We start from the raw sequence: 144,179 nt of genomic DNA, 5'->3' as shown, positions 1-144,179 counted from the left end.
TTGATCCCTTAGGGAGAGTATAATAAGCAGCTATTTACCTGGCTGAAATGAATACTGTGGCAAATCATAGTTTTCACTATTTCCTCTACAGCTAACACTTCCTTTGTGTTCATTAATGTGTCCCAATTTCATTTACTTATTAGATTTCGTTGTTGACTTACTGCAAGCAATAATTTCTAAGCAGATGAATGCTGAATGGAAATTGCTCAATTACTAGAGTTTTATTTTTTGTTACATTTATAAATGTTTGTCTTTGGCTGAAAGTAAAATGACTTTTGGTTTTTGCACCGGTGAGGAGCTTTAGTGGGTTATTGCTGCATTGAATATTTTGTGGTGTCAGAGCTAAAAATGCTGGCATGTCCATCGCAAGCAGAGTAAAAACAGTAGTGAAGAATGGCAATGTCAGAGAGGGCATACTGACCAGACCAACCTCTCTGCTTGCTCCTCTCTAGCTAAGAACTGGCTGGGAGATTTAAAGTGACAAAGCTGTTCATTGTTTTGTGTTTTTCAGATAAAAATAATCATAATTTATTAATATGAGTCTTATCTGAGGCAAATCTACAGATATATTTAGTCACCTTGAATTTAGTATTTCTGGACATTCCTTTATCAATGGAATTTCAGAAAAGATATGTGGCCTTCTCTATATCAAAGCTTCTTTGTCATTCTTATGATGTTATCCAGGGAATTCAATCATTGCTATCATATTCTCACAACAGAGTGTGCATCTAAACCAACAACTGACAGTATCAGAAACTTCAGGCACTTAGATAAAGGAATAAAAAAAACATTAATAGTAATAGTTCTAATTTCTTAAGTAATAATTATTATGAAAATTCAGTTCAACATCTGAATGGAAAAGGGGCAAAATAAAAAAGTGTTTATACAACCGGAAAAAAAAAAGTATGGCATATTTTTCAGATCAACATGTACAAAATATTCGGATTATACTGATATATGCCTTATTGTGAAACCAAAAGATATGTGCCAATTACCAAAAATACCAAGGAGCTGCAAAACAAAACAAAACAAAACAAAACAAAAACAAAAACAAAAAACCACAACTTCTTGTCAAATATGCTAGAGGGGCAAAGACGGACAGAATAAGGAGAAAAGTGAAGTTAGCTGACATAAGCTACAAACAAGTTGGGGAAAGAGTGCCTCATGAGACAATCAAAAGCCAATAAAAAGTGTTTCAGTGTTCCCTAATACAGAAATCCATGTAGGGTTGGGTACCTTCAGATAAAAAAGATGTGATGCCTGATAGACTGAATTAGAGCTTTGCCTTAGACTTTAATTAGGAAGATATTAGGGAGATTCCCAAATCCAAATTGTTCCAGAAAATGAGCAGGTTGGATATACAAGATTAAACAGTGGTCAATACTCAGGATGTTTTCCCAAAATTGACAAAGTAAATGTGGGTTAATCACTAAGACCAGATGGTATCTACCCGAGGGTTTTAAGGAACTCTAGGGTAAAACTGAGGAACAGCTGGCCATGTGCAGCCAATCATTTCAGAGAAACTTTTTGCCAGAAGACTATCTGTTTGCAAATTTAATTCCTTTAGAGGAAGTCTCAAGGAACTGTAGTTGGCAAGTTTATTTTAGTAATAGACAAAAATACTATAACTATAGTAAAGCACAATTGTCACATATTTTCAACTTGTTTATTCTTTTTATTTTAAAAGGTTCCAGAGCTCACACGTCTTTAAAATTACTGTCTCTGGGGTGCCTAACATACTTAAGCATTGGACTCTTGGTTTCAGTTTAGGTCATGATCTCAGGGTTATGGGATCAAGATTTATATATATATATATGTTTATATATATATATTATATATATATATTATATATATATAATGGGATGGGATCCCATTATATATATATGTAAAGGGTTATGGGATCAAGATTTATATATATATATATATATATATATATAAATCTTGATCCCAATATATTATATATAATATATATATATAATGTATAATCTGTTTATGATTGCCAGAAATGCTCTATACTGTTGCAGTTGCTATAACAAAACAAGACAATCATTATTTCCTCTGTGCTTTAGCAGCCATAAACCTAGGTAATTGGCATCAAATGATGAAATAGTGACTATGGGGACTAAACAAATAGAAAAATGTGTGAAAATTTAATCCATGGAGTCTACTATCTTTTCATTGTCCTTTAATGCTCATGCTCCTGTTCTCTCCTGTCTACTCCCTCTCTTCAATGCAATAGTTATAGTGAGGGATATGTAGAGTAACAAAAAATGAATGGAGGGTTCTACTATAGATCTGTGATCACAAACTCTAGCAGGGTCCTCTGTCATGTCTGAAAACTCTATTTCCTTAATGAATGCACTTCCTAAATCTCTGTAATCTCTTACACAACCCAATCTCAACTGATGGACTGGCCTTTTATTTTACTGTTATTTTACTGAACAAACAGAAAAATGAAGAGAGAATGTATACATTTTCTCACTAAAAATCTACCAAGGGATCTCTAACTGTACTTTATATATACTCCCTTCCCTCTGTTACAATGGATAAAACATCCCTTTTCCCATTTACAGTTGTTCTCTCCACTACTGTAGTGTATTCTGTTCTTTTTTCTCCCATTCCTGGAATTTGCCCCCACAATTATACCTTCCTTGTCTTGCACTGGAAGCTTGGTTTCAGTTTGCTGCTTCCCCTGTGCAATAATATTGGTAAACATATATGCATTATTTTAATAATGCTTGAGACCACACTTGCCTGGTATCAATGTCTCAATCTGGAGGAAGGCTTGTGTCCTGGTGGTTCGTGGGTCAGGAACGGAAAAGGGCTCCAACAGCTAAAAAGAGAAAGATTGGATGAGAGAAGTGGGAGACTCAAGGTTGATTCCCACTGCAATAACAATTTACCAACTAGCAGTGATTTTCAGTTATTTTTTTAAAGATTTATTTATTTATGATAGACATAGAGAGAGAGAGAGAGGCAGAGACACAGGAGGAGGGAGAATCAGGATCCATGCTGGGAGCCTGATGTGGGACTCCATCCTCGGACTCCAGCATCGCGCCCTGGGCCAAAGGCAGGCGCTAAACCGCTGAGCCACCCAGGGATCCCCATGATTTTCAATTCTTAAGCCAGTCATGGGGATAAACAGATGCTAAAGGCAGAAGATGAAGGGTCAGGAATGAGGGCTTATTTTTAAAAGGAGGCAGAAATGAGTAAAATTTATGTGATGAGCGTAAATAAGAGATGCCTAGAAATTATTTTCTGTTGAAAATACTCCTTATCAAAAAAAAAAAAAAAGAAAGAAAAAAGAAAATACTCCTTATCAGTATTTACCTTACATGAGAACCACATAGGACATGGCTGTTTACTTCTGTTTTCTTCGTGACGTCTAGAAAATAAAGTTGCCGGAAAATTCTCTATACATCCCTCCCCAACCAAAGAAATGCTCAGTTAGCATACTTCTTGGCCCAGAAGGGGACACAATTAATTAGAAACATGATGAAGTTGTTAACAAAAGGTGATACATTAAGAAATGTTTCAGCGAGCTTCAAAAAGAAAAATTGATAGCCCTAAGATAAGTTTGTTTATTCAGGTACTTAAATGATGTTCATCATTGCAGCATCTGGGTGTTTCACATCTCAGGCAAGCATCATTACCGAAAAAGAGGTAATTTCAACAGCAGAAAGCAAAATAATTGAACAGAATTGTTGCCTGCAGGACTGAATGACCCAAAAACAAGAAAAACCTTGAATAATCACAATGAGGAATAAAAAAGGAAGGTAAAAACTGTAAGCAAAATAAGGGAACGCTGGATTTAGTGATCTTAATTTAGAGTTCTGACCTATGGTTTCCAAATATTATTCTCAAATACTTGATAAACTTGATAAAATAAGAACTAAGACTGTCCCAGTTTACTTGAACTTTGATGTTGTCCTGTTATTTATGAATGCCTCATATCTGGATTACAGCATAAGATTATTTAAAAACAAAGTCTTGTTCCTCTTGAATCCATCTTTTAAGACATCACCATACTAATCTGCCAAGAAATACCTTTCCATTAATGGAATTAAATCTGTTCAACTTTTCTTAAAGAATTGAGAGTTTGTAACCAAAGGAACTTCTATTCATATACCTGCATTTTCTTTGCCTTGGCTAGTAACAAGTTTTGTTTTTTGTTTTTTGTTTTTTTTAAGTTGAAAGCCTGTTTATTTGTTTGTTTTAGGTCACTTCCATAGGCCCAAGGGAATTTAGGATTTCAAGTTTCTTTAGTGCACTGACCTAAATTTCCTTGTCCTGTTTTTTAGAATTGCAGGCCATCACAATTAAGGTCCTCACTTCGTGTGAAAGACATTCTGAAGCTGATATTTTGTCCACTTTTGGAGCTTTGCTACATCTATCTACCTCTCCATCTGTCATTCTATCATCTATCGTCTATCGTCTATAATCTATCATCTATATACCTAATCGATTTATTTAAACTTGAAAAACAGTTCACTCATTTTTCTACATCCCCCAACTGTGCCTCTAGCAAACACGAATCTGTTCTGTGAATTTGTGAGATTGGGGGCACCTGAGTGGCTCAGCAGTTGAACATCAATTTTCCAGGGTCCTGGGGATCGAGTCCCTCTTTGGGCTCCCCTGAGGGAGACTGCTTCTTCTCCTGTCTATGTCTCTGACTCTCTCTGTGTGTCTCACATGAATAAATAAATAAAATCTAAAGAAAAAAAAAGGATTTGTGGGCTTGGTTTTTGTTTATTTATTTTTAGATTCTACAAATAGCAGGGATCAGATAGTACTTTATCTTTTTCTGTCTGACGTATTTCACTTCACATAGCATCCTCAAGGTCCATCCATATTGTTGTAAATGGCAAGATTTTATTCTTTTTTGTGACTGAATAATGTTCCACTGTACATATATATACCACAATTTCTTTATCCATTCAACCAGTGATGACACTTAGCTTTCTTCCATATCTTTACCACAATAAATAATGTTCCAGTGAGTATGAGGGGCATATATCTTTTTGAGTTAGTGTTTTTATTTTCTTCACACAAATATTCAAAAGTGGACTTGCTGGATCATATGGTAGTTCTATTTTTGGGTTTTTTTTTTTTTTTGAGGATCCTCCATACTGTTTTCCATAGTGGCTATAACAATTCACATTCCCAGACCCATACTGTACAAGGATTCCCTTTTCTCCACATCCTTGCTAACACTTGTTATTTCTAGTCTTTTGGTAATAGCCATTCTAACAAGTGTGAAGTGAGATCTCATTGCAATTTTGATTTTCATTTCCCTGACGATAAACGACAAAGAACTTTTCATATACTTGTTGGCCATTTGTATGTCTCCTTGGAAAAAATGTGTAGTCAGATTTTCTGCTCATTTTTTAACCAGATTATTATTATTTTTTTGTTATTGAGCTGTATGAGTTGTTTATACATTTTGGAGATTAGCCCCTTATCAGATATATGATTTGCAAATATTTTCTTCCATTCTGTGGGTTGTCTTTTCATTCTGTTGATGGTTTCCTTGGCTGTGCAGAGCTTTTCAGTTTGATATAGTCTCACTTCTTTATTTTTGCTTTTACAGATTTTGCTTTTAGTGTCAGATTCAAAAGCCATGTCAAGGAGCTGTTTGTATTTTCTTCTCAGAGCCTGATATCATGTTTATGTTCAAGTCGTTTTGAGTTAATTTTTGTATATGGTGTAAGATAGTTTCATTCTTTTGCATGTAATTGTCCAATTTTCTCAGCAGCAATTGTGGAAAGGCTGTCCTTTCCTTGTTGTATGATGTTCATGGCTCCTTTGTCGTAATGGGTTTTATTTCTCAGCTTTCTGTTCCATTGATCTACATGTCTGTTAATATGCCAATACAATACTGTTTTAACTATGATAGCTTTGTATTATAGTTTAAAATCGGGGAGTGTGATGCTGCCAGCTTTGTTCTTCTTTCTCAAGATTGCTTAGGCTACTCAGGGTTTTTTAAGGTTCCATACGAATTTCAGGATTGTTTTTTCTGTTACTGTGAAAAATGTCAATGGAGTTTTAGTAGGTATTGCACTGATTCTGTAGATTGTTCTGGGTAGTATGGACATTATAACAATATTAATTCCTCCAATCCATGAGCGTGGAGTATCTTTCCATGTATTTCTGCTTTCTTCAATATCTTGCATAAAAAACCTTAGGGTTTTCAATATATGGGTCTTTTACATCCTTGCTTAAATTTATTCCTATACATTGCATTCTTTTTGATGCAACTGCAAATAGGATTGCTTTCTTAATTTCTTATATTTCAAAATTAGTGTATAGAAATGCCACAGATTTTTCTGTATTGTTTTTGTATCCTGCAACTTTTTTGAATTTGTTTATTAGCTCTAACATTTTCGATGGAGTCCTTAGGGTTTTCTATATATAACATGTCATCTGCCAATTGTGACAGCTTTACTTCTTCCTTTCTAATCAGATGTGGTGTTTTTTGTTTGTTTGTTTTCTTGTCTAAGTGCTCTGGAAAGGACTTCAAAATATTGGAAAATACTTTGTTGAATAAAAGCAGTGAGAATGAGCATCCTTATTTCTAGCTTAGAAAAAAGGCCATTGAATATGATTTTACCATTGAATATGATATTAGCTATGGGCTTGTGATATATGGCCTTTATTACATTGAGGTATGCTTCCTCTGTATCTGCCTTGTTGGAAGTTTTTATCATAAAACCTGAATACTGACTTTTGTCAAATGCTTTTCCTGCATCTGTTGAGGTGATCATATTATCCTTCATTTTGTTAATGTGGTGTATCATGTTGACTGATTTGCAAATATTGAAGCATTCTTGCATCCTAGAAATAAATCCCACTTGATTATGACATATGATCCTTTTAAGGTATTTGCTGAATTTGATTTGCTAATGTTTTATTGAGGATTTTTGCATCTATGCTCATCAGGGATATTGGCCTGTAATTTTCTTTTTTTATGGCATGTTTGTCTGGTTTTGGTATCAGGGTAATGCTGACCTCCTGAACTGAGTTTGGAAGACTCTCTTCCCTTTCTGTTTTTTGAAAGAGGAGTTTGAGAAGGACTGGTATTAATGTTTGATAGAATTCACCAGTGAAGCTATCTAGCCGTGGTCTTTGTTGTGAGGTTTTTGATTACTGATTCAAAGTCTTTAGTTTAAAAAGGCTTTATTGGGACGCCTGGGTAGCTCAGTGGTTAAGCATCTGCCTTCGGCTCAGGTCATGATCCCAGATCCTGGGATTGAGTCCCACATCGGGCTCCGTGCATGGAGCCTGCTTCTCCCTCTGCCTGTGTCTCTGCCACTCTGTGTCTCTTATGAATAAATAAATAAAATCTTAAAAACATTTGTTTTAAAGGCTTTATTTTGCTACTTGCTAGAGACATCTTTCTCTTTATTGCCTTCCCCGCACACATCTCATGTGTTTAAATATTACTGCCTCCACTTCTCCTTTTCCTGTCCTCCAATTAGTCATTCATCACATGCACAAAACTTTCTTGTAACTGTTCAATTAAACACTTATATACTTTTTTCTTTTTATTTGCTTAGTGTTTGTTTTGTTTTGTTTTATTTTGTTTTGTCAATCTCTTTAACTCGTGTTTCAAATCTCTGATGTTCCAATTTAGGACTTACTTGGATGGTAAGCATTTTCCATAACATTTCCGTATCCTTGTCTTTCTGAGTACTTCTTCTTGGCTAACCCTGACCTTACCTTTATTACAAAAATAAGTTTAAGATGCAGTTGTCTGTAATTAGCTCACAATTTTGACCCCCACTAAATTCATATTGTATTTATTTATGATTTGCTGCTTACTTTTTAGTTTTCTCATTACATGTGTTTACTTCTCATTGTCTCTGTAGTGAAAACTTCCTTTAAAAAAAAAAGATGGATAGATAGAAAGGAAGGAAAAAAACATTTAGACCTCAAGGCCAGAAATCATATCTTTTAAAATTATTAATACAGCAAAGCACAACAAATGTGATGATATCATAGGTTCACAAATATTTGCTAAATGATGAATTTATATAGTCTGTATATAACAGCAATTTTTATTTTTCATAGATAGATATGCTTCTAATAAGTTCCCTGAATCAGTGCTAGTATAAGATGTTCTGTAAACTATTCTCTGCAGAAATTATTTCCTATACTGTAGACTCTAAATGCAGTGATGTAAAATGGTGTTTGATTTCTACCTGTTTGTGTTTATGTTTATATTTTGCTCCACATTTTTACTTAGATCCACATAGACATGAAAATATCAAGTAATATGGCACTTAAATGAAGTAAAATGGTTGAAGAAGTAACTATTACCCAGCTATGAAATTAGGGATACTCACTGAAAGATCCTTGAAGACCAAAATGCCTCAAAGAAGAGAAATCAGTCAGATGACTTCCAAGAAACAAGAATATGATGTGTTTCAAAAACAGCAGCAAGGGAAACAACAACAAAAAACATGTTGAGATGATCTCAAGCAACTGAAGTGCCTTTATTTTTATTTTCATTTTCAGATGATTCTTTAATTTCCAGAAAACATTAGAATCATATATGGAAGTATATTCTTACCAACAAGTTAATTATAAGTGACTTATATCTGGGAAGCACAAGAAGAAAGTGTGGTGCACTCCCATTGGCTCAGCCTTAAAGAAGTTTTTGGTTTTCTTTGTTTGTTTGTTTTGTTTTTGTTTTTAATGTGGCAAATTAAAGCCATTATGTGCTATCAAGGCAAACTAATCTCTTTTCCTTTTTATAGGATGTAATAGTGAGGCATATTTCTGAATGTGAAAATAGAACAAACTTTCCTCACTCATCTTTTATAAACTCTGCTTGGAGCCATGTAATGCCTGCTGTTTTTTCATAACCATGGATTTGTAGATTCAAAAGTTCAAAATGGTCTTTTCTTTTATCAGAAAAATCAATCACACAATTTATTTGCTGCCAGTAGTTTGCAATTAGATCTCATTCACTACCACATGGTTGAAGAAGTCAATATATGGGTGTGTTAGAAACCGTATTCAACAAACATGAAAGATATCAACTCATCGTTAAACAGTGGGACTTAAACTGAATTAAACAAATACTCTGAACAAAGAAGCTAAAAAAATCAATTTCTTTTTTTCAATTCTTAACACAAAATGCTAAAAATATTTAAGGCAAAATCTCCTCAACTATGTTTGTGAGAAATACTGATATTTTGGGTCAGTAGTAGAGGGAAAAAAATGAAATGGCATAACACAGTAACAAAATCTGTAAATCTTTGTTGGCCTAGCAAATTAGTTGCATAGAAAAATTAATGAGTTGGTTTTGATGGGAAAGAGATTCGGAATCACAATAATAGGGCATATTTTAAATATTTTCCCTTGTAAATTCTTACTTTATTTATAAAGTCATCCAACCTATAATCTCAGGAGATGTAAGTCTATTTTCCTTTTTCTTTTCTGATTAAATAAGTAACAGCAACAGCAATAGCAAAACTCTGAAATGATGTTCCCTAATTTTCAACTGTCTTGATGGTACTTAGTGCTCTTTTGATGGTGGAGTGTTAATATTTATTCCTTTTTTCTCTTCTATATCTGCCACATGTTATCATATTTGTCCTAAGTCTATTTTAATCAAATAAAATATTTTATATAAAGCTAAAGTTACCTGTGTCCCTCTTCCCACATTCTATATGCTTATACCCTCTTGTACTATAATCAATGCTTAAGACACATTGTGTAACTTTCCAGTATCTTTCTTGATTTGTATGTATATGTGTGAGCACAACATATTACTATGTGAATTTTATTTAAATATTGAGCACAATTTTGCAATTTCCTTTTTTCATCATTTTGCCCTCCATTATATCAGAGTATGCTATGTAGTTCATTCTTTTTCTTCTGTATATAGTATTCCACAATAGAGTAGATAAAACATTTTTTCTACCTGTGAGCTTGTTGATGGACATAAAAATATTTTTTCAATTATTTCCTATTACAAAAGATACTAAAATGGAAACCCTTGTACATATAGTTTAGTGTACATGTGCACCAATTTTTAATATAGTTTATATGTAGAAAAGAATGGCTGATTTGGAAGAGATATAATTAATTCACAACTGGTTATTGTCAAATTTTTCCCAAATTATTGTGACATTTTATACTCTCATAAGTACATATCACAATTTCCTCCAAACCCTTTCTAACATGTGAAATTATCAAATTTTTAAAAATTTTCGATCAATATGAATAAGAAATATTTTCTTTGTAAACTAGCACTTAGATTACTTAAAAAATGTTTGGGGCATATTCTCATATTTTTATTGGACTTTTAGAATTCTCTTCAGTGAATTGCTTTTCACTGAATCTTGTCATTTTCTTCCTATTGGGATTTATGTTTTTCTATTGAACTCAGAATTGCTAATGGATAAAAATCATTTTTCTGTAACAGAGTAGCAATATTGTTTCCTAGACAGCTCTAGCTTATCTTTTAACTGTTCTCTATGGTGTCCTTACTCATGCAAAAGTTCATGGTCCTTATATTAATCAAATTTATCAAAATTCATTTTATAAGATTTACTTATGGATTTAAGAAATCTTTCACTTCTATACATGGGGTATATTCTCTTACACTCTCTTGTAATATTTTTAAGTTGTATCTTTCCCAAGTTATTCCCTTCATCTGGGATTATTTTGTATAATATAAGGACCAAATGTTTAATTCCTTTATGCAAAGACTATCATTCTAACATCAGTTACTTAATAGTGTCATCTTAGCCCGCTGATTGGTAGCATTCCCTCTGCCAAAATCCTATATATACTAGGACAATTTCTAGGTTCTCTATTCTGCTCCACTTACGTGTTTTCTTTCTAATCTTGACTCACATTTATAAGAAGTTGTGCTATCTAAGAAGGAACCTTTCATTCTTCTTTTTTACTCTCTACCCCAGAATTATCTTTCCTATTTTTGTCTCATTCTCATGAAGTTTAGGGTGTTTGTTCAAAATCTACAAGGCATCCTTTTTGAGATTTTCACTGTAATTGCATTGCATTGATAAATTTTAGGGAAAATTACTTATTTACCATATAAAGGCTGCCATCCATGAACTTATCATACACTTTTATTTATTGAGAGTTTCTTTTGTTCTTCAATACTTCATAATCTTTTATTTCATAAAGAACTTGCACATATGTTCCCACTATTTCCTCCCACATGTTTTAGTTTATTTTTTAATTGTGAATAGGTAGTTTTTCCTACTACATTTTTGGAAGTTATTTGTCAATTGCTGGTCTTATGCATAACAAATTTGATGAATGTTCTTGTTAGCTCTAATAATTTATAGATTCTCTTTGGTTTTCCTATACACAGAGTCTGCAAATAACTCTGTTTTGTCTTCCTTTAAGATATTTTGCCTCATATTTGTTTTTCTATCATACATAACTGGCTAGCCACTAGAGTTTCAAATTCAATGTGAAATAATTGAAATTTAGAGGTCATCTTTATCTTTGTTTGGTCTTTTATTGAAATTTGTAAAACTGTGATTCTTTCATGTGATTTTTAAACAGTTTTGTATATGCTTTCATTAGGCCAAGAGAATTGCCCTGTATTTGTAGTTTGTTGAGAACTTAAAAGAATGAATTAATTATTAATTATATTAAACATTTTGATGCACTTCTCTGGTGGTCATCAGATCAGCCAGACATTTAAATTCATTTTTAGATTAGTATTCTAATTGGAATATCAACATTGTATTATATTATAATTGCTTTTAAAATGTACTTCCCTGTTAAATAAAATCTAAATTTATTTTTACTAGGTTATCAAAAATAGAAGAATTTAAGTATTCTTGTAGGAGTACAGTAAAGTGCTTGTAGGAGCACTGACTGGAGTCAATCCCTCATGGGTGAACATTGTCTTTAATTTTTCCCCAGAAATAGAAATTTTTAAATTTTATTTATTTATTTTTTATATTTTTTATTAGAGTTCGATTTGCCAACATATAGTATAATACCCAGTGCTCATCCCATCAAGTACTCCCCTCAGGGCCTGTCACCCAGTCACCCCAAGCCCCCACCCACCTCCTCTTCCACTACCCCTTGTTCATTTCCCAGAGTTAGGTGTCTCTCATGTTCTGTCACCACCTCTGTTTTTCCCAATCATTTTTCTCTCCTTACCCCAATAATCTATTTCACTATTTTTTATATTCCACATATGAGTGAAACCATATAATGATTGTCCTTCTCCAACTGACTTATTTCACTCAGCATAATACCCTCCAGTTCCATCCATGTCGAAGCAAATGGTGGGTATTTGTCGTTTCTAATGGCTGAGTAATATTCCATTGTATACATAAACCACATCTTCTTTATCCATTCATCTCCCGATGGACACCGAGGCTCCTTCCACAGTTTGGCTATTGTGGATATTGCTGCTATAAACATTGGGGTTCAGGTGTCTCGGGTTTTCACTGCATCTGTATCTTGGGAGTAAATCCCCAGCAGTGTAATCGCTTGGCCTCAGCACAGTTTTCCAGAGTGACTGTACCAGTTCACATTCCCACCAACAGTGCAAGAGGTTTCCCCTTTCTCCACATCCTCTCCAACATTTCTTTTTTTCTGTCTTGTTAAATTTCACTATTCTCACTGGTGTGAGGTGGTATCTCATTGTGGTTTTGATTTGTATTTCTCTGATGGCAAGTGATGCAGAGCATTTTCTCATGTGCTTTTTGGCCATGTCTATGTTTTCCTCTGTGAAATTTCTGTTCATGTCTTTTGCCCATTTCAGGATTGTTTATTTCTTTGCTGTTGAGTTTAAGAAGTTCTTTATAGATCTTGGATACTAGCCCTTTAATCTGATATGTCGCTTGCAAATATCTTCTCCCATTCTGTAGGTTGTCTTTTAGTTTTGTTGACCATTTCTATTGCTGTGCAGAAGCTTTTTATCTTGATTAAGTCCCAATAATTCATTTTTGCTTCTGTTTTCCTTACCTTCATAGATGTATCTTGCAAGAAGTTGCTGTGGCCAAGTTCAAAAAGGGTGTTGCCTGTGTTCTCCCTTAGGATTTTTATGGAATCTTGTCTCACATTTCGATCTTTCATCCATTTTGAGTTTATCTTTGTGTCTGGTGTAAGAGAATGGTCTAGTCTCATTGTTCTGCACGTGGCTGTCCAATTTTCCCAGCACCATTTATTGAAGAGACTATCCTTTTTCCAGTGAATGGTCTTTCCTGCTTTGTCAAATATTAGTTGACCATAGAGTTGAGGGCCCATTTCTGGATTCTCTAATCTGTTCCATTGATCTATGTGTCTTGTTTTTGTGCCAGTACCACACTGTTGTGATAATAGCTTTGCAATAAAATTTGAAATCCAGTATTGTAATGCCCTCAGCTCTGGTTTTCTTTTTCAATATTCCCCTGGCTATTCAGGGTCTTTTCTGATTCCACACAAATCTTAAGATGATTTGTTCCAACTCTCAGAAGAAAGTCCATGGTATTTTGTTGGGGTTGAATTGAATGTGTAAATTGCCCTGGGTAGCAAGGACATTTTCACCATATTAATTCTTCCAATCCATGAGCATGGAATATTTTTCCATCTCTTTGAGTCTTCCTCAATATCTTTCAGAAGTGTTCTGTAGTTTTTAGGATATAGATCCTTTACCTCTTTGATTAGGTTTATTCCTAGGTATTTTATGCTTATGGGCGCAATTGTAAATGGAATTGACTCCTTAATTTCTCTTTCTTCAATTTCATTGTTAGTGTATAGGAATGCCACTGATTTCTGGGCATTTATTTTGTATCCTGCCACACTGCCGAATTGCTGTCTGAGTCCTAGCAATCTTGGGGTGGAGTCTTTTGAGTTTTCTATGTACAATATCATGTCATCTGTGAAGAGGGAGAGTTTGACTTCTTCTTTGCCAATTTGAATGCCTTTTATTTCTTTTTGTTGTCTGATTGCTGAGGCTAGGACTTCTAGTACTATGTTGAATAGCAGTGGTGAGAGTGGACACCCCTGCCGTGTTCCTGATCTTAGGGGAAAGGCTCCCAGTGTTTCCCCATTGAGAATGATATTTGCTGTGGGCTTTTCATAGATGGCTTCTAAGATGCTGAGGAATGTTCCCTCTATCCCTACACTCTGAAGAGTTTTGATCAGGAATGGATGCTGTATTTCGTCAAATGCTTTCTCTGCATCTAATGAGAGGATCATATGTTTCTTGTTTTTTCTTTTGTTGATGATTTATCATGTTGATTGTTTTACGAGTGTTGAACCAACCTTGCATCCCTGAGAAAAATCCCACTTGGTCATGGTGAATAGTCTTCTTAATGTATTGTTGGATCCTATTGGCTAGTATCTTGGTGAGAATTTTTTGCATTTGTGTTCATCAGGGATATTGGTCTATAATTGTCCTTTTTGGTGGGGTCTTTGTCTGGTTTTGGAATTAAGGTGATGCTAGCCTCATGAAATGAGTTTGGAAGTACTCCACCCTTTCTATCCTTCAGAACAGCTATGTAGAATAAGTATTGTTTCTTCTTTAAACATTTGATAGAATTCCCCTGGGAAGCCATCTGGCCCTAGATTTTTGTATCTTGGGGGGGTTTTAATAACTTCTTCAATTTCCTTCCTGGCTATTTCCCCGTTCAGGTTTTCTATTTCTTCTTGTTCCAGTTTTGGTAATTTGTGGTTTTTAGAAATGCATCCATTTCTTCTAGATTGCCTAGTTTATTGGCGTATAGCTGTCCATAATACATATTTAAAATTGTTTGTATTTCCTTGGCATTTGTAGTGAACTCTCCTCTTTCATTCACGATTTTATTAATTTGAGGCTTTTTTTCTTTTTAATAAGGCAGGCTAATGGTTTATCTTATTAATTCTTTCAAAGAACCAACTCCTGGTTTTGTTGATCTGTTCTACAGTTCTTCTGGCCTCTATTTCATTGAGTTCTGCTCGAGTCTTTATTAACTCTCTTCTTCTGCTTGGTGTAAGTTTTATTTGCTGTTCTTTCTCCAGTTCGTTTAGATGAGAGGTTAACTTGTGTATTTGAGTTTTTTCCGATTATTTGAAGGATGCTTGTATTGCTATGTATTTTCCTCTTAAGACTGCTTGTGCTGTATCCCAAAGATTTTGACCAGTTGTATCTTCATTTTCATTAGTTTCCATGAATCTTTTTAATTCTCTCTAATTTCCTGGTTGACCCATTCATCTTTTACTAGAATACTCTTTAAAATCCACATGTTTGAGTTTCTTCCAAATTTCTTCTTGTGATTGAGTCGTAGTTTCAAAGCACTATGGTCTGAAAATATGCAGGGGACAATCCCAATCTTTTGATATCAGTTGAGACCTGATTTGTGACCCAGTATGTGGTCTATTCTGGAGAAAGTTCCATGTGCACTTGAGAAGAATGTGTATTCAGTTGCATTTGGATGTAAAGTTCTCTATATATCTGTGAAATCCATATAGTCCAGTGTATCACTTAAAGCCCTTGTTTCATTGGTGATGTTGTGCTTAGAGGATCTGTTATTTGCAGAAAGTGCCATGTTTCTCCTACTGTTAGTGTATTATTATCTAAGTATGTCTTTACTTTGGTTATTAATTGATTGATATACTTGGCAGCTCCCACATACATGGCATAAATATTCATGATTGTTATGTCTTCTTGTGGGATAGACCCTTTAAGTATGATATAGTGTCCCTCTTCATCTCTTACTACAGTCTTTGGGATAAACTTTAATTTATCTGATATGAGGATTGCTACCCCAGCTTTCTTGAGGACCATTTGAATGATAAATGGCTCTCCAACCTCTCATTTTCAGGCTATAGGTGTCCTTAGGGCTAAAACTAGTCTCTTGTAGACAGCAAATAGATGGGTCTTGCTTTTTTATCCAGTCTGAAACCCTGCGTCTTTTGATGGGATAATTTAGCCCATTCATGTTCAGAGTAACTACTGAAAGATATGAATTTAGTGTCATTGTAATACCTACTCAACCCCTGTTTTTGTAGATTATTTCTTTGGGCTTCCTCTTCCTTTTACAGGGGCCCCCTTAATAGTTCTTGCAGAGCTGGTTTGGTGGTCACATATTCTTTCAGTTTCTGCCTATCTTGGAAGCTCTTTATCTCTCCTTCTATTCTGAATGAGAGCTTTGCTCTCAATTGATAAAGTATTCTTGGCTGCATGTTCTTCTCATTTAGGACCCTGAATATATCCTGTCAGTGCTTTCTGGCCTGCCAGGTCTCTGTGGAGGGCTCTGCTCTTAATCTAATATTTCTCCCCATATAAGTGAGGGATCTCTTGTCTCTTTCTGCTTTAAGGATTTTCTCTTTATCTTTGGAGTTCGCAATTTTCACTATTAAATGTCAAGGTGTTGAACATTTTTTATTTTTTGGGGAGGATTTCTCCTTCTTCTGGATCTGAATGCCTGTTTCCCTCCTCAAATTAGGGAAGTTCTCAGATATGATTTGTTCAAATATGCTTTCTGGCCTTATCTCCCTCTCAGTGTTGTCTGGAAGCCCAATTATATGTAGATTCTTCCTTCTGAGGCTATCATTTATTTCTTTTAACCTTTCTTCATGGTCTTCTAATTGTTTTTCTTTTTTTTTTTCCCTCAGCTTCCTTCCTTGCCATCAACTTGTGTTCTATGTCCCTCACTCTTTTTTCCACCTCATTAATCCTGGTTGTTAGGACTTCCAGTTTGGATGGCATCTCCTTTAATTGATTTTTAATTTTGGCCTGATTATATCTAAATTCTGCAGTCATGAAGTCTCTTGTATCCTTTATGCTTTTTTTTTCCAGAGCTTTATAATTGTGCTTCTGAATTGGCTTTCTGACATTGAATTATAATCCAAAATCTGTAACTCTGTGGCAGAGAGTAGTGTTTCTGATTCTTTCTTTTGTGCTGAGTTCTTCCTTCTCGTCATTTTGCTCAGTGCAGAGTGCCTGTATGAGTGGGCTGAGTCAAGAACATCAACCACAACCTAAGTAGGTTTTACCCTAGATGCTTCTGACAAGGTCAGAGACCAGAAAATGAAAACAAAGATCAGAACGAAATAAAACTAAAGGACCACTAAAGTGAAACAAAATTTAAAACAAAATAGTAAAAAAAAAGTCCAAGAATCCCAAAGAAGAAGGAATTAAAAAAAAAAGTAAAAAAGAAGAGAAAAAAGCAGAAATAAAGCGGAAAAAAGAGAAGGAAAAAGGGGGGTTACTGGGAGATGGCAGTGGTGATGAAGTTGTAGTGGAGGGAGAATGGCGTCTACATGTTGCCTCCTGGAGGGTGATCCTCTTGGTTCTGAGTGTATTCAGTTCTGTATGTTAGAAGATGCTCAGTCCCAAATTTATGTAAACCAGAAATACTTGTAGAGAGCCCCAACACTGACCACCAAAACATACATGAGATAAAAGAGGCGGGGGCAGAATGGGAATGAAAAGAGAATATAATCTCACAGAATGAACTAGCACAGTATATCATTTGGTTCCGGGTGCATGCTGGTCATGTTTTAGAAGGTATTAACTTCCACCATTGTAGAACAAAATGAGGCAGAGAAAATAAAAAACGCAAAACAAAACAAAACAAAACAAAAAAAGTTGAGTATGTTGAAGGGAATCTAGAAGTGGAAAATACAGATAAGACACGTAATTGTAGACATGAAAGTCAAAAATAAAGAAACCTAAAAATGAAGAGGTGGTAAAATATTGTAGTTAAGGTGGGAAAAGAGAAAAAAATAGAAATTTTTAGCCTGATATAAAAACGAGTTGTATTGGAAAAACAGGGGGGGGTGGTGGCGAGGAGAGGTACCCTCTGGCTCTATACACTGTAAATCCCTCAACTTCCCCTGGATCTTTCCAGGTCAAGAACCGTGCTATTCCGTCAAGAACGTGCTCTTCCCCTGTCCTTCCAGCTGGTCTTCTGGGGGAGGAGGGGCTGCTGTGCTGATTCTCAGGTGTGTGCACCTGGGGGTCTGCCCCCTCTCACTGGGTGCACAGCTCAATGGGTGATTCTTACCCCGTGAGACCTGTGTCCGCTGGCGGCCTGGCCCCTCCCAGGCACAGGTGACACCAGGAGGAGCAACCCCTCTGCTGGTGGCCAGCTTTCCAGCCCTGGAGTCAGCGCCGGCAGTAACTCCCGCAGCTCCCAGTCCACGCTGGCCTGGATGCTCCGGGGGTGGGGGGCGCTGACCTCCACAGCTCGGGGCGCCTGGGGGCAGGAGCCTCTTTGCTGTCCTGGGCCCTTCCAGCCTCTGCCTGTCTCGGGGGAGTGCAGGATCCTGGGCTGTGTCCCCCAGTGCCCTGGGCTCCGGGGTCTGTGCCACTGGACTCCGCTCCTGGGGGTGCAACCCCTCCACCAAGCCACCGACGAGCTGCTCCGGGGGCCGCCGGCCCGCTCCAGCCCTTTAGGGAGCTCGGCCGGTGGTGTGTGGGGCGCTCTCCCACCAGGCGCACCTCCTCTGTTAGTGACCCCCCGGGACCTGGGGGCTCCACTGCCCCTCCTGGGATCCTGCCCGAGTTCCCTGTGAGCCTTTCTGTCCGGGAAGAATGGTAAAGTTCTCACTTCTTGGGGCAGGACTTTCCTGTCCTGGGGGCTCTCACTGCCCCCCTTAGCCTGGCTCCTTGTAGGGCCCCTGCCCCACTGGATTCTTTTTTATTTTACTTTTTTCCGCCTTCCTACCTTGTTAGAAGTGAAAACCCTTCTCTCTGTAGTGTTCCGGCTGTTCTCTATTTAAATCTCAGGCCAGGGGATCCCTGGGTGGTGCAGCGGTTTGGCGCCTGCCTTTGGCCTAGGGCGCGATCCTGGAGACCTGGGATCGAATCCCATGTCGGGTTCCGGTGCATGGAGCCTGCTTCTCCCTCTGCCTGTGTCTCTGCCTCTCTCTCTCTCTCTCTCTCTCTGTGACTATCATAAATAAATAAAAATTAAAAAAAAACTTTAAATCTCAGGCCAAATTCATAGGTTTTCAGGATGATTTGAAAGTTATATAGGTAAGTTGGTGAGGACAGGTGACTTGGGGACCCTACTCCTCCACCATCTTGCCCCCGTCCCAGAAATAGAAATTTTTTAAAAAGCAGTTTTCACACTAGATCACAGAATACCAATCTTCATAACTAGTAGCACACCATCAAGTGTTCCTACTGTACTGGGCATAATTGATCCAATGTGGCTATTACTTTCTTAAGATCTCTATAATTCTCAATCTCCAGTAGTCACTAGCCTTTCTCATATGCCATACTGTGCTGTTAAAGAAGGAATTTTGAGTATAAATTAATCTATGTCTAACATAGTCTCAAATGAACCAGAAAATTTCTTGATGTCTCTATGTATTATATAATATTTTAAATTAATTCTAATTAATATTTAATTCTATGGTTTTCAATCTTACATGCCCCTTTAAAACAGAATAAAGAGTGGCATCTGGGTGGCTCAGCAAGTTGGGTGGCTGGTTCCTGATTTTGGCTCAGGTTATGATCTTAGGGTCCTGGAATCAAGCTCCTGGTGGGGCTCCCTGCTCAGCCAGGGGTCGGCTTGAGATTCTTTCTCTCCCTCTCCCTCTGCCCCTTCACCTACTCTCTCTTCGTCTAAAATAAATAAATTCTTTAAAATAAAAATAAATAAAAAAAATAAATAAAATAAAATAAAATAAAAATAAATAAATAAATAAATAAAAATTAAATAAATAAATAAACAAACAGATAAATAAATAAATAAATCACAATGAGAATAGGTTTGTATGAGGTTCTGTTCATCAGTCATTTGGCTTCCCATTCTTGCATAATAATAAGCACACTTGTAGGTGAAAGCAACACTATTCATATCTTTTCTTAATAAATTCCTATTTTAGACATACTTTCACTTGTAAACTTCCACAGTTGCATAATCATCTCTCCCTAATTTGGTTATATTGACCTTAACTTTTCATCAGTGTATTTAGATTTTGACAATGTGTTGTGGACCAATGTCCAGCAATCCTTGCGGAAGTGTCTTCATTGCCCTGGGCTGCTTTACTCAGACCTATACAGATGATCATGATTTCTCTGCTGGAGTTTGCCCAAGAAGCTATGACTATCATACTCCCCAGAATCATAGGTCTCTTATTTTTTTAAAAAAAGATTTTATTTATTCGTTAATTCATGAGAGATACAGAGAGAGAGAGAGAGAGAGAGGGGCAGAGACATAGGTAGAGGGAGCTGCAGGCTCCATGGAGGGAGCCCAATGTGGGACTCGATCCCAGAACTCCGGGTTCACACCCTGAGCCAAAGGCTGAGCCACCCAGGCATCCCCATAGTTCTCTTCTTGATCTCACACATTTTTAATCAGCATAGATCCCAGGGACTGTAGATTTTTCTTTGGGTCATTATCAGATTATAAATATTCATAAAACCTAGGATAATTTGAATCTGATATGGTCCTTTTGTAGTTTGATCTGAGGGGCTGATGATGTATTCACTTACACTGATCCATTAAAATGTTAGCAGCTACTCCATCTATCACCTTTTGGGGACAATTTTTAATGAATTGTCTAAACATTGCCATCCAGTTTAATTGTCCGAAGTTTTCTTCATCCTTTTTATATTTATTGTTCCTTTTTTTCCCGAATAATCCATCATCTCCCCTTCACTTAACTTCATTTGTGGGAGCTGAGTTGGTAGATTCTCCCAAACCTCCCTCATATAATTGTTCTCACATTACCAGTGCTTTAGTAACAGGGTGGAGTCATTGACAGGACCTGAGGACTTTGGTAAACATGCTAACATAGGCCTTTTTTAAAGGTATCATATGGCAGGTAAATCGAGAGAGGTCCATCAGCTTCCAGGCACAACTCCCAGCATCTTTTCTCAGTTGCACAGGTTGCTTTATCTTCAGATTGTTAACCAACAAGATACGTGCAAAGATGCCTTGGTGTCACGGAAGTCATGGTGCAAAGCCAAAGAGGGTCTTTTGTACCTCACTGGTCATAAAAATCAGGCTATGGAACTGGTTAAATCAGATGCAAAGAATCAGTCTATATATTTCAGTAAATAATAGACACAAGTTAGTACAGACTGGTTCTAGATGAATTTTAAACATATTTTAAATCACTGCCTAGTACATTTTATATTATCTATGCTTTCGGCCAGGGGTCAGTAGCAGACTTCTAGGAGTCCCTAGAGATAAACATAGTTTTATATTAGAGATGAGCCACAAGTTATTCATGTCCTTATACAGATTGTTTATGATTTCAATTATCTCTTTCTTATTTCATTAAAAAAAATAATTACAACATGATAAAGTAACATGGTCTATAGGACTGTTTTTTTTTTCAGATTTTCGGACTTATTTTAAAGCCTATATATTGTTTTGTTTTCTCATAAATGTTTCTTGTATGCTTGAGAAGGATATGGATTCTATAGTTGCTAGAACTAGGTAACATAGATATAGCTTTTAAACCAATTTGTCAATTAAGTTTTTCAAACCTTTCAAAACATTATTTTGTCCACATCACCTATCAGTTAGTGAAGTAGGGATGTTAGAGGGATTTTATCATGCAGATTTATTCATACCTATCTGCCATTCAGTCAAGTTTCCTTACATATTTGAAGATACATTATTATGTTCACCTGGGTGGTAGAGTTTTTTATCACTATGGTGAATTTAAGTTTTTAAAACATTTTATTATTTATTTATTTGAAAGAGCTCGAGAGCTCATGCATGCCTACACGCATGCACAGAGGAGGGTAGAGAGACTCTTTAGTAGGCTCCATCTCCAGTATAGAGCAACACAGGCTTCCATCTCTGACCCTGAGATCATGATCTTAGCACAAATCAAGACGGACACTTGACCAACTGAGCCACCCAGGTGCCTCTTAAGTAGTTGTTAAACTACATTGTTACTATTTTCCCCTAAAGTATATTTTATATAATATTAACACTAGTACATTTTTAAGGTGTTTTTGTCTTGGTGTATTTTTTTCTAAATTTTATTTTCAACATTTCTGCATTTGTTATATATATTTTTCATGAAATTACATAGCTATACCTTTAAAAGCTAATATTAGAATATCTGTCTTTTAACTGGCATTGTGGATTATTCATTTATTTGAATTATTTCCCCTATCTTTTTTATTTATAATGAGTTTTTCTGCTTCCTTTAACTTTCTTTTACCAGATTTTCTGATTAGTAAATGCTTTCCCCTTATTGTTTTGGAAGTTACATACTTAGTGCTTATTCTTTTTTAAAAAAATAGGTCTTACAAAAGATAAAGCTAATCAAAGTTTCTACCTTCCTCAGACCACTTTCCTCTGACCGCTTTCTATTATTATAAATGCTGATTTGGGAGGGGTGCCTGAGTGACTCAATCAGTTAAGCATCTGCCTTTAGCTCATATCATGATCCTGGAATCCTGGAATTAACCCTATGTGTAGTGTCAGGCTCCCTGCTCAGAGGGGAGTCTGCTTCTGGTTCCCCACCCCACGCCCCGCCCTCTGCTCCTTCTCTTTCTCTCTCAATAAAGAAATAAAATATTTTTTAAAATGCTGATTTGGGGATCCCTGGGTGGCGCAGCGGTTTGGCGCCTGCCTTTGGCCCAGGGCGTGATCCTGGAGACCCGGGATCGAATCCCACATCGGGCACCCGGTGCATGGAGCCTGCTTCTCCCTCTGCCTGTGTCTCTGCCTCTCTCTCTCTCTCTCTCTCTCTCTCTCTCTCTCTCTCTCTCTGTGACTATCATAAATAAATAAAAATTAAAAAAAATAAAATAAAATGCTGATTTGGGGAGCTATCATCCTAAGGGATGTAAGTGCCATCGTCTGGAAGCACCTCTCCTCTTAATGGTTGTGTAATCCAATTCTCTTCCCATTTAATTTTCAATGAATACTTCATGAGATCTCACCTGGGTAAACCTGAATATAAAATGGTCACATTAATGACCGCACTGTTCTTTGTTATGTAGCCAGCTTTTGAAGATAATCCACTGTGCTTGTATCTGCAGAATACTATAATGTGCACATCTCATATCACTGTATTTGTGTGTATATTTCATATAAGAATGTCCCTTTCTTTTCTCCTCTAGCAGCTCCTTTATGGTTCATGAGATTACATAATAACTTTCAATGCAAAAAAAAAAAAAACAAACTTCCAATGCAATAGAAGTTCTTTTCAAAAATTTTCATTTTTAGACATTGCTGTATAATAATAGGTAATAATGCATTTTAAAAATTGAAATATTTTTTATTCCAAGATGCATTAAAAAAAACACCCTCTCTACTTGTGGCTTTAAAATCAAATTTTTTTTCCTCCCAACATTTGAGAGATTTTATGTCTTTTCCATTTGTTGATTATATTATTGAACCTTCAACTACATTTTTGAATAATCTCACTAATAATAACCATCTCATATTAACCAGAATTTTTTAAACAAGTTTACCCAGGAGAGAGTCAATTGATCTTACCATTCCTAACTGGAAATTTATGACTTCTTTTACTATCTCTGTACGATCTAAAATCTGACTAGTCGTATCGGGTATGTTCTACTTAGGAATTTGAAGACTGATAACTAATTATGACCATTTAAGAGTAAAAGCAAAATAAAGATTTTTTAAAAAATATTAATTGTGTTATTGAGTACAGCATTAAAATTAAGGAAATTCAAATATCTACTTTTGCCTTCAATATGTTTACAATTTTGCCAGCAAGCTAAGTACTAAATATATAAAAAGTTAAATAACAATAGAAAGGTAAAAAATAAAACAGAACAGTCAACAGCAGTAATGTCATTTGATTAGTCAACAAGGGAGTGATATAGATACAAACTGGCATTAGTTCAAAGGAAGAAAAACCTTAGAAACAAAATCCTTTAAGGATGATTATGCCCTGAAACTGAAAGTTATTTGCATGTCTAGATACTTTGAGGATAATGAAAGGCAATTTAGTCTAGCTAAAAGATAATACTAGCCTTTGTCTGGTAACTGGTAATGAAACAACTTAGCTTGAAATGTACAGCTCATCAATAATTGATGTATGAATATTCCAATCTTTCAACTGGTGAACTGAATTACTTTTGGTTCATTAACACTATCCAAAATTCATTTATTTTAATATGCATTTGGGTTATAGTATTTGAATTGTAAATAATTCCATTCATTTTTTCCTTTCCTATTTTAGCTTATGTGTAAATTAATTTACTGGCAAGATAAAGAAAAGTTTCTTCTGCACTGTTTCACCACACAGCTATGAGAGTGGTAGGCTCAAACCATAGCCACTTTATATTAATGCTTTAAAAATATGACAACAGTCATATCTCCTGAAGAGCACAAAGAATTAGTTAAATCCTCACATAGTTGTATACGTGCAAACACATTTAACCAAGATAATATTTTATCATATTTGAACATAAGTGCAGTACTTGAGATTTAATCCCAAATTTGAGGCAATCCTTCCTATACTACAATGCACACATTAGGGCTGTTGTTTTGTTTTGAGACAAACTATAGCAAAGAGGGAAGTATATGTAGAAACCAAGGTCTATAGGGGTTAAGTAACTTGTCCACAGGTATGGAGTTGTTAGATTGTAAACTCAGCTCTCTATGACTCCAAGTTGTATGGTCTCTCTGTTATACCATTGTTGTATGTTGCTATCTCTTGGAAGCATATTCCTGGGTGGAATTTAGTTTATAAGGAGTATCTTCAAAGTCAATGTTGTGAAAAGAATGGGAAGGAAACAAGATTAGATAGAGAAGGGTGTCAATCTGTAATACAAAGACAGCAGTACTTTTTGCCAAGATCATGGGGAAGCTCTGGAGCTAAAACGGACTGTCAGAATTGTTCCATATTGGGAAGAAATGGATGGACCTTTATAACCACATCTGTTATATCCGAGGCACTCAGCAGGGGTGTGACGTGACAGACAGTTGAGTGCAGGTGGAGGAGAAAGCTTTTCTCTGCAACTGAGATGATGCCTGAAGTTATTGACAGCTGAAGGCTATCTCTGTCAGCATTCTATCCATCTGGAGTAACAAATCTTTCTTGAAAGAGGATCCAAATGAAATATCTTTGTGTCTACTACAATCTCACTCCCCCCCCCGCTCAGCTCCATTTCTTTATATGTGATCAGAATGAACATCCTCTACTGGTCTTGATGCCTTACCTAGCAGAATAACTTGGACCTTTATTTCTGAGAATTCTGAGGCTCTGGTATCCTTGATGTTTTCAAGCAACTGCCAGTCAAAATTAAGTGAGGAAGTACCAAAAGTCACCCAAGTGGATTACCTGGTTTCACATATATTCTTTCTTGACCTCATTGTGTAAAAGCATCCTGATGATAAAGGTTTCTTCCCTTTGCCAAAAGATAGTGATCACTTTCTGGCCTTACCAGTCCATAGATACAAGAAGCCTGAAATCATTTATAGTTCAATATAGGACTCAGACTGTAGGGCATGAGTCCAAATGAGTTCCCCTTCTGCATAGCAGTAACTCTAACCCAGAGTTATAGCATTGGGATGCACAAACTTCCCAAATCACTCCATGAGAAGAAGTGTGAATGCTTTAAAAATATGACAGAGAAGGAAGGTAAATTGTGCTACTCCTGATTCTACTTCTTGGTTCTATGAACTATGTATTCTTCATATTAGAGACAGAACACAGTTTAAAGTCTTTGATTCCAGGTAGATACTATATACTGACTGGATGATGGTATTTTATTCTATTTCTATTTTTTAGTAATCTTTACACCCAAACTGGGGCTCAAACTCATGACCCTAAGATCAAGAGTCACATGCTCTTCTGACTGAGCCAGCCAGGCCCCTCTGGATAATGGCATTTTAATCTCATAATGTTTCTCCTTTAAGCTAGGATTTTAACTATTTGTTTGACAGGTTATTCCAATACTTTCTCAGGCAGATTCTAGGTGGCATAGCGTGTGATATAACAGTGGATGTGGTGGTCATTGGCTTACTCTTATATCTCCTTTATTGTAAAATGAGGCCCTGCTGGCAGAAAAGAAAAGGGGTCTAATAAGGCAATTATCCACCAAGTGATTAATTATTATCAAAGGATGACCTTATCAGGGCTCATCATTGGTCTCTGTTGCTAGCAGGTTGGACTGTTTCAACCATCAATAAGTGAGACCCCATGCCTCTATACTATGCATATTCTCCATCTCTGCCAACATGACCACTTTGTTCATACGTCCATTGTCCCAGCAATAGGATAGTCAATGACAAAAGCTGAATGATTTCAACTAATTAAGTGATTTTTGTCTTTGTGATTTTTTAAAAAGATTTTATTTATTTATTTATTCATGAGAGACACAGAGAAAGAGAGAGGCATAAACACAGGTAGAGGGGAAAGCAGGCTCCATGCAGGGAGCCTGATGTGGGACTCAATCCTGGGTCTCCAGGATCACACCCTGGGCTGAAGGCAGCACTAAGCCACTGAGCCACCCGGGCTGCCCTTATCTTTGTGGTTGATTAGTGCCTCTTTCATGAAAAATTATTTCTGGTAGGCATTAACATGTGGTGCAATGATCCTCACACTTTTCTCCCATTTTCACTTGTCTGTGTAGGACCCTCTACTTCAGATCCTTTTGTGTCTGTTTTGCTAATTTGTTTCCACTCAGGTTTCTGACCAAGCCATTCCCCACTGTGCATATGTCAGGCCAATTCTCTTTTCACACAGAATGGGTAATAGTTATGCCTCCTGAAGCTCTATTGTTTGGGAAAATTTTTCACAAGTTTGTCTTAAAGCCACTCATGTGTGAGGTTATTGGGTTCCTTTTTCTCTTGAACCCATATACCAGGTCAATCTGTCTACAAAACAAGCTTGGATTTTTTTCCTTCCTCATTACCTGGTAGCAAAAAATCATTCATGAGGCCATAGGATGAGCTGTGGCTTCAACACAGTCACAGCAGAATGGAAGGCATGGACTTTGTGCTCATACAAACTGGCTTGTACCCTCTGAGAACCTACCTCATGAAATGTAATTCTACAGCCATGATCACATGTCCTATCTCTATTAGGACACAATAACATGCCAGGATTGTTTTACAATAAATATAAAAATTCTTCACTGAAGAAGCCATAGTTTTTATCCTAATGCCAGATGTTGACATTTTGATTTTCCTACTGGGGCTTGCCATAATTTCCACATGGCACTTTTTCTCAACACTTATATTTCTAATTGCTTAGGATCTGCTGGGACATATCACTTACTTAAGTGATATGGTATATTCTCTAGGTATATTCTCTAATCTGTTTCTGTTCTAGAACCCATACAAAGCTGATGGCCTTTCCCATCACACAGCATATGTATGGGTGCAGTATTCCAGGTATGGCATATGCTAGCTGTGGAGCCCAAAGAAGTATAATGGGACTTCTGCTAATTTTGTCATGGTCTGAGATGCAAGATGCAATAGTTTGTATTTTATTCTGAATGGGGTATTCTAGCCTTCCCTTAACCACTAAAAACTTTGCTGTTGTGGCAGACTCATAAAAATCTGCAGTGGTTACTCTCTACTTTTTACAACACCTGTATCTTTCCAAGGTCTCCACTGTACTAGACCTTTCTTGATCACTGACCTAGTTAGCATGATGTCATTCATTATAATGGATACATGTAATGTTCCATGGAACATCTAGACTATATTATAATCTGACTATATTACGACAGAAGTAAGGAAAGTAAATGTATAATATTATCTGTTTGTAAATCCAAAATTTCTGATCTTCTTTTATGAAAAAAATAACAAATATTACAATCACCAAATTAATAGCCACATACTTATTAAGAGATAATGCTCCATTAAAACTTTCATGTTTTTATACCTTCTGGGCTTTAATAGCAGACATATCTAGGAAGCTAGAGATACTATTTTACTCCTGAGATTTAGAGATATATCTTTCCCTAGCAGATATTTGTTTATATTCAGAGGGTTGTACAAATCTAGGTATCTTTCACTCCCTTTCCTCAATGTTCAGTACTCTATAAAACTGGCTATAAAACACTTTTGGTTAAGACTGGTTATATCATTACCATGTATACTTGCCATTGAATTGCATGGTATTTTCTCTGGGCCACTGTTCCTCTCTTCTGATCACTGGGATATAAGTCTTAAAAGTGTCTCACAAGTGCCTGGGTGGCTCAGTTGGTTAAATGTTGGATTCTTGATCTCAGCTCAACTCTTGATCTCAGGGTCATGACTTCAAGCCCTGCATTGGGCTCCATAGTGGGTGTGAAGCCTACTTAAAAAAAAAAAAAGTGACTCAAGATTAGAAATGGAACAAACAACTGTGCTGTTTCATGGGGATAACTACTTTTAATCTTATCATCCATCCCTAATTATTTATAATGGTCCAAATTGAGTAGCACTCTTCTTGGTTACCCATGTGCTTTGTCCATCGAAATGCTATGCTTTAATAAATATCTGCATAGCTCTCTGGGATTCAAGCCCTTTGCCTACCACTCCAACCTCATTTGTCATTATGATAATTATATCCACTTGGTTTCTAAGAGTTAAGCACAACCACATGGCTTCTGTTGTTCCAAGGTCCTATATTCCCATTTCTATCTAGGAATCCATTCACATAACCCTTTTTTCTACCATCACCTGTAGCCTATAGAAGACAGCCACACTGAGCTTCTTAGTGAAAGTCCCTTATAGTGTGTTCTCTTTGCCCTTAGTAAATGGTGTATCCTCCATTCCTTTCTGTGGCACATAATTATGTTACTGGTTTTCTCGTCTTACATAGTGAAACTTCAGTGAACACATTAAAAAAGACAACTGTTATATGCTTTGGATTCCTTCTTCCACTGTTTGCCATGATAATTCTGGCACCTCTCTATATGGGGATTTTCTTTTCTTCTGCTTCTAGGAGCAATCCTAACAAAGAGTTCACACCATCTCTTTGAGATCTTGCCAGGGAATTAAACCTGTATATCAGGAGAATGCTCCCTATGGTCCCCCTTGTCCAATCACTTGTTTTTGTTCCTTTAATCAATCAGAAAATAATTATCCTTGTGTTTCCTCATATCCTGCCAGTACATGTTGGCTTGATCTTACAGCTTCTTTGGAGTAGTCCTTTTCCTAAGTTATCAGATCCAACACATACTGGACTGAGTCATGCTGCTCTAAATTAATTCTAGTTAATACTAGGTCTGTACTTAGTAAAGAGGAGGGGTGATGGAAGATCCTGAGGAGGGGTTACGTTCTCTTTTGTGGCTGTGGTGGAAGTAGCAATCAGAGGAAAGAGAGAGACAAGTTTTGAATTCACTTTCTGTAAATGTGGAGAGCTGGCTTTTCATAAGGAAGGCTTTTCATAAGGATAGGTCACTTCCATAGGCTCCAGCGGTTCAGGGAAATCTAAAGATTCAAAATTTTGGGGAGATTAATAGAGATAATCCTATCACATGTGTTAGCTGTCCATTCTTTCTCAACCAGGGCCATTGTTTTGGCATGCAGATCTGCCTTTACATTTCTTGGAACTTGGTAACTCTTACATTTAAATTCTGGTGTTGATAATCAGCTTTCTTTTATTTTCTCTTGAAGATTATGATACCAAGGACGCCTGCATATGTGGCTTTCAGTTGCCTGCTAATCAGTTATCTTTTTATTAAACTAGAATATCAATGGAATTTAGTAATAGTCATACCAATTCCATTGTCTTTATAATTACTATTTTATTTATACTTTAAAAATCAGATATATCACACCCACTATTGCAATCTTCCACCAGTATATGATGCCAATTCACCAGTGAAAGTTGTAAGAATTCTATTGTAAAACCTAACTCAATAAGGCAGCATATCTCCATTACTAACTTAAATAAATTTCCCTCTGTTCACTTTAAATGCATCATTTTCCCTAGAAAGAGAAGGTTACAATAGAATTATTACTTTCCTGTCTGTGAAAAATTAAGTAATTGCTTTGTACTACTGCTTTAGTCTGTCACGGTCCTTTTGGTTGGTAAGTGCCATGTGTGACTTTTGACTAACAATTGTTAACATGGCCTGTAATTCTTTTCTGAATTATCCAGATACTTGTCTTAATTCCCTTATCCTCTTTGAGCATGTGGAAATGCAAACAATGTCAAGCATGGACAATATCTCAGAAATATGAAATCACAGTTTATTAGCAAATTGGTTTGTATAGGGAATTACCTCAGCAATTTAATTCCTTGTCCTATTTAGAAAGATTTCAAATAATGGTTTTGTTGTCTTTGCTTATTTGTTTTAACTTGAGGTATGTAAACAGTTGTTTCATTTTTGATTCTCACCTATTGAAAAACCACAGGAGAGCTTATTATAATTAATCATTTATTAAGTATCTGTTTACTATGGAAACTGAAGTCTCAGCCTTTGAAAATATGTCATAAATTATAACTGCTAATATGAAAGATGAATATAAAAGTATACTTTAAAAACTATTTTAAGGGGATCCTGGGTGGCTCAGCGGTTTAGCACCAATTTTGGCCCATAGCATGATCGTGGAGTCCCACGTTGGGCTCCCTGCATGGAGCCTGCTTCTTCCTCTGCCTATGTCTCTGCCTCTGTGTGTGTGTGTGTGTGTCTCTCATGAATAAATAAATAAAATCTTTTTAAAAATTGTTTTAATAAACATGGTGGCCATATTGTATTTCAATTAAGGTGTTGTTTTTGTTGTAATGGCATTGATAAAAATTTGGCTAATTATAAAAAAGTCATCATTTATCCAACGGCACACAGACAAATACATGATACAGGGTCAATATAGGAAAAATATTTATTTTGTTATGATCTTTTTTTAAGGATGATAAGTCAGGAAACAGAAAACTTCCTCAAATATAAAAACAAATTCTAAGATCTTTTAATAAAGTTAAAATACAAAACAACATATGCATGTGATACATATAAATTTTGCCTTCAATTCTTTGCTTTTCTTTTTTTTTTTTTAATTGTATGCTTTTCATATGACAATGTTACACCTCCTGAAATAGATTGGTCAATTTGTCCTAATGTAAACATTTTAAACTGGCCTCACAGAGACTTCCATTTCAATCTAAGATGGAGTAACAAGAACCACATTTACTGCTTTGCATGAAATAACGGAAAATCAGGGCAATTATATACGTTGCAATGACTTTCAAGATATTCTACATCATACAACAATGGATACAACGTGGATGGAACTGGAGGGTATTATGCTGAGTGAAATAAGTCAATCGGAGAGGGACAAACAGTGTATGTTCTCATTCATTTGGGGAATATGAATAATGGTGAAAGGGAATATAAAGGAAGGGAGAAGAAATGTTGGGAAATATCAGGAAGGGAGACAGAACATAAAGACTCCTAACTCGGGGAAACGAACTAGGGGTGGTGGAATGGGAGGAGGGCGGGTGTTGGAGGGGAATGGGTGACGGGCACTGAGGTGGACACTTGACGGGATGAGCACTGGGTGTTTTTCTGTATGTTGGTAAATTGAACACCAATAAAAATTAATTAAAAAAAAATCTGAAAAAAAAAAAAAAACAATGGATAGTGGTCTCTAAAATATGAGAAATGAATGAAGTGAGTCCTATGATTGTCCTGTTACTGTTGGAAGAATTTTCCAGGCTGTTGTTCTTGGAAGAGGAACCCAATCAGAGCCTTAAAGACAAGAAACAGAAAATTAAGTTAAAAGTACATAGGACATCAAAGAACAGGGATATTATTTGTTCCAAGCAGCCAGAGTAGAAAGCTTTATAATTTATGAACCACTATTTAGCATACTAATAAGGGTTTAAAGATTGCTTTGATCTTATATAACAAACTTTATAGGCATGACCTGAAAGGAACAAACTGATTTCAAATAACTTGACTTCATCCTAGAATACAATTCAATAATTTTTTAATCATACAAAAAAAAAATCCACCATCTAGCATACACAATGTTGAGCAAACAAAAATTACCAAGTATGCAAAGAAAACGGGAAATACTATTCATAATGAGAAGAAATGTCAAATCTAAACTGCATGAGAAGTTATAAAGATGATAGTACAAAAAGACATTAATACAGTTATTATGTGTGTTTTCCATATGTTTAAGAAGTGAGAGAGAAAACAATTGAACATTTAAATAGAGAAATAGAAAATATGGAAATAGACCGAAACTGAACTTCTAGGGAATTAAATATAACATTTAAGATGAAAATAATCTGGATGTGATTGGTAGTAGATTAGACCATGCAGAAAGATGTTTAATGAACTTGAAGCAATAGCAATACAGAAACAGAAAGAACAGAGCTTCAATGAACTATGGGACATATCCAAAAGTTAAATATAGATTAAATTAAAATACCTGAAGCAGAAGTGGAAAAATTATCTGAAGAGGTAATGACTGACATCTTTTCCCAAACTTGGTGACAACTATCAGATCACAGACCCAAGAAATTAAATGAACCCAAGAACAAAAAACACATCAATACACCTTATAATGCAATTATTTACCACTAGAGATAAAAATATTAAAATTCCAAGAGAAATGACATACTTTACATACTAATACACAATGATAAAGATGACAATATATTTTTTGTCAGAAACAATGAAAGCTAGAAGAGAAATGGAAAAAAAAAAGTACTTAAAGAAAAGAATTTTCAGCCTAAATATCTTTACCTACCAATAACATCCTTCAAAACTAAAGACTTTTTCAGATATACAGAAGTGAAATAATTAGACATCTATACACCTATATTCTATAAGAGATGTTAAAGAAAGTTCTTCAAGAGAAAGGGATGGCAAATGAAAGCCTGAATGTACAGAACAGGATAAAGAGAACTGGAAAGGGTAAGTAGGAAGAATTTTTCTTATTTTTTAAAATATTTAAAAACAGAATCAACTTTTTAAAGCAAAAGTAATAGCAAAATATTGTGGGTTTTATAGGATGGATGGAAGTAAAATTAAGAAATCTATTAATTTTTAAATTAATAATGAAATGTTATTTCATAATTAATTTATATTATATTATATATTTATAATATATTACATTATATTTATATTAATTTCACAATAATTCAATTATTAATAATAAATGTTATTTCAAAATTCATAATTTTGGCCTATTAGCCAAAATTTGAGACGGATGAATAGAAATACACTATTATAAGACTCTTTTTCTATACATGAAACAATATAAGATAGTGTGAAAGCATATTGTGATATGTTAAGGATATGTACTATGAAGAAACCACTACTAATACACCAAATAAAGAGGTGCAGCTCACATATCAAAAAGGAGATCAAAGAAAATAATAAATATTTAATTGATTCAGAGGAAAACAGAAAAAGAAAAGAGGGACAAAGAAGATTTGGGAGAAAATAGCAAGATGGTAAATTTATACCAAATCATATCAATAATTACTCAAAGATAAATGATCTAAACACACGAATTAAAAAGCAAAAATTCTCAGACTGACTAAAAGGAAGACTCAACCCATCCTGTAAGAAAATAACTTTAAATATAAAACAAATATTTTAAGAGTAAAATTAAGGAAAAGTTCATATAATCCTAACATTGATTAAGAGAGAGCTGGAACGGCTCTATTAATATCAGGCAAAGTAGATTTCAGAGCAAAATAAATTAGCAGAAAGAAAGGAAGTCATTTAATGAGAAAATGGCAAACCGATCTAGAAAATTTAACAGTCCTAAAAGTTTATGTACCTAATAATAACATAGCTTAAAAACACATAAAATAAAGGAAAGGAGGGAAAATGAGTGGGGAAAAATTAGAGAGGGTGACAAAACATGAGAGGCTCCTAACTCTGGAAAGGGACAAAGGGAGTGGAAGGGGTGGCAGGTGGTGGGATGGGGTGACTGGGTGATGGGCACTGAGGGGGGCACTTGGTGGGATGAGCACTGGATGTTTTACTATATGTTGGCAAATCGAACTTCAATAAAAACATAATAAATAAAATGTAAAAACACCCACATGAAACAAAAATGGTTAGAATTTTAAGGAGAAATAGGCAAATCTTCACCTACAAACCTAGAAAGTTTTTAAAAATCTTCTCTAATTATTAGAATGAGTAGACAACCAGAGGACACAGATTTGTATGACATCATAAATCAAACTGAACTAATTGAAATTTATAAAATACTTCATGGAACAAAAGCAGACTATACGTTCTTTTCAAGTATACATGAAGAATTTGCCTAAATAGGTCAAATTCTGAATTATAAAGCAAATCTCAATAAGTTTTAAATGATTCGAACAATAGAAAGTGTGTTTTTAAGTTACAATAACATTAAATTAGAAATTACTAACAGACAGATGTCTGGAACATCTCCTAAATATCTGTAAACTAAATAACACACTTCTAAGTAACTCATTCATTACACAGGTAATCAAAATAGTAATTAAAAAGGGCTAGTGGAACACCTGGGTGGCTCAGCGGTTAAGCGTCTGCCTTCCAGCTCAGGGAGTGATCCTGGAGTCCCGGATGAAGTCCCAAATAGGACTCCCCTCAGGGAGCCTGCTTCTCCCTCTGCCTGTGTCTCTGCCTCTCTCTCTCTCTCTCTCTCTCTCTCTCTCTCTCATGAATAAATAAATAAATAAATAAATAGAATCTTTTAAAAAAGGGCTAGTATCCAAAATATCTAAAGAACTTAATAAAACTCAACCCCCCCAAAAGAATGCAATTAAAAAATGGACAGAAGACCTGAACAACAACAAAAGCTACTCATTTAACAAAGATGCAAAATAAAAGATCAATATTGAAGTCAGTTATATTTCTTTTTCTTTCCCTTCCCTCTTTTCCTATGTTTCATCCTTGCTCATTCTTCCTTCTTTACCTCAGTAGCTACAGGCCTCTGAGGCCCGGTTCACCTGGGCTGCAACTACAGGAGTTCTAGGTAATGCAGCTGGACCCACCACATCTTGCTCTGTGGGCCTGATGACTGCCTCCACTGGGCACATGGGCGACCACAGCAGCGGCCTCTATCAGCCTCCCATACATCATGGCTGGAAATGTGGATTCAGACCCCTACTCCCAAATCCTAAAAGTCAATTACTTTTCTTTATACTAACAAAGCATCAGAAATAATTGGTGAAACATCTCATTTTTATAGATTTGAAGCTATAATATTTTTGAGTTGCCAGTCTCCTAAAACTGAGTTATAAATTCTATACAACCCTAATTTGTAGAAATTTATGAGTTGATTCTAAAACATATATGGAAATGTGAAGAACTCAGAATACCCAAATTAATCTTTTAAAACATCAAAAAGCTGTAATATTAAGATAGTATGTAATTGGCATGAATATTGGTAAATAGATCAGTGTAGCAGATACATCTAGAAAGAGAGTTGCATATGATCAATGATCTTCAACAAATGTGCAAAGGCCATTTAGTGGATAAAAAGGGTAGTCTTTCCAGCAAACAATGCTGGAACAATTGGAAATACCTATGGAGAAACTGGAATGTTCACTCATACTTTCTACAATATGCAAAAACTAATTCAAAATACACCACAGACCTAAAAGTAAACTCTAAAACTACAAAAATTACAGAACAAAAAGAAGAACATATTTGTGAGCTTTGGTTAGGTACACATCTCTTAAATACACAAAAAGCATGACACATGAAAGATGATAAAAAGGCTCCCTCTGCCTATGTCTTTGCTTATCTCTCTGGCTCTCTTGAGAATAAAATCTTTTTAAGAAAGGGGCGCCTGGATGGCTCAGTGGTGGAGCATCTGCCTTTGAGTGTGATCCCGGGATCCTGGGATCCAGTCCCACATCAGGCTCTCCACAGGGAGTCTGCTTCTCCTTCTGTCTGTCTCTGCCTCTCCCTCTGTGTCTCTCATCAATAAAAAAATAAAATCTTTTAAAAAAGAGAGATAAAAAAGAATAAATTGTACTATTTCAAAATTGGGAAAATTTCTCAAAAAAACCTTTCCTAAGAAAATAAAAAGACAAGCTGCAGATTTGGGGAAAAAACTTTCAAATAACATGCTTGATAAAATATTTCCATGCGGAACATATAGAGAATCCTCCAAATTCAATAATTTTTAATGTTTTTTTAAAGATTTTATTTATTTATTCATGAGACATAGATAGAGAGAAAGAGAGGGAGAGAGAGAAAGAGAGAGAGGAAAGAGAGACACAGGCAGAGGGAGAACAGAGAAGCAGGCTCCATGCAGGGAGCCTGATGCGGGACTGGATCCCTAGACTCCAGGATCACACTCTGCGCCAAAGGCAGGCACTAAACCACTGAGCCACCCAGGGATCCCCCGAATTCAATAATTTTTAAAAAACAGAAATTACCTTGTAAAGATGATTAAACTTCAAACAGGCATTTAATTTCACTAAAGAAAATATATGCATGGCATATTAGCATGTGAAAAGATACTTATTCAACATCATTAGTCATTAAGGGTTTTCCGATTAAAGCATAAGTGATTCAACTATCTACCTACTTGAATGTCTAAAATCAGAAAGCCTGGCCACTCAGTGCTGAGAAACAACTAGAACTCTAAAATACTGTTAGTGGAAATGGAGAGCAGTTCAAGCACTTTGTAAAATAATTTGGCAGTTCCTTTAAAAATTAAAAGCACTCCTAGTTTGTGGTCCACATGTTCCAGTCTTACATATTCACTTAAAAAACTGAAAACAGTGCCCATTAAATGACTTAATATGCGAATGTTCATAATAGTTCATCTATAATAGCCCCAAACTGGAAACAACACAAATGTTTGGTAACAGACTCCAGATAGACATTTGTGGTATATATCCATATGGAGCACAATACTGCTTAGCAATATGAAGAGAAGAAAAAAGAAAGAATTGGTAAACATAATTATATGGGTATTTCTTAAAATAATTTTTCTGGGTGACAGAAGCCAGAAAAAATATTATATACTGTGTGATTCCATTTATATAATATTCTGGCAGGTGCCAATTATTCTATGCTAACATGAGACAGATCAGCAATTTCCTGGGGGAAAGAAGGGTGACTGGAAGAGATAAAAGATAAAAAAGATATAAAAGGGACAGATCAGAGAAGGGCATGAGGAAATGTTTGTGGGTGATGGATATATGCATTATCTTAATTGTGATGATTTTTCTCATGGGTATATATATATATATATATATGCCAAAATTTAGCAAATTGTATACTTTAAACATGTGGAGCTTATTATATGTTCATAATACCTCAGCGATAAACACAAGCTGTCTATATAGTAGCTTTACCACTCTACAGTTGAGTGACTTTGAGCTACTTGCTAATACATTCCAAGGTCAACCTTCCTTCAAAAATTAAGGGTGCTGTCTACCTTATAGGCGTTTTGGAAGATAAAGTAATCTTTGTAAAATGTTTACTACAGGGACGCCTGGGTGGCTCAGTGGCTGAGCGTCTGTCTCCCGCTCAGGGCATGATCCTGGGGTCCTGGGATGGAGTCCCTTATTGGGCTCCTCACAGGGAGCCTGCTTCTCCCTTTGCCTACGTCTCTGCCTCTCTCTTTGTGTGTCTTTCATGAATAAATAAATAAACAAAATCTTTAAAAAATGTTTATTACAGTGCTAGATTCTTTTAAATTTTGTATAGCCAGTATTAATTATAGAATGATAAATCTAAACAGTATGAATTGTGTCAGAAGCAACCTGTTGTACCACTTAATTAAAAATCACTCTCCCTTGGTAGCACAAAATTCATCAGTGTGCTTCACATCATGGTTCTCAATCATCTACTAAAATCCTCATGTTTTAGAAATATTATTTAAGACCAAATGCTTAAAAGAACTACTCTACAATGAAGAGAGAATATAAATAAGATTGATTACATGGCTATACAAAAGGTCTGCATATATTTGGCCTATATTACTAAAATCAAAGAGGCTAAGAAGTGAAAAAATGATTTAACCTCTAACATTTGCCTCAATTTTCCCCTTCAGTTCATTATTATTGAGTCGTCTGAGTATGGTCTGCTTAATTTCCTCCATACTTTGCCAGAGTGAATAGATTTAATTAAAATCCTTTTATTTAATGAACAAAGTCAATATAGTGACTCATCTAAGAAATGAAGCCCCTGTACAACTTTGATCATTAGAAGGAAACTTTGGGCTCTGAATTAATCTGGATTATGTCTCAATTTCATTTTACCTGCCCTACTTATATAAGAGGTTACTTTCACAGTAAGAATAGGTCTAAACAAAGAAATTTAAATATATTTCTGTAATTATTCATCCTCTCTCCCCATTTTCAGTATCAACATGAAAAAGCATAAATCACTAAAAATCAAGTGAGAGTATACATCTGAAAGTACAATACAATGGGAGGGATTATTAATATTATTAGTTTACTATTAGTGTTACTATTACCACCACCACTACTACTATCACTGTTACTATGACTGCTACGACCATTGTTACTACTATTTTGGAGAGATAGAGGATGGGAAGGGTAGGAGGAAGAAGAATAGAAAAGACAGAAAAAGAAGAAAAGGAAGAAAAAGGATAATTGGCTATCTCCACTGTCCTAATCATTGTATTGAAGGATTATACTCTTCTGTTCCAGAAACCAAGATAGCAATTTGAGCACTCTCACAGCCTTCCCCTTTTCTGGGATTGCCCTATTTAACAAAGAAAAATACAGAATGCTAAGGTAAATTTGAAATTAAAATAAAGAAGTGATTTTTTTTTTACATAAGTATGGCTCATGCAATATTTGGAAATTACACTAAAATTATTTGCTTTTTATTTAGAATTCAACTTAACTGTGAATCCTGCATTTTATCTGGCAATCTCACCCTTTACTCCTATATGTTTCACCTTTCAAATAATATGTGCCCTCAATAAAGTTTGTAACTTTCATGACATAATCCAGTTTTATAGGGGCGCAAACTTCCTAGACCAGGAAGAATGGACGTAAAACCTTCTACCATTTTTTTGTTTGTTTGGCAAGTGGCCAACTTGAAGGAATGAAAGAACAAAGAAGAAAAGAAGCATGGGGAGCTGAGCAGGAGAGGGTCTCCACAGAGGTCATAATAACAAAGTAAGCTGGGTGAAAATTATGGAAGCATGGCTTGGGATATAAGAAGATGGCACATGGAGCAAATGGCTGTAGAAATAGCTCAGGCTGGTCCTGTAGCGAGCAGGAGGGACTGTATGTGAGCACATGGGTAAAATCAATTAATTTGGTTGAAAAACTGTCACTGCTTAATCAAACATTCTATTGAGTCATAACATGTGTTCATTAACATTAGCATGGTAAGTGCAACCCTGCTTTAAATTGGCCAATTTGGACTCTAAAATCTTTGCCGATTTTCCAATGTTACCAAATGTAAATCTTCAAGAATTAAAACTGTACTGATAATTCTGCTGGTCCTGCCAAACATGATTTATACACCTAAGTCTTAATGGTTGAGAATTCTCTTTTCTTTGTTCTTTAAATATAGCTTTTATCCAAGATCTGTACAATGCCTACTATTTCAGCCAATTGTTTCCAAATGTTATACACCTTACTTGATCTTTAGTGGAAAGAACAATGAACTAAAACTCAGGAATCAGGATGTTGGTCTCCTCTTCTACCTTGAAGTTGGCCAGCTATCTGAGTTCCTCTGTCACTCATTTTTTTACTTGGATGATGCAAATTAATAAAACCTCTTGAAATACTTAATTATCTTTAGTGTGTTGGGATATATAATGAAAACTATTATTCCAGACTTATTTCATACAGCAAGAGGACATAGGAAGAAAGTAGCCATTTTACCTTAACTAGTGAAATAGGTTTGCCAACAACAATTTAGTTGAAATGAAGCCTAGGTAGGGTAATCCTATATTTTATTATTCAGACTGGAAGATTTGGGTGGTAAAGGGGCTATTAATAATAACCTCAGGGCAGCATATATAAATGGGGATCATCCCAAACAACTTAACTACACACATGATCACTCTAAGTCTGGAGAACTGGTCTTGAAGCTGCATTTACACAGATTGTGCAGTGTTTTGACAGAGATTGTGTGTTTGTTTTGTGTGACTGAGAAGAGGTAGAATGCTAGAGATTTGGAGGTGCACAGGGATTCTCAAAGAAAGGAAAACTGTTCAGAGTTAGATATGTAAACTTAATTATAAAAAAATAAATTTCAAAAACTTAGAAAATATTTGAAGAATTATATGCTTAGAGACTCCAAAGGAGAAGAAATATTTTAAAGTACTTAATTCTCTTATTTTTGCAACATTTAAAACTAATGAAAAAGTTTAAAATGTGGTTAATTTTGTGGTCATTTAAAAAATGATACTTAAGATGGAAGTATGTGATATATTGTATCAATATTATGTATTATGTATATATTATATTCCAGACTGCCTTATGCACCACACATATCTATCTATATCTATATCTGTATCTATATTTAATGCTCAATAAAGAGAAAAACTTCTAAAAATCTTCAAGTGATAACACACTTTACAAATTCATAACAGAAAACACTACACTATAACAATGAAAAGGAAGATATTTTACATTGTTATGTTCAAATAATAAAATTGATATTTTATGGAATAACTTAGAAAAATTAAGTGGTCAATTAAACTTATACAACTAGTAAGTAACAAAGTTAGGAATCAACTTAATTTTTCTTGACAAAGGTATCATTGTGGGAAAAAATTCAAATGATGATCAATATTTGAAAGGATAAATAAATTGTGCAAAATCATAAAAATATAATTATATACAGAATTGAGAATAGGTAAAATATTATGAAATACTACAGCATCCAAAATTTGGTTGAATCTCTCAAAACTAACACTGAGCAAAAGAAGCCAGAGATGAACATACTAAATGGTCCCATTTATATAAAGTTCAAAAATAGGCATCACTAAGCTGTAATGATGAGCAATTCTTAATTAAGTGGTAAGAGTATATGGGGAAAAAATAGGTGATTACCACAAAATTTAGAGTAACACTTTTCTAGGAAATAGGGTTTATGTTTGTAAGCTTCTGAGGTGCTGGAAATGTTCATTTTCTTGTAAGTTTTAAATATACAGTGCTTGCTTGTTGGGAAATTAATAAACTATATATTTTATGCACTCTTCTCTATATGTGTAATATCATAATTCAAATTTTTACAGTTAATAAAAAGAATTATGTCAATAATTTTTAAAAATTACTTAGAGAATTAGGTATGTAGAAATATGCAATATGTTAGAATTGACTCTAAAAGAAATAGAAAGCCCAAAAGAATCACAACCATTAAACAAAGTACATTTAAATTTTAGTGTTCCCTAAATGGCTTTAGAGGATGTTCTACTAAGTATTAAAAAACAGATAAGTTAAATTTATAGAAACTCTTTTAGAGTTGAAAAAAAATAGAACATATTTCCAAAGTATTTTATGAGAATAATAAAATCCTACTTTTAAAACCAAGTTTTGAAATAAAAAATGGGGGGAGGGACAGAATGACATACATTCCCCATATAGAACATATAGAACACCCTAAACAAAGTGTTAGCAATTACAGCAAATTTTTTAAAAGATCATATACCATGATAAATTTGTGTTTATTCCAGGAATTCAAGCTTAACCAAATATCAGAAGACTGAAGTAATTAGCTACAAATACACTTTTAAGAAGAAAAAACATGATCATCTCCAGAGTTGCAGTAATAACATTCCATAAAATTCAAAATTTTATTTAACAAACTAGAGATAAAATAAAATTGGTTTATAAAATTCAAGAAACTAGTTATATAAATGAATTTTAAAAACCAAGAATAGGAATTCCTTATATAAAGTCAACAACAACATCACAAATAATAATAAAATGGTGAAATTGTTATTAAAAAGCAATGAATACTTGGATGTTTGCTATTATCAATTCTTTTAAACAGCTTAACTGTGTATTGTACACATTTTAGTCAAGATAAAAAAAGTAGACAGTAATAAAATAAGAAATAAAAAGCAATGAATACTTGGATGTCTGCTATTATCAATTCTTTTAAACAGCTTAACTGTGTATTGTACACATTTTAGTCAGGATAAAAAAAGTAGACAGTAATAAAATAAGAAAGAGAAAAGCACTGTCAATATTTGCAGGTGACCAGATTGTTTATATAGAAAATTTCCCCAAAATTACTTAAACGCTTTGAATTAATAGAAAATCTAACAAACTTGGTAGATTAAACACTCAGTAGTCAAAATAAATTGCACTTCTACATATTAGAGAATAAGATAAAATACAGAATGACAAAATAATGTTCACAACCCACAAAACACATGCAAAAATCAATTTCATTTCTATATGTTAACAGTGAAAGTAAAAACCACTATATCATTTGCACTCACTTCAGAAAAAATGGAAAATTTATAATAGTAAAATATGGAATCTCAATGCTGAAAATTACAAGATGCTAAGAGAAATTAAAGAAGACAAATAAATGGAAAGACAAATCATGTGCACAGAATGGAAGACTTAATATAGTAAAGATACTGATTAACCTCAAATTGATGAAGATTTTTGCAATTCCATAAGAAATTTTATTGAGATATTTTGTATATGTAAACGCTTATTCCAAAAATTTATTTGTCAAAACATAGGTTCTAGAACAGCTAAAATAATCTTGAAAAATAGGAGTAAAGTGGAAGGATCACTCTATTTCACGTGAAGCTCTACTACGTGCCGAAAGAGGTCAGGAGACTATGATGTTGGTGTAACAATGAAAACAAGGATCTCTAACACAGAAGACGAAATTCAATAATAAATCCACCCAGGTGTGCCTAACTAGCTTTTTTTTTTTTTTTCTTTTTCTTTCTTTCTTTTCTTTCTTTCTTCTTCTTTTTTTTTTTTTTTTTTTTTTTTTTTGCCTAACTAGCTTTTGAATAAGATGCAAAAATAATTAAATGGAGGGGGAATAGCCTCTTCAATAAATGGGTGGGAACACCTGGACACACATGAGCCAAAAAGTGAACCTCAATCTAAATTTCACACCTAATACAAACCTTACCCAAGATGAATCATGGATTCATTTACTAAATGTAAAACTATGCAAATAATTACATTTACTAAATGTAAAACGATAAAATTTTGTTGAAGTTATTCATACATAAACATATGGACCTTCACACTTTTGTAGTAGAGTTTTGTAGAGTTTTCCTGAGACATAGAACCAATACAGGTGGGGGGAGAAGAAAATGAGGAATTCAAGTATTTTCGTGGTTTTTTTTTTTGAGTTTTTTTTTATTAATTTTTATTGGTGTTCAATTTACCGACATACAGAAAAACACCCAGTGCTCATCCCGTCAAGTGTCCGCCTCAGTGCCCGTCACCCATTCCCCTCCAACTCCCGCCCTCCTCCCCTTCCACCACCCCTAGTTCGTTTCCCAGAGTTAGGAGTCTTTATGTTAGGTCATGATCTCATGAGTTGTGGGATCCATTCTGGCTTCACACTCAGCAAGGAGTGGGCTTGAAGATTCTCTCCCTCTACTCTTCCCCCTACACATACATGCTCTCTCTATCTAGAGTAAGTAAATAAATGTTTAAAAAGAAAGAAAGAAAGAAAGGAAAGAAGAAAGAAAGAAAGAAAGAAAGAAAGAAAGAAAGAAAGAAAGAAAGAAAGAAAGAAGGCTCAATATAAAGATTGCATATCAAATTATTTCCAATATGACGTTAATGGAGTTATTTTCATAAAATATCACAAGCTGATTTTCAAATATGTATGAAATGCATAAGATATAAGATAAACCATGGATTACTCAAAGTAAGAAAATGGAAGGATTTTGCTCTACTACTTATCAGTTAATAGATAGAGATACTGTTTCTATTTTTAAGATTAATAATAGGCACCTAAGAATTTTTTTTGTTATTTTTCCTTAAGCTATGCTTACATTATATCTTCTCATAAAGAGAAAAAAACATACTACACAATTTTAAAAAATATATGTATTTATTATATTATGTGTAAGTTTATATAAATAAATATATATTACCCAATAATATATATAAGATATATATTACACAATAATTTTAAAGCACATAAAATAAAAATATACATATATGCATGTGCTACATATGCACACACATATATGAAGATAAGCATCTTGTCATGTTACGATTTCTTATAATTTATTTTTGTCTCTAGTTTCTATTTTTCTACAGAAACATATATTAGTTGTGGAGTAAATGAATGCTTTGTATTGGAAGAAGTTAAAATTAGAAATTTTTTCTTATAATGACTTTAAGAGAAATACCAAATTCTCTGCTTTGACTAGGTCTAGAAGTGTAATTCCATCTCTTTTAGTGCCTTTATTTTTTTTCTGGTAAGCATTTAGACTACTCACAGCAGTGTCATTGAATGATGAATTTTGTAGCTGCTTCTCATCCTGTTACCAGACAAGATGGTGGTTAGATTTCCTTGCCTTTCCTTGCCTAAGTTTGCACAGCAGATCTGTGTTCTAAAGAGAATTAAACTCCAATTCTTTAGATTTGACATGCATGTTTTTCCTACAGCGCCATTGCCTTTTATAAATAAGTTATAGATTTAGGAGGAAACTAAACTTCCTATTAGGCCCATGAGAACTGTAAAAGGAGGCTTCAAAAGGGAGCAAGAGAGTCTCTTAAAAATGGGAAGTTCATAAAGAAGGAGGAACTTAAGCACATCCTCAATCAGAAGAACTATCAACTCTTACCCTAGCCATGACCCCTCATCTTGGACTTAACTTCCTCCTCAGCATGGCAACTAGATCATCCCCATTCTCCACTTCCGAAGGAGCCAATTCAGTTTACCAAGCTTCAGTCCCTCATTGGTACATTAACTCAACCAATCTCAGTTAACCTTTTGTTGATTCCTGTTTTGCACAGAGGATCTGGAGAGAACTATCCTTGTAAACCTTCACTTTTATCATTCTGCTCCCTCTTTCTCTTAGAACACAATTCAAGTTTCTACCTAAATCTATGTTTTTTAAATTGCAATTCTCATTGCCCAATTAGATACCCATTTGCTTAAATTTTCAGTGAATTTTTTCTTGGTCAACAGAACCTTCAAGGTCCAACTTCCTATTGAGAAGTGTTGTTCCCCCAGTAGAGGTATCTGCTCTTCACCCTATCCCAGGGAGCACTCCCGGCTCTGCCCTTACTTGGAATTCAGGTTTGTATTCTTCTCCAAGTTGCTCCAGAACCATGGCTTGAAGCATCTTCTGAGTCTTTTTTTCTGCATTAATTCTCTGATGGTTATCTCTAATATAAAGCAAAGATTTATTAATGGAGTAACATCCTCACTGCCCTTCTGAATTTAATGCCGCATTTATTCTATCTCTCTGCCTCCAGGAGTTGCTAACTCACCTCCACCCTTGCCTTTCACGCACTCTGCCATTCCTTACCCATCTACCCATGCAACTAGCTGAATTCATTGCTCCCTTTAATTTTGTGGCCAGAGATAATTATGTAAACATGGCTATGCTTTAAAAAAAGAAAAAAAAACTTCTACTTCTGTTCGTTGAATTCTTTGGTATGTTTACTCAGTTTAGTTTAAAATTTAGTAAGGCATAATGTAGACTTACAATCTGAGTGATTATCGTGATGTAGATGATCATTATGATTTTCTATTGTGAATACTTAGCATTTGGTGGATCCCTGGTTTTAAAGTATGGCAATTGATATTGATTTAAATAAAGCTATCTTTAAAAGCTCTATATACATTTTCCCATACTACAATATATATAGTTAGGTTTGTCATTACACAGTAATTTGTATTATTTTATTAGGGATATTTGACTACAGCATTTTAATTACATTTTTTGTGCTCTTATTTACTTTTTTAAATTTTCCTTTCTAAAAGTCATCAATATAATATCAGTAAATCTTTTTTTTTTTTATAAATGAATTGAGTTCTGAATTACACTGAGAAACCTTCTATTGTCTTTTCACTTCATCTTGGAGTACATTCGATCCTAGCTTGCTTGAGGGAAAATCAAACAGGGGCTCCAATCACTAGAGGCAGCCCTAAAATTATGAACAAACAATAAAATTGGCATTCCTGATTCCCATCAACATCATGCAGCTGTGTAGATAAATAAATCATATGGGGTAAATGTTTCCGTTCCATCTAATTGGAGTATACTCTTATAGACTAGCCTTACTATGCAAAAATAGTTATTGCTGTCTTATATCTTCATTTTCATCACCATCATCATCATCATCATCATCACCATCATCATCATATCTTATTCAGATGAGTTGATTAGAAAAACTCTAATGAGTTACAGGATTTGATATCATGCAAATGCACTTTTTCACTAGTTGATGAGTTTATTCTCATCTTTCGCTTAAGAATACAAACTCATAACAAGGGTGAATCAAGCGTATGCATATGTAATGGTGTAGAAATAGTTTCATTCTATGTATGTGTGTATATATGTCTGCAGTTCTCTTGTCTATTTTTTTCTACAACTCTCTTTTCAATAAAATTTGCTGTGAGCTTCTTCTACTCTTAGGCCAAAAAAAAAAGTACCCTGATTATTGAAAAATCTTGACATTGTTTGAATTCTGATTTATAAATGACACTTGAAATGTATTTTGGAGAAATAATTTAAGGAACATATTTTTGTGCCCATGTAATCATCAAATTTGGTAGGAATTTCCATTTGGCATGTTAAAGACCTAATATGATATCAACATAAACAGATTGTAGTATATCTCATACCTTGATGTCTTAAGAATAATCAGAAATCCTTTGAATACAAAAATATACTTATTAAAAGCATTAGTATTACATTTACTGCATACAAATAAAATTTACTTCAAAGCACTTTACAATTGAGATGATAGGGAGTCTGAATTAAATATATGGAGGAACTTATCTTAAATAATAATCATTTCAAAGTAATAACCTGTCTAAAAGTGACAGCTTAGTGCTTTTGCATTTGGTATTCAGCAAGTAGTTTGCCTGTCAAAACTGCCAATGCTGACTGATAAATGTTCAAAAGACTCAACTGGAATATTGACAAACCCTCAACTTGTGTGTATTATGGAGATAAGAAGACCAAATTTATATTTACTCTAACTCATAGCCCAGCCCTGAACTTCACAAAACAGAAAAGCTTTGTTAATAATTTCTCAGGATGATGAGCATTATGCATGTGAATCAGGATACACATGCATACGCCCAAGCATACACACACACACACACACACACACACACCACTCCATCATTTTTATCACAAAAGCATGTGGCATTGTATTAGTCAGGATTCTATCAGAGAAACAGAAGCTGCAGGATATTTACATTAAGAGATTTGTTGCAGGGCCAGAGAAGCAAGTCTGAAATCTAGAGGGTCATGCTCTAGGAAGGGCAGGCAGGAACACTTAGATATGGGAATGGAAGCTGCTTCCCAAATGTCAAATTTCTTTAAAATATTTTTTTAAAGATCTTATTTATTTATTCATGAGAGCCACAGAGAGAGAGAGAGAGAGAGAAGCAGAGACATAGGCAGAGAGAGAAGCAGGCTCCATGCAAGGAGCCTGATGTGGGACTCGATCTTGGGACTCCTGGATCATGCCCTGGGCTGAAGGCAGGCACTCAACTGCTGAGCCACCCAGGCATCCCCATAGGTTGAATTTCTTTTTTTTTTTTTAAAGATTTATTTATTTATTTATGATAGGCATAGAGAGAAAGAGAGGCAGAGATTCAGGAGGAGGGAGAAGCAGGCTCCATGCCGGGAGCCTGAGGCGGGACTCGATCCTGGGACTCCAGGATCGCGCCCTGGGCCAAAGGCAGGTACCAAACCACTGAGCCACCCAGGGATCCCCTAGGTTGAGTTTCTTAAGGAGAGCCCGTTTTGCTCATAACTGATTGAATCAGGCCCATGTAGTTTATCTAGGATAATCTCTCTTACTTGAACTCAACTGATTATTTAATTATATCTTCAAAATCTCTAGATTAATATTTGATTAAATAACTGGGCATTGAAGTATAAAACTACCATTATGTGCATAGTTCGATGATATGGATGTGTCTTGTTGCCTTGAACACTGTCATAAGCTAAAATATGTAAGGTAATCTCATCATAAATACATCCTCTGTTGGCTTGAAATGCTAAACATGTGAATATGCTGGCCACTTAAAAATTTATTAGTATCTAATGGGCATCACATTCTCTGCATCAAAAGACTGCAGTGAAAATTCTTGAATTTTCTCAATTTCCTTGCTGTACAATGAGAATCTCTAATGCTATTTACAATATTATTTGTATACTGTGTTTATAGACCACTAAGTTTATACAGTAACACCTTTTCACATTATCTCTCCTGCTCTTGTATATTTCACCCTCATGCTTTGCATATTGCTCTACTCTGGTGTTTAAAGCATTAAATATAATAATTAATTATTAATTAGCACATGAAATGATTTATATATTATTTGTTTAGTATAGTAAGATTATTGTGCATTCTTAGAGTGACACATAGGTCTCCATTTATTCAATCCTCCATTTAAAAAAAAAACATTCATTAGACAATGAAATATAAATGATTTCAATGAGAACATGTTTAAAGTAATGAGATAGTGGTTAGATAAAGAAAAACTTGTAGGTAGAGTTGAATTATTGAGTATGGAAACAGGTGGTAAGATGAAAGAAAAGTAATTTATCATAGTATTCAGGAGTGAAATATGGAATCAGAAGTACTTTGCTTTGAATTACAGATTTCCCCTTAGTAACTGGGTTTAAGCAAGTTATATAACATATTTGTGCCCCTATTTCTTAATCTGTGAGTGGGCTTAATAATATCTGCCAAATACTTATTCAATAGATATTTAATAGAGTATAATATGTGAGTAAGATACTACATTAATTATTGGATACACAATAGTGAATAAGATGGATACACTGTTTTACATGGAGTTTATATTCAACTCCACAGGATTAATCCCCAAGGAATAAGTGTTTGTAAAGCACTTAGTAACATGCCTGACACACAGAAAATAACCAATAAATGGAAAATTTTTTTTACTTTAATTACTTTTAGTAGTGTGGCATCATGTATATAATAGTCAGGGTACTCCAGAAAAACAGAGCGAATAAAGGATATATGTATATATAAATAAAGAGATTTATTATGAAATATTGACTGACATGGTTATGGAGACTGAGAAGTTTGAGAGATCCAAGAAACCTGACGGTACAGTTTGAAAGCCTGAGAGCCAGAGTGCCAATGGTGTAGTCACTAGTCTGTCTGAAAGCCTGAAAACCAAAAGGTCCAAGGGCAGAAGATAGATGTTCCAGCTCATGCAATTAGAGTGAATTCAACCTTCCTTCATATTTTGTTCTATTTAGATCTTGAATGGATCGTCTGATGCCCATCCACATTGAGGAAAACCATCTGCTTTATTTAGTCCACTGATTCAAATGCTAACCTCTTCCAGAAACACTCTCAGAGACTCATTTAGGAATATTGTTTAGCCAACTATCTGGGCATCCCGGATGCAGTCAAGTTGACACATACAATTAACCAGCCCAAAATATATATGAAATTATTGGATGATATAGCTGGAAATAAGTGATCAGAGTGAAATATAGAAAGTGACAGTGCAGGCTTGAAATATTATAGAGCTATCATTCAGTTAGAGGATTTCAAAGAATATGCTGCTACGGTATTTTAATATAATTGTTGTGCCCAAGATCGCGAATCCGAGAAACCACCAAGGAGCCAACACCGATGCAAGCGCACGAGGGTTTATTAGCAAGCTCGAGCTTGGGTCCAAGTGTACCCGACACAGCGGAGCAGGGACTTGGACCCCGAGGTTAAGAGGCGTAGCAGCTTTATTGGGGCCAGTGGCCAACGGGATTGTAACACACACAGAAAGTTGCACAGTCATGTCGGTCCACACGCAGGTGGCCAACTGAATTACAATTTGCCCTACAGTGACCGTTTCAACTAGCCTATCACTCTGGTCAGAATTGGCGCGCAGGTTTGGCAGGCACAAGGCGGTGGTTAGGGGATCTGCATTCCTATAGGAGCCGGTTTCCGGAGAGGATGTGCTGACTAGGGTGGGGGAGTGCCTTAGTTAATCCCGCTCTGCTTGTCCAGGGGTAGGGGATTTTTGTTAAATTCCTTGGGTCCCACAGTAATATATTGGATATTAATTTATCAACTAATAGTGACAGACAATGGAGTCCCTAGGAAGTTTGAGAAAGTGTCTAGTTAAAAGAAATAGTAAATATATTCAGAAATAGGGATCCCTGGGTGGCGCAGCGGTTTAGCGCCTGCCTTTGGCTCAGGGCGCGATCCTGGAGACCCGGGATCGAATCCCACATCGGGCTCCCGGTGCATGGAGCCTGCTTCTCCCTCTGCCTGTGTCTCTGCCTCTCTCTCTCTCTGTGACTCTCGTAAATAAATAAAAATTAAAAAAAATAAATTTAAATATATTCAAAAATAAACATGAGAGGCCTTCTAATCACAGATAGAAACAATAATCCATCACAAGTATAAGTCATCCAAATTACTGTCCCTTCCTACTTAATAGATTCTATTAATATGACATTATGGATATAGTGGACCATGCATTGACCTGTTTTTTCCTCTAAAGCACCAGAGAATAAATATCTTGGGGTTTGGGGGCCAAACCCCCAATTTCATTTCATTTAGAAAATTTCATTTCTGTCATACAGTAGTGTGTGTGTGTGGGGGGGGGGGTTTACAACACTTTACAAATGTGATAATCATACTTAATACACAGGCCATACAAAAAATAGGTAGTAGGTAGAATTTGGCTAATAGACCACAGTTTATCAATCCATTCAGTAGACCAACTTCATTTACTTTGAAATTTGGGGATGATCAGTACTCTGTAAAGTTGAATCATGTCACAGATCACTGTAATTGATTCAGCTCTAAAGCATAAGAACAAAGATACAATGCTATCTCTGTTGACTGACAAACTACTTCTGGTGTTCTTTTCCTTGTGGTAGTAGAAACAAATGTAACAGAGACAAAGCCCTTTGCTGATTTCCTACCAAAAGGAGACAACAGGAAGAATAGAAATTATTGCAATTATCTTTTGTTTACATTCTTAGTAACCAACTGTCATTCTCCAGGATACATCTGTCTTCTGCACAAATGAAACCAGAGAGTTAAGTGGGGAATGTGATAGGAGTCATCTCTTTGACAACTTTCAAATATTTGGCACTGGTGTTATATACTCTATTACCCTCCCCTTCCAATACACTCTAAGTATTACTTTTGATTTATTATTTTGGAAGGAAAGAAAAATTCCAGAGCTTCTTAATTGACACTTCTTGTCTCAGTATCTCTTACTCTGTCAGAGAGTTAATGTAGAGGTTCTGACCATTGTTGACTGTAACCATTTACCCTCAACCACCCACTAAGAAAGATCACATTATTCTTGTGCTCCACAGTGATCTTGTGGATCTCCCAAAGTAAGTGTTAGTTCAGAATCAGTATTCAATAATTTTCAAATAGTATGGCCATTTTATTTTCTCAATACACAGCAACCCTGGAAAGTAACCGTAAGAGAAGGCTAGGAAAAAATTTATAGTACATGTTTAGGATATTAGCAGTTTCTTTTCTTAAGTGTACCTGGGGGTCCTTCCACAGACTTGGATTTTATGATCTGATACAAATTTGGTCATGGCTATTGTGATAGTCATATTATATCTCTGATTAGCATGGTCATGACTCTTGTGATAGTTCATATTATATCTCTGATTAACATACATAAAATATTCCCGGGAACTTTCTAAGTAGGCATAAAACTTCTTGCTAAGGACACCATGATCAATATGTAACCACCAAAGATTTATCTAGTTCAGACCATTCTAGTGCTGAGTAGAGTAAGTATATATTCATCCAATAAGTTAGAGCTGCTTCTTTAGTGTTTCCAACATCACTACTGATGATATCCATTTCATTAACAGTATCTTCCAATTATCCCCTTGGCCTACAAAAAATAATCATTACAGAGGCACCTGGGTGGCTCAGGTGATTAAGCATCTGCCTTGGGCTCAGGTCATGATCTCAGGATCCTGGGATAAGGCCTCACATAGGATTGGGTTCCCTACTCAGTGAGAAATCTGCTTTTCCCTCTCCTTTTGCCCATCTCCCCTTTCCCACTATGCTTTCTGCTCTCTCAAATAAATAAATGAAATATTTAAAATGAAGAACAAAGAAAGTAACCACTATACACTTTTCGAAGATTCTAGTTCTCACCTCATCAATGTATCTGAAAGTCATGGTGAGGAAACTTTCTCATGGATTTTATCATAGAACCTATATAGGGGGTGGGTATGCAAGTAGCCTGGCCCACAATATATCTGAAATTATTTTTCCTCTCTCTGATTCAACATCATAAAATTACATTCCCACACTTATTTTTTTTCAGATTTGTGTTGATAAAATTTAGCAAAATCTTGTAATACTTTTGATTTGTAACGCTGTCTTGTAGCTTTAACTTTGTAATTGATCTCCTGAAATATACTGTGTTCTAACAAGCATTATATGTTGGAAGCCAGTGAGCACTGTAACTGGAGGGATAGATGAGGAGAAATTATTTTGTTCTACAAGGTAACTAACTGCCTCATGGAAATGCATTATGGACTCATTAGGCAAGGCAGGAATGGCCTCTGTAGGTTGAAGAGAAGGTTGCTGGTTCTCATGGATGGAAGTGTCTGAGAGAATGCTGCTTAGTATTCTACTATTCTGCAATTGAGCTGAAAATAACATTGCTATAGTCATAATTATGATAACACTGCATATTTATTTAGTCAAGATTATGAAATACATATTCTAGAAGGAGGAGAGAAGAATGTAAGAAAAACAAATCTCCATCTTTTCTGGTTGAAATTTAATAACATCTACATCTGAAATGCTAAAAATAATGTGATAATATTGTAAACATGCTATTTAGAAGCAAGGAGAAAATATAAGAGGAAACAACTAAAAAGTTAAAGTTGATAGTCTCTGGGGAATAGGAATTCAGGGTGAGGCAGATGACCATTATTTTATTTGTAAGGGCTGTGATAGTGTTTGATTATTTAAAACTAAGTATGTATGTCATATTAACACACATTAAGAGTGTGTGTATGTTTGTGTATGTGTAAATATATTAGTTTGCTAGGGTTGCCTAACAAAGTACCACAAGACTAGGTTGCTTAAACAATAGAAATTTATTTTCTTACAGTTTTGGAGGTTGGTAGTCCAAGATCTGTTGGCTGATTTATATTCTCCTGAGGTTTCTCTCCTTGGTTTGAAGATGGCACTGTCTCCTTATATTCTCACATAGTCTTTTCCATGGTGTCTTTTTGTATGTCCGATTTTTCTCTTCTTATAAGGACACCAGTCAGATTGGATTAGGGTTTATTTTAATGACATCTTTTTAAATTAGTTACCTCGGGGATCCCTGGGTGGCGCAGCGGTTTAGCGCCTGCCTTTGGCCCAGGGTGCTATCCTGGAGACCCGGGATCGAATCCCACGTCGGGCTCCCCCTGCATGGAGCCTGCTTCTCCCTCTGCCTAGAGGAGAGACAGTGTCTCTGCCTCTGCCTCTCTCTCTCACTGTGTGCCTATCCTTAAAAAAATATATATATATTTAAAAAAAATAAAATAAAATAAATTAGTTACCTCTTCAAAAGCCCTTTCTCTATATACAGTCACATTCTGAGGTACTTGGAGACTTGGAGGTCAAGGCTCCAACATATGAATTTTGAGAGACATTTCAGTCCATAACATAATATATATTAGATTATCATATAATTATGGAGAGCTAATTAATATAATTATAGATAATCATAATAGATATGTATTATATATAATATATATAATGTATACATATATAATACATATATACACATATAATACATATATACATATACGCATGTATATGTATATATACATATATACGTATATATATGAAATATCTTCTCTCTTTCACTTACTGAAAGAAACTTTAAGCCATGGCAGCCTTCAATGCCAATCCCAATTTTGTCATGGTGTTAAGAAAGTTACCACTGGGTGTTTTTTCTGTATGTTGGTAAATTGAACACCAATAAAAATTAATTAAAAAAAAAAAAAGAAAGTTACCTCATTTTCAAATATTTGATTTTTGTTTGTAAATGCAATTTTCAGTGTGTTATATAATATACTATTTATGAAGCTCCTAGCCCAATAACTGCATATAACTGTAGTAAGCTCTCTGAGTGCTCATTGGATTTTGCACAACCTGGTCATATGCTTATATTCATGCTGCCACTCATTCAACACTTATTGCTTGTTAATTATATTTCAGGCACTTTTCTTAGGAAGAGTATATGAATATAAAGTATTTCCAAGCCTTCGGCAGTGTATATTTAATGAAGGAAACAAAGATACAAACAAAAAAATGAAACACAAATTTGTAATTGTTATGACAATAGAATCCTCCACAACACACTGAGGAGGTATAAAAGTGCAGAAGGTCAATTCTACCTGTTGGGATGGGGAGAGGAAGCAGGCTCAGTACAGGTTTTATAACAGAGATGATGTGTAATTTAGAGCTTTGTTGTTAAATAAGAGCCTACAATAGGAAAGAATTGCAGTCTAGGTAGTGCAAAATAGAGAAGCAAAACAAACCAGGAATAATAAAATAGTCCATTCAGAAAAATGAAAAGAATGAATATAACTAGAATAGAGGGCACAAGGGGGCTGTCAAGATATTACATTGTACCAAATACATTTTCTTGGCATTATTTTATTTGGTACTGATAGCATCGCTATGAATAAGTACTCTTATATTCTCCATGTTATGAATCAGAAAAATAAGTTTATAAAGGTGAAATCCATTGCTCAGTGTAACCCTTACAAGAAGGGACAGACTCCATAACTGAATTCCAGCACCTTATTTTTTTTTCTTCTTCTCTGCAGGTCAAGATTATTGTGCTTACTAACTGATTTGGTAGTGATTATAACTTAATAATCACTTTCTTAATACATCATGAGGCCAGGAAGATGACTATTAATTAGTCTCATCTTGCCTATAGCTTATAAGAAAGCCCAAATCTCCAGTTCTTTATGTCTTTTTCTGAGCTAAAGAGACAGAACCCCTTACTATCCAGAATTTTTATCTATCCTCAAGACAAATGGACACAATGCATGCCTTTTTTTTTTTTTTTTTTAAATCTCTGCATTCCCTGAGACTCAGGACCTGTGTTGTTAGAGTGACAACTCTATATCAGGGCTACCAGAATTTCATCTCTCTAAAGGGCATCGGCCAATTTCATTGGTGCAAGGGCAGCGAGGTGAGGGTTCCACTAGGAAGGTAATAATATAAATTATAGGTTATATAGATTTCTGAACAAAAGTGCTAAAATTATCAGCTTTGATATGAAAGCAATGTATTTGTTTTTTTTTTTAATAGTGAATGTTTCCCAATCTTTTTGCAAAAGACTGTAATTTCACCACTTAAAAAAGATTTCGAGTAACAAGAACAAAATCAAACAAAAGAGAATGGCATACCCATTAAGGTCTGTAAGTTTGGAAATTAACCATTAGAATCTCTTTCTCCAATCTCTTAATTATATTTTTAACTTCAGTTCCATTGTCATTGTAGAGTAGCTTTGAAGAAGTTCTAGGAGTTTTAGGCTTCAGATTAATAACATTTCAGATAATTAGCAGAAGAACAAAGTAGCTTAATAGCTTTGGAGGCATGAGGCTTATAGAAAGGAAAAAAAAAAAAAAACCTTTTTAGTTGAAATTGCCTTGGGGTCACATTAGTATTTAATCAATGTGTGAGGGTTCATGGTAATATGGTGAGGCTGACTGGTTCAACAGGCACAGAGACTCTGCTTTAGAAGTACATATTTCAATAGTAGATAATGCCTTAAAAGTTTGATAGCAATTTCCAGGAGTTTCCATTTATTTCAAAATTTGAGACAAGGATTATAACATAGTGAAAATTAGTCCTATTTTAATGAACCTACAGTAAGAGTCCATTAATTCAGAATCCTGGGCTCTATAATTGATAATTTTAAAAAAAAACTTTATCCGTCTAGATATGTAATATGTAAAGTATAACTTTAGTTTCACTCAAAAAAATAAAATAATACTCCTGTTTAAAGTAGCAGCCCATCTGTGCCATACTGTCCCTAAAGGCAGGGAAATGGATTCATTCTTAGGTCCTTGCATTAGTACCTTTATAACTTCAGAAATGACAGAGAGGCAGGCATGGTGATTTGCAAATAGCACACTCCCTTCTGCTCTGCAAATGGCTTGATGACATTGTGGGCTGTTTTGAAACACTTAGAGACCTCTCTTTCCACTCAGCCTTGGTACCAGCCAGTTGGGGGTTATGCATCCTTTTCTGTCCTCCTCCTTTTCTCACATGAGCATTTTGGCCTCTGGTTGTACCAATAAGGAATGTCACTGTAACCATAATTACATGCTCTAAAGCACTTAGCAGTAATGGATTTGTTATGTGTTTACTTGTTCACTATCGTTGCTCCCTCTTCATCTTCCCCATCGGAATGTAAGCTTCCAGGGAGAAGAAATCTTTTTCTTTCATTATTTGTTTGCCTCTTTATTTGTTTTTGCGCTGATGAACTCCCAGCACCTAGGAGGGATCGTGGTATAGAGTAGGTACCCAATTCATTTTTATAGAACAAATAATGTTTCAATAAATGAATGGATTTAGATTTTTTTTTTCATCTGAATATCTTTAACAAAAATCATGGTCACTGATTCTGTCTGTCCTTCCTGGTATGGGAGTAAATATTCTCCTGATACTCAGGTCTGGAAATGTCCTATCTGCATGTGGAATAAATTCTGTGTCTTATAAACAGCATCTTAGATCTGATCAGAGAACCACATAACAGGTGACTTATCCTTTCTCCAATATCGGAGTTAGTGTTCTTCTCTGTCTTCTCTAGTCGGTTTCTGTCTGCCTAAAGTCTCTTCATGCCTCTAACTCACTCACATTCCACTCACCTCTGCTACTACTCTGTGTGCACATGCAAGATAGTGGGAGCCTGGAAGTCTGCTTTAATCCTAGACAGTAGTAGCTCAGGACATCTGATATTCTTGCCTGGTCTTTAAAACTATTGATTTTCTCAAGAATTATCTTAATTCTGGTCTTATAGTAAATAAATGCCCTTGTCAATTTCCTATCACCTGACATTAAATGTTACCACTGCTCACCTGACATTAAATGTTACCACTGCTCAGAGCGCTGAATCTCAAGCTTTTTGGTCATTGACAGTTTAGTAGATTTCATCTAAATTCCCACATGCTGGTTTGTGTTTGGTTGTATACTTCCATTCTCATAGACTGGCTTAGATCCAGTGGAATCTAAGCCATGGAAATGGCATTTTGCTATTTTCAACCATGATGCTATTAGAAAAAAATGCATCTGAGGATTAGAAACAGTCTGTCATAGATAAAATAAGCCATATCCTAAATGGTATGATTTAAAGGATGTGACAGGAAATTAATTTGATTTTTAAATCTACCCCCTTAAAAACACACATTGACCAAAATAGTAAATATATACTTATTTCTATGATTAACACATGTGCTACCTCTGTTATCACAAAATTATAAGAAGTTAGCATGTTAAAACTCATTTCTAACCATGTTATATTCTTGGTTAGAAATTTTTTGTTAAAAAAAATTTAAAGATCTAATTGGCCTTATTCAATTGTTCACAACTGGGCAGCATCTCACCAAACAAATAGAAAAAAAACAAAACCCAAAAAACCTCTGAGGAGCTGTAGAAAACAGAAGACCTTCATGGGCAGAAGAAGGTGGGACAAGGAAGTTATTCTAGCAAAAAAATGGATTGTTTCAAGCAAAGTCAACTTTTAAGGCCAAATCATCTAGTACTTTGTTTTCACTCATCCTGTTAGATACAAATACCTATGTAAATCATGGTATAGTTATATCCTCACATTCTTATGGTTATCTAAATTAGATCTTTCCTAGTCACAAAAAGTTCTCAATGCAGCACACATCTTTGCAAGGAATTTAGAAACACTTTTTATTTCAGTCTAGGAGATTTACTTCCAGAGTGTGTTGAAAACCTAACTGACCCCTGGCTTGAATGGGCAATTGTGACAATCCCTACAAGCAAATCCATGAACATTGTCACCTTAGTAGGAGTGGTTTGTGTCCCAACAGGATCAGTTGGGCCATCTCTCACAATCTCTGTGGTGATGATTCTCCTTGGGCCTTTGAATTGCTAGAGGGCTAGTACCTAATAAGGCAACGCCTCTGTAGTTAGCTAATTATGCCCCAAACTGTTCACAAACAAACTGAGATACCTCATTGGTCAATTCTCCTGAATTTATATCATTGTTAGAAATGTTTGTAATTCAGGATTTCCTTCAAAGAGTGGATTGATTTAGGCAAGGTCACCTTCCTTTGGAGAACAGTGGGGGTCTATCGAGCAGAGTTCCTTGCTCATGTTCACCAGGAAATTCCAGACTCACTGGTTAAGGTTACACACTTGGGAGAGGCTAAAGCTGCAATTAGGTCAGATATTAAGTCTTGATTTGGTGATGTGAGCCTTAGGAAAGCGACTCCATTTTGGTTCTGTTGTTTCTTTTTTAGCACTTTTAATGACCCTCTAATTGTTCATCAATTGAAGTCCAATTTCTTTAGACCCAAGTAGTGCATTCTACCAATCTGTGCCATCCTCCTACTCTTTGTTTATCAGATACCCTAACCAAACTGCAACATGCCCTCACCCTACATACATTCAGAGTTCCCTGCTCTGTTTTTCTGCCCCTACTCTTCACTTACTCTGGTAGACTGACCTTTCAGTCTCTATACAATCCTCCAAAATTGGGTAAAGTATCAGAGTTTGGAATTAAAGACTGGGGGTTAAAGTTATCTGTGTCACTTAATACCTGTGTGAGTGTGAGCAAGTATTATTTCATCTGAATTTCTTTTTTAAATCCATAAATGGTATAATATCGACTCTATAAGGTTCATGTAAAAATGAATAATAGAGATAAAGTAGGTAGCTCAGGGGTGCCTGGATGACACAGTCCTTTAAGCATCTGCCTTTAGCTCAGCTCATGTTCCCAGGACCCTGGGATTGAGCCCCGTATCAGGCTCCCTGCCCAGGGGGGAGTCTGCTTCTCCCTCTGTCCTCACCCTTGCTCATGCTTTCTCTCTCTCTGTCTAATAAATAAAATCCTTTTTTAAAGTAGGTAGCTCAATTGATATAAATATCTATTACCCAACTTCCTAAATATAGCTTAAATTTCAAGCATCCTCTTCTATATTTTTAATAAGATTTTATTTATTTATTTATTTATTTATTTATTTATTTATTTATTTAATTATTTGAGAGAAAGAGAACGTGAGTGGGGAGAGGGACAGAAGGAGCAGAACAAGCAGACTCCCTGCTGAGGAGGGAGCTTGGTGTGGGCCTCAATCCCAGGAACTAGGGATCACAACCCAAGCTGAAGGCAGATGCCTAACTGAGCCATCCAGGCGCCCCTTTCTGCTGCATTTTGTTCAAGTAATGTAGAAGAAAGGGCATATGCTTTGGATGCAAAAAGTAGTATCTTCATTTGTAGATTTGGTATGTACCTGCTACGTGTCTCAGACATGTACTTAAATTATTTTAGCTCACTTACTTATGCATGGAAAGTGGGAGCCAGGACTTTATATCATCTAACTTAACACTAAATGAAACAATATGCAAAAATGCCTGCCACATAGTTCTTTTTCTCTCTTTGAACATTCATAGCACTTTGTTCACACATTTCTTATGACATTTGAAAGGTTCTACTTCATGAATTTGTTTTATTATACTAAGAATATTTTACCTTTCTTTAGGATAGAGACTAAGTCATTTTTATCTTAATGATTTTCTTTAAATATAGATGCTATTGGTATTTTCATCTACATATAAATATATAAGATGAGTAATACATAACAATTATGAAGAGCTTCTTTCTAGAATTACTTTATATGACAAGAGGAGAGTGTCCCCAGTTCTGGCCAGAAGAGTGAACAACTAAGTGTCCATGGAAGGAAAGCAGATGAAGGATGATATTCCCCCAAGGGAATTCTAAGGGGAATTTAGAGGCACAGTATCTTGAAGAAGGACAAAAAGAGTGCAGTTGAAAGTGGGATGCAGAGTAAGATACATGACAGCAAAAAATACCCCCACCTTTGTTGTCCTTAAGGAGCTGAACATTAGCCCATTGTCTGCTTCCTCTAACTCCCACCAAAATGCCTTTGGTCTTTTGGTTAGGGTGGAACCATCTCAAGGTACTAGTTTGTGTCATGGGTTGAGATTCCCCAAAGCAGACCCCAAGATGAAAATTGACAGGTGAGACATTTATTAAGAAAATACTTCGGGATCCCTGGGTGGCACAGAGGTTTAGCGCCTGCCTTTGGCCCAGGGCGCGATCCTGGAGACCCGGAATCGAATCCCACGTCGGGCTCCTGGTGCATGGAGCCTGCTTCTCCCTCTGCCTGTGTCTCTGCGTCTCTCTCTCTCTCTCTCTCTCTCTCTGTGATTATCATAAATAAATAAAAACTAAAAAAATAAAAAAAAATAAATGAAAATACTTCATGGTCAGCTGACTGAGAGTATGTAACGCAGGACAGGAAAGAGTAGGAAATGGATAATCTAAATGAGGTACCATTGCGGCAAAGTCTTGCAAAGGTTGGCTCCAGCCTGAACTTGCAAGGGATTTCTGAAATGTAGGTCATGCCTCACTCTTGTTCTGACCTGAGATGAGGGAGATATAAATCCCAGGTGCTTCTTGATCTTTGTACAAGACAAGCAGGGGAGCTCTAGTAGTGTAAGGACACTTCTCTGGAGACGAACTGCACAGGCTGAATTTTGGAAATAAAAGCACAAAATGTGACCACTCCCTGTTCCCACACCTCCCCCAGCTCCCAGATACACAAAAGGGAAAAAAGACATCCAAGGCTCTTTGAGCAGACCGCAGTGTCCAAACACCAGCTAAGGTAAGCGAGAGTTGTGACACCATTTACCACTTAGAGTCTGCAGTGAGAATGCAGAATTCTAAAATGCTTAAACGTTTTGCTCCTCTCTCAAGGCTAACTCAGAATTTGAATATATGGCCTCCATGGCCAGAAACACCAAAGACTAGGGCACTCCTCGGAGGGATGCTTTAGAAACTGAAATAAAGTGGGACACCTGGGTGGCTCAGTGGTTGAGCCACTCGTCTGCCTTGGGCTCAGGGTGTGATCATGGGGTCCTGGAATTGAGTCCCGCATGGGGCTCCTGAAGTTAGGAGCCTGCTTCTCTCTCTGCTTATGTCTCTGTCTCTCTCTCTCTGTGTCTCTCATGAATTAATAAATAAAACCTTTAACAAAAAGAAAGAAATTGAAATAAAGTAAATCTTTAAGCTGAGACAATCTAGATGGTCACTATTTTACTTAACTTTGAGATCTGGTATTTTATAATCGGCATTCCTAAGATGCTGGGACACTTACTTTGGACTTAAACTTCAGAACCTTCAGATTCTGTTTCAACATGTGATCCCTTTAATGCATAAATAAGCCATGGTGCTTGATCTGAAATATCAATGCAACTTCCAAAGTTGCTTAATATATTTCAAGGAACATAGAGCTGGGAACCTGTCCATTTTATGCACCCAATTCCTATATTCTTACTCTATTATTTACAAGAAAAGATACAGTGTGTGCAGAAGTGAGAGCAAACTGTGTGACTTCCTTCAGCAGTAGAACGAACCCTTTTGAATTAACACAAGCAGGAATGCGTCAGAAAAATCAGAGTTAGCTGTATTGCAACCCTTTTCTCTATGCTTTAATTTTGAAGCAGAGCATTAGCTTTGACATTTTTCAGTTGATAGGTATTTTTCTAGATATTCTTTGGGGATTTCAAAGTAGGCTAAAAGGCTTTTTGAAGGATGGGGAAATGAAGCTTTTATATTTGTTATTTCCATTGCAGCTATTACTGAGAAAATTAGCTCCATGTCAAGAGACCAGAACAAACAACACAAGATTACTTGCCTGGGTCTCAAAGCAGACTTCTGACAATGTGTTGTGCTTCACATCACCCTGCACTCCCCAAAAGTTTCATTTCTTAAAAATGGTCCTAGCCAAAACTAGCTAGAAGAATAAATTAATAACATTCATTTTCACAAAAATATATGATATTAAAGATCAGCTAAACATATTCTTTCATTTAGGCAGGCAGAACTCAAAATGAGGCAGCTTATAACTCTCTAAAGCTGGGTCTTTTCATGACTACAAATCTACAAGCTCCCTAAAAAAAATCAGTGGGCCATATTGTGAAATCCCAAGCTATACAATTTTCCTGGTATAGTTCAGACTCAGCTTAAGCAGAGTGAATCCTCCTAACACATGAAAATGAGAAATAATATCATGCATGAACCAAAAAACTACATGTTTTAACTGTTGGTTCAAAATCCCACATAAATCATATAAATAGGTCTCCTTGTGAACCAAACATTTCCAAATCAGCTAAAAGGAAATGGTTTCTTCATTTATGCTTATGACTTTGGGACACAGTTTCAATACTTAGTTGCTTCTGTATTCTTTTTTTTTTAGCAAACTGTTTATGAAATCACACTTGTCAGATGTTAACAGAGGAAAATATTTTCCTTCATTGTAAAGAGCTCACAGCACAAGGACATAAGGGTAGAGAGATTGCAAAATTCATCTCATTTCCTTTCCAGAGAAGGAGTATTTAGGTGTAAAGACATTTGTAATTCTTATATTATGTGCCGTTAGGCGCATATATATTCATAATTGTCATATCTTCTTCTATCTTCTTGATGTATTTACCCTTTTATCTTTATGGCATGTCCCTCTTTAAGAGTATTTCTGCAAGAAATACAAGTCTACTTTCTGTGATATTAACAGAGTCACTCCAGTTATGTTATAGATTCTATTTGTAGAAGATATATTTTTTCTATCTTTCTACCTATTTCTGTCTTTGAATATAAAGTACATATATATGTAGAGAGTATTTAGGAAAGTCATGCTTTTTATCCAGTCAAATAATCTCTGCCTTTGGATTGAAGTGACTAGTCCATTCACATTTAATATGATTATTGATATGGTTGGGTTTATATGTGGTATTCTGGTATTAATTATCTATATATCTTCTGCTTTTTTTGTTCTGTCTTTCTGTTACTACCTCATTTTATGTTAAATAAATACTTCTAAGTGCACCATGTTAATTTCTCTGTAGATTTTTTAACTGTATTTTCAAGTTACTGGCTGTTGTACAGATTGCAATAAAAACATTGACTTTGTAGGTTTCATTTTTTTGTTTTTCTATCAGTTCCTCCTGTACTGTATTCTTTTGGGTTAAACAAATATTTTTGAGCATCACTATAGCTTTTGTTGTTGATTCAAAATATGTTTGAATTATTTAACAGTAGAGAGATTAAAACTAAGAAAAGATTACACAAAAATTGTAAACTTTAAATTGCAGTAGCCAAAAAAAAAAAAAAAAGAAAATCCATTACAACTGCTGAACAGAAGATAAAAGATATCAGGGGAGTAAATCAGTGAATTTGAAATTTGATCAATAGATATTATCTAATCTCAGGATGAATGACAGAGAAACATTAAATACAGTAAGTCACATGTATTGTGAGTTTCATAAAGAAGGAAAGGGAAAGAAAAATATTGAAGAAATAATGGCTTAAATTTCACAATTTTGATGAAAAAGATTAATGTATAGATATAAGAATCTCAACAAATTCCGAGCAGTATAAATCCAAAGATAATCACACCTAGTCTCATTATTACAGAGGTAGCTTGAGAGTATGAGTTTGTATATCTTTTGTTAAATTTATTGCTAAATAATTTACTCTTTTGGATATATTCTAAATGGAATTATTTTCCTAATTTTTGTTTCTGAATTGTTTGTTGCTAGTATATGAGTACAAATTTTATGCATTTATATCTTCATAACTTTTAATCTATGACTTTTATCTCTGACTTTACTGAACTGGCTTATTAGTTCTAATAGTATTTCTGTTTGTGTGTGTTCCTCAGCATCTTTTGTATACAAGATTATGCCATCTGCAAATAGAAACCATTTTAGTTCTTCCTTTCCAATCTGGAGACCTTCTATTTCTTTTTCTTGCCAAATTGCCACACCGCTTTACTTTTTGTTCTCTATTTCTCATGTTATTCTTTTTCTTTCTGTATTACTAATTTACTATATTCTTTTGCATTTCATAAAGATCTTCTAGTGTAAAATTTTAGTTATTTAATGATGTTTTACTATTTTTGTTACCTTTTTAATGATTGTTCTATGGCTTGCCATATGCAACTTAACAGCAGAATCTACTTCAGATTTACACTAACTTGGTACTCCAGCTAATATTGCTATTCATATTACATTTGTCTATATTAAAAACTCAGTGACACTTTGTAATTATTATTTATATAATATTATTCTTTAAAGAAGATGAGAGAAGTAGCAAGCATATTTTTATAGAGCTTATTATATAAAACTTCTTAGTTATCATTTCTACCTCTCATTTGTTCCTGTTCTTAATTCATTACAACTTTTTTTCCCATTAACCTCTTTTGTTCTTTTATTTTGTATTTTGGGTAAATTCCAACCTAAAAATATTTACTGTACAAATGAATAGGTAAAATTATTTCACTTAGGAATAGAAAACAACTATACAAGTGAAGATATCAAGTTATTTCACTCAGTAGCATATTTGAGAGAATATCATATTTGAAAGAATATTTTTAAAGATTTTTTTCTTTATTTGAGAGAGAGAGAGAGCATGGAGAGGAGAGGCAGAAGGAGAAGGAGAAACAGAATCTTGAGTGGACTCCCTACTAAGTGCAAAGCCCAACTGAGGACTTGATCTCATGATACTGAGATCATGACCTGAGCCAAAATCAAGAGTCAGATGCTTAACTGGCTGGGCCACCAAGATGCCCCCTAAAATAATTATGTGTTACATATACAAATAATAATACGTTGTTATATTCAAAAGCATCCTCTAGCATAATTTGGCTTCTACTCATGGGACATAAGCCCACTGAAGGAGAACCTGAGACATAGAGGAGTTATTAGTCTCACTTTTGTCTGTATTCAGTTGAGCACATATAAAACATTATAGTCAATTCTGTACACTTCAATTTCAGAGTAGTAAGGTTAGTAAATATTACAAAAGTTGGTATATTTATAAATTATGTCCTATAACAAAGTGTTTAGGGACTTACATGGAACCAATATGGAAAAGAACATGATTTCAATAATTTGAAAGAATGACAGTATGGAAGAAAATCTAGATCTCTTTTTCTCTTCTTTTAGAAGTCAAACTAAGGATGCCTGGGTGGCTCAGCAGTTGAGCATCTGACTTTGGCTCAGGGCATGATCCTGGAGTCCCGGGATCGAGTCCCACGTTGGGATCCCTGCATAGAGCCTGCTTCTCTCTCTGCCTGTGTTTCTCTCTTTCTGTGTCTCTAGTGAATAAATAAAACATTTAAAAAAAAAAAGAAGTCAAACTAAAGTAGGAAGCTACAGGATTTAAGTTTCAGTTCTAAAAAAAAGAGAGGGGGTATATTTAACATATAAAGACAAATATTAGATGAGATAATTGGTTTCTATCAATAGAAGTATTTAAGCATAGATTAATTTAAAAATTAATTAAAATTTGCAGAATAATTAAAGAATCAAAGCAAAAGCTAAACAACCTAGCTTTGAAAAAGCTAGAACAGGTGATGGAATCTGGGTAGCATCCCTTCAGGGCTGCTTTCTCCTGTGGAAGCCTGCTTAAGATTCAAGAGCCCTTAAAAGGAGTCTCTAATATTTGATTTATATATTTATATGAGCATTTTTTTTGGTCACTTTAACTGACATTTTCTGAGATTTCAGGCCATAAGGGAAGGGGATTTTCCCAAAAGAAAATTGAGAGTCTAATTACAAAGTCTGGATGGTGGATACAAAAAACAAAAACAAAAACAGAAAAACACCACGCATGCCCTCTGCAACAGGAATTCTGTAGGTGTATCAAACAACAGAGTTGTGTAGAGATTCTATATTAGTTCAGTCATTCTCTATGATGTTCCTTCATCTGGTAATACTGATATTTCAATTTGTTTTGGTATTTTGTCTTAATTATTGGCACCAAACATTACAGATAAAAAATGTTTAAAATTTTGTTTTAGGTCTGTGGGAAGGCATGCATTTTTCTTCCTTCTGATGTTGTTTCTTGTCATGTGGAAGCAACTACACTAGAGTATGACTTCTGGTCTTTCCACTTCTTTATCTGATATATGATGCCAGAAGGAGAAATTGGCATGTGTAAGTCATTTATTTTTTTTCTTCCCTTTTTCTCTATGGAGTGGGCTGCCTGTAGGAAGAAAGCATTATTGTCTTCTTGACTTAAGTTTTTTAGAGCCAGGCCTCTGCACTGCCCAGTACTTAACAAAAACAGAGGTCTTAGATGGTTTTAGCTGCATACAAGTTCCAAGAGAAGCAAATGTCAGTTTGTGACCCTTGTCAACCATATGGTGTCTTATAATAATTTATTTTTCAATTTGATCTTGAATTAAACAAACTGTACTTCACCTAAGTAGAAGTGGCTGAGATAAATATTTGGTTTTGGGGAAAAGTTTTCTTATTATTAATCCTATTGAGCATTAGAAACATATCAATATTTCTTGCTATTACATTACATTACAGTTACGGGGGAAGTAGAACTTTTAAACTAGCAGTGGTGTTATGAATTGAATTTTGTGCTCCTCTTCTCAAATTCATACGTTGAAGCCCTAACCCCCATTGTGGCTGTATGTGGAGGTGAAGTTTCTGAGGAAGGAATAAGGTTAACCAAGATCATAAGGCTGAGCCCATGATCTGATAGAATTGGATAGGATTGGTATCCTCATAAGAAAAGGCTCCCGGGCAGCCTGGGTAGCTCAGAGGTTTAGCGTTGCCTTCAGCCCAGGGAGTGCTCCTGGAGACCCAGGATCGAGTCCCATGTCAGGGACAGAGCCTGCACAGAGCCTGCACAGAGTCCCTGCACAGAGCCTGCTTCTCCCTCTGCCTGTGTCTCTGCCTCTCTCTCTCTGTGTCTCTCATGAATAAATAAATAAATAATCTAACAAAAAAAAAAAAAAAAAAAGGAAAAGGCTCCCTCTCCAGGCACGTGCACCTAGGGAAGGCCAAGTGAGGGCATAAAAAGGAGGCCCCATCTGTAATTCAGGAAGAGAATCTTCACCAGACACCAATCCTGCCAAACTGTGATTTGGCACTTGTAGCCTCCAGAACTGGAAAATACATTTCTTTTCTTAAATCAACCAGTCACTGGCATTTTGTTATGGTAGCCCAAAGGGAAAGACAGGGATTTGAGATAAAAGTTTTGTTTATAATAGAATAACAACAAATTCTAGGAGCGAGGATGAAAATTTATTATAAAGAACTTCAGATGAACCAAAGTAAGATGCTCAGCATACATTTTTCATCATATTTTACTTTTTAGCTATGTGTGTGTGTGTGTGTGTGTGTGTGTGCACGTGTGTTGATGTGCAGTTGAGATGTGAACTATAATTGCTTGCAATCACTTTGACCAGTTGGCAGTTATGTTTTCATTACTTGCATGTGGGCAGGTTTATCTATAACCATATATTCTTCTCTTTAATAGAATCATATGCAATGTTGTTACAGCACAGGTTAAGCTTAATTGCCATATAAAATGTCTTTAAAGAATTACTCTATGATTTGGCACTAAATGAAAAGTTAGTCTATTTCAGGACACCATGAAAAGTGATCAATGGAGAGTAAATTTGGTATTTGTGAAACATTAACCATTAGCGAAATGACCATAATTCCTCACTTTTCTTGAAAACAACCACCAAATGTTTATAGGATCTTAGAAAGAAAGATGCCCTCGAGAAGATGTTTAACTTTTGTGGTTGAGATTGGTAGTAGAATATTGCTCACCACGGTGCTGCTGAGGGCAGGGGCCGTTGCTAAAAGCCCAGAGTAGATGAAAAGTTAATGTGCCTATTTTGGGCATCAAGTAAGACTGTTGTTAAAACACTAAGTCATCATTTAATTGGGAGCATTTTTTCCTTAATGATCATATAAATGGTAAAATAATAGTCCATCTTACAATTAATGGCTTAAGATAGATAGATGGAATATGATGAAATAAGCCTTACCAAAGCATTCTGTGATTCAAATGTTACTCCCTTTGTGATGGTTTGCTGTAATGTTATTTGTGAATACAACTGTTTTTTATCCTTTTGAGAGATAATATTCTTTTTGGGAAGACCCATGGCATGGTTTTTGCTTATTAAGTTTGACACCTGCTTAAGCAATTATATTCCTCCTATGAGGGGGAAAAAATACAGGAACAGTCAATCCATTTTTGCAAGATTAAACCAAACCCTGAGGACGTGTGCAGTTTATTCTCACAATTTCTTTATTTAAAAAGATATCTTGGATAATTTCATGTTTGAATTGGTTCCATAAATATAATTGCCATAAAATAAGTCACATGTACTACTGCTTCAGGCAGTTAAACATACAATTTATTGTTGTGCAAGGCTCAGTAACTAATCTACCTTTGTTGCAGAGCTCATTTGGCCATATGTTCATTTAGGTGCATTCTTACAATCTCATTCCAGTATACTTTTAGTGGGGTGACAGGAAGCAAAGTTTTACTTGGCAGTGAAAAGTAATCAAGAGATAGTCCAATTTATTGCTTACACTCTTAGCAGGATATTTAATCATCTAGAGGGATCTTCTATTCCTACAAGCAAAGACGAAAGAATAGACCTGTTTCATTTCAAAATGTGTATAGTGGGTAGACATCATGTTAAATGCTATTACCACACTAATACACACACACGTGCACACACACAGCCAGAGACACAAGAAAGCTCTTCTGGATATATCTATGACCTTGATTGTGGTGATGGTATTACAGATGTTTTCATATGTCAAAATTCACCAAATTATACACGTTAAATATGTGCAGTTCTTTGTATATAGGTTATGCATCAATAAAGCTATTTAAAATGATCTATTACCTTTTTTAATATACACAGGATACAAAGTGATCATTCTTGTTAAATTAGTGTTATTTTTTATAGGTGTATGGAATATTCTTTCTGCCCGCCACTTGAATTAATCTGCTAAAGTACAAAATTAGTTGAGATTTGAAACGTCAGTGAGTAAGAGTGTACTAAGAAACAGAAGTCTATTTTTGGAGGCCTTTTTTTTTGTTAAACATAAGAAAAGGAACTTGGCAGGCTTCTCAGGCCTTGATTAAATACAGCTCAGATTCAATAAGGAAAGAAAACCTTTACTTGATGAAATTCTTCTATAAAGGTATTTCCTTTCATGGATCACTAAGGAATTGTGATTTTATTTTTCAGCCATATAGTTAGGATATAATTTGATTCCTTTGAGAACTATTGGGATGCTCTCAGTGAATTCTATAATATATTCAAAAATTTTATTTTATTTAAAAACTGAAGGTGAAGCAAAATAATTAATTAAGGTATTTATAATAAATTTTTAGGGGCAAAGTTTCTTTTTTGTTTCCATTTTTTCTTTTTTTTGTTTCTATTTTTTCTTATGGTCAAATGTGCTGTATGTATAAGCATAGATATTCATATAACCACACAAAACTTAGCAGATAATTATCCTCTTGTACTTAATAACTTACTGAAGGAATGTATGAATTGCTTTTCTGTATGGGAAGTCATATGATGAAAAAACTTGATATGCATATCAGTATCACCTTTGGCACATAACTGATTAAATGGGAATATAGTTCTCATATGAGGGTTCTCTGAAAACCTGCTGGAACACTTCAGTATTTGGTAACGTTAAGGCCAGAACCAAAGAAACTCATGCAACTACGAAAATGACACTTCAACTCAGAGAAAACACCTCTCTCTAGAATATTAGTCTTATCAGACAAATTATTTTCTTGTTTGTGTGTTTTCAGACTAGGAGAGCAGTTCTTTCCCAGTCATCCTCTCCCCCACTCCACCTAGCCTACGATGTGTTTCTGTGACTTGCTATTCTCCACCTATCATGCTACTTATCATGGCTAATTGTAAATATTTGTCTAATTCTGCATATCATATTTAGTTTGTAACCTCTCTTGGGGCAGGGACTATGCCCATATTTATTGTCATTTTATCTAAGCACCACAATGTCTGGTAACTTGAAATTGAATATGTATTTACTAAATGTAAGGCTCAAAAGAGTGAATTCATTATTTATCAAATATTTCTTGTTCTCAAAAGCAAAGAATCACATCTTATATATCTCTGTAGCTCTTGCTATATTAAGGTGTTTTTTTTTTTTTACCAAGTGAATGCCCTATTAATAGAATCAAGAAGATAATCTTCTTACTCTTTTAAAATCCTATGAAATTAGAGAGGGAGACAAAAGGTGAGAGACTTCCAACTCTGGGAAATGAACAAGGAGCAGTGGAAGAGGAGGTGGGTGGGGGGATGGGGTGACTGGGTGACAGGCACTGAGGGGAGCATTTGACAGGGGGAGCACTGGGTGTTGTACTATATGCTGGCAAATCGAATTTCAATAAAATATATATGAATATATATTTATACATATAAATATATAAAATATAAATATATGAAATATAAATATATATATACATATACATGTACATAAACAAATATGTGAAATATAAATATGTATGTATATATATATATACAAAATCCTATGAAATGAGAGGATTTCCCCATATTCCAATAAAACAAGAAAGGATGCCACGTCTAGGAGTTCCAGAAAGCTAGAAAGCAGGTAAAGTTAGACATACTGAGAAACAATTCTGGAAAAGGTCATAAACAAGAGAAGAGTGTACTTAAATAGAGACATTTGGGAGGAGCCTCAAGGCTAGAGGGAGAGTCACCTGAGTCCCTTAGCGCAGTTTAGTTTGAGCAGCCTCACAACCTGCCCTTTCTTGGGCTTAGCTCATCAGGGCCTTTGGTCAAAGACTAAAGCAGTGAGTGAGATGCTTGGACTAAGTTGTAAGGCAGTACTCCAAGGGACTGCTAACCACCTTGACCGGGGTGTGTCAGCATCTAGAAAACCAGCACCACCTTCATCCATCATAGACTCTCACCTGCAGAACAGGTATTTTCAAAAACAAAAATAAATAGCCAATAAATCTCTGAGTTACATCAGGAAAGTGAGATACCAGACAAACAAAAAGTAAGAATTAACACCTGAGACCAAGGGATTCATAAAGCCAATAGGACAAATATGAATGGCAGAACCATAAAAACGCAAAAAAAAATGTTACATTCAAGAGATCTTGAAAATTTAAATAATCTATTATTAAAGTAAAATAAATATTCCATATGGTAGGCAGAATTCCCAAAGGAGCCTCCTACCCATGGTTTCTCTCTCTAACTTCCGGGATTGTGATTATGTTATATTGTAGGGCAAAGAGAACTTGTCAATGCAATTAAGGTTAGCAATCAGTTAGTTTTGAGTTGACCAAAAAGCAGATTATCCAAGTATTTACAATTTAAACACCTGAACCATTAAAAAAAAGAGTTATTTTTCCAGCTGGAGTCAGCAGAGCAGAGGAATTTGAAGCATGGAAAAGGCTCAAGGCACCATTGGTAGCTTGAATAAGTAGAAGGCTATGTGCAAAGGATTGCCTTTGGGGGCTCATACAGGCCACCAGTAGATAAGGAAATGGGGACCTCAGGCCTATGGCCACAAGGAACTGGATTCTGAAGACACTTTGGATGAGCTTTGAAGTGGATTCTTTGGATTCCTCTTCAGAGACTCCAAATAAGAGCTTACCTGGCTTGGCCTCAACTTTGTGAGACCCTAAGCAGAGAAAGTAGTCAAGTCAGCCTGGACTTTTGACCTACAGAACTGTGGGGGTAATAAATATTGTTTTAAGCTGCTACGTTTTGGTAAAAAACAAATGTTTATCCACAAATGTTTGTCATTGATATTTTGCTGCACAGACTGATCCTCTTACTATTACCTTTCCAGTTGACATCATATCATCTACTCCTCATGAGATTTGTGGAAAATGATTTTGCATTCCTCCTAAAGTTGAATAAAAAGGATGCATTATTTTATCAATTTTCAGTAATTGCCGTTAAGTGAGCATACTTAGACACCTCTTTCTAATCCGTATCAGCCAAAGAATATATCAGAATGTGAAAATCTACTGTAGTGAGGGATTTCTTTCTTGACATTGCTGTATTTTCCTGAATAAGTCACTTATATCTATGCTTTTTGACATAGTAATTTATTTACTTCAAATTAATTTTCTTATTTTTCAGATTAGTTTTTCACCTCATATTACCTCATTAACTACTAAGTCCTTGTCTTTTTCCTTATTCTTCTGGAAATCAGGACTTACAAGAATTATAACTATATGTGAGTTGACCGGCATGAATTTGAAAACAAAAAGATAAAGGAAAAGGACAATTTGTGGGTTATGAATACATAGACTATTTTAGTAGGCCTGGGGGAAAATGATCAGAATTACAGTCTACCTCTTTTCTTGGTTATTTCTTTCTTTCCAACATATTCACACCTTTTCTTTCCCCAGTAAATGCAACATAGTACTTTCTCATATTAATATCTCCAGTACCACTTATTTGTGTTCTAAACATACAATTCTTAAGGACATTTTAACTTCTATTTCTTGTGAATAACTCAGTCTTAATATGTTTAAATAATCTTCTCATTTCTTACTATTATTCACAAGGACTAAGTCTATGGCCTTGCAGGTTTAATACCTTAAAGTCATCTTTAGAAACACACTCATCCTTTCATTCTCAATAAACAATCAATCATGACATCATTTGACTACTTTGCATTATTTTTTAACATTTATTTCTTGCAATTGTTACCCTTAGGCCCTATGTCTTCATAACTGGAAATTTGAAGAGTTCTGGAGAGCTGTGCCAAACTCTGTTGTCTGCTCCTATCAATTTATCCTGCATAAATGCCACCAATATAACATTATTAAAAAGCCTCTTTAATCATGTTGCCTTCCTTGCTCACAAAACTACTCAGACTTCTTGTTGTCTAAACAATATTAAAATTCTTAGGTCTGCAACTCAGAAGCTTCTATAATCTAATCTCTGCTGCCCTTTCAATTTTGTCTAAATTTTCCCTTCTGAATACTCTAATATAGTAAAATTATAATTTATTAAATATTGCCCACTGATTTCATCTTGTGTTTATTACATATTGATTCAGCTTCTAGGATGATTTATACACAATGTGTCCTAGAAAAATTCCTTCCTTCCTTCCTCCAAAATCCATTTCAAATTTCATCTAATCCAATAAAGTCTTCCTTGAATATCCCAGGTGAAAATGACATGTTTCTATTTTAATATTCAATTTCAATGACATTTGAATAAATTCTTACACATAAATTTGGACCCTTGTTCTCCAACTTCCACATTAGATTTCAGAGAATGTGATTGCCCATTAGATAATTCAGCATATTTCCTATATGTTTGAATGAAAAAGTAATTATGAACAAGGGAGTGATAGTAGGAGCATTTCTTAGAATTTGGAAACTAAATTTTATATTATTTATGAAGAATAGAAATTTCTGTGAACTGTAATTGACAAAGCGATTACTGATCTCTGTACAAAGGCCAACATCAAATGAACGAACATTCAGGCTGAATATCTTTCTCTTCTCTAAAGGGAGAGACTCTTCAGGTCAGCATTAGATCAATGACATATTTTTTAAAGATTTCATTTATTTATGTGTGTGTGTGTGAGAGAGAGAGAGAGAGAGAGAGGCAGAGACATAGTCAGAGGGAGAAGCAGCCTCCCACATGGAGCCCAATGCGGGACTGATCCTGGACCACAGGATCACACCCTGAGCCAAATGCAGACGCTCAACTGCTGAGCCACCCAGGCATCCCAAAGATCAATGGTATTGATGGCAATTGTGACCTGCTCTGCCATATGTCTTATCAACTTTATGGGTAAAACCCAAGTATTTAGCTTTCAGAGTAAATTCATTTACAATATGTTAAATGAAATATCAGTGGCAATAACAGTACATTGCTTTCAATCATGGAAATCTAGAGAAAAACCAGTAGAAACATGTTTCAGATCAAATATTGCAAGGCCATTATACTAAAAATTATTTTGGCAAAACTGAATGATATTCTATGCCCTCAATAGCTTAAAGGAAAGTATATTAGCGTTCCTAAAGATATTGCAATTCACACACACGCACACACACACACACACATGCACACATGAGTGCACATGCACTTATATTTTTTGCCCAAATTGTGCCAAGGTTAATAAGATATCTTACTCTTTATATTTTATTCCCAAAATAACTGGAAATGCATCTTAAATTCAACCTGAGACTTGGTGGCTATATATTTCTTCAAGAACATCTTCTTTTCTATGGCCTGCTTTCTTGGTTCATACACTTTTCATCTTTTAAACTTCAATAATGTCGTATAATGAATTTCCTTGCTCTCAGTTTTGCCACTCTCTGACCTTTACCTTACACTGATACAAAATTTTTGCAAAGGACAAGTCTTGTCATTTTACTCTCCATTAATGGTTTCCATTTGATTAGAGGAGAAATCAAACTCCCTATCTTGACATATAAGGTATTTCAAGAACCAGCTTTTGCATTCCTTTTACACCTCACTGCTCACCCTATTCAGAACCATATTCCATGCCATAATTACTTAAAGCTTCCAAAGTCCCTATGCTTTTCCTTACTGTTGCCTCCTTCTGTGGAATGTACCATCTCTGCACTCACCCCCATGCCCTCCTCCCCTTCCTGACCTATGTGTGTGGCAAGAACCAATTGGCCTCTTATGTTTCAGTTCATGTATCACATTCCAGAAAAATACATGCTGAATTTTATTTCCAAAAGAAAATTAGCTATAACTTTCTCTATGAATCTGATGTATACTATATTTATAACATTTTATAATTTATGATTTTATAGTGCATTCCCAACCCATATGACTTATACAACCCATATGACTGCCTTGATTGCATGATATAGCACCTATAACATTTTTATAGTTACCATCCCATGAAACTTAGTAAAAAATGACCAATGAATGAATATATTTATTCATATAAGACAATTTACATGAGGCATAACATTATTCGGTGCAACATTGTGGATTTCTTGATGATTAGCATGGGGCCAATCAAATATCAACAAAATTGTAGATGTGAATATTTGTTACAAGAAAAAGCAATATTACTAAATAATACTGAAAAACAACACTGAAACATCAAGAGTCATCTAGTGTTTCTTATATGCCAGGCACGATATAAGCACTTTACGTGTATTTACTCATTGAGATCTCTAAACTCCATTTAGTTCCTTGAAGATAAAATTCTGTGGTGTTCACCATTTTAGACTCAGCACTTTGAATAGTGCATGACCATAGTAAATGCTGATCATGTAAATAAACTCTATTAGCATTTTTGGAGGAATATAGAGATAATGCTGCTAATTAAGTCTTCAATACATTACTATAAACTAAATTTTATCTTAAGTTTAGTGCTTACATTACCATAAGCTTGGTGCTTAGTCCAATGTAGTCCAATTTAAAGTACTTTGAAATACTTTAGAGAAAAGAGATACTCTTCATTTATTATTTTTAAAGTTATAATTAATATAGTGTTATTACAAGATACATTTTATTCAAAACAGACCTCATGCATTGACATCCTATCTTTCACACGTGGTAATGCAATACTTTTACTTTGTTTCAATATTTTGTACACTTATTATGTTTTCTTTATTTCTTATTATTTACAAAAATGTTTTCTTATTAGATTATTGGTTCCTGTGGGTTAGACTTTAGTCACCAGACTATGCAGCACACACCTTTTTATCGACACATGAAATGGAAATGTAACAGAATAAGCAGCAGGCGCTAGTGGAAAGGGGAAAGACTATACAGTTGGAATACTCGGATGCAGTCCCAGTTCTTCCAGGAAGTAGTTCTGCTACATTAACTTTCTTTTTTCCTAGGATTCACTTGATTCTTATGTGAAAAAGTTTAGGATTAAGTCATCTCAAATTTCTCTCTAGTTTTAATAGTCTATTATCCATTAAGACACATACTTGTTACGTTAACTCTAATCACATCTATGAATGAGTCCTGGCTATTTGGACAAGAACTTGGAATTCTATTAAAAAACTGTTCCCATATAAAGATAAGTTAGATACTAGCCCAGCAATCATTCATTCATCTTTCACTAATGCAGAATCCCTAAGTCTGGGGCACACAGGTTTCCAGCTAAAGATATGTTACCCAGCCTTACTTCCTGTTGCTAGTTCTGGCCTGGTGACTAACTCTTGGCCAATGGGATTTTAATGGAAGCAATATGTTTATTTCCCAAGATGTTCCACTAAAAGAAATGGACATACCCCTTCACTTTCTTTTTACTCTTTCCTGCTAAGTAAAATACACACATGCTGGTAAATTATGCTGATAAAAACACCCAACACACAGGAAGAGTTCATCAACACATGGAAAGGCATGGGTTCCTAACCCTATTTAATCACTGTATCATCCCTGGACTGTTTATACAATCTGTTACACAGAGTAATTTAAGTAAATTCTGTTATATTGCTGTAGTTCCAGCTAGATTATCATCACTAAAGCAAATCACCAGATGTGCGCCTAATGAAATAGCATTTAATTTTTTTTCTTCCATAAGTAAACAGAAATAAGCAATTTAGATTTCTATGTCAGAGACAGCAATACATATTTACTGTGCTGTCACAGGCCTATGTCAGCTCTTCAACTCTCTATTATCCCTATAGTTTAGAGGGACCTTGATCTTGTTGATAGATCACAGAACATCTTCTGTGCTACTCACTTATATTGAAAATACTCTGCCAGACAGATGTGGTGTTCAGGGAGCAGTAAACATTCTAGATGCCCCAGTAGGATTCATGTATGCCAGACAATGGGAGATAAATTCTATAAATGTTTAGGGGCCTGCCACATTGGTAGAGTTGTGAGGAGCCTATGGTTCTTTATTATAGCAGACTATCCCTTCTAAAGTGAGAGGAAAGTTGTCCCATCACCTACCACTAAAAGTCACCATGCTTCGTGGTGGCTTTGGATTCGAAAAGCAATTCACAAATCATTTTGGTATGCTAGCTACTTCAATACTTTTAAGGGTAGCCCATAAAACTGTTAGTTTCAGAGGCAAAGGCAACTTACTCACAGTTCTAGCCTGTAGTTCAAGCTGCCCTGCCAGTTGGGCCTCACAACCCAGTAGATCAGGGCTGCCAAACTATAGTCAGCTGGCGGAAACTGGACCCTCTGTTTTTGTACAGTCTGTGAGCCAGGAATAGTTTTTCTATTATTAAATAGTTGAAAAAAATATCAAAATAAGAACATTTTATGATATATGAAAATTACATGAAATCCCAATTTCCATGTCCATAAAGCAACTTTTATTGGCATATAGTTACACTTTTTCCTTTATCTATTGTCTCTGGATCCTTCCATGCTAAATCTAAAATGGATGGTTGTGGGATCCCTGGGTGGCGCAGTGGTTTAGCGCCTGCCTTTGGCCCAGGGCGCGATCCTGTAGACCCGGAATCGAATCCCACGTCGGGCTCCCAGTGCATGGAGCCTGCTTCTCCCTCTGCCTGTGTCTCTGCCTTTCTCTCTCTCTCTGTGTGACTATCATAAATAAATAAAAAATAAATAAATAAATAAAATGGATGGTTGTGACAGAGATTGGATAGCCCATGATGGCTAAAATATTTACTATTTGTCCCTTTATAGAAAAAGTTGCCACTCCCTGAGGTAGAAAAAAAAAAAAAAAAACAGGAACTTGCAGTGGAGCCTCTGACAGGCCTCAAGAAGAACTACAGCTAAGACTCAGAGTTTTATACCCTGGCTATGCGCTCTTTTTCCAGGAATAAAAGTTTCTGTGGGTTCAACATCAGAGAGTCCCCTCCCCCAGGTAATCTACATATTGCCACTGTAAAATGTTCTATCTGCCATGCTCAGAGGCCATTTGTAAAGTTGCTTCTGGAATGTTTCTAGAATCCGAACTGTTAATAATAAAGCACCAAGTAAAAGTGAAACCTAAAATGCCCATGATGATTTATGCATTGTCTAATTCACTAAACCATAATATCGGGTATATATTTCCAACATCTATTGAAAACTGGAGATGGAGAGTGTAAGGACACAGCAAAACTAGACTAGAAGAAGCAAGTACACTGCATAAGCGGATGCCTTAGAAATGCACAATAGCTCTTCCTTCTGCTTCACTGCCTCTCCTTCATATCACAGCTCAAGCTTCACAAGGAGTTCTCTATGCTCACCTTATCTTGGAGGAAAAGTACACACCTGCACAGTATGTTGACATTGCCTGGAAGTGGACAGCTGCTGTATTACAGCTCCACTCAAGGGAGGTCTGAATGTTACAATAAGGAGGAGGGCGGGGGGTGGGGGTGAATGGGTTACGGGCACTGAGGGGGGCACTTGACGGGATGAGCACTGGGTGTTATTCTGTATGTTGGTAAATTGAACACCAATAAAAAATAAATTTATTTTATAAAAAAGGGGGGGGGGAATCCTCCTAGTGGATAGAACTTGGAATGGTAGATCTGTTTGTCCCCTTCATGCAGAAGGACAAACTGTCTAAGAAAAATACCTATGCTAGTTAATGAGTTGGACAGTGGATCAGGGCTCAGGCAATGAACATAATTTGCCAGACTGGTGATTAAGTCAGGGCAATAAGTAATTGAATGGACTTCTGAGTATAGGCACCGGTATTGAAGATAATTGTATTCTCTGTAGATGAGCAGCAGAAAAGATCCATTTCAGAGAAGGCTTAGAAATAAAAGGATGAAAACCATGACCCTTCAGATGGATGTCATTGATTCTTTCCCAGATATTTTTCTGCTTTCTTGGCAGATTCATATATCCTGGGAGTTCATGAAGGTTGGAATAAAAGTTATGCATGATTTCTACAGCTTAAATGATTTTTACCAAGAATGAGCTAGCTGTTGCCAGACCCCAGAGACTAATTCTGATCACCTGATATAGTATTATTTTCCAAAAGAAAAGCTACCCAACTGGTAGCAGGCTGATTACATTGGCTTCTATCATCATATCGATTGTATCTATCCCCACACAGGGCTAGATATATTCTTCAGATGCAAACATGCCTTCCTGTCTGTAACATCTCTGCCAGTGACACTATTCAGGGACTGTCAGATACTCATTTCTATTACATGCCACATACGATTACCACTGGTCAAAGTGTGTGTTACGCATTTCTATGTCAAAAAAGTAAAGCAAGGAGTTGACATCCATGGAATTCATTTAACATATGCTTATGATTCAGCCAGCTTTCAGAATGGTGAAAAAACCTGGTAAAAGTTCAGTTATCGCACCACTGGGAGATATCCCCTCTCATCATGTAGCATATATGTATGCCATAAACCAAAAACCACTATATTATGTTGTCTTTACTAAAAAACTAGATACATAGAATGTAGAAATTGGGTTGAAAGCGAAACTGTTCTACTGTTACACAAAGTAAATCACTGGAACATTTTTTGCTTCTTGTCTCCGTGACTTTGATTTCAGTGGCTTTAGAAGTCCTAATGTCCAAGGGAAGAAATGCTTCTATTAGGGAACACAGTAACACTCCTTTGAATAAGTAACTGAAATTGCTCTCTGTGCTTTTCATGTCATACGGAGAAGAGGGTCACTCTCCTGGAGAAGTGATCGATCTTCAGTATCAAGGAGAAAATACACGGCTGCTACACAATGGGACAAGGAAGACAATGTCTGGAGCCAGAGAATTCACTTGGTTTTAGGATCTTGTAGCATCCCCTTACTCTATGATAGCCAATGGAATACTGCAGCAGTCAAATAAAGACAGCCAGAAAAGATTCAGATCACAAGAGTAAAGGTTCAGGCCACCCCACTTGGTAAAGAATCTTATCTATTTTAGGTAATTGCAGTGAGTAAGACAGGACTTAAACAATGTTGAAAGATGGAAGTTATGGAAATAGGACTGCTAAAGGCAACTTTTATGTGAATTGCTTCTTTCCCTCCTCCTCCTTTTTTTTTCTTAAGATTTATTTATTTATTCAGAGAGAGAGAGAGAGAGGCAGAGACACAGGCAGAGGGAGAAGAAGGCTCCATGCAGGGAATCCGACGTGGGACTCAATCCCAGGTCTCCAGGATCACACCCCGAGGTTCAGGAGGCGCTAAACCGCTGCGCCACCGGGTCTGCCCTCTCTCCTCCTTTTAAGAAATTATGGTGCCTAAAATTTTATGTTTTACCTAGGAGTCTATCTATTGTGCTGTCATCCCATGATTAAATGCAACAAGATAAAATGAAATATTTTGTATGGGTACACAAGTTTTTTCACCATGAAAAAGAACAGGAAAAAAAAAAAAAAAGAACAGGAGTAGATATTGAAAAGCAAAAGCGGTGGGTGGGTGCTGAATATTGTTGTTTGCTTCTCCAGATCCCCTCTTCTTCCTTCCCATCCTATTGTGTTTGCTGGGAAGATAACTTTATAAACTGTATCAAAGAGCTCCCTTACCCTAGGGCTGGGTGTGACCAGTGGGAAGCATCTGCAAGAAATAGGGTAGAAGGAGAAAGTTGAGATTAGGGTTACGACTCCTGCAATATCTGTTAGACACCACAGATCTGACCTTTGAGCCTCCTCTTATGACTATAGTTATATTTTCCAGGTTCCAGTGACTGCTTCATCCTCTTGGCCCTTCAGGTCTGAGCATTAGCAGCTCACAGTTTTCGCTAGCCCTGTCATGCTTCTCTTCTTTCTGGTTTTCCTTAACTGCTCATTTTTGTAAACAGCTCTTTCCTTCATATTTCCTCAGATGTATTTCAAATATACCCTGTTTAAATGTGAAATCTATGTCCTATGGAGAACCTGGGGGACGCATGCACAGAGTAGGCACAGTATGAAATGTTAGATACGATTTTTTCTTCTACCTCTTCAGTCTGAAACATTAAAAGTTCCAGGTAAAATAGATGTCACTGTCTTAGAAAATGTCGCCAATATCATATTCCCCTAAGGCAATTCAGTCCTAGTTTTGATGAGAGGGTAATATGAGAATAAATAGATCTTTGTCTTTTGGTGCATTCTTTAGAAAAATGACCTTTAAAAGCAGTCGCTGGAATATAAATGCAAACTGCCTTTAAGCACTTTTGACAAGCTTAGTGCACTCAAACCTCTATTGCTGTGTAAAAACAAGTTTGTTAATTTCTATTTGACAGTTACTAGTAATTATAGTTACTTTCATATGGAGTTGGTTTCCATCATTTTGTGTATTTTTATTTTAGTTGTGAAAATTTTAAATATTCAAGTGAAACATTATATAAACGAGGAATTCATTTTGATGTTGCAAAATAAAAATGAATAATCTAAGTTTAATTACACATTTAGATCACTCTTCTCAGTTATTCTCACTAAAACTGATAAAGAAACACAATCAATGAATATATCCAATGAATAGTTAACTAGCAAATAATACTTCATGTCATAGTTATTTGTGCCAATGTTTTACTCATTTCATCACAGTATCAATATAAATTTATGATTTTTTAATATTATTTCTGTGTTTCCTTATTTCTCTGTTTTGTTCTTACATCTTTAGCAACGTTAAAGAATACTTTTTAACTTGAAGTCTCTATCAATATAACACATGGTACAATATGGTTTCAAGTACAGAAGAGTTTGCCCACAAGTATTATTAAGTCATATTTACTGTATGTGTGTAACTTCAGCACGGTTTTATACATACATACATATATATATTCACATTTGAAAATGCCAATTGATAAATATATGGGATGTTTTCTAAAATATGCCATGTAATTAAAGCACACTTTAATTAAATTCTAAAAGAATCACCATGATTGGCAATCATTAAAATTGTTCTCTTCAGAATCTTTTGGAGATCTGATAGGTGGCATTTAAAGGGGTTCAGTAATGGGCACATTGGACTTATGTGTGGATTCGCCTCTATGAACTAGAAAACTAGAACTGAAAGAATCTTCCAAAGTATTTATTAAAAGAGATTAAGACAAGAGAGATACTAAGGACCTAGGAAACTCAATCAACGTACTGTTTTCAGAGGAAGGAATGTTATTATAAAGTTTTTTTTTTAAGTAAATAGAATATAAATTTCAAGTGAAATTTCCTGTCCCAACCCCAGTAGTTAGATTAGATTGTTTCAACCGCCTCTTCCCCACAACTTCCAATATCCTATCTACTACTTCGGACATCCCAAACTCTTGAAGTAACAGAAAAGAGTAAGACGGCCTATTTCATGAGTTTATTTTCCTTCTGAGCTCAAATTATCTATCCGCTGAATTGGCTCAGTTTCTGGATCTTATAAGCTGTTCCTACTGTTAGTATTGTCATACTTAACAAGCGGAAATACAAGATTTTAAGTTAAATTTGAACTTCGGTTAAAAATAAATAGTGAAAGGGAATAAAAGGGAAGGGAGAAGAAAAGGGTAGGAAATATCAGAAAGGGAGACAGAACATGAAGACTCCTAACTCTGGGAAATGAACTAGGGGTGGTGGAAGGGGAGGAGGGCGGGGGGTGGGGGTGAATGGGTGAGGGGCACTGAGGGGGGCACTTGATGGGATGAGCACTGGGTGTTATTCTGTATGTTGGCAAATTGAACACCAATAAAAATAAATTTATTATTAAAAATAAAATAAATATTATTTTAGTCTGAGAGTGTCCCATGCAATATTTGGGACAAATTCTAAACAAATAACTTATTTGTAGTTCCTTTCATTTTTCATTTGATACTTTTAGCTGGATATTCTGTATTTTACCTGACAACCCTACCTGATGCATACTAGATTACTCTTCCATGGAATTCAGGTTCTTTTCCTTAGTTCTGCCCTCTCTCACATCCCCAACACAATGAGATTCTTTCTATGTAAAATTCAGTGAGTTTTAAGGAGAGATGGAGCATAAATATACGAATAATAGGAGATGTTTTAATTTTTTTTAGGAGATGTTTTAAAACACAATTTATATTTCCCCAGTTACAGAGAATAAAATGGAGTAAGCATTACTAAGAGGCTGATAGAAAACAGCCAGGATGGCATTGAGGAAGTGAGGCTAATGCGTATCTTCTGTCTCAAATTCTTAGAAATTGCACTTGAATGCAGCTAAAAGTCAAGTCATCTGCTACATGTTAAACTGGACATAAATGAACTTTCTACCCAACACTAGCCTTAGCAATCAATCACACATAGATTAGTGTTAACCAAGGCTACACTAGCACCAATCATATTTCATTCAAAACAACACCTGCAAATTCACTCCCTTCCACTTCAAAATCTCTAGCCTCTTGTGTCTCTCGGGAGCACACTTTCAAAATTTGTGGAATCCATCTTCCTGATTGCAATCCCTAAGACCCCAAATAAACACACATATTATATTTAGCAGATTGTAGTTTGGGCTTTCGTTAGTTTACATTTCCTCACCTAAAAGTAATGTTCACTGGTCTTTGTCATCATAGTACATATTTTTAACTGGTTGTGATTGACTCTGATTACAAGAAAACAGAGAGAAATTCTTAAGCGAACTCCTTGTTTCCTCATGTACAACATGAAAAGATTGGTTATTTATATGACTAGGGAGGTAGATCTATCTGTTTATCTATTTAAGTTTAGAATTGCATTAAAATTTTTGGGATCTTGGACCACCTGAGTGGCTCAGTCACTTAAGTATCTGCCTTTGTCTCAAGTCTTGATCCCATAGTCCTGGGATCAGGCCCTGTGTCTCCCTCTCTGCTCAGCGGGGAGCCTACTTCTCCCTCTCCTCCCTGCTCTTGCTATCTTGGTGTCTCTCTCTCTCTCAAATAAATAAATAAATCCTTAAAAAATAAAATTTTGGGGATATCTTATATATATATATATATATATATATATATATATATATATATATTTATTTATTTATTTATTTTGAGAAATAAGAATTCTCCTTGCTATTAAGCAAGGAAGCAGGATAGATGAAATAAAGAAAACCAGAATGATAGGTTTTGAAAATATTAATAATAGAAAGAGCTAAAATTAACTCCTGGCCTGATTTTTTATCCCCAGTATTCCCTACTTCTAGTCTTCTGATCTCTATGAACCAGTGGGATAAACTAGACTTTGTAATCAAGAAGACTGACTCAGCATTTTATTAGTTTTATTTTATTTTATTATTATTATTTTTTGTAATTTTTAAATTTTCCATCTAACTGATTTTTAAAGCCTGGTATTTTCTTCAGAAATTTGATCAAATAAAGTTTTGTCTCTGAGGTGATCTCATAATCCTATATAAAATAGCAAACCAAATGTATATTTTACTTTTTCCATAGCATTTACCATCATCTTTCACATTATATAATCATTCATATATTAGCTTGCTTGTTTTTATTGCCCATCTCCTCAAGCCAGAAGGTAGCCACCAGAATGACCAGGATTTTCTCTGTTTACTTCTTTGCTATATCCTCAGCACTTCAAACATTTCCTAGCGCATAAAAGAAAGGGCACACTATATACTTGAATGAAAGGTGAACCTTCTTAATTTCCATATATACATAAGGGGCTAAACCAAATTCCAGGTTTTTCTAAGCTTTAAAAATGTACTGAATGTAGAGAGTTAGGATAGTGCCTGGCTTGTGGTATGCAGAAAATGAATGATTAATTTTATTGTTACTAACACAGCACACACTTCCTGACATGGAGTAGTAAATCAATGGGTTTTAATACTCTTTGCTTTCCTTTTCAATTTCTTTGATTTATCCCTGTGTTAGCTTCTGTCACTTACCCTGAAAGAATCATGGAAATACAAGAAAACACAAAGAAATATAAAAAGCCTAAATATACAAAATACTAACAATAATATTTGTCATTGAATTATATGTATAATTGAATTAAAATGTTTGGCAACAATAGCACAAAAGGTGAGAGGGGGTCTATGAAGTCACATTATTTTAAAATTTTAGCTTCTTATAGGTAGTACCAAAAGTACACACTTATAGTAAATCTTACTAAGTCAAAGATTCATGTTGCAGCCTCTTGAGTAATAAAGGAATAAAAAAAGTCTGCAACTCACAGTGTCATAGAGAAGACAACTAAATTTAAAATAACTTGATCAATCCAGAAGTAGGCAAGAAAGAAGAGAAAAAAATGGTAGTACATAAACTTAAATACATAAATTCAAAAATTCTCAGGAAAATAAATAATCAAATAAAAATGGTCACTCTGGTTTAAAAACAGAATTTAAATACAGATGGCTCTAAAAAGATACCTGAAATTAAAACCATACAGTATTTATTCTCTATAGTTAAGCACTTGTTTCTTGGCTTATCTCTCTCTCTCTCTCTTTTTCTCCCTCTATTCTCATTTGTTTTGTTTCTTAAATTCCACATATGAGTGAATTCATATGGTATCTGTCTTTCTCTGACTGAGTTATTTCACTTAGCATGATACTCTCTAGCTCCATTCACGTTGTTGCAAAATGCACTGGGTGTTCTATGGAAGCACTGAATCACTATATTGTATACCTGAAACTAATACTATACTGTATGTCAACTAACTGGAATTTAAATTTAAAAAAATTAAAAAGCACACCGTGTATTGCAAAAGTATGGGAAATATTCCAAATTAAACAAAACACCAACAAGGCAGTTGGTATAGCTATGCTACGTCAGAGATGACTTTAGAGCATTTAGAATGACTAGAGCTGAAGAGAGATACCTCACCATAATGATGGGATCAATCTGTCAGAATCATCAATTCTAAATCTGTATGCATGTGATAATATAGGTTTATACCATGTAAAGCAAAAATTGATAGAAATATGAAAGAAATAGGCACTACCACAAATCTGGGGAAACACTTCACATATTTCTCTCAGTAACAGAACAAAGAGATTTAAAAAAAACAGTAAATATATAGATGAGATGACATACTTAAAAAAATTGAACCTGATTGACAATAGAATACCAACAATAACAACTGAAGAATATGTAGTTTTTTCAAGTGTGCTCGGACCATTTCCCATAATTGATTAAGACAGAGCAATACAGAAGGAATCAACAAACTTAAAAGAGCTGATATCATACAGAATAAATCAGCTACAATGAAACTACATTAAGAAGCAACAAACAGCAAAGAGATAACTGGTAAATCCTCAAATGCCTAAAAAATAGCAAATCTTTCTAAATAACCTGGATCTAAAAGAAATCACAAAAGACACTGTAAATATTTTAAGCTGTAAAATGAAAGTGAGACCTGGTGACCATTTTGGCTATGATGAACATATAATTTGAGAAAAAATACAATGCATTAGTGAACGTGTTAGAAACAATCTAAGTAGCTGTCTCTAAAAGTTATAAAAAGACATCTAGCAATTAGTTTCCTATTTCTACCAAGGATTAGAAAGACAAAGACAATATAAATGTTATTAAATGGACATGTGTGCATTTTCAAATACTAGAGGACAGATGAAGCACCCTCAGATGTCAGGCAATGCGGCTTTTGTTTTTGCCTTCTGTGAGTGTAGGGTATAAGTCACACACAAAGTGAGACACAGCGCCCAAGCATCTGGAAAACAGCAGAATGTTAGGGAGTTTCGTACAGACAGAATGACAAAAAGGAAACACACAGTAGAGTCCTGGAGATCAGGTTCCAAGTAAAAAAGGAGACACGGAGAACAAGTCTGTCATTCCAGCTTTTCCATACGTGATGTTTGCTAAATTCTAAAGTCAGGACAGCTCTCAAAAGTCAAGAGAGAATCCTATGCAAGAGACATCTTTAGGTTTCTAATTCTGCATGGAAGGAGTGTGGAAGTCACCATTCCCTGTCCTGACAAGTAAAAAGCTGTACAGACTGAAATGTCAACAACTCCTCTTGGAGCTCTAAAAAAGGAGGGGGGTACACAGGCAAACCAGTGCCCCCAACTTTGGCAAGAGACAGGCAAACTTCCTGGAGCACTGACTCTGGATGTGAATGTGGGAGCGAGGGCAGCAGTAGGAACAGCTGAGCTGTGTCTGACAAATGGCTACAGGCTCCCAGTGGACAATTTTGACAGTTAAAAACTCCAAGGGGATCCTATCATAGGAGGGCTCCCATAAGATTGTCCTCCAGGAGCTCTAGCAGATTCCCATAGTAAATACAAGAGAAAAATCTCCTCAGGCTTTTAGCAGGAGGGAACAGAAAAAGGAACTGGTTTCAAGGCCTGCCCACAAGGAAACTAGTTAACCAAATCTTAACCTGCTAGGATATTATCAAAGTCTAATTGATGTAGGGAATGGAAATATCTAACTCCCACCCACTTTAGCCATGCTTTCCTACCTAGTAAGGGAGAAAAAAATCAAAACAAAACCCTAGAAATACTTGTGAAGTTCAGTCTACAGGCACAGGCTCACTGAAAGACTGAGACTTAATTATAGGACCTTAGAACCTGCGCCTCCCCTATACCTCACCACCGTATTCCTAAAGGTCTATTCACAGTAGTTCCTTTTCCACAGTACATCATATCTATCAAGAAAAAAATTATGAGGTGTCCCAAACGGCAACAAACAAACAAATAAACAAACCCCAATTTGAAGAGAGAGAGAGCAGCAGCAGAACCAGACCTGACAGGGATGCTGGAATTATCAGATTGGGAATTTAAAGCAACTATGAGTCATATGCTAAGGGCTCTAATAGCTACAGTAGATAACATGCAGGAACAGATGGGCAATTTAAGCAGAGAGATGTAAATCTTAAGAAAGAATCAAAAAGAAATCCTAGATATTTAGAAACAAAACAAAACACTGTTACAGAAATGAAGAATAACTCTGCTGGGCTTATTAGTAGACCAAGCATGGCTGAGCAAGGTAGATGGAGTTTTCAGTAGTTGCTTAGCTGTGAGAGTTAAGAGGTAATAGAGAATGGAGAAAGAGGACACTTTGAATGACCAAGCATCTAAAATAGAACCTCTCAAAAGCTATGACCTAGTAACAGGTTGAGCAGACCAGAACTAGAAGTCTTACCAAAGCTACAATCTACACTCAAGCCAAGTCAGTACTTAAATTAAGTTGGTCAGCTTCTTCCTTATCTGCCTAACAAAGGAGAGAGCAAACATCCTTGGGAAAAAGTAACCTGATCTAGATACTATAAAAATGCTTTTTGTATAATGGCTGATATCACTCAAAACATTGACAAAACATGCCAAGAGAAAGACTGAATGATTGCAAGTCAATAGGAATAAAAACAGATCCACTGGTAAAAGAGATTTTGGAGTTATCAGGTAAGGATATTAAATAGAAAAATGGAGGCAGATGTGGATGGAGAAAAGAGATGAAATATGGAGAGTTTCCCAAATACTTGGAATTTATATACAATTGTCAAATTAAAATACTGGTATTGAAATATTCAATAACAAATATAGAGAACTCTGTGGATAGATTTAATATCAAATTAGTGGAAGAGAGAGTTCTCAATCTAGAATATAAATCAACAGAAAATATACAGACTAAAATACAGAAAGGAAAATTGAATATACCAAAAAATGAGTGTGTATCTGCACATGTTCATGTATCAATAAAATATCTAACATATTGTAATAGGATTCCTAGAAGGATTCAGAAAATTAGGCAGTAGTAATTTTTCAAGATATAATAGCAAATTAGGATTTTCAAAACTGATGACAAATTTCAACTGAGATCCAAGAAATCTGCAAATTCCACCATTGATGAATAAAAGCAAATAATGATTAGGCATACTATAGCCCATCTGCTGTAAGCCAAAGACAGACAAGTAGTATTTTTAAAGCAGCAAGAGAAAAAAGATAAATTAACCTTAAAATATTAGCATATAAGACCAATGACTATTTTTTAAATAAAAATCACCAAAACGAGAGGAAAATATCATGCAATCAGTAGACTGCTAAGGGAAAATAACTGCCAAACTATTATTCTATTCCCAGGGAAAAAAAAATCTTAAAAAAAAGAAAGCAAAAAAGCATAACTCTACTTAAACAATTAAAAAATGCTAAAGGGAAATCTCAGGCAGAAAAAATATGATCTCAGTCAGGAACAGAGAATGAGGAGCAAAAAAGATGAATTTGCCAAAATAAAAAAGATTAAAAAAAACCATAATTGTCCTGTACAAATCAGTACATGACCAGCAACAAAATAGGAAAATACATGAAAGATTTGGAGAGGAACTTTGCAAGATATATACTCAGAGTCAATAAACATATGAAAAGGTGTCAAATATCCTCAGTAGTAATAGTAGTAGAGGAAATGCAAAGTAAAAACCAAATTAAATATATTATCACATTTCCATTAAACTGGATGAGTTTGGGTTTTTTTGTTTTTGTTTTTTAATGGTATCTCCAGTTGTTGGTAAGAGCTATCATATGTTGATGGTAAAAGTACAAACTGATATAACCACTTTGAAAATTTGTTTAACTATATCTAGATTATTAAACATTCATATATATTATGACTCAGTCATCTACTCCTAGGTATAAACCCCCCAAATCGTGCATATATATTCACAAAAGGCATGCATAAGAATATAATAATACTATTGAAAAGAACTCCAAAATGGAAACAACCCAAATGCCCATTAATAGTAAAATATATAATGACACTATATACTCATTTAATGGAATATTAGAAATCAATAAACATGAATAAACTACTGAATAACTTAACCTCATACTATAATATTTTTCCATACTATAATATTAAACTAAGAAGGTCATCATCAAAAAGTACACACTCAAAAATTCCATTTTCATGAAGTTGAAAACTAGCAAAACTAAGTGATAACAAATGTCAGAATTGTTTTTTGAAGGGAGATAGTGACTCTAAAAGGTATAATGAAGGATATCTGATAATGTTCTATTTTTGATCTATTGATTATGAGTCTAGTCAGTCATGAAAAATAAATGATCTGTGCAGTTATTTTTGCATTTGTTTGTATATGCAATTATTACCTATTGTGTTATATATTCTATATTATACTTTGATAAAAATTTTACTTAAAAAATAACTCAACGAACCTCTGTAGTCTTCATCTCACTTCTCTTAATATCCAAATGGTAAGATTCCCAAGTCCTCATCTAATAAAATCACACTTATTGCCATATTTTACTAATGTTTCTTGCTTCCAAAGTTATCGAAACTTACATAGTTCCTTAAATCAGCACTCCTTCTAAAAGGAGGAACTCATAATCATTGTTTTGCTCTTAACTCAGACACAGCGCACTGCATCTCCCCCCAAATCTGCTGTGGAGAAACTTCCTGTGACTGCTCTCCCATCAATAAATTCTGAAAAAGAATGTTGCCACTCTTGAATTTCTTAACACCAGTGTATTATAGGATCTGAGATGATTGTAAACTGCTGGCACTATGGGAAAACACCATCATAACTATTTGTAAAAATGGATTTTCTAGTTTTATCTGCTAGCCCACAGTAAGTAGGAGGTATTCTCACAGATATGTTGCCATCCAATTCAGTAGTTTATTTTTCCCCATGCAGAAAGATAGAAGTATAGCCATCCCAGAGGAATTGTTATTGCCTCTGCTTTTGGAAATAGCCTATTTCTTTGTCCATTGCTATGAGAATGTGTCCAATTCCTTTGCGAGGCTTCAGCAACTTTGAAAAATTTCACAAGTAACTAATGAAGTTTCTGCCATTTCTCCTCAAAATATATCCTCACCTTCCCGTCACCTATGCGGTCTGAAACTGAACTCAAATTCCAGTTCTTTCTTACAAAGTAAAAATCTATAGAGGTATCAAAAGATCATTAAATGTGACTATGAATTCCAATAATCACTTGGTCTTTCCCATAGGAAGTGAAAGAAATTAGAGAAAATTAGATTTTACTGAGCTAATGAGGCACACAGGAAAAGGTTTAGTTTTGCTTTCACTTTTTCATTGAAGCAAGCAATGTGAGATTGTAGCTAATTTTGCATTCACTTTCATCTATTTAAGTCATAAATCAAATATACGTAAAAGTTCAACTGAAAATCCCATAAGTCAAGTAAGATGGGGCAGAGGAATTAGCATTTATTGGGCACCTATTATTAATATAGTATATTTAATCCTCACAATGATCTTTTAAAATAAATATTATTGTGATTTTATAGATCAGTAAACTAGAGTCAGTGGACAACCACCTCCAAGTTGACAAAGCTAGTACATCACAGGAAAAAAGTCTATATTTTTATTATGCTAACCATGCGGACTTTACCACTATGGGTACTTGAACTCTAATTTGTGGTAGACATTATTTTAATTTGTGCCAAATTCTTATTCCATTTGTGAGCACAAGGCAGCTTCTTTTCTGGAAAATGTGTGGAAGATTTTGAGTTTATATCATTTGCTTTGAATTTTCTAAATGGCAGAAAATACATTTAAAAAATCATTTTGTAACTACATACCTGGAATGCTGTTAGAAAAGATGTCTACCATAATGTTCATATTTTCCAGGTGATTTGCTAAACAGGAAGGAAGAAATACTCTGAGATAAAATCTAATAACAGAGCATAATATCATGAGTCAGATAGCTATCCGACACTATGCAGTCCACCACTTAAGGGGATAGATAATATAGGTAGTGATTAAGATCATGGATTTCAAAATCAAGATAACCTGTAGATTACTATATGTCATGAAATCTAAGACATTATTGACTGTGAGAACTAACACTACTTTATAATGAAGGAAGAAGTGCTGCCAAATAATTTAAAGACTCTTGATTGTATGATACATCCTGACTTCAGATATGTTAAATTTTGAAGGAAAAAAAAAAAACAGAGAAAGAAGAAAGAAAGAAGAAAGAAAGAAAGAAAGAAAGAAAGAAAGAAAGAAAGAAAGAAAAAAAGAAAGAAAGAAAGAAAAGAAAAGAAAGAAAGAAAGAAAAGAAAGAAGATTTGATGATGTGAGGAAGCTATGTTATATAAACTAAAAATGTTATGGGGGCTGAAACAAAATACAAATGTATTTCTCACTTACTAACATGTGTATTGGGTATTCCTCACTGTGGCTGCTTCCCTCTGAGAACTGACTCAAGGATCCAGATTCTTTCCATCTTGGGTCTGGTCCATCTTTAACATATGTCATCTAGGGTCCCTAGGGTCATCTGCATAAAGATGGTAGCAGGGTAAAGAACCTGGGGGATTATGCCTGAAAACTGTATATAAACCAGGCTGGGAATGAAATTTATCACTAGTATTCCCATTTCAGGAACTCAGTCACAGTGCTACAAAGCCAGCTGGGATATTTCACCAAGCCATATGCCCACAAAGAAAAGGAATTGAGTTTGGTGTAGAGGCAAGCTCTACAGAGACCTACCAAGCTAGATTCCATGTCCTCACCAGTGTCCATGGTTCTCCCTCCTCATAGACACACACAGAGTCCTGTTTCCCAGCCTCTTTAGTTTGAATGTCTCTTGGAGGCAAAACATCAAGAACAGCTGCCCTAAGGAGAAACTCACAACCACAGTGGACTTGCTGTATGCGAGATCTTAACATTAACTGTTTTAATGCATCTAAGCACTGAGTATAGTACCTGGCATATAGCAGCTAATCCATGAATAAAATTCATTTTTCTTTTTTAAAAGATTTTATTTATTTATTCATGAAAGACATAGAGAGAGAGAGGCAGAGACATAAGCAGAGGGAGCAACAGGCTCCCTGCAGGGACCCTGATGTGGGACTCAATTCTAGGATCCCGGGATCATGACCTGAACCAAAGGCAGATGCTCAACCATTGCACCACCCAGGTGGCCCAAAAGTTATTTTTCCTATTTTTATAAAATCATTACAAACTTTTGAATGTAGAATCTTTATTTTGACTTTACTTATATCATGTATAAATATTTAAATAATTATCCTCACATTATACTTGCAAACTAATTTCTACTTAGATTACTTCATGTTTTAAATGCACTGAAAAAAATAAATCCCTTGTCACAGCATTCAGGTAGAATTAAAGTGCTTGCCCTACAATCCAGCAATTGCACTGCTAAGTATTTACACAAAGGATACAAAATACAGATTAGAAGGGGCACATGCACCCCAGTGTTTTGGCGGAATTATCAACAATAGCCAAATTATGGAAAGATTCCAAATGTCCATCAACTGATGCATATATAAAGAAGATGTGGTGCATACATACAATGGAATATTACTCAGCCATCAAAAAGAATGAAATCTCACCATTTGCAAGAATGCAAATGGGGCTAGAGAGTATTATGGTGAGTAAAATAAGTCAGTCAGGGACAGACAGATACCATATGATTTCACTCATATGTAGAACTTAAGAAACAGAACAGATGAGCATAAGGGGGGGAAAGAGAGAGGCAAACCACAGAACAGCTATGGAGAACAAGCTGGGTTGCTAGAGGGGAGATGAGTGGAGGGATGGTTGAATGGGTGACAGGTATCAGGGAGGGCTCTCATTGTGGTGAGCACTGGGGGTAGTATATAGGTGATGAATCCCTAGATCCTGCACCTGAAACTAATATTACAACATATTTTAACTAACTGAAATTTTAATAAAAACTGGAAGAGAGGAATTAAGGTGCTTGGAACCCTTCATGTGAAAATATACTAAGATGATCTGTTTACAAATGCCAGGACGAATGCTGGCAGTTGTAACCACTCTACCTGGGGTCGTATGAAAATTCTAGTGTTTGAATTAGAATGGGCATAAATTGACAAAACTTCAGACTTCAGTGACTCCAGAGAATTTTTCCTAATCTCAAACCTTACTAAAGTTTTTGGGATCCATAAGAAAACAATGAGTTTGCTCCAGGAAGATGACAATAGTTTGGGGCTTTCATATGCCTTATCTCCATGCTAATAGCACTCCACTTCTACTGGGAGACCAGCACTCTGCATTTATAGGAGCCCAGAACAGGCTCCTCTTTTTAGATATAAAGTGGAGAGATGCCTGGATTCATCCAAATTGTGCTTATGGGAAGAGATGAGACTAATAAATATCTTAGCACACAGAAAACTACAGGGGAGTCATATTCTAGAATTAGCTGAAATAAACTTACAATTTAAGAAAAAAAGATTAAGCTCGGACACATTTTGATGTCATTATGGACAAAATTTAATGAATGCTGTGAAAATAGAATTAGTGGGACAAAAATGAGAATTTAGGGCCAAAGCATAATTCTACCTGTCTACAATCCATTCTTTTTGTTTTGTTTTGTTTTATGGCCATTCTTCTCCTTTTTTTTCTCTCTCTAGATACAATTGACATCGTCTAAGGGATCCATTCTTAGGGCAAAAGTGAATTAATTTTTCCAAAAGTACAGCATAGACATTATCCAAAGTTAAATTGTCATTCAAAAATATTTTCAGTTTATAAAATTCATTGTATAGCCAGGTGTATTTTTGGGTGAATGGCTATAAATACAGATTACCCATCTGCTGTTGTCTTTGAAAAATGCACTGCTTCTTATTCTTATTTCTCTTTTGCTCTCATGCTATCATTAGCTTCAAAGTGAGGACCATACACAATAAAGATTATGCAGGGGATACAGAAGTTGATGTAAATCAAGCCCACTGTGGACTGATTTGGGATGCAGCTGTTACTCAATTTTATAACATACATTCACTGTACTTTTGTGTTTTTCTAAATTACAAAAGTCAGTAATTTAACTGATTCCTGCAAAGCAGTTCAAAATATCTTCTCTTTCAACCATTTGAATATTTTATTGCTACACCTATGATTCCAGAGAAATTATTCTCACTTTTAAAAGTAATTAATGAAAAAAAAATAAAAATAAAAAAATAAAAGTAATTAATGTATTGTGCAAGGTGGTAAAATATAAATATTATTGAAATTGATTAAGAAAAATTTAATGGCACATTAAAAATGTGCCACATGAAAAATGGCACGTATCATATATGTGATAAGTTTATCATTGTGTGTTTAGAAGTTATTCTTGAGGTTTGTCATCTCAGACATATAAGGCATGAAATTGTTAATTACAGAGATAAGATTTTTGGCATGCAAATGGAAATTCTGTCTTGAAATTGGTTCTATTTCTTTATATGTTTATAGCAAGATATGTGATAACAGTATAAAGTTTAGTATTTGAAGCCCTTCCAAAAGCTAATGATTAAAATCACATTGAAATGACTACATGAAAAGGTTCTCATTCTTCATGTATTATAGGAATTATCTGTATGGAAAAAAATTCAACTGAGTAAATTTTATCTTATTTTTTAGAAAGATTTGATTTATTTATTCATGAGAAACACACAGAGAGAGGCAGAGACATAGGTGGAGAGAGAAGCAGTCTGCCTGTGGGGAACCTGATGTGGAACTTGATCCCAAGACCCTGGGATCATGACCTGAGCCAAAAGCAGATGGTCAGCCACTTAGCCACCCAGGTGCCCTCAACTGAGTAAATTTTAAAGATCTTATTGACTTTATTCAATGACTTGTGAATCTGGCAGCATTCCATCTAGTAGTTAGGAAAATTTGGAAGAGCTGTATAAAATAATACTTTTATAGGCAGAAGGAAGCCAGGCTAGGAAGTTATACTAACAAAAAGTAGATTGGTTGTGGCAAGGTCACCTTCCTGTAGGGCACTCAGGGATCTATCTGATTACCTCACTAGTGCTGATTAGGTAGTTCCTAATTGACTGGTTTAAGATTCCATTTCTGGGAGAGCAAAAACTGTAAATTAATTAAATCTTGGTTTGATGACCATAGGGCTTAGCATAAGTGACTCCACTGTAGGTCTGTTGTTTTGTTTTTTATATCTGTGAGATACTGTTTGCTCAAATGCTCCTGCTGTGGCTTACATTTATCAGACTCTCTATGTCAAATAATTAGCAATGTTTTTATTAACTGAAGATATTATATTAAAATTTCACATCTAGATCCACTCTGAGTAGTTTACAAAACCATTAGAAATTGTTCAATAAGCTAATGAAAGCTCATTTCCTGAGACATCTCTAGTAAAAATCTTCTCTTAACCCACAGTAGGACAAACGGACTCCAAAGATTTTATTGAATATTTATAAATTTTTATTTTAATTTCTACACAAGTGTTACTGAGAGTAACACTTAAATGTCTCTTAAATGTCTTTTCTTTTTTTTTTCAACTTTTCATTCTTTTCCCCATCATCCCTCTTAAATGTCTTTTCTTTTCTTTTTTTTTTTTTTCAACTTTTCATTCTTTTCCCCTATCATCCCTCAATTTTTAGCCTATGGCAAGAAAAATATGAATCCAGAGGCAAACTTTTTGACCATGCATTTCAAATCTATCTAGTAAGAAAAGATGTTCTATTTAAAAACTGAAAGTGAAACCAAATTAAAATACAAAAACTGACATTGAAATCAATAATGCAAAAAGTAAGGACTTTGCTGAGTTTCACTTTCACTGAATATCTTTGTATGTATCTTTGGAATGGTGACCTTAAAAACAGTTACACATTTTTGTTTTTATTCCCAAGGGCTACTTGCCAATCATATTATGCTTTCCAAGTTGGATCTCCTTTTTGTGGCTGCCCTTTAATCACTGAAGGTCACTTTTTATCATTTCTGTGCTAATTGCTGTTAAAACACTTGACAATTTATTGTGATTTAAGTTTCATTAGCTTGCATCTCTTTCCCTACTCAATGATTAATAGGGATGTTAAATAAGATTACAACCTAATAACAATGCTCTTTCTACCTACCCTGCCTGTATCTCTCCTCAACTAGTTAGCAATATGGTTTTTTTGATAGAAGCAAAATACGGTTTCAGTCCAGTGTCCTGTGAAGAATTAGGCTGCTGATCTTTGATAATGTGAAGACTCGTGGTCTCCATTCAGCCTATGACATATATAAGTTGAGAATTGTTATTTTAATTAATTGATAAAAATTTATGTCAGTATTTCTATGAAATAGAAAAATAGCCTTTTACATATGAAACATTTCTAAAAAGGAATTTAGGAATTCCTAAATGAGGAATTAGGAGGAATCCTCCTAAATGAGGAATTTCATACACACACACATTCTTTAGGATATAGATATTTTAAAAACTAATTTACAAATTCCAATTTACACTTTGCAATTTCTTGAAGACATCTTAAAGTGGATTTACTCCAAAAGGTGGGCCTCAATTAACCTTATCTCAGAATGATTCTTGCACCATTTAAAAAAACAGCTTTACTGAGATGAAATTCATGTATCATGATTCACTCTTTTAAAATATGTATTTCAGTGGTTTCTCATATTTGCTGTGGTGCCACCATCAGCCACATATATTGTCATATGTTGTTATTACATTTCTTTATATTACTTGACTATGTTATTTATTGTAGTTTTTATATTCACTTCCCAGTTATTTTATATAGACATTATTTTCTTGACATGGTTGCAAGTTCATTATTGGCTGAACATATATGCTTGTTTTTGTTTTTTAAGATTTATTTATTTATTTACTCATGATAGACAGAGAGAGAGAGAGAGAGAGAGAGAGAGAGAGAGAGAGAGGCAGAGACACAGGAGGAGGGAGAAGGGGGCTCCATGCCAGGACTCGATCCCGGGACTCCAGGATCATGCCCTGGGCCAAAGGCAGGCGCTAAACCGCTGAGCCACCAGGGATCCCCAACATATATGCTTGTAACATGATATTTAATTAAACGTTTTGAGTATAGCCAAAGGTAAAATAGATGTGAAACTACAAAATTACTGTGTGTCAGATCACCTGAAGCTGCTTTTATAAAAGAAATACCCCAAAATCCTTTATGCGATTAATTGTCTCATCCAGATGCTGTCCTTAGACTCTGGCAGATAGGGTCTTTATCTAGGGCTCTATACCGCAGAGAATGCACTGGTTTGAATAGTGTCCCCTCCCCCCATTCGTCTACCCAGAATCTCAGGATGTAATCTTATTTGCTAATAGGGTCTTTGCTAATGTAATCAAGTTAAGATGAGGTCATGGTGAAATAGGGTGGACTCTAAGTCCAGTACTATATCTGGAGGTCTTATAGCGAAAGGCATATTTGGACCCAGAAACAAAGAAAAGCCCATGGGAAGACATAGGCAGAGATTGGTGTGATGTATCTACCAGACATGGAACATCAAGGATCTCCAGGAAGCACCTAAGCTAGAAGGGACAAAAATTCCACCCTAGAGTCTTCAGAGGGAGCATGGCTCTACCAACACCTTGATTTCAGGTTTCTAGGTTATCGAATATAGAATATCGGATAAATTTCTGACATTTTAACTCACACATTTTGTGGTACTTTGTTTACAGCAGCCCCAGGGAACAATACAGGATTTCAACACTTGAGATACTTTTTTTTTTTTTAAGATTTTATTTATTTATTCATGAGAGACACACAGAAAGAGGCAGGGACACACAGGCAGAGGAAGAAGCAGGCTCATGCAGGGAGCTCAATGTGGGACTCAACCCCAGAACTCCAGGATCACAACCTGAGCAGAAGGCAGACGCTCAAACACTGAGCCATGCAGGCACCCCTTGAGATACCTTTCCTAAAATTTTAAGTTCCCCTCTGATGTCTAGGTATAGTATCCATGGGCAGCAGGATGGTTGATGCTGCATCATGTATAAATGATAAAACTAGGACTAAATGCATGGTATTAGGGAAATTTAGAGGTAAGAAGATATGTATTGTTTTTAATGAATTTTCCAAAGAGTCAGAACATTCTGTAAAATAACCATATTGCCACCTTTTTCTTTGAATGGAGGATATGAAATTAAACAAGAATGGTGTGTTTAACAAAAAAAGGACATGAAAAGACAATGAAGGTCTGGATTGGAGGATCTAAAGAGGAAAAGATGGTGCCTGAATACTTCATTTAGTATTCACATGCTGTAATTGGACAATTAAAAAAAGTAAGTTCTCTTATATTATTATTCTAAATCTTTACTGATGAATGATTTTATGTCACATGGGCCCATGTAATATATATTTTATTTTTTTAAGATTTAATTTATTTGAGAGAGAGACAAGTAATACAAACTGGGGGAGAGCAGAGGGAGAGGGAGAAGCAGACTCCCTACTGAACAGGGAGCCTATTGTGGGCTCAAACCCGGGACCCTGGAGTCATACCTGAGCCCAAGTCAGATGCTTAACTGACTGAACTACCAAGGTGTCCCAATTTTAAGAACATATTTAAAATCAAATGGTTTTATAGATAAAATCCCAACAGAAACTATAGACCCAAGGACTCACAGAGCCTAGGGATGGCCCAGTCACACTTATGTTTAATATTAGAAACTAGGGGGAAGGAGAATTTGTAAAGAGGTATGTCTGAAAAAAATATGTTCTCTAACACTTGCCCTTTCAGCCTTCCAACAAAAACAAGGTAAATGGGTAGGATGTTCTCTTTCTCTTCAAGATAAGAGGTTGGGCTTCCATGGGATAAATAGAAGAGTTTAATATCTATCCTTTGGATTTTGGAGGGCAGACTCGTGTATCTGACTTGTGGCTGAGGAGCCTGAGGCAAGAGGCTGTTTCCAATGAAAACATAAAGATATAGAAATAGGGGGAGGGGGGACAAGACTTGTGAAGTAAGTGAAGTTCTACTGAATGTAGTGTAGTTTGCATTAGAGTTTTCTATGGCCAGAAGACAACCTCCAAGAGAGAGAGAGGAAGGAGACACATGGAAATCGTTTAGGTCTTTCAGGTCTTAAAAGAAGAGAAGCTGGAGGTTGACTGTTGATCATCTGATCCTGAGAGGCATCACAAACAAATAAACATCAAAAACCACATACATCCTGTTCTTGGGTAATAACAGTGAAAAGACCAATGGCACTGTTAAGTTCTCTAAAGATCTTAGGAATAAATGCCCCTTGGGAGAGAGTGAGATTTAAGTTTTGATCAGGCCCTGAGATCATAAATGAGATTTTAAAATATCAGTCAATAAGGAACTTTCTTGTACCCTTACCACTGCTCCCTCCCCAAGCTTTTACCAGGAATGTGAAAATGGCATTTTGTAGTAAAGGGGAAATAAACATGGAAAGAGAAAATCAACAATCTCTTCACACAGATCAAACCACGTTGGTGAGGAAAAAAAATTAAAAATTAAAGCATCTTTCTACTGTTAATCATTCACTCAGTTTAGACTGTTTGCAACTTAAATGAGAATTAAAAAAGAAAACTTTAAAAAAATAAATCTTATAGTGATCAGCAATGTTGAGAGACTTCCTGGTGTCATCATGTGGCAAAAAGCAGACTACTCTTCATGAGAATATTTAAAGAATGTGTATGCTGGGAAAATGAATTCCTTCTGGTTTCATTCCATGAGTTTTGTTAATTAAAGATGTCAGTCAAATATGTTTTATCTAATAGAGCACAGGTTGTGCTATGATGATATACAGAATGGTACAAGTCATGGTATGTCATGGTACATGGAAGGAGAAAATTAGAATTTTCTCTAAAGTTCTCTAAAGTTTTTCAATGCATTTCCTTACTTTCTAGCTTCAGTTTCATAGCTCAATACTTTATGCTCTTCCTGAAGGATTTCTAAACAACCTTGACCTAATGTCTTTTCATCCACCTGCCCTACAAGCATCTAGCCTTGGGCAAATCCTGCTGCTGGTATTCGCTTTGTCTGTACACAGACTTTTTAGACTGCTGGGGAAATTCACACACCTGACTAGTGACACCACACGTTGATGGTCACCTGTTTGATCAGTGTTCTGACAGTGATTTCAATTGAATTATGTTTCACCCGGCAATGTTCCTTCTCATTTCTGACAAGAAATGTTTCATCTTCTGCACTTGATTCCCTTTCTTCCACATTCCCCTTTATTCTCAATAGATGATCTAGCTCCCTCTTTCAGGAAGAAAATATACCTCACTGAGAAGTAAAGTCCAATTCTGGTTTCCAATTAACCAGCAATCCCATCTGCATCTACACACAGCTGTTTCTTTCATTAAGAGGAATTTCTTTCACCAATGCCTGGTCTGTATTTGCTCCTGTATTTTATGTTGTGTCTGGCTCTAACTCTTTGGGACCTAATATTTATTAACTCACATTCTTCTAGAATATCAAATTGTCTCTTTTATCCAGAAACCTTTTCTATTTTCATGTGAGTTTGTTCAAATCCCAGAAAATATAGGAAATAGAAAAAGGAAAAAACAAGCTCTTTCACGTTAAAAAAATACAGCAATGATAATACACACATATGAACACCAGCAAAAGTGAACAGAAATAATACAAAATAGAAACAGATACTCATTTATTGCTTGTAGGAGTGTGAAATGATTCAACCTCCATTGGGAGACATTTTTGGCAATATCTGTCATATTTATAAAAGTGTATATCCTTTTTCCTCCAATCCTAAACCTAGGAATTATCCTATAAAAACATTTGTACCTACATAAATGGAATATGTACAAGTTTATTTATAGCAGTATTGTCACTGATAAAAAAAAATGCAAGTTAAATCAACTCACTGCTCAAAGCATGAAATGGATCTGCATTTCACTCCAAGAATATACCCTAATACTGCCAGTAGTTGCTCTTTGATCTTTTATCATCATCTACTGTTCTCCTTTCACCTACTATGTTCCAGGCACATTGACTTCCTTGCTGTTCTTCCAACATATCAGGCATGTGCTGGAAAAGGCCCTTCCCTTTGATGGGAACACTGTTTCCATATTGCCTGCCTCTTGCAGCTAGAATATGCAGTCCATGAAAGTTTTAATCTTTAGCAGTTTTGTTCATTGATAAAGATCTAAATCAATCTTGGTACGTAGCACATAAATGTTTGTTGAATTAATAAATAAACCTAAATCTCCATTAAAGCTGATTGTTTAGGTAAAGTATAATAAATTCACAAAACAAAATACTATGCACTCCAAAAAAAGCCAAATAATGATCATGATTTCTCTGTTCTATGGACTATCTATAGGGTATATGCTAAATGACAAAACAAAACAAAATGATGCAGAGTGGTACAGTATGCTATATTTGTATAAAATGTAGAAAAAGAAAATACTGGTTAATGGTTGTTTTCATTTTCATGCAGAAACTTTGGAAATGCATTGAGATATTAAAAATTTCTATAACTGTTCTCATATCCATTGTTTTGAATTCAGTCACATGACCACACCTAAGTGTCATGTGCTGGTAGATGTAGACCAGCTGAACAACCTTGAATCCAGCTCTTCACTAAGATGGAAGAGGAGAATGCGCTTTTAGGGCCAGCTGAAACTGTCCTCTATGGTCTTTTTTTAAAAAATTTTATTTATTCATTCATAAGAGATAGAAAGAGGGAGAGAAGCAGAGACACAGGCAGAGGGAGAAGCAGGCACCATGCAAAGAGCCCGATGTGGGACTTGATCCCGGGTTCCAGGATTATGCCCTGGGCTGAAGGTAGTGCTAAACCGCTGAGCCACCCAGGGATCCCTGTCCTCTATGGTCTTTAAGAAAGTACTATATATCCATGTTGATCACAGTGTACAAATATTCTGATTTCTCTCAGAATTTCTAAACTCAGGCCTTTTTTTTTTTTTTTTTAGTTCTATACTTGAAAGGCAACTGCTACTTAAAACCTTAAATAATGCCAAGTGCTAAAAGTTTCCCCTTGTCTTATATCTTCCTTTGAATAATTCATAGAAATCTGCAATGGTGTTGCTCTTAGTATCTCCAAAATGCCTGCCCCAGCCTTTATGTAATCCTTTCCACAAACATGCCTTTCCTCAGTTTTTAAATTTCACAGGCTTTGAATAACTTGGTCTATTTCAATAACAGACAAATATTCCTTTCTGCCACTTTTTTCCTAAATCCTAGGAACCTTATATATAAACTGGGATATGTTTCTGGTGTCTTATTTTCTTCTATTGCTTTTCTGGTCACTTCTAGCCCTGATATAAATCTGGCCTCTTCCTGAGCAAACTTCCTTGTCTGCTTGCCTCTCAAGTTACACAGGGTCAGGAAATGGAATAGATGCTCTCCTCACTCCCCATTGTCACTTTCAAGTCATTTATCTTCATTTCTCTATCCAAAAATCTTAGATCCTTTGACATCTGACAAAAATCCCCATCATCAACCCACATCCTGGTCCCACAACTTTATTCATTGAAGATCTTAGCTCCTGCCCCACTGTTTTTGTCTGTGACTCTGCCCCATGTGGGTGTTCTTTTGGACATCTTGACATCTCAGTGTTTTGATCAGTCTACCAATTGGAGTCCTTATAGAAAACATTACCACCCCTTATGGTTCATAGGGAGAGATTTTGATGAAAGGACAAATTACATAAGGGAAGACAGTTACAGGAAAAATGATGAAATAACCTGGGAAATTCAAGTATAAACAAATGAAAAGTAGAAAAAGCAGCAAACAAGCAAGCAAGAATTCAATAAGAAAGAAAGAATGAAAGAGGAAAAGACAGATTCAGATATCAGTCCTGCCATTTATCAATTATAGACTGTGATCATATCACGAACAGGGCTCCATGATATAATTCCGGTCTTCAGTTGACCAACTTGAGATTTCCTTCTAAATATGACGCCTCCTAATGTCTCCTGGTAGTAGGCTCTTTGCATGTCTCTCTGTTGGAAGGTAGAAGGGGGTCTGGCAAACAGACAGGTATACAGTAACTGTTTCTGGAATTGTCGATTGAATAAATGAATGAATGGACGGTGATTAAACCACATTGAGTCACTTGTTGGTTTAAATCTGTGGTTCACAAAGCTGTTTCAAAGACAGTGCCTTTTGAAGGAAATTACCCCACATATCTCAGTTCTCTGCTGTCATAACACTGTCCCAAACTAGTGTAAATGTGTTCACCCAGACACTCTGTAAAACCCGGATGTCACAGACCTCATTAATCTGTGATTATAAAATAAAGCAGTATCCCTTTTTAATCACTAAATTATGAGAGATCAAGAATCTTTAAGTCTCTCTGCTAGAGATTATTTCTCAAAGAGCACTAAAAATATTACTCATTAGTCTTGCAACCGCCGTGTTTTTCTAATTTTTCTGTTTTTCTAATTTTCTATCTCCCACTTGCCCCCGTCAGCTACCTCAGTACCTTTGCATTTGCTCACACTTTTCCCTGGAGTCATTTTACTCAGGATCTTTGAATCAGTGACCCTACTCACTATTCAGGTTGTAGCTCAAATGTTAACTTCCAGAGAAAGCTCACCACCCATCCTTCAGCTCCTTACCACTCTGTTATTTTATAAAAGATTAGAGTATCATTTAAAATCAATGAATAAATTGTATTATATTTGAAATAACTGACTTTCTGTTTACCCATTTAAAGTCTTAAATATTTAAAATTTTACATTCTTAAATTTTTCTTCCCTTACTAAATTATGAACTCCCCATAAGGAGACTTTACTCCTGAATTTCTACAGTGTCAAGAGTCTGTGTGTTCTTTTTAAACATCATATGTAGGTTGTTTCTATCATACATATGACTTGAGATCAATCATAAAATTCATTAATATCCTATACTTACTACGTGTCTATGCTTTATAATATATGACCTTTTCATGTAGGAAAAGGCTGTATATTAACAGTCTAAAAGTACAAGGGTTATTTATATAAATATGCTCTTTATTTGGAAAAGAAGATTTTAGAATAGCCATCTTAAAAACATTAACTTGTCTTTAGGTCAGCTAAGAGGGAAGCATTAGATGCTTTCTGATGTTTACTTGTTGTTATTCCCAGAATTTGAGCTCTCATTAAAACATATCTCCATCAGATATGTAATAAAAACATCTTGTGTGTTTACACTCAGGATTAGAAGAGTGGAGATTTTGTCATCGAAATTCACGTTTACTAAAATGGAAAAAAAAAAGCAAATTCTATGTATCATCTTTCAAACCACATGCTTGTAATTGGGAAGTATAACTGTCTAACCATGTAATGCAAGTTAGTACCTATTGGGTTTTTTTGGCACCTAAGATATCTGTATTTTGTGTCACCTCCATTTCTCATGTTTGATGTAATATTTATTACTCATTTACTCTATTAATGACAAGTTCCAGAGAATAATATCATATCTTTTCTTTTTTTTCTTTTCTTTCTTCTTTTCTTTTCTTTTCTTTTCTTTTCTTTTCTTTTTTTTCCTTTCTTTTTTTTTTTTTGACTGAGCTCTTTAAGTTGTTGTGGCTGATAAAATATGATATCCTCAGATGCGATAATGCAGTCTACTCATGGCTCTGTCTCTGAAGGATTGGCCCCTAATACTCCATAATCCATAAAGGACTCCCATATAGTGTTATGGGGCGCTCAGGTCCAGAATATCAATAAAATCTGAAAAGGGGAATGTATGTTTGCTTTATGTATCAGATTTCTGAGATGTCCCATCAGATCCATTTTTTATTTTCTCTTCATGGTACTATATAACATTTTACCTTCAGGGCTGCTTGCGATTTTCATGCCAAATCTCCCCTTTAAAATTTTACTAACCTAGAGATTTAAGAAGGGAAATAAAATGGACTGGTAAAGATTGGCTTTGTGGTCGGTATCCATTTCTTAGTGATAAGATTTAGACAAAGGAATTTCTATGATGTCAGAATAGAACAGAGATTGTCAACTATTCACAGAGAAATATAAATAACCATAAAAGATAATAAATCTTTGTATGATAACACTATTAAATGTGCCCTTTCAGCATAGATATAAATGTTTCTTTTTATTTAATGTCTTGCAAGTTCTTCTGATACTTTTTTCAAAAACTATGGGAAAATGAAGTATTGATATTCTGGTTGTGTTGCAGTTACTCTAGAATCTGTCAGACTCCCTATAGTAGTAGGAATCCAAGTTATACTTGACTGATGAACTTGGTTGTGATTTTCCTGGAACATGATCCAGTAAAAACAACACAAGCAACTTCTTTTCTTTCCTTTTATTTCTTTTCTTTTCTTCTTTTTTTCTTTCTTTCCTTCATTCTTTGTGGGTTTTTTTTTTTTTTTTTATTTTACAAGCAACTTCTTTTCAGGATGGTTGAGGTAGCAACAGTTTTCCATTGGAAGCAATTCAATTCTGTTATTAAATTGGTGGTTTGAACTAGATTACCAAGTTTAATTCTAGCTCTGATAACACACAGGTCTGGCCATAATATTACACACAATCCAGGGCATTTTATGAAACACTACTAACAGAGGCTAAAACTAATGCCTTTTGAGAGTTGAACAGGGAAACACATCAGTCGTGTGGTATTACTTCAGGCTTGCAAATACTTGGAATTCTCAGTAAACTTTTAATAAAAGTTCCAAGTCACTAAGGACTTGAATGTATGTAGTCATTTTATAGTCTTTTTATTCTTTTTTCTTAAATAAGTACTTAAGAGAGTTTTGCTGATTAGCCAGTAAACTCCAATTCTGAGCAAGAGCCTACAAAAACTGCTAAATCAGGAAGGATGATTTTTTTTTTAACACAAGTTGAAATTTTCTTACTTAGAAGAACAGGAAAAGCTATTGAATATTTTCCCTGAGAATGGTTTTACTAAGTATCTATTATCATTCAGTATAAATCCTAGTGAAACACCTATGCAACATATGCAAAATCAATTTATCAAGTAGCTATATTATTCTTCTGGGTAACATACTTGTCAGTACTTATCAAGCAATCTTGGTTAAATCACTACCAAAAAAAGGTTTATATTTTTCTATCTGATTTTTATTGTACATATATGAAAATAATTTTGTGCATATGTAGTAGACAAAAATAATTTAAAAGAATAGAAAGTTTTTTGCTTCAAGTTAGATTTGGTACATAAATTTTAAAAGTAAAAATAGCTTATAAATGGGGTGCTTGAGTGGCTCAGTCGGTTGGGCACCCAGCTCTTGGTTTCAGTTGGGGTCATGATCTCATGGTCATGGGATCAGGCCAATGTGGATTCCACATTCACCAGGGTGTCTGCCTGAGATTCTCTCCCTCCCACTCTGCTCTGCCTCTCTCCTTTTGTCCTGCTTGCATGTACTCACTTTCTCTCATTCTCTAAAATAAATAAATAAAATCTTCCAAAAAATAACATAATTTTAAGCATTGATTTGCATACAAAAATTTCTGACTTTTACTGTAGGTCTGACTCTGTGATATCTTATAATTAGAGAATTGTGCTGGAAATTTTTGAAGGATTTTCTTCTTTTTTTTTTTTTTAATTGGGATAAGATTGTTCATAAAATTACAGTACCTGAGCATTCCAGGTACCTACTACTGAGTAATAATACCTCAGAATTTAGTGGCTTGAAGCCCATAACCCTTTTACCATGCTCAGAGACTCGTGGGCCAGGAGTTTGACTATGTACTGTGGGGATGGCTTATCTCTAGGTCTAGGGCTTCAGCTTGGAAATCTCAGCTACTGAGGAGTTACTCAAAGAACCAGAAACTGGAATCATGTGGAGGCTATATTACTTGCATGTTTGGCACATCAGCTGAGTGCCTCAAAACTTGGGCTCAGTTAGGTCTGCTGACCTGAGCTCCTACCCAAATCTTTTCCACATGGCTCAGACTTCCTCAAGTATGATGACCCTCTGAGGATAATCGAACTTCTTATGTCATTTCCCTAGAGTTTAAGAGCAAGTGTTCCTCAGAACAAAGCAAAGGATGCATGAACTTAGCCTTGAAATTTCAGAGTCAAATCTGCCATATTCTTCTGTCAAAGCAATTACAAATCCAATAAATATCTATATATTTTTATTTAACTGGAGGTAAGCATATATGCACATTTAAACTTATTGGAAGGTTTTGAGATCACGATCTGATCTCATTCCTAACTTAACTGAAGTGAGCAGCACAACATGGGGAAAAGTTCATTCTCAATATTAGGCCTTATAGGTGGAACACTCTGGAATTGTGAAAAAAGCCCCTTGGAATCTTGCCAGCACTTCTCTTTCAGAGAGCTTTTTTGATTGATAATTCATCTTTCAATTCTAGCTTTCAAAATTTAATAGTCCCATCTAGAGTTTTATAGACAATGAAGTCATTTGAATAAGCCAATTAATAATTTGTAAGGGTAACAGAGACAATTAAGATCTACAAAGATATAAAGGTTTTATTTTATATTGCCCTCTTTTGAAAATTAATATGTTTTCAAACACCAGGATTGATAAGCTACATCTCCTATCATATCACTTGTTTTTAGTGTTACACATGACCCATGTCACATGTACAGGACTATGCACTATTAGGAATACTGAATGGAGAAGGACAAATAGTGAGGTAAAGTGGAAGTAATCTGCAGCAATTATTTTGCATGGGAAAGTGCATTGGAAAGAAAATAAACTGACACTATGGAAAGAATCATGAGTGAAGGAGAGAGAAGCACTTTTATAATCACCACCAGGAGAAGGTGTCTATGCCCAGAGGTAAAATTGAACTAGGTATCTATAGAAGTAAAAACACAAGCCTGAAATAACTAAAACTAAGCATCCTTTATACTTAAATTCAATGACAGTAAATGATAAAACCTATTTTATGCTGTATTTGATGAAGGGGGATGAGATCACATTACAAATGCATGTCCAAGACTATCTTAGACTAAGAAGCTGCGAGTAGTACATAAAGGTTTGCTCTGTACTTATGGTTGAGAAAGATGGGAGCTAATGCCGGGATTTTGATAAAGTTCTTTATTATCCAGATCAATTATAAGAAATATCCTGACTCCTCCCAGAGTTTATTAAATGAGGCTACAATGACTACAAAAGACCTTTTCAAATGCTTCACATCTTATTTGGAATGCAAATACTGAAAGCAGCGGAAAGTGTTAATTATAATACACTTATCTCTGTTTCTTCAGGAAAGTTCCTAACATTTTTTTAAGATTTTATTTATTCATGAGAGACACACAGAGAGAAAGAGGGGCAGAGACACAGGCAGAGGGAGAAGCAGGCTCCCTGAAAGGAGCCTGATGTGGGACTCAATCCCAGACCCTGGGATCATGCCCTGAGTCAAAGGCTCAACCCCTGAGCCACCCAGGCATCCCAGTAAAGTCCCTAATATTTAATTCTCTAAAATATATCCTTAAGGTTGATATCATGACAAATACGTAATTTTCTAGACAATAGAGTACACGATTTAAGTACATTGCTAACCACAGGTATGCGGAATCTGTGCTAGACACGGCAATGTGCTGCCCAAATCCTGCTTTGTGGAAGGACTCAATGACCAGCTGCCGAGGATGATAACCTTCAGTTGTTGATCCGTTCTGAGAAGTCATGTCCTTTCCAGGATGTCTATAGCCAGTGTCCGATGGTGATGAAGTATCCATTTGGGAACCCTGGTGAGTCATCTAGCACCAGCTCTTACTGTTCACTGTTGGGTCAGTGCCATTGCCAAGCCTGCCTCACAGCTGAATGTAGTCTTTTGCCCATTCTGCCTCCTTCCTCTCCTTTCCCTCAGGGTTGATTTCAACCAAGGTCACTCCCTAATAAAACTCTTGTATGCTAAACTCTACCACTGAGTCTGTTTCTAGAAAACTTAACCTTCAGTAGAATCTTAAAAATTAAGGTTAATCAAACTTGAATATAAACTATCAGAATACACTCAAACTTATAAGGTATGCAAAAACACATTCTACCAGAAAAGGAGTAACTTATTTTCTCTGTGAAAAAGTTTCTTTTCCAATTGATTATGTCATTTTGAATTAAAATAAATCACTTGCTGATAGTAGAAAGTGTCAGTGTCAATGTCAGTACACATTTCAAAAGCATGCTTGGAATAATGTATTGAGTAGAGGCTTGATAAATGTATATTGACTTGCTAGATAATGCTGCTGCCATAGAATGTAATGGTAAATAAAATTGTTTGAAATGTCACAAACTATATGATAGTTTTCCTTTATAAAAATGAATCAGGGTAGACAAGCTTTAACAGTAACAAAAACACTCTTAGAAAACTTTCCTTAATGTAAACAAACTTCAATTCTCATAAAGACAGTTAGTAAGTTATAGATTCTTCTCAATGACCTAAAATGAAAAAAAACGCAGACTAATCTGAAAACTGTAATGAGAATAATTGGCCAAGATGAATGAAAAGGCAGCCATTTCTCTTTGTAAAGTAGAAAATGCCAGTTTTATCATTTACTACATTTCCATGTTTCTTCTTAGTTCAGTATTTTATTTGTTTTGAGTATATATGGTCTCCTTAAGAGTATGTTTTTCATTTGTCCAGCCTTTATTATTATACTGACAAACTACACAGATCATTTCTGCAGGGTTGTCTTTGTGCTTTATTCATGTTTTTTCTTCTTCATTAAAATATAAACACATTCTGGAACATATGAAGACTTTTATCATAAGTACATTATTCTTAAAAGTGGGAAATAATTAAAGTAATTAAAAAAATGCAAGCTTGTTTTCCTTCTTTTAGTAGGCAATTACTGGAAGCATTTTAACCTGTAAAATATGATTGCTACATATCTTAAAGGGCATCCTTATTATATTGCTAAATATAGGTGCTGTTTTATTTTAATGTGATAAAATTACACATTTATGTGTTCCTTTATTAAAATGTAGACTTCTGGGACACCTGGATGGCTCAGTGGTTGAATGTCTGCCTTTGTCTCAGGTCGTGATCCCGGAGTTCCAGGATCAAGTTCCACATCGGGCTCCCTCCACGGAGCCTGCTTCTCCCACTGCCTGTGTCTCTGCCTCTCTCTTTGTGTCTCTCATGCAAAGACAAAGAAAAGTCTTAAAAAAAATAAAATGTAGACTTCTATTTAAAACTGTGTATTGGGATGCCTGGTTGGTTCAGTAGTTGAGCATCTGCCTTCGGCTCAGGGCATGATCCTGGGGTCCTGGGATTGAGTCCCACCTGAGGCTTCCTGTGGGAAGCCTGCTTCTCCCTCTGCCTATGTCTTTTCCTCTCTCTCTGTGTCTCTCAGGAATTAATAAGTAAAATATTAAAAAAAAAACAGAAATAACGACAAAAACACATGAGACTTTAAAACATCTTTAAAAAATAAATAAAACTGTGTATTATTTGCTTATATATTTTACATATATATAGTGCACATACATAAATAATGCACTTATGTTAATGTGATGGAAATTAATTTTATTAAAAATACTTGAATTGCACACAACAGAGAAGAATGAAGTCAGTTAAAAGATGTTGGATCAAATAACATATGTGTGCATCAGAAAACCTATTTTTTTTTCTTTTTGAGAGAGAGAGAAAGAGCATGCTTAGGAACAAGAGCAGGGAAGGAAGCCAGGAGAAGGGCAGAGGGAAAGGGTAAAAATCTCAAGCAGATTCCCACCGAGTATGGAGCCCCATGTGGGCCTCAATCTCAGGACCCTGATATCATGACTTGAGCTGAAATCAAGAGTCAGAATCTTAACTAACTGAGCTACCTAGACACCTCATTAGGAAACTTCTGAAAGAGGAGGTCAATTCACTCTAGATCTCAAGTTAGACCATTGCAGGAACTCCTGAAAAAACAGTTATGAACAAATTCACTACTAGTATACACAACACAAGGATAGTAGGAAATCCAACCATATGTCTTAAAGAAAAATCTCCTACTACATGAATGGACAGGCTCAACTTTGCTATGTTGTAAAAAAAAAAAAGTACCATGTTATCATAAGTTAGTATTCTTTTTGTCTTTCATAAGACATCTGTTGAGCAATTTCTAACTGCCAGACAGTCTGCTAGCAAGAAATACTGCTTTCAAAAAAATTTAAAGCCTAAGGGTGAGAAATGACAGATTCTTAATTTCAAAGTGGGGACATTTTAAAAATCTAGTGTATTATAGTAATTCACAGTTGGGATAACAAACAAAAGCACAAATGGAACGTTTGAAGTAAAAATTAAAGTCATATCTTAAAGATAAAATCTAGGGGTACCTGGGTGGCTCAGTGTGTTAAGGGTCTCACTTCAGCTCAGGTCATGATCCCAGGGTCCTGGCATAGATCCCCACATTGGACTCCCCAGACCGCAGGGAGTCTGCTGGTTCCTCTGCCCCTCTCTCACTCATGCTCTCTCTCTCAAATTAAAAAAAAAAAAATCCTTTAAAAAAACAACATCTATTATATTATCGGCTAATAAGAACCCTTTCTTGGGATAATTATACTACCTTTCTACCTAAATAACATTGACTTTTCATGCTCCTATCTAAAACGATTTATTTCTTCACTGTATTCCATTTCTTCTAGCCTGTTCAAGGAACCTAACTCAGATACAACCTCCCCACTTGACGCTGCACCCATTCATTATTTACAACTCTTTTTTGGCACCCAATTCCCATCCCTGTTAGCACCGCAAAAAGCTGTTACTACTTCCTATTAATGTAACAGCATGCCAGCTGGTCTTAAGGGTTAACTCGATTCAAGTTAACATACTTCTTACTTGCTGACCTAAGGCTCTTGATCTGTAACAGAACTAATTTACTTTCTTTGAGATTTGCAGACCATTGGCCTTAAGGAGTGAAGAACCAGAACTGCCTGGGCTTTTTGATTAGCCTAGCAATTTTTTTTAGTAAAATGTTTTTCTTTCTTTTAGTTCACATAAATGATCTTACTGACCTCCCTTTGTGTATGTCTAGACCTTGCCCTCCTCCTTTGCAGGAAGAACAGGCTACCCCTGCACATCACAAAAAAAGAACTTGATGCCCACGCACAAACACCAGGCACTGAGATAACGTTTGTAGCTGGCATTACCAAGTCTGCATGTGGTCAAGCAATGTTGCAGACCACTGCACTCGTTTTCCTGATGAACTACCTGAGCCTCTTTGAAAACCTTGGAGTTGGCTTTTGGACAAGAGTCAGGCTTCTCCCCAGGTTGCTGGCCTCCAGAATAAAGCTTATGTTCTTTTCCAATAAAAGCTCATTTCTTGAGTGATGACCTTTCAGGTGATGGGCAGCTGAACTTGGTTGAAGTAACATGAATAAATAGCAGCAATCTCTAGATGTCACCACGTACACTGAACATTACTGTATTTATTTGCTTTCTTTTCAGACTTTCAACTCTGTGGGAAAGCTGTCCCTAGGCACACTACCCAATTTTTCTTCCTCTTTTCTCTCTTAAACTTAGTCCAATCAGAATTTTACTCCATCACTGACCAAAAGTACTCTCGTCAAGATTATCTATTACCTCTATGTTTTTTAATTCAACAAGTGATTCTCAGGCCTCAGACTTTCTTATCAATAGCAATTGACATGATTGATCACTTCCTCCTCCTTGGCACACTTTCTTCACACACCTTCAAGGGCACTATCCTTTCTTGGATTTCCTCCTACCCCACTGGTTATTTTTTATCCAATGTGTTTCATTGGATGATTTCTTTTTTCTCTTCAACCACTTAAACCCAGGGCTAAGTCACTGATTTTCTTTCATTTTTTTTTCAAAATTTTTTTTTTTAATTTTTATTTATTTATGATAGTCACAGAGAGAGAGAGAGAGAGAGAGAGAGGCAGAGACATAGGCAGAGAGAGAAGCAGGCTCCAAGCACCCGAAGCCCGACGTGGGATTTGATCCCGGGTCTCCAGGATCGCGCCCTGGGCCAAAGGCAGGTGCCAAACCGCTGTGCCACCCAGGGATCCCTCATTTTTTTTTAAATCTAAACTCTTATCCAATGATACTACAAGCTTCACACAAGTCTCATTTCTATCCCAACTACTCCCAAATCATCTCTTTAGTGCAGCTCTTTCCTGAACTTCAGATACCTAGATCCATCTGTGAACCTCATACATACGTACATATATATAATGATTAAATAAGAAAATTTAGGGCATACACGCAAACTTTATTAAACACTTCATGAAGCAGGTAGTCTTTACTCTCAAGAGTTTGGAGAGCAACAAAGTAAAGGAAAGGACTGCAAGTTTTTATAGAAAGAGGCAAGCAGGGGCCCCTGAGTGGCCCAGTGGTTGAGCATCTGCCTTTGGTTCAGGGTATGATCCCAGGGTCCTGGGATCCAGTCCCACATCAGGTTCCCCACAGGGAGCCTACTGCTCCCTCTGCCTATGTCTCTGCCTCTGTCTGTGTCTCTCATGAATAAATAAATAAAATCTTTTTTTATTTTTCTTTCTTTACTCATGATATGTAGATAGAGAGAGAGACACAGGCAGAGGGAGAAACAGGCTCCATGCCAGGAGCCCGACGCGGGACTCGATTCCGGGACTCCAGGATCGCGCCCTGGGCCAAAGGCAGGTGCCTAACCGCTGAGCCACCCAGGGATCCCTAAATAAATAAAATCTTAAAAAAAGAAAAAAAAAGAAAAAAAAGAGGCAAGCAGGAGACAAGGAGGAAGTACTCAGCTTAATTTGATCAACTGGGCTTGCATATCAGACCTTATTTAGAAAGATCAAGAAACAAGAAGGTAAGTATAAAGTTCAGAAGTGGCTTGCCATTGGCTGACTGCATAGACTGCATTTCTGGTCAAATGGAATATTTATTAGGATACCAAAGTTATCCAAGTTCTGTTGACATGTTGCTGTGGGCAGGCGTGTCTCCATTTTAGGCCTAGAAATTTATTTCAACAATATATAAATCTCCTTAAGGTTACCCTTCACATTTCTATTTCCCCTTCCTCTCCTATCAGAACTGTTAAAAATTCTTTTGGACATATCCTCATGTTCATACAAAATAAAATTACTTATCATTATTACTACTAACAGCAAGTCACTATGATTTTTCCCAGTCACTGCTGCTGAATCCCTATCATCTTTTCTGTTCTTTTAAAAAGATTTTATCTATCTATCATCTATCTATCTATCTATCTATCTATCTATCTATCTATCTATCATCTATCTATTTATTTGGAGGAGGAGAGGGGCAGTGGGAGAGAGGGAGAACCTCAAACAGACTCCATGCAGAGCACAGAGCCTGAGTCAGGGCTCAATCTCACAACCCTGAGATTATGACCTGAGACAAAATCAAGAGTTAGACATTTAACTGACTGAGTCACCCAGGAGCCCCCTATCATCTTTTCTAAGACTCTGTCATCTTTTTTCTAAATTACTAAATTAGGCTTCTAACAGATCTCTTTGTTTCTTCCTTTTCCACCCACAGTCTATTTTCATCACAGCAGGTCTTCTCTGTACTCCCGTTAAAAATTGCAGTTGAGTTGTCCTAGCCCTCTCCATCTCCATTCCCTGCTTCAATTTTCTTTATAACACTCACATACTCTGAAACACTGTATTGTAATTTATTTGTTTGGTTATCTTTATATTCCTCTTAAAATACAGGCTTCGTGGTGACAAGCAATTTTTGTTCATGTCCCAAAGTATATTGTATATTGCAAAGTTCAGGGATGCTTGTGTGGCTCTGTCGATTAAGTGTCTGACTCTTGATTTTGGCTCAGGTCATGATCTGGGGGTCATGAGAAGGAGCCCCACATGGTCTCTGCACTCAGCAGGGAGTCTACTTGAGATTCTTTCTCCCTCTCCCTATGCCTCTCCCCACTGCTCACAAATACTCCAGCACGCTCTCTCTCTCATTCTCTCTCAAATAAATAAACCTTAAAAAAAAGTTTCAAATGGTACCTGGCTAATAATAGTTGTTGAGTACATACCTGTTAATGAGTGAAGGTGACTATTGTCTAGTGGATGAAACATAAAACTATGTGTCTACAGAGGTCATGCAACAAGAAATCAAATGAGTCATCCCAAGAATCATTCCCTATGTTAGAAATTTGAGATGTGTGATATACCATAGAATGTGAGGATGAGGCAGGATGTGGTAAGGATAGCTATTGAAATCTGGTTTTAGGATTCGTTAATGTCTGTAGTCCCTATACCTACTGAAAAAAAAATTCAATTACTACTGTCCTACCACCTCAAGCTAAAAGTTTCATTCTTTGAAAGATGCTCCATTTGTTGGCAAGCTTTAGAGCAGTACTGAGGCCATGAACTAAAAATAAAGAAACTCAAATGAAAGTCTATATCATGAATAGGGACACCTCCAAGCTTTCTTCCCTCTTCTAGTTTCTAGAATATTGGAAACCAATCTTAAATGCCCAGGCAGTAGATTAGAGATGTCTTCCCTGGAGAAATGGTGGCCAGAGCTAAAAGGCATATATTTTCAAAGGCCCAGAAAAAAGTCCACTCCCTTGTTAACAAAACCTAACCAAACATACAGAGACAAAACCAGCATTTTAAAGGCTCCCTCTTAAATATTCATGAAGCTTCAAGTATATTTGGAGAAAACATAGACATTAATACAATAAAATAAACAAATAGAAACAGAAACATAGAGGAAACAGAAGTGAGAGTAAGTAGAAAGGGCAGAGGAAGAAAGTTAAGCAGAGAGATCAACTTTCGCCTGACTCGGGAGATCTGGAACAAGAGCTATTGCTGAATGTAGCTTCCCTTGAGACAGGGCTTTGCACTGCTCTAGCAGTCTATCATTCTGTGAGGACATAACTTCTGGGATGAGGCTGCTTCTATTGACCAAGGGCAATTCTACTCACAGCAGCTGGGAAAGTGCACTATTCCAGAGCAAAGGATCTAGGCTGGGCAACAAGTATGTTTTGTTTTGTTTTAGTAATTCCTTTAGCATATTTTATCATTTTCAGACATGTGGCTAAAGTGTCAAAATAAATATTTTTAACATACTATGGAGCACAGAGGAAGGAACTTGGGGATTTTAGAAGGTTAGGGAATATTTCATCAAAATGTTATTTGAGCTAGGACCAGGAAGCTGTGTCAGTGTAACAATTTCTATACCTACATCACATAGTGATAAGCATCTAATGAAATGATGAAATGATGTTTAAACAAAGCGTTTTGTAAATGATAATAGCTCTGTTTAGCCATGATGAAGATAACTTAGGATGGGATGAGAAAAAAATTCTGTTCTTGATAAGAATTATGTCTTATAGTTAACCCAGATAATTGCCTTTTGAATTTTCAGATTTAAAGAGAACTCTAAGCCAAAGATCTTGACCTTATTATTAATTTAATTTTATTTAGATATTTATTTGTACTGGGACAAAGACAGATGTCTCAGCAATATAAATTGACAGGGAAACTTCAGATTGCTGAGAAAAAGATTGTATTGAATTTAAACAACACTGTTTTATTTTTATTTTGTTTTAGAGGCAGAGAGGGAAAGAGAGAGAGAGAGAGAGTAGAGAGGCAAGGGTAGAGGGAAAGGGACAGGAGAGTCTTAAGCAGGGTTTAGTCTCAAGACCCCAGGATCATGACTTGAGCCCAAATTAAGAGTCAGATGCTTAATCCACTGAGCCACCCAGGCACCCCAAAATATTTTATTTTTCAATTATATAATAATGTTGCAAATCTTTGAATGACTTAGCTCAGAATGAGCCTCTTTTTTCACTGTAAACTGATCTATAATATTATAGATAAAACAAGGGTACTTAAGTACAATTGGGGGAAGTAATTTTTTAAGAGATTTTATTTATTCATTTATTTTGAGAGACAGAGACACAAAGAGAGAGAATGAGAGTGGAGGTGCCAAAGGAGAGAATCTCAAGCAAACTCCAAGCTGAGTGCAGAGCCCAATATGGGGCTTGCTCTCATAACCCTGAGATCATGACCTGAACTGAAATCAAGAGTCAGATGCCTAATTGACTGAATCACCCAGGCACCCTAGGAAGTAATATTTTTAAAAGGTTCTGGCATCTGTTTTTTTGTTTTTGTTTTTGTTTTTTTTTTGTTTTTGGTTTTTGTTTGTTTGTTTGTTTTTTGTCTTAAGCAACTAGACAATAGAAAAACACTTATTTAAGAAAATACTTTTGTGACTAATACCTTCTCTCTTATCTGGGTTAGAAACCCTCCTTAGTCTGGACCTTTCAGAATTTGAATTGCTTTTCTCAAGGCTTGCCTTAAAAAATCATTTCAATTCTTGCCCAGCACTGTAGTCAATGACAATATACTTACTGTCACAGTTTTCTCCTGAAATCAAAGTATTCTTTTTTAAATGTCATACCATTTGTAGTTGATTAAAAACTTCCCAAACTGTGAATATTTTGTAAACATTTGAGGAGAAAAAAATAATACATTACAAAATACACATTTTTCATTTTTCTTGACAACTATTGTTCAATTTTAATGATTTACGATCACATTTTAAAGCACATTGCTAAATGAGCTGTTGCATTTATGTTTTGAAAAATATAAACTCTACATGATATCTGATCTCATTACTGCTTTCTGTCACTAAAATCACAGACAGTAAATTTTTTAAAGACTGTCTTTTTTTTCATTTAAATATAAAAATAGTTAGCAAAAACTGTTTGGACTGTATGAGAGGATGGATTAAAAAGTGAGCTATTGTCCAAGTGAGTTGGTATGTTTAGGCTCATCCAAATCCAAAAGATAACTGTCCATCAGTAGAGAAGAGCTAAATAAATATTTGATTACACTTCCCACACTGACATGGTATAGTTCATATTACCAATGCTTCAAATGGCAATGAGCATCCTAAAAAAATTAAAAACATTCTACCTATGAGATCAGTAAGTATGGAATAGATTGTAAAAGGAATGCTTTTAGATACATACGTTTGCTTTGTATAAAATAAAATAATTACCAGGTGCAACTAAAAGGACAAATAAAATCTGAAGACATGTATGGCAAACAATTTAACTGGCACCAGAGGAGGTTGCAAGTCTTGCCTAGTGGCTGATGTTTTAAAACCAATTCATGGTAGAAACATGGTATGACACCCTGTGCTTCAAAATGTGGGATTTGAAAGTGAGAAACCACACAAAGTTTTGATCACTAAAGTGATGAACCACCAATAAAAAATGAGAGGATCAAAACATTCCTCCTTTGGTCCAATGTATAAAAATGATAAGATGTTTAATGTGAGTTCCCTATAGGGGATAAAGACTCCTTGAGAGTTCACAGCTAGCAGCTTTTCCCTCACATTCATTTGAAGTTCAAATTTAGATTATCCATGTCATCTAGCAACCCACATGCTGAAACATATTCACAGCATTTTCAGTTCACAGTTGTTAATACTCTGGGGTACCCCACAGGAAAAAAACAAAACAAAACAAAACACATTGCTGTGGACTACTACACTCTGAATTCAAGCCCTGCAGGATTTCAATGAATTAATGCCTTTCTGTAGGTTCTGACCCAAGCTAAAATTACCTAAGTTATAAGGGAGCAGTCCCCCTCAACAACTAAGAACTAGCAGACACTACAAACATAAGACTATATCCCAAGCAATTTCAGATTATAAAACTCTTTCTCTGGGGTCCCTGGGTGACCAGTTGATTTAGCGTCTAACTTCAGCTCAGATCATGATCTCAGGGTCCTGAGAATGAGCCCCAATGGGGCTCCTGATTCAGTGGTGCAGTGAGGAGTCTGCTTGTGCTTCTGCCTCCCCAACACCCCTGCTCTGTCAAATAAGTAAATAAAATCTTAAACAAAATTAAAAATAAAACAATAAAACTCTTTCTGATATCGAGTCTAAAATTAAAAACAATTAAAAATATGAGACAATAGCAAAACATTATGAAACCAGATGTGCAGTTTTGCAAAATAACAAAATAAATGTTCCAGGAATAAAAAATGGCATTATTTAAATGAAAATTCAATGGTAAAAAGGGTTAAACAGTAGGTCTAAGACAACTACAGAAGGAATTGATAAACTGGGAAAAATAAAAGGATGTTTACCAAAAGTCCATATGGAAAGATCACAATATGGCAGGAAATTAAAAATAATAGGCTAAGGACATAAAGAGTAGCATGAAAAAGTTCATCCTATAATAAGAAATTCCAGAAGTATAGGATAGAGAAAATAAGGGAGAATAATATTGGGAGATTAAAAAGGAGGATTTTTCAGATTCATAAATTCTATTAATCATAATAAAGCCATACCCAGCCTAAGTATTGCAACTCTAAAGATTTCTTAAATATTGAACTCAAATAGAGGAAAATTAAACTGACTGAATGCAACAAGAAAAAAACACTAGATGATATTGCAATAATATCTTCAAAACACTGAGAAAAAATAATTTTCAATGTAAAGAATTTATTTAAATGATCATTCAAAACTAAAGGTGAGAAAAAAACCCACATTTTCAGGGAAACAAATGCAACTGTTATTGAAAGAACTACCAAAGAATGTATTTGAGAGGGAGGGAGATTTATCCCACAAGAAATAGGTGGCGGAAGCCATAGGAGTAGATATTGGCAAATGAGTGGGCATAAATAATCAAGGTTTCACTACTTAAAGCTGAATAATAAAATTATTTCTATGAGGATGATGGTTTAATATAGAATTGTTAAATATGTAATGATAATGACTATGTGGTGAAATTAAGTATAATTTAGAATGAAGAAGTTCAAGGTAAAACTAAAATACTAAGTAGCAGTTATTGAAAGAAGATGAGAGTATTTGGCATTAGAATATTACAAACTTCTTGGGTTTGTAAGGATAAAGAGAGAGATTCCAATTAAGAGAGGACTTTTTAAGTTAAATACTTGTGTACTCATTAAAGTCATGGAAAAATTATGTAAAAATGGTAGAAGAAAAATAAAGAATACTCACTGTGTAGCCAATTTGAGTGAACTCTGTTAAGATAAAAGAAGCCAAGAAAAGTAAAGAAGCACAAAATAAAATGGTGTCCAACTACATCAGAAATGTGAAAGCTAGTGCATTTTAGATTGATCAAAACCAAAGTTTGCTTTTTTATTTTGTTTTCAAAACGCATGACTTTAAGAGAAAATTAAAAATCAACATTAAAAGGATAGAAAACAAATATGTAAAAAAGGACAAAATGAAAGCTAGTGGGCAAGAATAACATAAAAATAGGCATTAAATTAAAAAAAACATTGGGAGTAATGATATAAGATGAATGTAAATATTTTGAAATTTGCATACTGCAAAAAAGTGACATTACTTTGAAGAAACCAATGTAATGGTTCACAATCATAATGTCAGATTTGCACAACTCACAGTAATTTATAGGTTGGGGAGAAAAAAATTATTAAGAATACTGTTGTGGACACTAGTTTGACCATTCTACCCACTATCCAACCCTCATTCATAATTGTCTTTTCTTTATTTTTTTTCTAAATAGACATAGCTAAGCCAACAAGTTTTGGTCTTGGAAAGTAAAGTTGCTTGGCGAGGCCTCAGGGCCTCAGATACACATTTGAAATGCCAAGAATAAGCTAATATAGCCAATAAATTCTCCTGGGACCTGTGGCCTATTAATTATCTATTCGAGTTGAAGAGGATGTGGCCTATTTCAGGTGATATATAGACAAGTGAATATAGACAAGTGAATATAGACAAGTCAAAGTAGAGCTGAGTTGGTCAAGAATGGGCACAATAATGCTAGTCTCTGCTCAAACTTTGATGCTCAGCTCTTTAGCTGCCTTCAGAGTTATGAAAGCCAACTGACAACAGCTAGAACTACAAAGACTCTTGTTTTCTTACACATAGAGTACACTCAAGAAATGTTTATTGAACAATTAAATAGATGATTTTTTAATCTATCAAACTGAATTAAAGGGTTTATAAGTTAAGTCTTTTTCTTTGGTTAGCCCATCCCCACCATTAACACAAGAAAAAATGTGGAATAACAAGTTATCACATTGTGCTTGAACATGAATCCAATAAGGGCACTTTTTCCTTGAGCTGCTTTTTGCAAATTCATAGAATGGAACATGGGCCCAAAGGTTGGAGAGTTTTCTAAGTAGTGGGTAAAAATTGTTCATACAACATGTATATACAGCAGACAAAATCAAGGTCTGATCCCTTTTCAGCTTAAAAACATTTTTAATATACTACAAAATATATAACTTTACCAAATAGATGAAAAGTGTCCTGAAAACAACATGGCTTAAATATTTAAATGATTACATAACTATTACATTTGCCAGTCTCAGGTCTTCCCACTAATGAATAAAATTTGGAAGAAAATCTTGTATCGATGATAGAAAAAAAATGTAGTTTAATCTTAGAAGAAATTCCTTCTATTAGTTTTTTGTTTTTTGTTTTTTTTTTCCTCCTCAGGTAACTGACAATTTCTCCAGTATTTCTCTTCCTATCTCAGCCTGGCATGTTGGCTTTCACAAAACTTATTGATAACTAGAACTTGCAATTCTGTATTTCTATTATTTAAAAAATAAACATGTTTTCTGATATTTTCAAAACAAACATATAAACAAATACATTTTATCTCTGTTCCCCCTCAACACCTCTTACCTCCCAAACTGATTTTCACACATAAGAAGTTTTTAAAAGCAAATTTATCCTACTGTTTCCATGTCCTGGGCAATTTAATCAATCCAGAAGTTTGAGAGAAAGTATTAGGAAATATTTTTTTTCAATAGTGAATCACTATCAATATCAAACAACTGCCATCATTCCTAATTGTAAGCATATATGTCAGACGGGAACATTCATACTATTAAAGTCAAAAACTTCGATAGGATCGATAGTATGTCTAACATGACACAGTATGTTAAATAATCAATATTAGACAACTTTCATGGCCTACCAAGTTCATATACACCTGAAGCTGATGAGATTTTATGGTATGTGGCCTTGAAAGCTGTAGTCATCTACTGGTTTGAACAATTTTACAATAAATGCAGTACAAAGTCCACAATGAAAAAAATGTGGCCAACTTTCTAATCATTGGGATATTTACAAGAAATTTTTTGAAAGAAATGAGGAATATATTTTAATATCTTCAAACAAAAATAATTGGCTTAGATGTTCCCTAGTGTATTGGTATTCGGCTTTTAAGGGGAAGAGTGCTGTGGAGCTGAGGGGAAGGTCTGTCAATTAAAGGGTTTATAAGTTAAGTCTTGTGACTTCCTGTCTTTAGTTGGGGTTGTCTGTGAGTGTCATATGTGCAGATACAGCCATGAGGAGAACCTAAGAGTATTGGAAGGGAAACAGCTCTCCTACCATTAACTTGGTATGTTATCCAATCTGGAGTAACCTCAGTTTCAGACTGGTTGTCCTGTAATATAATAAATATTTACACTTATAGGTTAGTTGGTGCATTTCATATGGCTTGCATCTAAAAGCATCCTGACAGATACAGTGCCATTACTGAAGGAAATAAGATGTGATTACTTTTCTTTGAACCAAACATTTGCCAGTTTGCGTGGTAGAAAGGAAGCCAAAACGTGCTGCCTAGTTCTGTTGAAACTTTACATATGTATTTTTGCTTTATTTTATTTTATTATTTTATTTTATTTTATTTTATTTTATTATTCATGAGAGAGAGAGAGAGGCAGAGACACAGGCAGAGGGAGAAGCAGACTCCACACAGGGAGCCTGAGCAGGATTCGATCCCAGGACTCCAGGACCACACCCTGGGCTGAAGGCAGTGCTAAACTGCTGAGCAACCCGGGCTGCCCTATATATGTGTTTTTAGAAGAAGTTGCATGTCTTGTCTGAGGTTTGTTTTTCTAATTCTTCAAAAAGTAGATAAATAGGGATGCCTGGGTGGCACAGTGGTTGAGTGTCTGCCTTTGGTTCAGGTAGTGATCCGGGAGTCCTGGCATCCAGTCCCACATCGGGCTCCCTGAGGGGAGCCTGCTTCTCCCTCTGCCTATGTCTCTGCCTCTCTCTGTGTCTCTTATAAATAAATAAATAAATAAATAAATAAATAAATAAATAAAATCCTTTAAAAAAAGAATTAAACACAAAATAAAATAAATAATAAGTACTTCTAGATTCCAGTTCCCGATGGTGTGAGGTCAAAGATGACATCGTACATAAAGTTTTTATGAATTTAAGAAGCTCTGAAATGCTATGAGAGTGAGGGAAACAAGTGATTAAATATGAACACATGAGGAGAAAAGATAATGGCAGGAATGTTTTTTCTCTTACCCCTGTTATGGTAGAAATTAATCATTTTGACTACGGAATCAAACACTTTGGATTTGAAAGGAATCACATACGTGAGAAGTAAGAGCTCTGCTTCTCTTTACATCAGCCCAAGAAGGTTAGATACTCCCCTCCCACTCACTGGCCTCTAGCATGTTCAGGTATGACAAGGGCATCGCCAACTGAATCCTTCCATAAGGACTTGGATTCTTCTAGAGTGAAGCAAAACCATCCTGGGTTATCAGAAAACCATTGACTGGCAGTGTTCTGTTTCTTGCAATCAGAAGCCAGCAACAATACATCTACAGAAAAAAAAGGTTTTAATGCATAATTAATTAAAAATTTAAGGTAGATTATAAATTTTATTTGTAAAAGCCTTGACCTAGTCTCTATTAACTGTGTTACACCTAAGTCCATTGTTCACTGAATTCTTCATAATTATCTGCAAAATTAAGTGTATGATCAGGGAGAAAGTTTAAAATATGTATACAAGCATGATTCCTTTTAATTTACTGTTGTTTCCACTATCATTTAAATTAGCTTCTGCTAAGAAAATTAGCTATTTTACTCTAATATTGATGTTATTATCATAGGAGATGATTAACCTTGCTAGATTCAAAAGCAGATTCAAGTTTTTATCTATTAATTTGAATGGAGTTCTTTAAACTTTTGTGTTGATAACAAGAAGGAAGGCAAAGAAATTCGAATCATTTTCCATTAACTATCCTCTGATGTTAAAATGTAATCTTCCTAGACACTGTATCAATGTTCTTTACAAATGAAAGAATAGAAAGAGAAGTGAAAGCGAAAAAAAGAAAGACATTTTATGACTATATTATAGACAGGCTGAGTGTGTTGCATTATATAGTAGATATTGTATTATATATTGGAAATGGTTGCATTAAAGAGTCAAAAACTGAGTTTGCAAAGTGGGATCTCAGATTAACACCAAAAGCCCCACCTGGAAACTTGTAACAAATGCAGGTTCTCAGACATCACACTAGACCTGCAGGATCAAAAATTCTTTTTTTATTTTTTATTTTTAAGATTTGTATATCTATTTTGGAGACAGAAAGAGAGAGAAGGGGCAGAGGGAGATAATCTTAAGCAGACTCCCCCCTGAGCATGGAGCCAGATGTGCCACTCAATCCCACATCCCTGAGATCACGACCTGAGCCAAAATAAAGAGTAGGACATTTGACCAACTGTACCATCCAGGCACTCCCAGGATCAGAAATTCTGAAGGTGATCCCCAGCAACTTCCGCTATAACAAACACTCCACGTTGTTCAACTGCATGTTAAGTTTTGACAACCATCAAACTACGTAATTCGGTAAAAGAAAATCAAAACAATGGGTGTAAGCATTCAATTCTGGTTCTTTTGCTGTACTTCACACTCTGTTGTAATTTATTTGATAACAGGTCTATCTCCCCTAATTGATTATATTTATATCAGCAGCTGTGTCTTATTCACTTCTGTGAATCTCTGTCACAAGCTAAAATACATCTATTGATAACAGATATCAATCAAGCTAAACATTTCAGGTGAAATCATAAAAGAAAGTAAACATTGACAATTGAATAAAAATTCTAAATGAGTTATACAGTAGTTATTGTCATATCTTCCTACCCACTCCTCTTGTATTAATGGAAAAATAACAAAGGTTATCATTGATCATTTGTCTTTGGATGCTCTGTGTGCCTACACCAGCACTCTGACTTTATTTAATACTTTATAAAATAAAACCAGCCATTATTTACTGATTTATATTATACGGTAAAATCTGTATTTTCACATTCATTTTGTTTGTTATGTAAAGAGAAAAAATATTACAGCATACCTCAGTCCAGCTCTAACTGGTAGTGATATCATTATGAAATCATTATGAAAAGCATTGTTTTATTTTCTTGAAACAATTTGAATGTATACAGAAGTCTCTACCTTGTCCTGATGGGTAGGAGTGGCAGCTGTTTCTTGTTCCAGTCTATCTGTTTTGGTCTGAGCTCATACTGAAGCAAGAGATAATTATAGCACTCTTAATAATAAAATGTTTCTGTTCAAAAACCATAATTTTTCCTAGTGATAATTAAAGAAAAAAAACATTAGTTGTTTCAAGGTACCATGGAATATATTGCTTAAAACCTCAATTGTACCATTTCGTATAAACATTTAAATAATTGTGAGTGCTCTTTGAAATAAAATTTAACATAGGAAACTTTTCAGCATTGATAGTTATGTGTGAGGGAAATTAGGCAATTCCATACCCAAAGAAATAACATGACATTGATCAAATAAGTTATATATGGTTTTGTGTTTTGTGTTGTATAAACACTTAATAAAATGCAATGTATTTCCATATCACTTTATCAGTAAAATGTTAGAGATGACATATCAAGACCAAAGCCTCTAATTTCAATTATGACATCCAAATTGGTAGAAGCGTTGGGAGGCTCAGATATGAGATGAAAATACATTATTAATATTTACCAAAAGCAATAGTAATTTAAAAAGTGATTTTTGCCACATATGATTTCTTATGTTCTCTCTAAAAAACCTTTATTTAATTATACAAAATGTATTTGTCCTTTGAAGAATAAATAGCAGAAACTGCTATGCACACAAATTAAAATGTAAAATAAATCTCCAATCCCATGTCTTGCTGTATAACCTTCCCAATGTTGTCTATATGTGTGTTTATACATTTTTAAAACTTTTTAAAAAAATATTTTATTTATTTATTCATGAAAGACACACAGAGAGAGAGGCAGAGACATACGCAGAGGGAGAAGCAGGCTCCCTGTGGGGAACCTGATGTAGAATTCCATCCAAGACCCCAAGAACACGACCTGAGCCAAAGGCAGATACTCAACCACTGAGCCACCCAGGTGCTCCCGTTTATATATATTTTAAGAAGACATGTAACATATATAAACCTATGTCAACTATCGTTTGAAAAAAGAACGCTAACATCAATCCATGTGTTACAAATATACACATCTATATCATTATCTTTAATGGCTGGATAGTATTCCATGGAAATACTGTATTATAATTTGCTTAAAAAATATTAGACTGATAACATTAACTGGTGCTTTTTTCCCCCCTAATTTTGTGATTTTAAATGATGCCTTTTCATGTTTTATACATACAGCTATATAAATTTATTTTCTTATGATACATTCTTAGAAATAGTCACATTTCTTAATACATTTTTTATTAAGATCTTTTTTTTCAGATTTTATTGGATTTATTCATGAGAGACACAGAGAGAGAAGCAGAGACACAGGCACAGACAGAAGGAGAAGCAGACTCCATGCAGGGAGCCCGACGTGGAACTTGAACCGCTGAGCCACCTGGGCTGCCCAATACCTTATTTTTTTAAAGCAGTTTCAGGTTCACAGAAAAAATGAAGGGTGGGTACAGAGATTTTCCATATACCTGCTACCCCAATACAAGCTCAGCCTCCTCCTTTACCAACCCTAACCAAAGTGGGACATTTATTGTAATTGATGAAATTGCACTGACAGTTCATAATCACTCAAAGTATATAGTTCTAACATTAGTTCCAACATAGTCCACATTCTAAGAGATGTGTGGTGGTATTCCGTTGTTGTTTTAATTTTCATTTTCCTGATGAGATATGATATGGAGTATCTTTTCATGTACTTATGTGCTATTTATGTATCTCTCTCTACATATATGTGTGTGTGTATGTGTATGTATATGCATATATGAGATTCCCAATGATTAAAATAATATTTTTAATTTGTTCAATATCACAGTGTGTGATAAGATATTGTGATAAGTAGAGAAAGGAGAATACATTCTATATGTACGAAATTTTTAATGCAAAATTTGGATTATTTTATGACTATTTTTCTATGATTAAGCAATCCTATGCCATTATCTATAAGAATTGTTCTGAACCAGTGATATTATACAATTTTTTGTTATTCAGGAAAATTATATGCAAAAAAATCAAGACTTATTAGCTCATGGATTCAGTTTCCCTCTGTTTTTTAAGGGAGAAAAAAAGTGTTTACTTTCAGAAACATAGACCCCTATAATCCTCTTCTGCCAAGGATAGGTAGGGCTTCAAGGAATGAGAGAGTGAGTGCTCAGTAGGTGAGGATCGTGTACTAGAGAGCCATTTTATAGATGCCAGGAAATGTCTAAATTTTGTTTGGGAGAATAATACTAGATGCCATGATCTGGAGAGTATCTAGGAAAGCAATAATCTGTGATTCCAGGAGAACAATTTAATAATCACTCCAAATATGAAAGGTAAATATGCCTTGACATTCCATAGAGAGAAGCAAAATGAGCGTGGTAAGGGATTCTGGCTACATTCCAGATCTGTGGAAAAGTCTGTCATAGCTTTTCTGTATACTCCATGAAAAGTTTATGATGATTGAACAAGTGCATTTAAAAGTGTTAGCATGTGATAAAGTATGATATATATTTCCATTTCAAAATGATTTATTTTTGGTAGCTATCTGAGGATCTCTTTATCACCTGGTTTTATACTGATCTACTGACAATTTACAACAGATATGTAGCAACAAAGAAAACACACAATTATGCAAGTTACTTAAGTGTTCAGACTCTGATGGATGAACCCTATAATTATGGACTCAGTCCATATTTGGATCCCATAATTAGCTGGTTATATGATCTTAGAAAATGCATTTTTAAGACTTTTCTCATTTGTAAAATGAAAATTATAATAGCTACTATATCATTGTATATACCATTGCTATGAGGATTACATGAGATAATGTGTCATGAAATAGATTCGTGAGAAAACACAAGCATGTGGAACAGGAACTTCTAGAACAAAAGAAGTTCTCTTGGCCTTGGCATCCTCTGGAGAGATGTGCTAGGCCTTAGGCCACAGAGAAAGTCTGAGATTTGGTAAAATGATTCTAGCAGGGAAAAGCCTCTCCTTTGTGGTTATTTTGTTTTATTTTTAATGAAAAGAGCATGGAAATGGATTTGTAGGACTCAGTGACAAACAGACTGTCATGGAACCAAAAATCTTGGAAAGAAACTCTTCAGAGAAGGTTAGGAGAGCTGGCTGTAGTCCCTGGAGCTGGAAAACTGGGTTCCTTTTCCTTCATAGCTGAAGTCAAGAATAGCCTCCCTTTCTGGGAAGGGGAGGCCAATTTTTCCAACCAGCTCGTCCATAGGCAATCCAGAAAATGATTTCTAAGTCATCTAACAGACTACACTGCTGGTGTATAACGTGTATAGCGCACTCTTTGTAATGGATAAGGACTTAAGGAGTAATAGCTATTTTAACTATTGTTATGCATAAGTATTTGAAGGCAGTAGATTGATGTGGCTCCCCTGTGAAGCAAAGTGTGATAAATCTCTAGTAGGGGCTCATTTCTGGGTTTGTGGCTCATTCACAGATGGTTGAAGTAGCTACAAATCTGATCATTAACTTAATTATAACAATTCTATTTGTCATTAGGAAATAAAAGGGTGGTTTATAGATTTGAATATTCACTGTGCTAAACCTAACTGGCTTGAAAAATGTGATATTCCTTTCAGAGCTCAACAAATCTCTCAGAGCTTCAAATTACTACTGTCATATTTATTATCATCATTATTATTATTATTCACATACATAAGAATGTTAATGCACCAAAATCAAATTTTCAAGTAAAAATAAAAATGGGGAACCAAGGTCAATAGAATGTAATGCACCAACACACTAATAACACAATCAGATTTTAGAAATCTAATAGGTATTTACCATTAACATAAATGTGTAGTATTTATCTATAGAGAGGTATTATGCTATTTCAAATCAATGCAATTATGTTAATCACAGCATAATGGTTTGACGTTAATATTTGTTTCTGGAGAATACCATCATTCTATTTCCCATATCTTTGGGAAATATTCTCCATTTCAAATAAAGCATGGATGGGAGAAACTAGTCAATTAAATGACCCATGAGAAGACTGAAAGTACTGTTTATTGATGGGTATTGTCAACACAAAATAGTTGTATTTATTTGTTTCATGAACATGGTACAAAACGTAGACAGTGAAAGATCTTTTTTTAATCTTGCCTCCAATCCAATCACTCTCCCCACAGATAACTATTATTAAACGGGGTTCTTTGTATACAATTTGAGTGATATTTTATATAAAAACAGATTAACATACTTTCTTTTTAAAAACAAAAAAACATTATAATAATATACATACTGTTCTTTGCATAACATTTTCATTAACAATAATGAATTTTTTTTCCTTAATGGGCATTAAAACATTTTTTTTGAGAAGATGAATTGCTTTTAAATATGACATGTTGTATAAATTTGATTTTCTCTTTAGATCGGCTCCTAGAAGATAAAATGGTCGAAAGGCTTGAGTGTTTATTATTTTTAGAAATAACACAATTATGCTCCCACCAGGAATATATAATTGCTGTTTCTCCATATCTTTATCAACATAGTTTGGTCTGACTTTTAACAATCTGATAAAATTTTAACGTGGTTTTAAATTTGATTTAACTTTCATCTTAAATGAATTTGGGGTCATGCATATATTTAAGAGAAATATGTATTTTCTATTTTATAAACTGAGTTCAAGTAATTTTTCCATGTTTTCCTATTGGATCATTGGTCTTATTCATGTTAATGAAATAAACTATATTTTAGGAAAATTAGATGTTTGAGATGTTAATGGCAAGTTTTTGGCTTTTTTATTTAATCACTTACATTTTAGTCTTGCTTATTTTGATTATTACATTCATAACTTATTAATGTATGATATATAGGGTCTTTATTTTGGGTCTTCTGAGTTTTGTGTCTCAATTAATATTAGGGATGTAAAATAAGTTTCATTATTTGTTCTAATACTGGTATAGTGTTTTTTTTCCTTTGGAGGGGAGGGTGATTTTTGTTGAAGTACTGTATTTTGGCATTATTAAGCTATTGCTTCTCTGCTTCAACTCAATATTCTGTACCCCAGTTAGTGATGCTGTACTTTTGCAACACTTACATACAGAACCAGCTGTGTCATGTGCCTCAGAAATACCAGAACAAACCATGGTCCACTCTCATATACGTTGTCTGGTCACAGGCCTCTCTTTCAAGTGCTGAGATTACATGATATGATTTCTCATTTTGCATTTTTTTTGGATCATCAATAAGTAGTGAACAATTGGTTACAGTGAAGTATTTCTGCTAAAATAATTGATGTACTGTTTGTTTCCTGCCAGAACTTTCCAGAAGTGTGATACAAACACACATCAAGAAAAGTGCCAGGGGATTGGGGTAACTGGGAGATGGGCACTGAGGAGGGCACTTGATGGGACGGGCACTGGGTGTTACACTATATGTTGGCAAATCAAACTTAAATAAAAAACAAATGGAAAAAAAAAAAGAAAAGAAATAACATTTTTAAAAAGTGCCAAGATCTAAGAAGAATGTCCACAAAATGAACACACCTGTGGAAGAAGCACCTAGAACAAGAGGCAGGCATTTTTATCAATTGAGACATACTCTCATTCATACATCTCATTCTAATGTCTCAATTCTCCATCATGGAGATAACCAGTCTTGGGCTTCTAATGCCATGAATCCATTTTGTCTGTTAACTTTATAAAATCACATAGTGTGTACTCTTTTTTTTTTTTTAATAGCTTTTCTTACTGATTATTGTTTTTAAGACTCATCCATGTTACCGACTACAGTTTTGGTTTATTTATCATCATTAATAGATTCTATTCCATTATCTTCATGTATCACAAATTTATTCATGGGTGGAATTTGGGGTGATTTTAGAAATAGTTCTGTGAAGATTCTTACATGTGTCTTGGCGAATCTATACACAAATATTTAGGAAGTTATATCTAGAAGTAGAGTTGCTGGGCAACAGGTAGCTTTATTCTGTATCAGCAAACAATTTTCTCGGAAAATATCTGCAGACAATTCCAGTTGTGTTAATTCTTCACTTACCTATGATTTTCACTTTAGGAATTTTGGTGGTATATAGTAGTACCGTATTTTGAATTTATTTTCTCTGATAATCAGTGAATTTGAGCCTGTTTCTATTTGTAGTGGGCATTTGGGATTCTCATTTTTTAAGAGCTCAAGCACTTTTTACCAATTATCCGTTTAATTTCCTCCTTATCTTATTCATTCATAATACATACTCCAATTCTGCAGCTTTTCATTGTCTTAACTTTTCCTTTCCACAAAAATAGTTTCATAAACTATAAATTTTCACTTTTTTATTTTCCTTTTTTTCCTTTTATTTTTTCCTTTATGACTCATACTTTTGCATCTTAATATGTATTTTGTTACCATATGTTCAAGACAATTTATTTTATTTTTCCCCAGATTTCATCAGGAATAAATTATTATGTGCCATACAAAATAGAAATCAATATTCTTTCATTCTACCCAATATAGATACAAATTGGCCCCATAAAATTTGAGAATATTCTCTTTTTGACTTTACTTCAATGTATTCTTTGTCATAAATCAGGAGAGCATACTATATCTTTCTGTCTCTGTTCTATTTCATTGGTTTATTTAATATTCCCCTTATAGAAAAAGCTCAGTCTTAATTAATTCACTGTTATAATACATTTTTTTCTGATAAATCCTACTCGCTTTCTTCTTCATTGAAAAATCTGCCTTTGCTTTCCTTCTTTTATATTACACATAAATTTTAGAATCACTTTATAAAATCCCCCCCAAATCTGATTATTTTATAAATACGGCTTTCAATTTTTAGGTTAATTTCATTAAAGTTAACCTCTTTTAATATTAAATCTTTCAATTCATGAATACTGAGAGTTATTAGTACTTACTCATGATGGCAAAGAATTAATATCCTTAAAATATCACTATTTTAATCCATAAATTCAATACAATTCCTACTCAGTTTCACAGAATTTTTCGAGGTTGACAATTTTTAAAAAATTAGAATAAAACTCCCAAATTGCAAAGACAAACTGAAAACCTAAAAAACAAAAATCTACTAATTAACATCTCAATCAGGAAATTTATGCTACAAAACATAACACATACTGCAAAGCCAGTATGGATGGTATGGATGTAGAGAGAAATAGATTAATACATAAACCAAGGAGCCAAGAAACAGATGCCTGCCTTAAGGATACAGTGAAAACCCAAGGAAAATAATAAGAATCAATTAGCTCAAGCTTATAAAACAATAAGTACATAAATAAATGAATTACCTAATTAATAAGGAAGATAGAAAAGCTCTTTCTTACAGTGTAATGACAATTACTAAATGTAGAAAGAGTGAAATAGTGACAAAATATCTTTTGAAAATATTATAGTTACAATCAAGAATAACCAAGAATCATCAACAGATGTTAAATATATGGGGTGAAAATTTGGTAGAGAATGAAACATTTACTAACCCATTTCTCCCATATTGCAAATGGTAGGTGGTCACTTTATGATTTAGAAACCTGGCGGACTTCACAAGTGAACAAAATTAATGTCACCAATATTGAGAAAACTGATGTGATGTGCCTCCTAATGTGAGAATGTAAAACCTCTCATGCTATACTCCTACCAAAAGTGTATAACCCGAATGTAATCACGAATAAACACCAGACAACCAGAATCTATAAAGGAACAAATTTGTATCTTCAAAAACAGAAATGTTGTGAAAGACAAGAACTGTTTCCAGCTTAAAGTAGACTAAAGAGGTGACAAGTAAATGCAATGGGTGATCTTGGTTTGGATTCCAGTTTGCCAAAAGACAATACATAGAGGAAATTGTTAAACAATTAGCAAAATTTAATATGAACTGCCTACTAGATAGTAAAATACACATTTAAATTTCATGAATTTGATAATCATATGGATGGTATATAAGTGAATGCCCTTATTATTAAGAGACATATATTCCAGTTACTCTCAAAGAGTTCAGTAAAAATAATACAACTACTACTAATAATTTATAGATAGAGAAAACAAAAAGTGGCAAAATGCTAACAACTGTTGAATATAGATGGAGGGTAAAAGGCAGTACTTTCTACTATGCTCAGAACTTTTTGCAAATTTTGAAATTACTTCAAAAATAAAAAAATAAAATTAAAAGAATCTCTCCTCGAATCCTAAGGACTTTGTCATCAGACAGACCTTTAGAAATTTCTTGGAATTATGTCAGACCCTTCAGCAATGTTTATATGTTACTGCTCTTGCAATTTCTACTTCAACAACTACAGTACTGGTTAAGTATTTTTCACGTAGTTAGGTTGTTATTGATAGATAACATACCATCTGAGTAACTTCAGTAGTTTTGTTGTTATTTATAATACCAATGATACATGGTCTTAAATGTTGGGTAATCATCTATGACAATGTTCTCTCAATGGGGCCAAGGGTGATCATTGAAAAAACATATTAATACTGTATGACCTTCCCTAGGGTGCTTTCACACCTAGTATGAAATACTAATATATAAACAGATTTGTTTCATACAATTTGTGAAAGTTTAAGAAGTGTTATACAGAGTATACTCAGAGGCAGCAAAGGAGTGTCTAACTTAATTGAATAACATTGGAAAGGGACAGGTTAGGAGAGGTAAGGGATGAACAAGAAAGGCTTGGAGGAGATGACCCCAGAGCTGAAGCAGAGGGAAGTGAATGAATTGCATAGATGAAAGTGTGGGCATCTCTCAGACCTGTGAGTAAACCTGAAGGCAACAGTGTGGTGTGTTTGAGAAACTATGAGCGAAGACAGAACCTACGGAAGGAGGAAAGCTGAAGGCTAGTGACAGGAGTTGAGGTTGGTGATGAAAGAGCACCCAGCTCAATGTTCAAATATTTTAATGGCCTTTAAATTACATACATGGGGCTTGTATTAGGCTACATGATTTCATAAGCATTTAGAAAGAAGAATCCTGCTTGGATCTCTGTCTATATACTCCATAACCATTTTTATACCCGGGAGAATTATAAATCGTTTAAGGTTTCCCTCCCAGCTAGATCTTCAGCTCAGTGAAGAAAGGTCCAGCCCCAGGTTTAAAAGTCTTGTGCATCATTCTTATCTTCATGCCATTCCTTCTGTATCCCTCCCATTTCCTTCTCTCTGGAATGTGTTCATACTTCAGAATTTCTCCAAGGATTCACTGGTGGTAAATTCTATACACTATTGTGAGTCCACAACAATAACTTTAACTTCATTCTTTTTCATAAGTTTAGTTGGTTGTCATATTTCACTTTATTTTATATTATGACATAAATATCGTCATACTTTTATATTTTATGTTTATCACCATTTTATCTTAGCACCTTAAAAATATTTCTTTTTTTGAAAACTTTTTTATTTATTAATTTGAGAGAGAGAAAGAGAGATCACAAACAGGGGGAAAGGCAGAGGGAAAGGGAGAAGCAGACTCCCCGTTGAGCTGAGAGTCTGATGTGGGGTTCCATCTCAAGACCTGGAGATCATAATCTGAGTCAAAGACAGATGCTTAACCATCTGAAACACCCAGGTGCCCCCTTAAAAATGTTATTTCATTGCCATTTGGCCCTTATTGTCATCGCTGAAAAATCTGTGGATAGATTTTCCCCACCAACAGATGAAACAACTGAAGCTCAGAAAAGTTAAATATCACAGAGCTAACAACTGGATGATTTAAGTCAGAATCTTTGGTTCCAGGATACTCTATAGCTCCCCTTTTTGCAAATTCTCTCTCCTCTCCTTTTTATGTCGGGGAAAACAAGGAAAAAGTTTAAGCTAATGAACTGCTACAGTGGTCCTGTCAAAGTTTTAATGAATGTTTCCAATTCCTCCTCTTCTCTTTGACAGTAAAGTAGTTGGCACAGTGGAGTGAGTGGTTATAGCATAGGCTCTGAAATCATTTGACTGTGCATGGTTGTCTTCTCATTCCAATTCAACACATTTCACCCCTTACAAAACAAAACCAAAACCAAAAACAATTCCCTTTGTGCTTGGTTTCTTTATGTCCAAAATGGGGATAAATCGTTATCTATCTTATACACATATGATAATGAAATAAATTATGATAGAAATCCTTAGCACAAGGTCTGGCACACAGTACTCAAATGTTAGAAAACATCATGTCAAATATAACCTAATTTTCCTATTCCTAGTAGAAATGACCGAATACTGAGTTGGCCTCACAAAATCTTCCATATGTTTCTGACTGGCCTTAAAAATCAAACCTTATAAGATATAATCGGGGTAACATAAATAGGCAAAAATGAGTTCAGTATGTTAAATATAAAATGAAAAACATATTTTTGACATTTATAGATGAACGTGTTGAATAATTTATAATTTCTACATTATTTACAGAGATAAATTGAATTTAATTTGCTTATATTGCTTTTGCCTCAATACATTCAAAGCATTAATCCTGGAGTTAAAAGCATCCAAGAAACAATCTTGTAGCAAGGACTATGGGATCATGAGTATACATATATTTTTCTTTTAAATAAGTGGCACCAGCAGAGATAGCCACAATTCACCATGAAGGTTTGTGAAAGCAAGGCTAATTCTTCAGGTCAAAATACATGGGTTTCAGGGACAATTATCTATCACATCCATCATTTTTGCTACTCTCCACTACAGCCCCATAAAGTATAATAAATACCGCTTGTGTCAGGTCTTAATCACTGATGTTTAAGTTTGAAAAGTATTTGCTTTGTGGTGCTTTTATTAGATGTACATCAAAAAGGATAAGGTAGAAGCACATGCAAAATGGAAAATCTATAGTTGCCTTGACAATTTTCACCTTCAGAAAAGATGCTTGCCTTGAAGCTTAGATGTTTTCATTTACTAATGGTATTACATATTAGTGGCAAATTCTAATGACTTCCGAAGTGTAAAGAGAACCAAACTCAAGATATTTATTTTAGACTGCATGCGAATTTTTAACTTCATAAAATAGACCAATACTTGAAATTGTGTGATTATATTTACTTTCACATACAGTCTATACCTCAGTTCAAAAAGACCTGCCAAATGGTAATAAATCAATGCTCTTGCAAATCAGATGTTTCTTTTAGGCCACAACTTAAACAGAGAAAACAAATGCAGGATTATATTGTTTTGTTTTTGCTTAGTGTTTTGCCTGTCATCATACGCAAATTTAATCAGCATTATTAGTAACTGTCAACAGCATATTTTGAACATAAGGCAAATACAGCAGGTGGTTTAAAAAATCACTGAAAGCAAAAATGCAAAACAAATGATTGTTAGGAAATGCTAATCTATTTCTGCATAAATTTAAGATAAATTAAAATGCATGCAAAGCTCCCACTGAAGGTTAATCCTGGAGAGAAGGGGAAATAAATTAACCAATTTTTGTTATTAGACCATTTGTCTAAAGCTAAAGTACTAAATATTTTACTCTATACTAATTGATTTGATTCAAAAAAAATATGTGGCTTACTTACATTTATAAAAGATGAGAAAATGAAATTAAGAGTTTAAGTAACAGTTTTTTATACTAACAAATTTGAAAGGTGTTGCTTTGTTTGAAACACAGTACTATTTTTGGCATATTTACTTATTTTAAGCATAGCACCAATTTTAACTAAAAAGAAACTATAGATATAATTCCTAACATAAACAGTACATACGTAATAAGATTTTTTTATTCTGATCTAATTGTATCTTGAGTAACTTTAAGATTGCCTTACTATTTTGGAAGAGGACCACGGAAAATCCATTAGGAAAGGTATTCACTTATTAAGATCATGAGCTACGATTATACTCAGATGTAAATGAGAATTTAAAAGAAAAGTAAGTGTATGGTTCTCTACCCACTGTTTTCTTCCTCACAGGGTAGGGGAACCACCACGGGAATATCTTCTGAGCTTTTTATAGGTATCACAGAAACCGTCATTTGAAACCATGCTTCCAGAAATCTAACAGGTGCTTAGATGATGGAAGCAATTTCATCAGTAAGAAAGAATGTCACTCCAGAGCACCATTTACCCACCTGCCAAACTAGATACAGGAATCTCCAAGGAGCTCTTGCTATTTTAATCTTCTGAAAAATTAAAAGGTCTGATAAAACAATTGAGACCAGGGACTTTGTGATGATTAACTCTAATGTCTTTTAGTGTGGGCCATAGCCAGAAAATGAAAATGTAGGTGAAATGCGTATAGTCCTCAATTAAATTTAAATACCTGCAGAAGACAGACCCAAGTATTAAGAACTCCTTGAGAGCAGAGAGTTGGTGATACAACACAGAAAGAATTTCTACATTTGCAAGAAGTTTTATGCTGAGTGTCTATTTCTGTTTTTATATAAAATATACAAATTCATTTCAAAAAAAGGTCCCAACCAAAGTTTAAAACTTTACATTAATCAAGTTATTAATTTCTTAGAAAATGTCCTATGCAAATTGTTTTTTTTCCAAATACAAAGTAACTGAATATTGGAACTGACTTGATGCAATGGGTATTGGTGCTGACCCAAACAAACAGCATACTTAGTAGTCTCTGTAATACCAGTGAGAGGACAGGAGAGCAGTTAGAATGCACTGCAGAATGTCTTACACTCTTCTACCTGCTTCTCTCGTCCTTTGTTCTAGACAGAATCTTCTTCCACAAATCCTTCTACTCTCAAACAAAGCCTTTCTGGGTCATAATTCACATAAGCATTCTCTTGCTCTCCCCTCTCAGCACTTCCATAATACCCTGTTCTTAGTTCTCTGGCCAAATTCGAACTTCTTTTGTGCTGTAAATCACTATGTGTGCTTTCCCTGTGTGCTTTTCCCTATCCCTTGCCCTAGTTTTCCACTACAAAATCTCAAGATTCAAAAAAAGAATATAATGGTTTCCATCTTTGCTGGTGATACTGGCAGGGGAACTCAACAGTGGTGAGAAAACCTGAGATGGTGCAAATGTTAATATCCACTGCTTCCTGTGGCTTAGTGTCTAATGAAAAATACAGAACACACAACCCCAAATTATAGTGCAACCTTCTATTATCACCCGGGATAAGCCAGTCAGAGAAAGACAAATACGATATGATCTCACTCTTATGTGAAATTTAAGAAACAAAACAAAGGAACAAAGGGAAGATAAAGAAAGAGAGAAACCAAAAAAAAATAGACTCTTAACTATAGAGAACAAACTGATGGTTAGCAGAGGGGATATGGGGAGGGGGGATGAGTGAAATGGGTGATGGGGATTAAGAGTGCACGTATCTTGAGGGGCATCAGGTGATGCATGGAAGTGTTGAATTGCTGTATTGTACAGCTGAAACTAATATAACACTGTACATTAACTACATTGAAATTAAAACTAAAAAGATGAGTTCCCCCCCCAAAAAAAAGAAATTAAATAGCCCATACCATGTGGTTTGCAAACATATCATTGCTCAGTGAACAATCTAGAACCACAGAAGAAGAGAGAAGGGAAGGATGGGAGAAGTCCGAAGGATGAGGAAGTGACGGGTTATAGAATGTCATCCAGCATCAACAATGCTAAAAGAAATACTAACCCAATACTAACTTCCAGATTTTTAAATCTGGAAACCACTGCTAGGGTATAGAAATGATTTTGTTTTGTTCTGTTTTAACTGGGCCCAGTTAATCCTGGTGGTTTTGAGTAACAGAACTAGGGGTTTTTTTTCTCCCCTTCGGTTACAACACATTTTTTTTTCCTCCTTCAGTGTAGTATTTTTTAAAGTTAATACTATATAAAAGAGCTTCTGTTTAAGGGCTATAAAAAAAGTAAATTTTTAAATATTAGCTTTCCACTCAATATCAACCAAATTTTTGAAAGGTAAACAGGTGTTTGATGTCACTGCACAGAATGATCTAGTGAGTCATGAGCACTAGACTGGAAAAACCAGAGAGATGTAGAACATGAGATAGGTCCTAGTCCACACTGAAGTTAGAAGGAAACCTACAAGACTGGGTTTATGAGCAGGTCAGAAGAATCACAGCTGAATTATAGAAAGGTAGGTTTGGGAATGTTTGGATGGCTAGAAAATAGGTAGAGGTTACATTGCAAAGTTTCGTCATTACATCAAGAGCAATAGGAAGCCACCAAGAGGGTGTAAGCAGTACAAAGGTGTGATCAAATTTGAGTTTAGATGGATGCATGGAAGAGTGGACAGAGGTTACAAAATTGAGAGAGTTTTTAGTTACATTATTTGAATTTAGTTATTTGAGTTACATTGTTGGAATTCAGTTACTACTTAGAATAAGTACCTGTTATATTGTCTAGGAAAGGACAATGATAGGATTCCTACTATGTAGTAATTTGATGTAATTATTTAACAATTAATGCTTATAAACAAATGTTAACACCAGAAATACAGAGTAAGCATTCCACAAATTTTAACTATTGCTATTACTACTAATATTACAAAAATCACTTAGATGGCTAGAAATGATCCAAATGAGAAAACTAATTCTTAAAAAATATAATTAAGTTATGTTAAATAGGATGAGAATTACAAGGTATGTATTGGATTTATATGTCAAGTATATCTCTCATAAACAGCATATTTTTAGGTCTTCCTTATTTTTCTTCAGTCTCACAATTTTTTTTTGTTTTTAAATATTTTATTTATTTATTCATGAGAGAGAGAGTGAGAGAGGCAGAGACATAAGGCAGAGGGAGAAGCAGGCTCCACGCAGGGATCCCAATGTGGGATTTGATCCCAGGACTCCGGGATCACTCCCTGAGCCAAAGGCAGAGGCTCTACTGCTGAGCCACCCAGGGGTCCTACAATTTCTGGGGTTTTTTTTATTCAAACTTTTAACCTATATTTACTGTAATGATTGAGATGCTTGAATTTAAGTCAACCATCTTGCTATTTGTTTTCTGATTGATTCCAGTATTCTGTTTTTCCTTCTATGTTTTTGTTTAGATTAACTGAATAATTTATTTTTTTATTTTTTAAATATTTTATTTTTTTATAATAAATTTATTTTTTATTGGTGTTCAATTTACCAACATACAGAATAACACCCAGTGCTCATACCGTCAAGTGTCCCCGTCAGTGCCCGTCACCCATTCATCCCCACCCCCCGCCCTCCTCCCCTTCCACCACCCCTAGTTCATTTCCCAGAGTTAGGAGTCTTTCTGTTCTGTCTCCCTTTCTGATATTTCCCACACATTTCTTCTCCCTTCCCTTATATTCACTTTCACTATTATTTATATTCCCCAAATGAATAAGAATATATAATGTTTGTCCTTCTCCGATTGACTTATTTCACTCAGCATAATACCGTCCAGTTCCATCCACGTTGAAGCAAATGGTGGGTATTTGTCATTTCTAATGGCTGAGGAATATTCCATTGTATACATAGACCGCAGCTTCTTTATCCATTCATCTTTCGATGGACACCGAGGCTCCTTCCACAGTTTGGCTATTGTGGACATTGCTGCTAAAAACATCAGGGCGCAGGTGTCCCAGCGTTTCATTGCATTTGTATCTTTGGGGTAAATCCTTAACAGTGCAATTGCCGGGCTGTAGGGCAGGTCTATTTTATTTTATTTTTATTTTTTAATTTTTTATTTATGTATGTATGATAGTCACAGAGAGAGAGAGAGGCAGAGACACAGGCAGAGGGAGAAGCAGACTCCATGCACCGGGAGCCCGACGTGGGATTCGATCCCGGGTCTCCAGGATCGCGCCCTGGGCCAAAGGCAGGCGCCAAACTGCTGCACCACCCAGGGATCCGGGCAGGTCTATTTTAAACTTTTTGAGGAACCTCCACACAGTTTTCCAAAGTGGCTGCACCAGTTCACATTCCCACCAACAGTGTAAGAGGGTTCCCTTTTCTCCACATCCTCTCCAACATTTGTGGTTTCCTGCCTTGTTAATTTTCCCCATTCTCACTGGTGTGAGGTGGTATCTCATTGTGCTTTTGATTTGTATTTCCCTGATGGCAAGTGATGCAGAGCATTTTCTCATGTGCATGTTGGCCATGTCTATCTTCCTCTGTGGGATTTCTCTCTATGTCTTTTGCCCATTTCATGATTGGATTTTTTGTTTCTTTGGTGTTGAGTTTAATAAGTTCTTCATAGATCTTGGAAACTAGCCCTTTATCTGATAGGTCATTTGCAAATATCTTCTCCCATTCTGTAGGTTGCCTTTGAGTTTTGTTGACTGTATCCTTTGCTGTGCAAAAACTTCTTATCTTGATGAAGTCCCAATAGTTCATTTTTGCTTTTGTTTCTTTTGCCTTCATGGATGTATCTTGCAAGAAGTTACTGTGGCTGAGTTCAAAAAGGGTGTTGCCCGTGTTCTCCTCTAGGATTTTGACGGAATCTTGTCTCACATTTTGATCTTTCATCCATTTTGAGTTTATCATTTGACAAAATACAGCATCCATTCCTGATCAAAACTCTTCACAGTGTAGGGGTAGAAGGAACATTCCTCAACATCTTAAAAGCCATCTACGAAAAGCCCACAGCAAATATCATTCTCAATGGGGAAGCACTAGGAGCCTTTCCCCTAAGATAGGAACAAGACAGGGATGTCCACTCTCACCACTGCTATTCAACATAGTACTGGAAATCCTAGCCTCAGCAATCAGACAACAAAAAGACATTAAAGGCAAACTCTCCCTCTTCACTGATGACATGATACTCTACATAGAAAACCCAAAAGCCTCCACCCCAAGATTGCTAGAACTCATACGGCAATTTGGTAGCGTGGCAAGATACAAAATCAATGCCCAGAAATCAGTGGCATTTCTATACACTAACAATGAGACTGAAGAAAGAGAAATTAAGGAGTCAATCCCATTTACAATTGCACCCGAAAGCATAAGATACCTAGGAATAAACCTAACCAAAGAGGTAAAGGATCTGTACCCTAAAAACTATAAAACACTTCTGAAAGAAATTGAGGAAGACACAAAGAGATGGAAAAATATTCCATGCTCATGGATTGGCAGAATTAATATTGTGAAAATGTCAATGTTACCCAGGGCAATTTACACGTTTAATGCAATCCCTATCAAAATACCATGGACTTTCTTCAGAGAGTTAGAACAAATTATTTAGGATTTGTGTGGAGTCAGAAAAGACCCCGAATAGCCAGGGGAATTTTAAAAAAGAAAACCATAGCTGGGGGCATCACAATGCCAGATTTCAGGTTGTACTACAAAGCTGTGGTCATCAAGACAGTGTGGTACTGGCACAAAAACAGACACATAGATCAATGGAACAGAATAGAGAACCCAGAAGTGGACCATGAACTTTATGGTCAACTAATATTTGATAAAGGAGGAAAAACTATCCACTGGAAGAAAGACAGTCTCTTCAATAAATGGTGCTGGGAAAATTGGACATCCACATGCAGAAGAATGAAACTAGACCACTCTCTTGAACCATACACAAAGATTTTATTTATTTATTCATGAGAGACACAGAGAGAGAGAAACAGAGACACAGGCAGAGGAAGAAGCAGTCTCCACGCAGGGAGCCCGATGTGGGACTCGATCCCAGGACTCCAGGATCACGCCCTGGGCTGAAGACAGGTGCTAAACCGCTGAGCCACCCAGGGATTCCCTAACTGAATATTAGAAAAAAAAAAAATTCATTCTGTCTTGTCTATTGGCATTTTATTTATAGTTTTTAAATTATATTTTATTGATTTTTCTAGGGACTATCATATTCACCTGTAATTTATTATAATTACCTTCAATTAGTAACATATCACTTTAATTAAACATATCTAATGACAAGTTAATTTTATTTACATCTATTTATATCCTTTGTTCTATTGCTGCCATACATTTTATTTCTATTTATGATATTAACCCATGATGCATTATCGCTTTTCTGTTTTAAGTAGTCAATTAATTTTCAAAGTGTTAAAAAATAAATAAGCATTTTGTTATTATTTACCATAATCACTCCCAGCATTCTTCATTCCTTCTTATGGACCAAAAAATTGTATCTGTATTATTATCTGGTTTTATTTTTCCTATAGTGAACAATATGGAGTCTCATAACAAAATTAGAGGAGGAAATAAATATATTTTCTGGGGGGATGAAGGGTCTACTCATTCCATGCCAGGAACACAATGAGTAGTGTGGAGCTGCTGGAAATGTCAATCATCTTGAAGCAGCCTAATGCAGTTTGTGAAAATGATGGAAGAATCATAATGGGAAGACACCAGAGGCATAGAACATTTAATTGCTGCCAAACTGGGGATTTTTCACCTAAGTAGCATATACATATGCTGGTCATGCTGCTAGTGTTTTTGTTTTGTTTTAGTTTTTACTTCACCATTGCTTATTAGATTTGTCAATCTTCCCATCTCCAATTTTGTGGCCATTTCTACATATTGAGGTCTCAAGGCCATTAATTTAGAAACTTTATTTTTAATTTCCCTGAACAATGAATGTTTACTTTACGCATATTTATGTATGTGGGAAGAAATCTTGGTTGAAAACCCCATTTTTAAGATTCTTTCTTCATGCAGTCTCTCTGTGAAACTCTAACTTATCAGATAAAAATGACCATAAAAATACATCACTGAAAAATCCAAATAACTTTTCTGATGGAAA

The sequence above is a fragment of the Vulpes lagopus genome, chromosome 1 (assembly GCF_018345385.1).
Source record: "Vulpes lagopus strain Blue_001 chromosome 1, ASM1834538v1, whole genome shotgun sequence".
NCBI lineage: Eukaryota > Metazoa > Chordata > Mammalia > Carnivora > Canidae > Vulpes > Vulpes lagopus.
Note: the sequence above shows the minus strand (reverse complement) of the source record.